Source organism: Phalangium opilio, unplaced genomic scaffold, assembly GCF_054372755.1.
Source record: "Phalangium opilio isolate 3A_F unplaced genomic scaffold, DU_Popi_V2 ptg000009l_1, whole genome shotgun sequence".
Taxonomy (NCBI): Eukaryota; Metazoa; Arthropoda; class Arachnida; order Opiliones; family Phalangiidae; genus Phalangium; species Phalangium opilio.
In genome coordinates, this window is record NW_028324146.1 from 12,735,698 (window position 1) to 12,859,233 (window position 123,536).

The following is a 123,536-nucleotide window of genomic DNA, read 5'->3' on the forward strand; positions in this document are numbered from 1 at the left end:
TTGTTTGTTTACGTTTAGCTTAATTACTCGGCCCCTGTTTGTCGTAGCTCAATGTTTTTAGCATGGTTAGATGGGGGACAAATTGGACTATAACATACTCAAAGGACATCCCCGTATCTCCAGTAGAAACAGAGTAACGAGCCTGCAAAGTATAGTCTAACTCATTTCCTATGGAGGGGGTTTGTTTCTTTACGTTTTGCTTAAGTACTCGGCCCCTGTTTGTCGTAGCCCAAAGTTTTTATTATGGTTAGATGGGGGACAAATTGGACTAAAACATACTCAAAGGACATCCCCGTATATGCAGTAGAAACAGAGTTACGAGCCTGCAATGTATAGTCTAATGCATTTCCTAAGGAGGGGTTGTTTGTTTACGTTTAGCTTAACTACTCGGCCCCTGTTTGTCGTAGCCCAAAGTTTTTAGTATGGTTAGATGGGGGACAAATTGGACAATAACATACTCAAAGGACATCCCCGTATCTCCAGTAGAAACAGAGTTACGAGCCTGCAAAGTTTATTTTCAAAAATCAAAAGTAACCTTCTAACAATAAGTGAGACAATAAATAAGTTGACGACGATATTGAGGTAGCCTCAAGTTTAAAGTATCCTTGTATGGGGATCAAAGAGTACTATAACATATCCAAAGGAGATCCCAGTATCTCTTGTAGAACAAGAGTTATGAGCCTCCAAAGTTTAGTGCAAAAATCATAAGTAACATAATAAAAATAAGTGAGACGATACCAAAGTTGACGAACATTTTGCTTAATATCTCGGCCCCTGTTTGTCGTAGCTCAATGTTTTTAAAATGGTTAGATGGGGGACAAATTGGACTAAAATATACTCAAAGGACATCCCCGTATCTCAGTAGAAACAGAGTTACGAGCCTGCAAAGTATAGTCTAATGCATTTCCTATGGAGGGGTTGTTTGTTTACGTTTAGCTTAATTACTCGGCCCCTGTTTGTCGTAGCTCAATGTTTTTAGCATGGTTAGATGGGGGACAAATTGGACTATAACATACTCAAAGGACATCCCCGTATCTCCAGTAGAAACAGAGTAACGAGCCTGCAAAGTATAGTCTAACTCATTTCCTATGGAGGGGGTTTGTTTCTTTACGTTTTGCTTAAGTACTCGGCCCCTGTTTGTCGTAGCCCAAAGTTTTTATTATGGTTAGATGGGGGACAAATTGGACTAAAACATACTCAAAGGACATCCCCTTATATCCAGTAGAAACAGAGTTACGAGCCTGCAATGTATAGTCTAATGCATTTCCTAAGGAGGGGTTGTTTGTTTACGTTTAGCTTAACTACTCGGCCCCTGTTTGTCGTAGCCCAAAGTTTTTAGTATGGTTAGATGGGGGACAAATTGGACAATAACATACTCAAAGGACATCCCCGTATCTCCAGTAGAAACAGAGTTACGAGCCTGCAAAGTTTATTTTCAAAAATCAAAAGTAACCTTCTAACAATAAGTGAGACAATAAATAAGTTGACGACGATATTGAGGTAGCCTCAAGTTTAAAGTATCCTTGTATGGGGATCAAAGAGTACTATAACATATCCAAAGGAGATCCCAGTATCTCTTGTAGAACAAGAGTTATGAGCCTCCAAAGTTTAGTGCAAAAATCATAAGTAACATAATAAAAATAAGTGAGACGATACCAAAGTTGACGAACATTTTGCTTAATATCTCGGCCCCTGTTTGTCGTAGCTCAATGTTTTTAAAATGGTTAGATGGGGGACAAATTGGACTAAAATATACTCAAAGGACATCCCCGTATCTCAGTAGAAACAGAGTTACGAGCCTGCAAAGTATAGTCTAATGCATTTCCTATGGAGGGGTTGTTTGTTTACGTTTAGCTTAATTACTCGGCCCCTGTTTGTCGTAGCTCAATGTTTTTAGCATGGTTAGATGGGGGACAAATTGGACTATAACATACTCAAAGGACATCCCCGTATCTCCAGTAGAAACAGAGTAACGAGCCTGCAAAGTATAGTCTAACTCATTTCCTATGGAGGGGGTTTGTTTCTTTACGTTTTGCTTAAGTACTCGGCCCCTGTTTGTCGTAGCCCAAAGTTTTTATTATGGTTAGATGGGGGACAAATTGGACTAAAACATACTCAAAGGACATCCCCGTATATCCAGTAGAAACAGAGTTACGAGCCTGCAATGTATAGTCTAATGCATTTCCTAAGGAGGGGTTGTTTGTTTACGTTTAGCTTAACTACTCGGCCCCTGTTTGTCGTAGCCCAAAGTTTTTAGTATGGTTAGATGGGGGACAAATTGGACAATAACATACTCAAAGGACATCCCCGTATCTATAGTAGAAACAGAGTTACGAGCCTGCAAAGTTTATTTTCAAAAATCAAAAGTAACCTTCTAACAATAAGTGAGACAATAAATAAGTTGACGACGATATTGAGGTAGCCTCAAGTTTAAAGTATCCTTGTATGGGGATCAAAGAGTACTATAACATATCCAAAGGAGATCCCAGTATCTCTTGTAGAACAAGAGTTATGAGCCTCCAAAGTTTAGTGCAAAAATCATAAGTAACATAATAAAAATAAGTGAGACGATACCAAAGTTGACGAACATTTTGCTTAATATCTCGGCCCCTGTTTGTCGTAGCTCAATGTTTTTAAAATGGTTAGATGGGGGACAAATTGGACTAAAACATACTCAAAGGACATCCCCGTATCTCAGTAGAAACAGAGTTACGAGCCTGCAAAGTATAGTCTAATGCATTTCCTATGGAGGGGTTGTTTGTTTACGTTTAGCTTAATTACTCGGCCCCTGTTTGTCGTAGCTCAATGTTTTTAGCATGGTTAGATGGGGGACAAATTGGACTATAACATACTCAAAGGATATCCCCGTATCTCCAGTAGAAACAGAGTTACGAGCCTGCAAAGTATAGTCTAACTCATTTCCTATGGAGGGGGTTTGTTTCTTTACGTTTTGCTTAAGTACTCGGCCCCTGTTTGTCGTAGCCCAAAGTTTTTATTATGGTTAGATGGGGGACAAACTGGACTAAAACATACTCAAAGGACATCCCCGTATATCCAGTAGAAACAGAGTTACGAGCCTGCAATGTATAGTCTAATGCATTTCCTATGGAGGGGTTGTTTGTTTACGTTTAGCTTAATTACTCAACCCCTGTTTGTCGTAGCCCAAAGTTTTTAGTATGGTTAGATGGGGGATAATTTGGACTATAACATATCCTAAGGACATCCCCGTATCTCTAGTAGACACAGAGTTATGGGCCTGCAAAGTATAGTCTAATGCATTTCCTATGGACGGGTTGTTTGTTTACGTTTAGCTTAATTACTCGGCCCCTGTTTGTCGTAGCTCAATGTTTTTAGCATAGTTAGATGGGGGACAAATTGGACTATAACATACTCAAAGGACATCCCCGTATATCAAGTAGAAACAGAGTTACGAGCCTGCAATGTATAGTCTAATGCATTTCCTAAGGAGGGGTTGTTTGTTTACGTTTAGCTTAACTACTCGGCCCCTGTTTGTCGTAGCCCAAAGTTTTTAGTATGGTTAGATGGGGGACAAATTGGACAATAACATACTCAAAGGACATCCCCGTATCTCCAGTAGAAACAGAGTTACGAGCCTGCAATGTATAGTCTAATGCATTTCCTAAGGAGGGGTTGTTTGTTTACGTTTAGCTTAACTACTCGGCCCCTGTTTGTCGTAGCCCAAAGTTTTTAGTATGGTTAGATGGGGGACAAATTGGACAATAACATACTCAAAGGACATCCCCGTATCTCCAGTAGAAACAGAGTTACGAGCCTGCAAAGTTTATTTTCAAAAATCAAAAGTAACCTTCTAACAATAAGTGAGACAATAAATAAGTTGATGACGATATTGAGGTAGCCTCAAATTTAAAGTATCCTTGTATGGGGATCAAAGAGTACTATAACATATCCAAAGGAGATCCCAGTATCTCTTGTAGAACAAGAGTTATGAGCCTCCAAAGTTTAGTGCAAAAATCATAAGTAACATAATAAAAATAAGTGAGACGATACCAAAGTTGACGAACATTTTGCTTAATATCTCGGCCCCTGTTTGTCGTAGCTCAATGTTTTTAAAATGGTTAGATGGGGGACAAATTGGACTAAAATATACTCAAAGGACATCCCCGTATCTCAGTAGAAACAGAGTTACGAGCCTGCAAAGTATTGTCTAATGCATTTCCTATGGAGGGGTTGTTTGTTTACGTTTAGCTTAATTACTCGGCCCCTGTTTGTCGTAGCTCAATGTTTTTAGCATGGTTAGATGGGGGACAAATTGGACTATAACATACTCAAAGGACATCCCCGTATCTCCAGTAGAAACAGAGTAACGAGCCTGCAAAGTATAGTCTAACTCATTTCCTATGGAGGGGGTTTGTTTCTTTACGTTTTGCTTAAGTACTCGGCCCCTGTTTGTCGTAGCCCAAAGTTTTTATTATGGTTAGATGGGGGACAAATTGGACTAAAACATACTCAAAGGACATCCCCGTATATCAAGTAGAAACAGAGTTACGAGCCTGCAATGTATAGTCTAATGCATTTCCTAAGGAGGGGTTGTTTGTTTACGTTTAGCTTAACTACTCGGCCCCTGTTTGTCGTAGCCCAAAGTTTTTAGTATGGTTAGATGGGGGACAAATTGAAAAAAAAAAAAATACTCAAAGGACATCCCCGTATCTCCAGTAGAAACAGAGTTACGAGCCTGCAATGTATAGTCTAATGCATTTCCTAAGGAGGGGTTGTTTGTTTACGTTTAGCTTAACTACTCGGCCCCTGTTTGTCGTAGCCCAAAGTTTTTAGTATGGTTAGATGGGGGACAAATTGGACAATAACATACTCAAAGGACATCCCCGTATCTCCAGTAGAAACAGAGTTACGAGCCTGCAAAGTTTATTTTCAAAAATCAAAAGTAACCTTCTAACAATAAGTGAGACAATAAATAAGTTGACGACGATATTGAGGTAGCCTCAAGTTTAAAGTATCCTTGTATGGGGATGAAAGAGTACTATAACATATCCAAAGGAGATCCCAGTATCTCTTGTAGAACAAGAGTTATGAGCCTCCAAAGTTTAGTGCAAAAATCATAAGTAACATAATAAAAATAAGTGAGACGATACCAAAGTTGACGAACATTTTGCTTAATATCTCGGCCCCTGTTTGTCGTAGCTCAATGTTTTTAAAATGGTTAGATGGGGGACAAATTGGACTAAAACATACTCAAAGGACATCCCCGTATCTCAGTAGAAACAGAGTTACGAGCCTGCAAAGTATAGTCTAATGCATTTCCTATGGAGGGGTTGTTTGTTTACGTTTAGCTTAATTACTCGGCCCCTGTTTGTCGTAGCTCAATGTTTTTAGCATGGTTAGATGGGGGACAAATTGGACTATAACATACACAAAGGACATCCCCGTATCTCCAATAGAAACAGAGTAACGAGCCTGCAAAATATAGTCTAACTCATTTCCTATGGAGGGGGTTTGTTTCTTTACGTTTTGCTTAAGTACTCGGCCCCTGTTTGTCGTAGCCCAAAGTTTTTAGTATGGTTAGATGGGGGACAAATTGGACAATAACATACTCAAAGGACATCCCCGTATATCCAGTAGAAACAGATTTACGAGCCTGCAATATATAGTCTAATGCATTTCCTATGGAGGGGTTGTTTGTTTACGTTTAGCTTAATTACTCGGCCCCTGTTTGTCGTAGCCCAAAGTTTTTAGTATGGTTAGATGGGGGATAATTTGGACTATAACATATCCTAAGGACATCCCCGTATCTCTAGTAGACACAGAGTTATGGGCCTGCAAAGTATAGTCTAATGCATTTCCTAAGGACGGGTTGTTTGTTTACGTTTAGCTTAATTACTCGGCCCCTGTTTGTCGTAGCCCAAAGTTTTTATTATGGTTAGATGGGGGACAAATTGGACTAAAACATACTCAAAGGACATCCCCGTATATCCAGTAGAAACAGAGTTACGAGCCTGCAATGTATAGTCTAATGCATTTCCTAAGGAGGGGTTGTTTGTTTACGTTTAGCTTAACTACTCGGCCCCTGTTTGTCGTAGCTCAATGTTTTTAGTATGGTTAGATGGGGGACAAATTGGACAATAACATACTCAAAGGACATCCCCGTATCTCCAGTAGAAACAGAGTTACGAGCCTGCAAAGTTTATTTTCAAAAATCAAAAGTAACCCTCTAACAATAAGTGAGACAATAAATAAGTTGACGACGATATTGAGGTAGCCTCAAGTTTAAAGTATCCTTGTATGGGGATGAAAGAGTACTATAACATATCCAAAGGAGATCCCAGTATCTCTTGTAGAACAAGAGTTATGAGCCTCCAAAGTTTAGTGCAAAAATCATAAGTAACATAATAAAAATAAGTGAGACGATACCAAAGTTGACGAACATTTTGCTTAATATCTCGGCCCCTGTTTGTCGTAGCTCAATGTTTTTAAAATGGTTAGATGGGGGACAAATTGGACTAAAACATACTCAAAGGACATCCCCGTATCTCAGTAGAAACAGAGTTACGAGCCTGCAAAGTATAGTCTAATGCATTTCCTATGGAGGGGTTGTTGGTTTACGTTTAGCTTAATTACTCAACCCCTGTTTGTCGTAGCCCAAAGTTTTTAGTATGGTTAGATGGGGGATAATTTGGACTATAACATATCCTAAGGACATCCCCGTATCTCTAGTAGACACAGAGTTATGGGCCTGCAAAGTATAGTCTAATGCATTTCCTAAGGACGGGTTGTTTGTTTACGTTTAGCTTAATTACTCGGCCCCTGTTTGTCGTAGCCCAAAGTTTTTATTATGGTTAGATGGGGGACAAATTGGACTTAAACATACTCAAAGGACATCCCCGTATATCCAGTAGAAACAGAGTTACGAGCCTGCAATGTATAGTCTAATGCATTTCCTAAGGAGGGGTTGTTTGTTTACGTTTAGCTTAACTACTCGGCCCCTGTTTGTCGTAGCTCAATGTTTTTAGTATGGTTAGATGGGGGACAAATTGGACAATAACATACTCAAAGGACATCCCCGTATCTCCAGTAGAAACAGAGTTACGAGCCTGCAAAGTTTATTTTCAAAAATCAAAAGTAACCTTCTAACAATAAGTGAGACAATAAATAAGTTGACGACGATATTGAGGTAGCCTCAAGTTTAAAGTATCCTTGTATGGGGATGAAAGAGTACTATAACATATCCAAAGGAGATCCCAGTATCTCTTGTAGAACAAGAGTTATGAGCCTCCAAAGTTTAGTGCAAAAATCATAAGTAACATAATAAAAATAAGTGAGACGATACCAAAGTTGACGAACATTTTGCTTAATATCTCGGCCCCTGTTTGTCGTAGCTCAATGTTTTTAAAATGGTTAGATGGGGGACAAATTGGACTAAAACATACTCAAAGGACATCCCCGTATCTCAGTAGAAACAGAGTTACGAGCCTGCAAAGTATAGTCTAATGCATTTCCTATGGAGGGGTTGTTTGTTTACGTTTAGCTTAATTACTCGGCCCCTGTTTGTCGTAGCTCAATGTTTTTAGCATGGTTAGATGGGGGACAAATTGGACTATAACATACTCAAAGGACATCCCCGTATCTCCAGTAGAAACAGAGTAACGAGCCTGCAAAGTATAGTCTAACTCATTTCCTATGGAGGGGGTTTGTTTCTTTACGTTTTGCTTAAGTACTCGGCCCCTGTTTGTCGTAGCCCAAAGTTTTTATTATGGTTAGATGGGGGACAAATTGGACTAAAACATACTCAAAGGACATCCCCGTATATCCAGTAGAAACAGAGTTACGAGCCTGCAATGTATAGTCTAATGCATTTCCTAAGGAGGGGTTGTTTGTTTACGTTTAGCTTAACTACTCGGCCCCTGTTTGTCGTAGCTCAATGTTTTTAGTATGGTTAGATGGGGGACAAATTGGACAATAACATACTCAAAGGACATCCCCGTATCTCCAGTAGAAACAGAGTTACGAGCCTGCAAAGTTTATTTTCAAAAATCAAAAGTAACCCTCTAACAATAAGTGAGACAATAAATAAGTTGACGACGATATTGAGGTAGCCTCAAGTTTAAAGTATCCTTGTATGGGGATGAAAGAGTACTATAACATATCCAAAGGAGATCCCAGTATCTCTTGTAGAACAAGAGTTATGAGCCTCCAAAGTTTAGTGCAAAAATCATAAGTAACATAATAAAAATAAGTGAGACGATACCAAAGTTGACGAACATTTTGCTTAATATCTCGGCCCCTGTTTGTCGTAGCTCAATGTTTTTAAAATGGTTAGATGGGGGACAAATTGGACTAAAACATACTCAAAGGACATCCCCGTATCTCAGTAGAAACAGAGTTACGAGCCTGCAAAGTATAGTCTAATGCATTTCCTATGGAGGGGTTGTTGGTTTACGTTTAGCTTAATTACTCAACCCCTGTTTGTCGTAGCCCAAAGTTTTTAGTATGGTTAGATGGGGGATAATTTGGACTATAACATATCCTAAGGACATCCCCGTATCTCTAGTAGACACAGAGTTATGGGCCTGCAAAGTATAGTCTAATGCATTTCCTAAGGACGGGTTGTTTGTTTACGTTTAGCTTAATTACTCGGCCCCTGTTTGTCGTAGCCCAAAGTTTTTATTATGGTTAGATGGGGGACAAATTGGACTTAAACATACTCAAAGGACATCCCCGTATATCCAGTAGAAACAGAGTTACGAGCCTGCAATGTATAGTCTAATGCATTTCCTAAGGAGGGGTTGTTTGTTTACGTTTAGCTTAACTACTCGGCCCCTGTTTGTCGTAGCTCAATGTTTTTAGTATGGTTAGATGGGGGACAAATTGGACAATAACATACTCAAAGGACATCCCCGTATCTCCAGTAGAAACAGAGTTACGAGCCTGCAAAGTTTATTTTCAAAAATCAAAAGTAACCTTCTAACAATAAGTGAGACAATAAATAAGTTGACGACGATATTGAGGTAGCCTCAAGTTTAAAGTATCCTTGTATGGGGATGAAAGAGTACTATAACATATCCAAAGGAGATCCCAGTATCTCTTGTAGAACAAGAGTTATGAGCCTCCAAAGTTTAGTGCAAAAATCATAAGTAACATAATAAAAATAAGTGAGACGATACCAAAGTTGACGAACATTTTGCTTAATATCTCGGCCCCTGTTTGTCGTAGCTCAATGTTTTTAAAATGGTTAGATGGGGGACAAATTGGACTAAAACATACTCAAAGGACATCCCCGTATCTCAGTAGAAACAGAGTTACGAGCCTGCAAAGTATAGTCTAATGCATTTCCTATGGAGGGGTTGTTTGTTTACGTTTAGCTTAATTACTCGGCCCCTGTTTGTCGTAGCTCAATGTTTTTAGCATGGTTAGATGGGGGACAAATTGGACTATAACATACTCAAAGGACATCCCCGTATCTCCAGTAGAAACAGAGTAACGAGCCTGCAAAGTATAGTCTAACTCATTTCCTATGGAGGGGGTTTGTTTCTTTACGTTTTGCTTAAGTACTCGGCCCCTGTTTGTCGTAGCCCAAAGTTTTTATTATGGTTAGATGGGGGACAAATTGGACTAAAACATACTCAAAGGACATCCCCGTATATCCAGTAGAAACAGAGTTACGAGCCTGCAATGTATAGTCTAATGCATTTCCTAAGGAGGGGTTGTTTGTTTACGTTTAGCTTAACTACTCGGCCCCTGTTTGTCGTAGCCCAAAGTTTTTAGTATGGTTAGATGGGGGACAAATTGGACAATAACATACTCAAAGGACATCCCCGTATCTCCAGTAGAAACAGAGTTACGAGCCTGCAATGTATAGTCTAATGCATTTCCTATGGAGGGGTTGTTTGTTTACGTTTAGCTTAATTACTCGGCCCCTGTTTGTCGTAGCCCAAAGTTTTTAGTATGGTTAGATGGGGGATAATTTGGACTATAACATATCCTAAGGACATCCCCGTATCTCTAGTAGACACAGAGTTATGGGCCTGCAAAGTATAGTCTAATGCATTTCCTAAGGACGGGTTGTTTGTTTACGTTTAGCTTAATTACTCGGCCCCTGTTTGTCGTAGCCCAAAGTTTTTATTATGGTTAGATGGGGGACAAATTGGACTAAAACATACTCAAAGGACATCCCCGTATATCCAGTAGAAACAGAGTTACGAGCCTGCAATGTATAGTCTAATGCATTTCCTAAGGAGGGGTTGTTTGTTTACGTTTAGCTTAACTACTCGGCCCCTGTTTGTCGTAGCTCAATGTTTTTAGTATGGTTAGATGGGGGACAAATTGGACAATAACATACTCAAAGGACATCCCCGTATCTCCAGTAGAAACAGAGTTACGAGCCTGCAAAGTTTATTTTCAAAAATCAAAAGTAACCTTCTAACAATAAGTGAGACAATAAATAAGTTGACGACGATATTGAGGTAGCCTCAAGTTTAAAGTATCCTTGTATGGGGATGAAAGAGTACTATAACATATCCAAAGGAGATCCCAGTATCTCTTGTAGAACAAGAGTTATGAGCCTCCAAAGTTTAGTGCAAAAATCATAAGTAACATAATAAAAATAAGTGAGACGATACCAAAGTTGACGAACATTTTGCTTAATATCTCGGCCCCTGTTTGTCGTAGCTCAATGTTTTTAAAATGGTTAGATGGGGGACAAATTGGACTAAAACATACTCAAAGGACATCCCCGTATCTCAGTAGAAACAGAGTTACGAGCCTGCAAAGTATAGTCTAATGCATTTCCTATGGAGGGGTTGTTTGTTTACGTTTAGCTTAATTACTCGGCCCCTGTTTGTCGTAGCTCAATGTTTTTAGCATGGTTAGATGGGGGACAAATTGGACTATAACATACTCAAAGGACATCCCCGTATCTCCAGTAGAAACAGAGTAACGAGCCTGCAAAGTATAGTCTAACTCATTTCCTATGGAGGGGGTTTGTTTCTTTACGTTTTGCTTAAGTACTCGGCCCCTGTTTGTCGTAGCCCAAAGTTTTTATTATGGTTAGATGGGGGACAAATTGGACTAAAACATACTCAAAGGACATCCCCGTATATCCAGTAGAAACAGAGTTACGAGCCTGCAATGTATAGTCTAATGCATTTCCTAAGGAGGGGTTGTTTGTTTACGTTTAGCTTAACTACTCAGCCCCTGTTTGTCGTAGCCCAAAGTTTTTAGTATGGTTAGATGGGGGACAAATTGGACAATAACATACTCAAAGGACATCCCCGTATCTCCAGTAGAAACAGAGTTACGAGCCTGCAATGTATAGTCTAATGCATTTCCTATGGAGGGGTTGTTTGTTTACGTTTAGCTTAATTACTCGGCCCCTGTTTGTCGTAGCCCAAAGTTTTTAGTATGGTTAGATGGGGGATAATTTGGACTATAACATATCCTAAGGACATCCCCGTATCTCTAGTAGACACAGAGTTATGGGCCTGCAAAGTATAGTCTAATGCATTTCCTAAGGACGGGTTGTTTGTTTACGTTTAGCTTAATTACTCGGCCCCTGTTTGTCGTAGCCCAAAGTTTTTATTATGGTTAGATGGGGGACAAATTGGACTAAAACATACTCAAAGGACATCCCCGTATATCCAGTAGAAACAGAGTTACGAGCCTGCAATGTATAGTCTAATGCATTTCCTAAGGAGGGGTTGTTTGTTTACGTTTAGCTTAACTACTCGGCCCCTGTTTGTCGTAGCTCAATGTTTTTAGTATGGTTAGATGGGGGACAAATTGGACAATAACATACTCAAAGGACATCCCCGTATCTCCAGTAGAAACAGAGTTACGAGCCTGCAAAGTTTATTTTCAAAAATCAAAAGTAACCTTCTAACAATAAGTGAGACAATAAATAAGTTGACGACGATATTGAGGTAGCCTCAAGTTTAAAGTATCCTTGTATGGGGATGAAAGAGTACTATAACATATCCAAAGGAGATCCCAGTATCTCTTGTAGAACAAGAGTTATGAGCCTCCAAAGTTTAGTGCAAAAATCATAAGTAACATAATAAAAATAAGTGAGACGATACCAAAGTTGACGAACATTTTGCTTAATATCTCGGCCCCTGTTTGTCGTAGCTCAATGTTTTTAAAATGGTTAGATGGGGGACAAATTGGACTAAAACATACTCAAAGGACATCCCCGTATCTCAGTAGAAACAGAGTTACGAGCCTGCAAAGTATAGTCTAATGCATTTCCTATGGAGGGGTTGTTTGTTTACGTTTAGCTTAATTACTCGGCCCCTGTTTGTCGTAGCTCAATGTTTTTAGCATGGTTAGATGGGGGACAAATTGGACTATAACATACACAAAGGACATCCCCGTATCTCCAATAGAAACAGAGTAACGAGCCTGCAAAATATAGTCTAACTCATTTCCTATGGAGGGGGTTTGTTTCTTTACGTTTTGCTTAAGTACTCGGCCCCTGTTTGTCGTAGCCCAAAGTTTTTAGTATGGTTAGATGGGGGACAAATTGGACAATAACATACTCAAAGGACATCCCCGTATCTCCAGTAGAAACAGAGTTACGAGCCTGCAAAGTTTATTTTCAAAAATCAAAAGTAACCTTCTAACAATAAGTGAGACAATAAATAAGTTGACGACGATATTGAGGTAGCCTCAAGTTTAAAGTATCCTTGTATGGGGATGAAAGAGTACTATAACATATCCAAAGGAGATCCCAGTATCTCTTGTAGAACAAGAGTTATGAGCCTCCAAAGTTTAGTGCAAAAATCATAAGTAACATAATAAAAATAAGTGAGACGATACCAAAGTTGACGAACATTTTGCTTAATATCTCGGCCCCTGTTTGTCGTAGCTCAATGTTTTTAAAATGGTTAGATGGGGGACAAATTGGACTAAAACATACTCAAAGGACATCCCCGTATCTCAGTAGAAACAGAGTTACGAGCCTGCAAAGTATAGTCTAATGCATTTCCTATGGAGGGGTTGTTTGTTTACGTTTAGCTTAATTACTCGGCCCCTGTTTGTCGTAGCTCAATGTTTTTAGCATGGTTAGATGGGGGACAAATTGGACTATAACATACACAAAGGACATCCCCGTATCTCCAATAGAAACAGAGTAACGAGCCTGCAAAATATAGTCTAACTCATTTCCTATGGAGGGGGTTTGTTTCTTTACGTTTTGCTTAAGTACTCGGCCCCTGTTTGTCGTAGCCCAAAGTTTTTAGTATGGTTAGATGGGGGATAATTTGGACTATAACATATCCTAAGGACATCCCCGTATCTCTAGTAGACACAGAGTTATGGGCCTGCAAAGTATAGTCTAATGCATTTCCTAAGGACGGGTTGTTTGTTTACGTTTAGCTTAATTACTCGGCCCCTGTTTGTCGTAGCCCAAAGTTTTTATTATGGTTAGATGGGGGACAAATTGGACTAAAACATACTCAAAGGACATCCCCGTATATCCAGTAGAAACAGAGTTACGAGCCTGCAATGTATAGTCTAATGCATTTCCTAAGGAGGGGTTGTTTGTTTACGTTTAGCTTAACTACTCGGCCCCTGTTTGTCGTAGCTCAATGTTTTTAGTATGGTTAGATGGGGGACAAATTGGACAATAACATACTCAAAGGACATCCCCGTATCTCCAGTAGAAACAGAGTTACGAGCCTGCAAAGTTTATTTTCAAAAATCAAAAGTAACCCTCTAACAATAAGTGAGACAATAAATAAGTTGACGACGATATTGAGGTAGCCTCAAGTTTAAAGTATCCTTGTATGGGGATGAAAGAGTACTATAACATATCCAAAGGAGATCCCAGTATCTCTTGTAGAACAAGAGTTATGAGCCTCCAAAGTTTAGTGCAAAAATCATAAGTAACATAATAAAAATAAGTGAGACGATACCAAAGTTGACGAACATTTTGCTTAATATCTCGGCCCCTGTTTGTCGTAGCTCAATGTTTTTAAAATGGTTAGATGGGGGACAAATTGGACTAAAACATACTCAAAGGACATCCCCGTATCTCAGTAGAAACAGAGTTACGAGCCTGCAAAGTATAGTCTAATGCATTTCCTATGGAGGGGTTGTTGGTTTACGTTTAGCTTAATTACTCAACCCCTGTTTGTCGTAGCCCAAAGTTTTTAGTATGGTTAGATGGGGGATAATTTGGACTATAACATATCCTAAGGACATCCCCGTATCTCTAGTAGACACAGAGTTATGGGCCTGCAAAGTATAGTCTAATGCATTTCCTATGGACGGGTTGTTTGTTTACGTTTAGCTTAATTACTCGGCCCCTGTTTGTCGTAGCTCAATGTTTTTAGCATGGTTAGATGGGGGACAAATTGGACTAAAACATACTCAAAGGACATCCCCTTATATCCAGTAGAAACAGAGTTACGAGCCTGCAATGTATAGTCTAATGCATTTCCTAAGGAGGGGTTGTTTGTTTACGTTTAGCTTAACTACTCGGCCCCTGTTTGTCGTAGCTCAATGTTTTTAGTATGGTTAGATGGGGGACAAATTGGACTATAACATACTCAAAGGACATCCCCGTATCTCCAGTAGAAACAGAGTTACGAGCCTGCAAAGTTTATTTTCAAAAATCAAAAGTAACCTTCTAACAATAAGTGAGACAATAAATAAGTTGACGACGATATTGAGGTAGCCTCAAGTTTAAAGTATCCTTGTATGGGGATGAAAGAGTACTATAACATATCCAAAGGAGATCCCAGTATCTCTTGTAGAACAAGAGTTATGAGCCTCCAAAGTTTAGTGCAAAAATCATAAGTAACATAATAAAAATAAGTGAGACGATACCAAAGTTGACGAACATTTTGCTTAATATCTCGGCCCCTGTTTGTCGTAGCTCAATGTTTTTAAAATGGTTAGATGGGGGACAAACTGGACTAAAACATACTCAAAGGACATCCCCGTATCTCAGTAGAAACAGAGTTACGAGCCTGCAAAGTATAGTCTAATGCATTTCCTATGGAGGGGTTGTTTGTTTACGTTTAGCTTAATTACTCGGCCCCTGTTTGTCGTAGCTCAATGTTTTTAGCATGGTTAGATGGGGGACAAATTGGACTATAACATACTCAAAGGACATCCCCGTATCTCCAGTAGAAACAGAGTAACGAGCCTGCAAAGTATAGTCTAACTCATTTCCTATGGAGGGGGTTTGTTTCTTTACGTTTTGCTTAAGTACTCGGCCCCTGTTTGTCGTAGCCCAAAGTTTTTATTATGGTTAGATGGGGGACAAATTGGACTAAAACATACTCAAAGGACATCCCCGTATATCCAGTAGAAACAGAGTTACGAGCCTGCAATGTATAGTCTAATGCATTTCCTAAGGAGGGGTTGTTTGTTTACGTTTAGCTTAACTACTCGGCCCCTGTTTGTCGTAGCCCAAAGTTTTTAGTATGGTTAGATGGGGGACAAATTGGACAATAACATACTCAAAGGACATCCCCGTATCTCCAGTAGAAACAGAGTTACGAGCCTGCAATGTATAGTCTAATGCATTTCCTATGGAGGGGTTGTTTGTTTACGTTTAGCTTAATTACTCGGCCCCTGTTTGTCGTAGCCCAAAGTGTTTAGTATGGTTAGATGGGGGATAATTTGGACTATAACATATCCTAAGGACATCCCCGTATCTCTAGTAGACACAGAGTTATGGGCCTGCAAAGTATAGTCTAATGCATTTCCTAAGGACGGGTTGTTTGTTTACGTTTAGCTTAATTACTCGGCCCCTGTTTGTCGTAGCCCAAAGTTTTTATTATGGTTAGAAGGGGGACAAATTGGACTAAAACATACTCAAAGGACATCCCCGTATATCCAGTAGAAACAGAGTTACGAGCCTGCAATGTATAGTCTAATGCATTTCCTAAGGAGGGGTTGTTTGTTTACGTTTAGCTTAACTACTCGGCCCCTGTTTGTCGTAGCTCAATGTTTTTAGTATGGTTAGATGGGGGACAAATTGGACAATAACATACTCAAAGGACATCCCCGTATCTCCAGTAGAAACAGAGTTACGAGCCTGCAAAGTTTATTTTCAAAAATCAAAAGTAACCCTCTAACAATAAGTGAGACAATAAATAAGTTGACGACGATATTGAGGTAGCCTCAAGTTTAAAGTATCCTTGTATGGGGATGAAAGAGTACTATAACATATCCAAAGGAGATCCCAGTATCTCTTGTAGAACAAGAGTTATGAGCCTCCAAAGTTTAGTGCAAAAATCATAAGTAACATAATAAAAATAAGTGAGACGATACCAAAGTTGACGAACATTTTGCTTAATATCTCGGCCCCTGTTTGTCGTAGCTCAATGTTTTTAAAATGGTTAGATGGGGGACAAATTGGACTAAAACATACTCAAAGGACATCCCCGTATCTCAGTAGAAACAGAGTTACGAGCCTGCAAAGTATAGTCTAATGCATTTCCTATGGAGGGGTTGTTTGTTTACGTTTAGCTTAATTACTCGGCCCCTGTTTGTCGTAGCTCAATGTTTTTAGCATGGTTAGATGGGGGACAAATTGGACTATAACATACTCAAAGGATATCCCCGTATCTCCAGTAGAAACAGAGTAACGAGCCTGCAAAGTATAGTCTAACTCATTTCCTATGGAGGGGGTTTGTTTCTTTACGTTTTGCTTAAGTACTCGGCCCCTGTTTGTCGTAGCCCAAAGTTTTTATTATGGTTAGATGGGGGACAAACTGGACTAAAACATACTCAAAGGACATCCCCGTATATCCAGTAGAAACAGAGTTACGAGCCTGCAATGTATAGTCTAATGCATTTCCTATGGAGGGGTTGTTTGTTTACGTTTAGCTTAATTACTCAACCCCTGTTTGTCGTAGCTCAAAGTTTTTAGTATGGTTAGATGGGGGATAATTTGGACTATAACATATCCTAAGGACATCCCCGTATCTCTAGTAGACACAGAGTTATGGGCCTGCAAAGTATAGTCTAATGCATTTCCTATGGACGGGTTGTTTGTTTACGTTTAGCTTAATTACTCGGCCCCTGTTTGTCGTAGCTCAATGTTTTTAGCATGGTTAGATGGGGGACAAATTGGACTATAACATACTCAAAGGACATCCCCGTATCTCCAGTAGAAACAGAGTTACGAGCCTGCAAAGTATAGTCTAACTCATTTCCTATGGAGGGGGTTTGTTTCTTTACGTTTTGCTTAAGTACTCGGCCCCTGTTTGTCGTAGCCCAAAGTTTTTATTATGGTTAGATGTGGGACAAACTGGACTAAAACATACTCAAAGGACATCCCCGTATATCCAGTAGAAACAGAGTTACGAGCCTGCAATGTATAGTCTAATGCATTTCCTATGGAGGGGTTGTTTGTTTACGTTTAGCTTAATTACTCGGCCCCTGTTTGTCGTAGCTCAATGTTTTTAGCATGGTTAGATGGGGGACACATTGGACTATAACATACTCAAAGGACATCCCCGTATCTCCAGTAGAAACAGAGTAACGAGCCTGCAAAGTATAGTCTAACTCATTTCCTATGGAGGGGGTTTGTTTCTTTACGTTTTGCTTAAGTACTCGGCCCCTGTTTGTCGTAGCCCAAAGTTTTTATTATGGTTAGATGGGGGACAAATTGGACTAAAACATACTCAAAGGACATCCCCGTATATCCAGTAGAAACAGAGTTACGAGCCTGCAATGTATAGTCTAATGCATTTCCTAAGGAGGGGTTGTTTGTTTACGTTTAGCTTAACTACTCGGCCCCTGTTTGTCGTAGCCCAAAGTTTTTAGTATGGTTAGATGGGGGACAAATTGGACAATAACATACTCAAAGGACATCCCCGTATCTATAGTAGAAACAGAGTTACGAGCCTGCAAAGTTTATTTTCAAAAATCAAAAGTAACCTTCTAACAATAAGTGAGACAATAAATAAGTTGACGACGATATTGAGGTAGCCTCAAGTTTAAAGTATCCTTGTATGGGGATCAAAGAGTACTATAACATATCCAAAGGAGATCCCAGTATCTCTTGTAGAACAAGAGTTATGAGCCTCCAAAGTTTAGTGCAAAAATCATAAGTAACATAATAAAAATAAGTGAGACGATACCAAAGTTGACGAACATTTTGCTTAATATCTCGGCCCCTGTTTGTCGTAGCTCAATGTTTTTAAAATGGTTAGATGGGGGACAAATTGGACTAAAACATACTCAAAGGACATCCCCGTATCTCAGTAGAAACAGAGTTACGAGCCTGCAAAGTATAGTCTAATGCATTTCCTATGGAGGGGTTGTTTGTTTACGTTTAGCTTAATTACTCGGCCCCTGTTTGTCGTAGCTCAATGTTTTTAGCATGGTTAGATGGGGGACAAATTGGACTATAACATACTCAAAGGATATCCCCGTATCTCCAGTAGAAACAGAGTTACGAGCCTGCAAAGTATAGTCTAACTCATTTCCTATGGAGGGGGTTTGTTTCTTTACGTTTTGCTTAAGTACTCGGCCCCTGTTTGTCGTAGCCCAAAGTTTTTATTATGGTTAGATGGGGGACAAACTGGACTAAAACATACTCAAAGGACATCCCCGTATATCCAGTAGAAACAGAGTTACGAGCCTGCAATGTATAGTCTAATGCATTTCCTATGGAGGGGTTGTTTGTTTACGTTTAGCTTAATTACTCGGCCCCTGTTTGTCGTAGCCCAAAGTTTTTAGTATGGTTAGATGGGGGATAATTTGGACTATAACATATCCTAAGGACATCCCCGTATCTCTAGTAGACACAGAGTTATGGGCCTGCAAAGTATAGTCTAATGCATTTCCTATGGACGGGTTGTTTGTTTACGTTTAGCTTAATTACTCGGCCCCTGTTTGTCGTAGCTCAATGTTTTTAGCATGGTTAGATGGGGGACAAATTGGACTATAACATACTCAAAGGACATCCCCGTATCTCCAGTAGAAACAGAGTAACGAGCCTGCAAAGTATAGTCTAACTCATTTCCTATGGAGGGGGTTTGTTTCTTTACGTTTTGCTTAAGTACTCGGCCCCTGTTTGTCGTAGCCCAAAGTTTTTATTATGGTTAGATGGGGGACAAATTGGACTAAAACATACTCAAAGGACATCCCCGTATATGCAGTAGAAACAGAGTTACGAGCCTGCAATGTATAGTCTAATGCATTTCCTAAGGAGGGGTTGTTTGTTTACGTTTAGCTTAACTACTCGGCCCCTGTTTGTCGTAGCCCAAAGTTTTTAGTATGGTTAGATGGGGGACAAATTGGACAATAACATACTCAAAGGACATCCCCGTATCTCCAGTAGAAACAGAGTTACGAGCCTGCAAAGTTTATTTTCAAAAATCAAAAGTAACCTTCTAACAATAAGTGAGACAATAAATAAGTTGACGACGATATTGAGGTAGCCTCAAGTTTAAAGTATCCTTGTATGGGGATCAAAGAGTACTATAACATATCCAAAGGAGATCCCAGTATCTCTTGTAGAACAAGAGTTATGAGCCTCCAAAGTTTAGTGCAAAAATCATAAGTAACATAATAAAAATAAGTGAGACGATACCAAAGTTGACGAACATTTTGCTTAATATCTCGGCCCCTGTTTGTCGTAGCTCAATGTTTTTAAAATGGTTAGATGGGGGACAAATTGGACTAAAATATACTCAAAGGACATCCCCGTATCTCAGTAGAAACAGAGTTACGAGCCTGCAAAGTATAGTCTAATGCATTTCCTATGGAGGGGTTGTTTGTTTACGTTTAGCTTAATTACTCGGCCCCTGTTTGTCGTAGCTCAATGTTTTTAGCATGGTTAGATGGGGGACAAATTGGACTATAACATACTCAAAGGACATCCCCGTATCTCCAGTAGAAACAGAGTAACGAGCCTGCAAAGTATAGTCTAACTCATTTCCTATGGAGGGGGTTTGTTTCTTTACGTTTTGCTTAAGTACTCGGCCCCTGTTTGTCGTAGCCCAAAGTTTTTATTATGGTTAGATGGGGGACAAATTGGACTAAAACATACTCAAAGGACATCCCCTTATATCCAGTAGAAACAGAGTTACGAGCCTGCAATGTATAGTCTAATGCATTTCCTAAGGAGGGGTTGTTTGTTTACGTTTAGCTTAACTACTCGGCCCCTGTTTGTCGTAGCCCAAAGTTTTTAGTATGGTTAGATGGGGGACAAATTGGACAATAACATACTCAAAGGACATCCCCGTATCTCCAGTAGAAACAGAGTTACGAGCCTGCAAAGTTTATTTTCAAAAATCAAAAGTAACCTTCTAACAATAAGTGAGACAATAAATAAGTTGACGACGATATTGAGGTAGCCTCAAGTTTAAAGTATCCTTGTATGGGGATCAAAGAGTACTATAACATATCCAAAGGAGATCCCAGTATCTCTTGTAGAACAAGAGTTATGAGCCTCCAAAGTTTAGTGCAAAAATCATAAGTAACATAATAAAAATAAGTGAGACGATACCAAAGTTGACGAACATTTTGCTTAATATCTCGGCCCCTGTTTGTCGTAGCTCAATGTTTTTAAAATGGTTAGATGGGGGACAAATTGGACTAAAATATACTCAAAGGACATCCCCGTATCTCAGTAGAAACAGAGTTACGAGCCTGCAAAGTATAGTCTAATGCATTTCCTATGGAGGGGTTGTTTGTTTACGTTTAGCTTAATTACTCGGCCCCTGTTTGTCGTAGCTCAATGTTTTTAGCATGGTTAGATGGGGGACAAATTGGACTATAACATACTCAAAGGACATCCCCGTATCTCCAGTAGAAACAGAGTAACGAGCCTGCAAAGTATAGTCTAACTCATTTCCTATGGAGGGGGTTTGTTTCTTTACGTTTTGCTTAAGTACTCGGCCCCTGTTTGTCGTAGCCCAAAGTTTTTATTATGGTTAGATGGGGGACAAATTGGACTAAAACATACTCAAAGGACATCCCCGTATATCCAGTAGAAACAGAGTTACGAGCCTGCAATGTATAGTCTAATGCATTTCCTAAGGAGGGGTTGTTTGTTTACGTTTAGCTTAACTACTCGGCCCCTGTTTGTCGTAGCCCAAAGTTTTTAGTATGGTTAGATGGGGGACAAATTGGACAATAACATACTCAAAGGACATCCCCGTATCTATAGTAGAAACAGAGTTACGAGCCTGCAAAGTTTATTTTCAAAAATCAAAAGTAACCTTCTAACAATAAGTGAGACAATAAATAAGTTGACGACGATATTGAGGTAGCCTCAAGTTTAAAGTATCCTTGTATGGGGATCAAAGAGTACTATAACATATCCAAAGGAGATCCCAGTATCTCTTGTAGAACAAGAGTTATGAGCCTCCAAAGTTTAGTGCAAAAATCATAAGTAACATAATAAAAATAAGTGAGACGATACCAAAGTTGACGAACATTTTGCTTAATATCTCGGCCCCTGTTTGTCGTAGCTCAATGTTTTTAAAATGGTTAGATGGGGGACAAATTGGACTAAAATATACTCAAAGGACATCCCCGTATCTCAGTAGAAACAGAGTTACGAGCCTGCAAAGTATAGTCTAATGCATTTCCTATGGAGGGGTTGTTTGTTTACGTTTAGCTTAATTACTCGGCCCCTGTTTGTCGTAGCTCAATGTTTTTAGCATGGTTAGATGGGGGACAAATTGGACTATAACATACTCAAAGGACATCCCCGTATCTCCAGTAGAAACAGAGTAACGAGCCTGCAAAGTATAGTCTAACTCATTTCCTATGGAGGGGGTTTGTTTCTTTACGTTTTGCTTAAGTACTCGGCCCCTGTTTGTCGTAGCCCAAAGTTTTTATTATGGTTAGATGGGGGACAAATTGGACTAAAACATACTCAAAGGACATCCCCTTATATCCAGTAGAAACAGAGTTACGAGCCTGCAATGTATAGTCTAATGCATTTCCTAAGGAGGGGTTGTTTGTTTACGTTTAGCTTAACTACTCGGCCCCTGTTTGTCGTAGCCCAAAGTTTTTAGTATGGTTAGATGGGGGACAAATTGGACAATAACATACTCAAAGGACATCCCCGTATCTCCAGTAGAAACAGAGTTACGAGCCTGCAAAGTTTATTTTCAAAAATCAAAAGTAACCTTCTAACAATAAGTGAGACAATAAATAAGTTGACGACGATATTGAGGTAGCCTCAAGTTTAAAGTATCCTTGTATGGGGATCAAAGAGTACTATAACATATCCAAAGGAGATCCCAGTATCTCTTGTAGAACAAGAGTTATGAGCCTCCAAAGTTTAGTGCAAAAATCATAAGTAACATAATAAAAATAAGTGAGACGATACCAAAGTTGACGAACATTTTGCTTAATATCTCGGCCCCTGTTTGTCGTAGCTCAATGTTTTTAAAATGGTTAGATGGGGGACAAATTGGACTAAAATATACTCAAAGGACATCCCCGTATCTCAGTAGAAACAGAGTTACGAGCCTGCAAAGTATAGTCTAATGCATTTCCTATGGAGGGGTTGTTTGTTTACGTTTAGCTTAATTACTCGGCCCCTGTTTGTCGTAGCTCAATGTTTTTAGCATGGTTAGATGGGGGACAAATTGGACTATAACATACTCAAAGGACATCCCCGTATCTCCAGTAGAAACAGAGTAACGAGCCTGCAAAGTATAGTCTAACTCATTTCCTATGGAGGGGGTTTGTTTCTTTACGTTTTGCTTAAGTACTCGGCCCCTGTTTGTCGTAGCCCAAAGTTTTTATTATGGTTAGATGGGGGACAAATTGGACTAAAACATACTCAAAGGACATCCCCGTATATCCAGTAGAAACAGAGTTACGAGCCTGCAATGTATAGTCTAATGCATTTCCTAAGGAGGGGTTGTTTGTTTACGTTTAGCTTAACTACTCGGCCCCTGTTTGTCGTAGCCCAAAGTTTTTAGTATGGTTAGATGGGGGACAAATTGGACAATAACATACTCAAAGGACATCCCCGTATCTATAGTAGAAACAGAGTTACGAGCCTGCAAAGTTTATTTTCAAAAATCAAAAGTAACCTTCTAACAATAAGTGAGACAATAAATAAGTTGACGACGATATTGAGGTAGCCTCAAGTTTAAAGTATCCTTGTATGGGGATCAAAGAGTACTATAACATATCCAAAGGAGATCCCAGTATCTCTTGTAGAACAAGAGTTATGAGCCTCCAAAGTTTAGTGCAAAAATCATAAGTAACATAATAAAAATAAGTGAGACGATACCAAAGTTGACGAACATTTTGCTTAATATCTCGGCCCCTGTTTGTCGTAGCTCAATGTTTTTAAAATGGTTAGATGGGGGACAAATTGGACTAAAACATACTCAAAGGACATCCCCGTATCTCAGTAGAAACAGAGTTACGAGCCTGCAAAGTATAGTCTAATGCATTTCCTATGGAGGGGTTGTTTGTTTACGTTTAGCTTAATTACTCGGCCCCTGTTTGTCGTAGCTCAATGTTTTTAGCATGGTTAGATGGGGGACAAATTGGACTATAACATACTCAAAGGATATCCCCGTATCTCCAGTAGAAACAGAGTTACGAGCCTGCAAAGTATAGTCTAACTCATTTCCTATGGAGGGGGTTTGTTTCTTTACGTTTTGCTTAAGTACTCGGCCCCTGTTTGTCGTAGCCCAAAGTTTTTATTATGGTTAGATGGGGGACAAACTGGACTAAAACATACTCAAAGGACATCCCCGTATATCCAGTAGAAACAGAGTTACGAGCCTGCAATGTATAGTCTAATGCATTTCCTATGGAGGGGTTGTTTGTTTACGTTTAGCTTAATTACTCAACCCCTGTTTGTCGTAGCCCAAAGTTTTTAGTATGGTTAGATGGGGGATAATTTGGACTATAACATATCCTAAGGACATCCCCGTATCTCTAGTAGACACAGAGTTATGGGCCTGCAAAGTATAGTCTAATGCATTTCCTATGGACGGGTTGTTTGTTTACGTTTAGCTTAATTACTCGGCCCCTGTTTGTCGTAGCTCAATGTTTTTAGCATAGTTAGATGGGGGACAAATTGGACTATAACATACTCAAAGGACATCCCCGTATATCAAGTAGAAACAGAGTTACGAGCCTGCAATGTATAGTCTAATGCATTTCCTAAGGAGGGGTTGTTTGTTTACGTTTAGCTTAACTACTCGGCCCCTGTTTGTCGTAGCCCAAAGTTTTTAGTATGGTTAGATGGGGGACAAATTGGACAATAACATACTCAAAGGACATCCCCGTATCTCCAGTAGAAACAGAGTTACGAGCCTGCAATGTATAGTCTAATGCATTTCCTAAGGAGGGGTTGTTTGTTTACGTTTAGCTTAACTACTCGGCCCCTGTTTGTCGTAGCCCAAAGTTTTTAGTATGGTTAGATGGGGGACAAATTGGACAATAACATACTCAAAGGACATCCCCGTATCTCCAGTAGAAACAGAGTTACGAGCCTGCAAAGTTTATTTTCAAAAATCAAAAGTAACCTTCTAACAATAAGTGAGACAATAAATAAGTTGATGACGATATTGAGGTAGCCTCAAATTTAAAGTATCCTTGTATGGGGATCAAAGAGTACTATAACATATCCAAAGGAGATCCCAGTATCTCTTGTAGAACAAGAGTTATGAGCCTCCAAAGTTTAGTGCAAAAATCATAAGTAACATAATAAAAATAAGTGAGACGATACCAAAGTTGACGAACATTTTGCTTAATATCTCGGCCCCTGTTTGTCGTAGCTCAATGTTTTTAAAATGGTTAGATGGGGGACAAATTGGACTAAAATATACTCAAAGGACATCCCCGTATCTCAGTAGAAACAGAGTTACGAGCCTGCAAAGTATTGTCTAATGCATTTCCTATGGAGGGGTTGTTTGTTTACGTTTAGCTTAATTACTCGGCCCCTGTTTGTCGTAGCTCAATGTTTTTAGCATGGTTAGATGGGGGACAAATTGGACTATAACATACTCAAAGGACATCCCCGTATCTCCAGTAGAAACAGAGTAACGAGCCTGCAAAGTATAGTCTAACTCATTTCCTATGGAGGGGGTTTGTTTCTTTACGTTTTGCTTAAGTACTCGGCCCCTGTTTGTCGTAGCCCAAAGTTTTTATTATGGTTAGATGGGGGACAAATTGGACTAAAACATACTCAAAGGACATCCCCGTATATCAAGTAGAAACAGAGTTACGAGCCTGCAATGTATAGTCTAATGCATTTCCTAAGGAGGGGTTGTTTGTTTACGTTTAGCTTAACTACTCGGCCCCTGTTTGTCGTAGCCCAAAGTTTTTAGTATGGTTAGATGGGGGACAAATTGGACAATAACATACTCAAAGGACATCCCCGTATCTCCAGTAGAAACAGAGTTACGAGCCTGCAATGTATAGTCTAATGCATTTCCTAAGGAGGGGTTGTTTGTTTACGTTTAGCTTAACTACTCGGCCCCTGTTTGTCGTAGCCCAAAGTTTTTAGTATGGTTAGATGGGGGACAAATTGGACAATAACATACTCAAAGGACATCCCCGTATCTCCAGTAGAAACAGAGTTACGAGCCTGCAAAGTTTATTTTCAAAAATCAAAAGTAACCTTCTAACAATAAGTGAGACAATAAATAAGTTGACGACGATATTGAGGTAGCCTCAAATTTAAAGTATCCTTGTATGGGGATCAAAGAGTACTATAACATATCCAAAGGAGATCCCAGTATCTCTTGTAGAACAAGAGTTATGAGCCTCCAAAGTTTAGTGCAAAAATCATAAGTAACATAAAAAAAATAATTGAGACGATACCAAAGTTGACGAACATTTTGCTTAATATCTCGGCCCCTGTTTGTAGTAGCTCAATGTTTTTAAAATGGTTAGATGGGGGACAAATTGGACTAAAACATACTCAAAGGACATCCCCGTATCTCAGTAGAAACAGAGTTACGAGCCTGCAAAGTATAGTCTAATGCATTTCCTATGGAGGGGTTGTTTGTTTACGTTTAGCTTAATTACTCGGCCCCTGTTTGTCGTAGCTCAATGTTTTTAGCATGGTTAGATGGGGGACAAATTGGACTATAACATACTCAAAGGACATCCCCGTATCTATAGTAGAAACAGAGTAACGAGCCTGCAAAGTATAGTCTAACTCATTTCCTATGGAGGGGGTTTGTTTCTTTACGTTTTGCTTAAGTACTCGGCCCCTGTTTGTCGTAGCCCAAAGTTTTTATTATGGTTAGATGGGGGACAAATTGGACTAAAACATACTCAAAGGACATCCCCGTATATCCAGTAGAAACAGAGTTACGAGCCTGCAATGTATAGTCTAATGCATTTCCTAAGGAGGGGTTGTTTGTTTACGTTTAGCTTAACTACTCGGCCCCTGTTTGTCGTAGCCCAAAGTTTTTAGTATGGTTAGATGGGGGACAAATTGGACAATAACATACTCAAAGGACATCCCCGTATCTCCAGTAGAAACAGAGTTACGAGCCTGCAATGTATAGTCTAATGCATTTCCTATGGAGGGGTTGTTTGTTTACGTTTAGCTTAATTACTCAACCCCTGTTTGTCGTAGCCCAAAGTTTTTAGTATGGTTAGATGGGGGATAATTTGAACTATAACATATCCTAAGGACATCCCCGTATCTCCAGTAGAAACAGAGTTACGAGCCTGCAAAGTATAGTCTAACTCATTTCCTATGGAGGGGGTTTGTTTCTTTACGTTTTGCTTAAGTACTCGGCCCCTGTTTGTCGTAGCCCAAAGTTTTTATTATGGTTAGATGGGGGACAAATTGGACTATAACATACTCAAAGGACATCCCCGTATCTCCAGTAGAAACAGAGTTACGAGCCTGCAAAGTATAGTCTAATGCATTTCCTATGGACGGGTTGTTTGTTTACGTTTAGCTTAATTACTCGGCCCCTGTTTGTCCTAGCCCAAAGTTTTTATTATGGTTAGATGGGGGACAAACTGGACTAAAACATACTCAAAGGACATCCCCGTATCTCCAGTAGAAACAGAGTTACGAGCCTGCAAAGTTTATTTTCAAAAATCAAAAGTAACCTTCTAACAATAAGTGAGACAATAAATAAGTTGACGACGATATTGAGGTAGCCTCAAGTTTAAAGTATCCTTGTATGGGGATCAAAGAGTACTATAACATATCCAAAGGAGATCCCAGTATCTCTTGTAGAACAAGAGTTATGAGCCTCCAACGTTTAGTGCAAAAATCATAAGTAACATAATAAAAATAAGTGAGACGATAGCAAAGTTGACGAACATTTTGCTTAATATCTCGACCCCTGTTTGTCGTAGCTCAATGTTTTTAAAATGGTTAGATGGGGGACAAATTGGACTATAACATACTCAAAGGACATCCCCGTATCTCCAGTAGAAACAGAGTTACGAGCCTGCAAAGTATAGTCTAACTCATTTCCTATGGAGGGGGTTTGTTTCTATACGTTTTGCTTAAGTACTCGGCCCCTGTTTGTCGTAGCCCAAAGTTTTTATTATGGTTAGATGGGGGACAAACTGGACTAAAACATACTCAAAGGACATCCCCGTATATCCAGTAGAAACAGAGTTACGAGCCTGCAATGTATAGTCTAATGCATTTCCTATGGAGGGGTTGTTTGTTTACGTTTAGCTTAATTACTCGGCCCCTGTTTGTCCTAGCCCAAAGTTTTTAGTATGGTTAGATGGGGGATAATTTGGACTATAACATATCCTAAAGACATCCCCGTATCTCTAGTAGACACAGAGTTATGGGCCTGCAAAGTATAGTCTATTCATTTCCTATGGACGGGTTGTTTGTTTACGTTTAGCTTAATTACTCGGACCCTGTTTGTCGTAGCTCAATGTTTTTAGTATGGTTAGATGGGGGACAAATTGGACTAAAACATACTCAAAGGACATCCCCGTATCTCAGTAGTAACAGAGTTACGAGCCTGCAAAGTATAGTCTAATGCATTTCCTATGGACGGGTTGTTTGTTTACGTTTAGCTTAATTACTCGGCCCCTGTTTGTCCTAGCCCAAAGTTTTTATTATGGTTAGATGGGGGACAAACTGGACTAAAACATACTCAAAGGACATCCCCGTATCTCCAGTAGAAACAGAGTTACGAGCCTGCAATGTATAGTCTAATGCATTTCCTATGGAGGGGTTGTTTGTTTACGTTTAGCTTAATTACTCGGCCCCTGTTTGTCGTAGCTCAATGTTTTTAGTATGGTTAGATGGGGGACAAATTGGACTAAAACATACTCAAAGGACATCCCCGTATCTCAGTAGTAACAGAGTTACGAGCCTGCAAAGTATAGTCTAATGCATTTCCCATGGACGGGTTGTTTGTTTACGTTTAGCTTAATTTCTCGGCCCCTGTTTGTCGTAGCTCAATGTTTTTAGTATGGTTAGATGGGGGACAAATTGGACTAAAACATACTCAAAGGACTTCCCCGTATCTCAGTAGAAACAGAGTTACGAGCCTGCAAAGTATAGTCTAATGCATTTCCTATGGAGGGGTTGTTTGTTTACGTTTAGCTTAATTACTCGGCCCCTGTTTGTCGTAGCCCAAAGTTTTTAGTATGGTTAGATGGGGGACAATTTGGACTATAACATATCCTAAGGACATCCCCGTATCTCTAGTGAACACAGAGTTATGGGCCTGCAAAGTATAGTCTAATGCATTTCCTATGGACGGTTTGTTTGTTTACGTTTAGCTTAATTACTCGGCCCCTGTTTGTCGTAGCTCAATGTTTTTAGTATGGTTAGATGGGGGACAAATTGGACTAAAACATACTCAAAGGACATCAACGTATCTCAGTAGTAACAGAGTTACGAGCCTGCAAAGTATAGTCTAATGCATTTCCTATGGACGGGTTGTTTGTTTACGTTTAGCTTAATTACTCGGCCCCTGTTTGTCCTAGCCCAAAGTTTTTATTATGGTTAGATGGGGGACAAACTGGACTAAAACATACTCAAAGGACATCCCCGTATCTCCAGTAGAAACAGAGTTACGAGCCTGCAATGTATAGTCTAATGCATTTCCTATGGAGGGGTTGTTTGTTTACGTTTAGCTTAATTACTCGGCCCCTGTTTGTCGTAGCTCAATGTTTTTAGCATGGTTAGATGTGGGACAAATTGGACTATGACATAGTCAAAGGACATCCCCGTATCTCCAGTAGAAACAGAGTTACGAGCCTGCAAAGTATAGTCTAAAAATTCTCAAAATGTGCTTCTCTAGCCGAGAAACGTCGATTTTGAAAATGTTATTAAAAATCGAGGTTCATTTTTATTTATTGATCAATCGAAATGAAATCACTTTTAATGAGTATTTTATAGGTAATTTATTTGAATTCGGTCAAAAATTAGTCCAGAAAAAAATTCATTAAAAAGTGTACCGAAAAAATCGCACGTTTTTTTTCTTCAAGATACAAAATCCGTGACAATGATTTCTTATTGAAAATTGAATTTGAACAGTTTTTTGAATGAATATCGTTATATATGCTTGAATTAAAGCAAAAAGTACAAAAATAGTGGTTTCAGTGGTTATATTTTAAAATAGTGAAAAAATTCTCAAAATGTGCTTCTCTGGCCGACAAACGTCGATTTTGAAAATGTTATTAAAACTCGAGGTACATTTTTATTTATTGATCAATCGATATGAAATCACTTTTAATGAGTATTTTATAGGTAATTTATTTGAATTCGGTCAAACATTTGTCCAGTAAAAAATGCATTAAAAAGTGTACCGAAAAAATCACACGTTTTTTTTCTTCAAGATACAAAATCCGTGACAACGATTTCTTATTGGAAATTGAATTTTAACAGTTTTTTGTATGAATATCGTTATATTTGCTTGAATTAAAGCAAAAAGAACAAAAATAATGGTTTCAATGGTTATATTTCAAAATAGTGAAAAAATTCTCAAAATGTGCTTCTCTGGCCGAGAAACGTCGATTTTGAAAATGTTATTAAAAATCGAGGTTCATTTTTATTTATTGATCAATCGAAATGAAATCACTTTTAATGAGTATTTTATAGGTAATTTATTTGAATTCGGTCAAACATTTGTCCAGAAAAAAATGCATTAAAAAGTGTATTGAAAAAATCACACGTTTTTTTTCTTCAAGATACAAAATCCGTGACAACGATTTCTTATTGAAAATTGAATTTGAACAGTTTTTTGAATGAATATCGTTATATATGCTTGAATTAAAGCAAAAAGTACAAAAATAGTGGTTTCAGTGGTTATATTTTAAAATAGTGAAAAAATTCTCAAAATGTGCTTCTCTGGCCGAGAAACGTCGATTCTGAAAATGTTATTAAAACTCGAGGTACATTTTTATTTATTGATCAATCGATATGAAATCACTTTTAGTGAGTATTTTATAGGTAAATAAGCTGAATTCGGTCAAAAATTTGTCCAGAAAAAATTCATTAAAAAGTGTACCGAAAAAATCGCATGTTTTTTTTCTTCAAGATAAAATCCGTGACAACTATTTCTTATTTTAAATTGAATTTTAACAGTTTTTTGGATGAATATGGTTATATTTGCTTGAATTAAGAAAAAAGTACAAAAACAATGGTTTCAATGGTTATATTTTAAAATAGTGAAAAAATTCTCAAAATGTGCTTCTCTGGCCGAGAAACGTCGATTTTGAAAATGTTATTAAAAATCGAGGCTCATTTTTATTTATTGATCAATCGAAATGAAATCACTTTTAATGAGAATTTTATAGGTAATTTATTTGAATTCGGCCAAAAATTAGTCCAGAAAAAAATTCATTAAAAAGTGTACAGAAAAAATCGCACGTTTTTTTTCTTCAAGATACAAAATCCGTGACAATGATTTCTTATTGAAAATTGAATTTGAACAGTTTTTTGAATGAATATCGTTATATATGCTTGAATTAAAGCCAAAAGTACAAAAATAATGGTTTCAGTGGTTATATTTTAAAATAGTGAAAAAATTCTCAAAATGTGCTTCTCTGGCCGAGAAACGTCGATTTTGAAAATGTTATTAAAAATAAAGGAACATTTTTATTTATTGATCAATCGATATGAAATCACTTTTAATGAGTATTTTATAGGTAAATAAGCTGAATTCGGTCAAAAGTTTGTCCAGAAAAAAATGCAATCAAAAGTGTACCGAAAAAATCGCATGTTTTTTTTCTTCAAGATACAAAATCCGTGACAACGATTTCTTATTGGAAATTGAATTTTAACAGTTTTTTGTATGAATATCGTTATATTTGCTTGAATTAAAGCAAAAAGTAAAAAAATAATGGTTTCAATGGTTATATTTTAAAATAGTGAAAAAATTCTCAAAATGTGCTTCTCTGGCCGAGAAACGTCGATTTTGAAAATGTTATTAAAAATAAAGGTACATTTTTATTTATTGATCAATCGATATGAAATCACTTTTAATGAGTATTTTATAGGTAAATAAGCTGAATTCGGTCAAAAATTTGCCCAGAAAAAAATGCATTCAAAAGTGTAACGAAAAAATCGCATGTTTTTTTTCTTCAAGATACAAAATCCGTGACAACGATTTCTTATTGGAAATTGAATTTTAACAGTTTTTTGGATGAATATCGTTATATTTGCTTGAATTAAAGCAAAAAGTACAAAAAAATGGTTTCAATGGTTATATTTTAAAATAGTGAAAAAATTCTCAAAATGTGCTTCTCTGGCCGAGAAACGTCGATTTTGAAAATGTTATTAAAAATCGAGGTTCATTTTTATTTATTGATCAATCGAAATGAAATCACTTTTAATGAGTATTTTATAGGTAAATAAGCTGAATTCGGTCAAAAGTTTGTCCAGAAAAATATTCATTAAAAAGTGTACCGAAAAAATCGCACGTTTTTTTTCTTCAAGATACAAAATCCGTGACAATGATTTCTTATTGAAAATTGAATTTGAACAGTTTTTTGAATGAATATCGTTATATATGCATGAATTAAAGCAAAAAGTACAAAAATAGTGGTTTCAGTGGTTATATTTTAAAATAGTGAAAAAATTCTCAAAATGTGCTTCTCTGGCCGACAAACGTCGATTTTGAAAATGTTATTAAAACTCGAGGTACATTTTTATTTATTGATCAATCGATATGAAATCACTTTTAATGAGTATTTTATAGGTAAATAAGCTGAATTCGGTCAAAAGTTTGTCCAGAAAAAAATTCATTAAAAAGTGTACCGAAAAATCGCATGTTTTTTTTCTTCAAGATACAAAATCCGTGACAACGATTTCTTATTGGAAATTGAATTTTAACAGTTTTTTGTATGAATATCGTTATATTTGCTTGAATTAAAGCAAAAAGAACAAAAATAATGGTTTCAATGGTTATATTTCAAAATAGTGAAAAAATTCTCAAAATGTGCTTCTCTGGCCGAGAAACGTCGATTTTGAAAATGTTATTAAAAATCGAGGTTCATTTTTATTTATTGATCAATCGAAATGAAATCACTTTTAATGAGTATTTTATAGGTAATTTATTTAAATTCGGTCAAACATTTGTCCAGAAAAAAATGCATTAAAAAGTGTACCGAAAAAATCACACGTTTTTTTTCTTCAAGATACAAAATCCGTGACAACGATTTCTTATTGAAAATTGAATTTGAACAGTTTTTTGAATGAATATCGTTATATATGCTTGAATTAAAGCAAAAAGTACAAAAATAGTGGTTTCAGTGGTTATATTTTAAAATAGTGAAAAAATTCTCAAAATGTGCTTCTCTGGCCGAGAAACGTCGATTTTGAAAATGTTATTAAAAATAAAGGTGCATTTTTATTTATTGATCAATCGATATGAAATCACTTTTAATGAGTATTTTATAGGTAAACAAGCTGAATTCGGTCAAAAGTTTGTCCAGAAAAAAATTCATTAAAAAGTGTACCGAAAAAATCGCATGTTTTTTTTCTTCAAGATACAAAATCCTTGACAACGATTTCTTATTGGAAATTGAATTTGAACAGTTTTTGAATGAATATCGTTATATTTGCTTGAATTAAAGCAAAATGTACAAAAAATAGTGGTTTCAGTGGTTATATTTTAAAATAGTAAAAAAATTCTCAAAATGTGCTTCTCTGGCCGAGAAACGTCGATTCTGAAAATGTTATTAAAACTCGAGGTACATTTTTGTTTATTGATCAATCGATATGAAATCACTTTTAATGAGTATTTTATAGGTAAATAAGCGGAATTCGGTCAAAAATTTGTCCAGAAAAAATTCATTAAAAAGTGTACCGAAAAAATCGCATTTTTTTTTTCTTCAAGATAAAATCCGTGACAACTATTTCTTATTTTAAATTGAATTTTAACAGTTTTTTGGATGAATATGGTTATATTTGCTTGAATTAAAGAAAAAAGTACAAAAACAATGGTTTCAATGGTTATATTTTAAAATAGTGAAAAATTCTCAAAATGTGCTTCTCTGGCCGAGAAACGTCGATTTTGAAAATGTTATTAAAAATCGAGGTTCAATTTTATTTATTGATCAATCGAGATGAAATCACTTTTAATGAGTATTTTATAGGTAATAAAGCTGAATTCGGTCAAAAATTAGTGTACCGAAAAAATCGAATGTTTGTTTTCTTCAAGATACAAAATCCGTGACAACTATTTCTTATTGGAAATTGAATTTTAACAGTTTTTTGGATGAATATCGTTATATTTGCTCTAATTAAAGCAAAAAGTAAAAAAATAATGGTTTCAATGGTTATATTTTAAAATAGTGAAAAAATTCTCAAAATGTGCTTCTCTGGCCGAGAAACGTCGATTTTGAAAATGTTATTAAAAATAAAGGTACATTTTTATTTATTGATAAATCGATATGAAATCACTTTTAATGAGTATTTTATAGGTAAATAAGCTGAATTCGGTCAAAAATTTGTCCAGAAAAAAATGCATTCAAAAGTGTACCGAAAAAATCGCATATTGTTTTTTCTTCAAGATACAAAATCCGTGACAACGATTTCTTATTGGAAATTGAATTTTAACAGTTTTTTGGATGAATATCGTTATATTTGCTTGAATTAAAGCAAAAAGTACAAAAATAATGGTTTCAGTGGTTATATTTTAAAATAGTGAAAAAATTCTCAAAATGTGCTTCTCTGGCCGAGAAACGTCGATTTTGAAAATGTTATTAAAACTCGAGGTACATTTTTATTTATTGATCAATCGATATGAAATCACTTTTAATGAGTATTTTATAGATAAATAAGCTGAATTCGGTCAAAAATTAGTCCAGAAAAAAATTCATTAAAAAGTGTACCGAAAAAATCGAATGTTTGTTTTCTTCAAGATACAAAATCCGTGACAACTATTTCTTATTGGAAATTGAATTGTAACAGTTTTTTGGATGAATATCGTTATATTTGCTTGAATTAAAGCAAAAAGTAAAAAAATAATGGTTTCAATGGTTATATTTTAAAATAGTAAAAAAATTCTCAAAATGTGCTTCTCTGGCCGAGAAACGTCGATTCTGAAAATGTTATTAAAACTCGAGGTACATTTTTGTTTATTGATCAATCGATATGAAATCACTTTTAATGAGTATTTTATAGGTAAATAAGCGGAATTCGGTCAAAAATTTGTCCAGAAAAAATTCATTAAAAAGTGTACCGAAAAAATCGCATTTTTTTTTTCTTCAAGATAAAATCCGTGACAACTATTTCTTATTTTAAATTGAATTTAAAAGTTTTTTGGATGAATATGGTTATATTTGCTTGAATTAAAGAAAAAAGTACAAAAACAATGGTTTCAATGGTTATATTTTAAAATAGTGAAAAATTCTCAAAATGTGCTTCTCTGGCCGAGAAACGTCGATTTTGAAAATGTTATTAAAAATCGAGGTTCAATTTTATTTATTGATCAATCGAGATGAAATCACTTTTAATGAGTATTTTATAGGTAATAAAGCTGAATTCGGTCAAAAATTAGTGTACCGAAAAAATCGAATGTTTGTTTTCTTCAAGATACAAAATCCGTGACAACTATTTCTTATTGGAAATTGAATTGTAACAGTTTTTTGGATGAATATCGTTATATTTGCTTGAATTAAAGCAAAAAGTAAAAAAATAATGGTTTCAATGGTTATATTTTAAAATAGTGAAAAAATTCTCAAAATGTGCTTCTCTGGCCGAGAAACGTCGATTTTGAAAATGTTATTAAAAATAAAGGTACATTTTTATTTATTGATCAATCGATATGAAATCACTTTTAATGAGTATTTTATAGGTAAATAAGCTGAATTCGGTCAAAAATTTGTCCAGAAAAAAATGCATTCAAAAGTGTACCGAAAAAATCGCATATTTTTTTTCTTCAAGATATAAAATCCGTGACAACGATTTCTTATTGGAAATTGAATTTTAACAGTTTTTTGTATGAATATCGTTATATTTGCTTTGAATTAATGCAAAAAGTACAAAAATAATGGTTTCAGTGGTAATATTTTAAAAAAGTGAAATAATTCTCAAAATGTGCTTCTCTGGCCGAGAAACGTCGATTTTGAAAATGTTATTAAAACTCGAGGTACATTTTTATTTATTGATCAATCGATATGAAATCACTTTTAATGAGTATTTTATAGGTAAATAAGCTGAATTCGGTCAAAAATTTATCCAGAAAAAAATTCATTCAAAAGTGTACCGAAAAAATCGCATGTTTTTTTTCTTCAAGATACAAAATCCGTGACAACGATTTCTTATTGGAAATTGAATTTGAACAGTTTTTTGAATGAATATCGTTATATTTGCTTGAATTAAAGCAAAAAGTACAAAAATAGTGGTTTCAGTGGTTATATTTTGAAATAGTGAAAAAATTCTCAAAATGTGCTTCTCTGGCCGAGAAACGTCGATTTTGAAAATGTTATTAAAAGTCGAGGTTCATTTTTATTTATTGATCAATCGAAATGAAATCACTTTTAGTGAGTATTTTATAGGTAATTAATTTGAATTCGGTCAAATATTTGTCCAGAAAAAAATGCATTAAAAAGTGTACCGAAAAAATCGCATGTTTTTTTTCTTCAACCAATAGATATGAAAAAAGCAAACATATTTCCTTTTTGTTATTGTTTTAAAAAGATGATGGTTAATTTGTCTCACTTAGTTTAAATTCGAATTATTATCTAGCACTCTCGGCAACTGCCATATCACGCTGAAAACACCGGTTCTCGTCCGATCACCGAAGTTAAGCAGCGTCGAACGCAGTCAGTACTTGGAAACTTTGCGTGCCGTTGGCTTTTTCACTTTTATTTCCTCTTTTAAATTCCATCAGATATGAAAAAAGCAAACATATCTTCTTTTTGTTATTGCTTTATAAAGATGAAGGTTTTTAAATTCAAATTATTAAATAGCACTCTCGGCAACGGCCATATCACGCTGAAAACACCGGTTCTCGTCCGATCACCGAAGTTAAGCAGCGTCGAGCGCAGTCAGTACTTGGGAGGGAGACCACTTAGGAACACTGCGTTTCGTTGGCTTTTTCACTTTTTTTCCTCTTTTAAATTTTAATAGATATGAAAAAAGCAAACATGTTTTCTTTTTGTTATTGTTTTAAAATGATGAAGGTTAATTTGTCTCACTTAATTTAAATTCGAACCGGTGTATTCAGCGTGATATGGCCGTTGCCGAGAGTGCTAGTTAATAATTTGCATTTAATTTACTTCCATCTTTATAAAACAATATCAAAAAGAAGATATGTTTGCAATTTTCATATCGGGTGGAATTTAAAAGACGAAACAAAAGTGAAAAAGCCAACAGCACGCAGTGTTCCTAAGTGGTCTCCCTCCCAAGTACTGTATGCGCTCGACGCTGCTTAACTTCGGTGATCGGGCGAGAACCGGTGTTTTCAGCGTGATATGGCCGTTGCCGAGAGTTCTAGTTAATAATTTGAATTTAATTAAATTTCATCTTTATAAAACAATATCAAAAAGAAGATATGTTTGCTTTTTTCTTATCTGGTGGAATTTGAAAGAGGAAACAAAAGTGAAAAAGCAAACGGCACGCAGTATTCCCGAGTACTGTATGCGCTCGACGCTGCTTAACTTCGGTGATCGGACGAGAACCGGTGTTTTCAGCGTGATATGGCCGTTGCCGAGAGTGCTAGTTAATAATTCGAATTTAAATTAAGTGAGACAAATTAACCTTCATCATTTTAAAACAATAACAAAAAGAAAACATGTTTGCTTTTTTCATATCTATTAAAATTTAAAAGAGGAAAAAAAAGTGAAAAAGCCAACGGCATGCAGTGTTCCTAAGTAGTCTCCCTCCCAAGTACTGACTGCGCTTGACGCTGCTTAACTTCGGTGATCGGACGAGAACCGGTCTATTCAGCGTGATATGGCCGTTGCCGAGAGTGCTAGTTAATAATTTGAATTTAATTAACTTTCATCTTTATAAAACAATATCAAAAAGAAGATATGTTTGCTTTTTTCATATCTGGTGGAATTTGAAAGAGGAAACAAAAGTGAAAAAGGAAACGGCACGCAGTATTCCCAAGTACTGTATGCGCTCGACGCTGCTTAACTTCGGTGATCGGACGAGAACCGGTGTTTTCAGCGTGATATGGCCGTTGCCGAGAGTGCTAGTTAATAATTCAAATTTAAATTAAGTGAGACAAATTAACCTTCATCATTTTAAAACAATAACAAAAAGAAAACATGTTTGCTTTTTTCTTATCTATTAAAATTTAAAAGAGGAAAAAAAAGTGAAAAAGCAAACGGCACGCAGTGTTCCTAAGTGGTCTCCCTCTAAAGTACTGTATGCGCTCGACGCTGATTAACTTCGGTGAACGGACGAGAACTGGTGTATTCAGCGTGATATGGCCGTTGCCGAGAGTGCTAGTTAATAATTCGAATTTAAATTAAGTGAGACAAATTAACCTTCATCATTTGAAAACAATAACAAAAAGAAAACATGTTTGCTTTTTTCATATCTATTAAAATTTAAAAGAGGAAAAAAAAGTGAAAAAGCCAACGGAACGCAGTGTTCCTAAGTGGTCTCCCTTCCAAGTAGTGACTGCGCTCGACGCTGCTTAACTTCGGTTATCGGACGAGAACCGGTGTATTCAGCGTGATATGGCCGTTGCCGAGAGTGCTAGTTAATAATTTGATTTTAATTAAATTTCATCTTTATAAAACAATATCAAAATGAACATATGTTTGCTTTTTTCATATCTGGTGGAATTTGAAAGAGGAAAAAAAAATGAAAAAGCAAACGGCACGCAGTATTCCCAAGTACTGTATGCGCTCGACGCTGCTTAACTTCGGTAATCGGACGAGAACCGGTGTTTTCAGCGTGATATGGCCGTTGCCGAGAGTGCTAGTTAATAATTCGAATTTAAATTAAGTGAGACAAATTAACCTTCATCATTTTAAAACAATAACAAAAAGAAAACATGTTTGCTTTTTTCATATCTATTAAAATTTAAAAGAGGAAAAAAAGTGAAAAAGCCAACGGCATGCAGTGTTCCTAAGTAGTCTCCCTCCCAAGTACTGACTGCGCTTGACGCTGCTTAACTTCGGTGATCGGACGAGAACCGGTGTATTCAGCGTGATATGGCCGTTGCCGAGAGTGCTAGTTAATAATTTGAATTTAATTAACTTTCATCTTTATAAAACAATATCAAAAAGAAGATATGTTTGCTTTTTTCATATCTGGTGGAATTTGAAAGAGGAAACAAAAGTGAAAAAGCAAACGGCACGCAGTATTCCCAAGTACTGTATGCGCTCGACGCTGCTTAACTTCGGTGATCGGACGAGAACCGGTGGTTTCAGCGTGATATGGCCGTTGCCGAGAGTGCTAGTTAATAATTCGAATTTAAATTAAGTGAGACAAATTAACCTTCATAATTTTAAAACAATAACAAAAAGAAAACATGTTTGCTTTTTTCTTATCTATTAAAATTTAAAAGAGGAAAAAAAAGTGAAAAAGCAAACGGCACGCAGTGTTCCTAAGTGGTCTCCCTCTAAAGTACTGTATGCGCTCGACGCTGCTTAACTTCGGTGAACGGACGAGAACCGGTGTATTCAGCGTGATATGGCCGTTGCCGAGAGTGCTAGTTAATAATTCGAATTTAAATTAAGTGAGACAAATTAACCTTCATCATTTGAAAACAATAACAAAAAGAAAACATGTTTGCTTTTTTCATATCTATTAAAATTTAAAAGAGGAAAAAAAAGTGAAAAAGCCAACGGAACGCAGTGTTCCTAAGTGGTCTCCCTCCCAAGTAGTGACTGCGCTCGAAGCTGCTTAACTTCGGTTATCGGACGAGAACCGGTGTATTCAGCGTGATATGGCCGTTGCCGAGAGTGCTAGTTAATAATTTGAATTTAATTTACTTTCATCTTTATAAAACAATAACAAAAAGAAGTTATGTTTGCTTTTTGCATATCTATTGGAATTTAAAAGAGGAAAAAAAAGTGAAAAAGCCAACGGCACGCAGTGTTCCTAAGTGGTCTCCCTCCCAAGTACTGTATGCGCTCGACGCTGCTTAACTTCGGTGATCGGACGTGAACCGGTGTTTTCAGCGTGATGTGGCCGTTGCCGAGGGTGCTAGTTAATAATTCGAATTTAAATTAAGTGAGACAAATTAACCTTCATCATTTTAAAACAATAACAAAAAGAAAACATGTTTGCTTTTTTTCATATCTATTAAAATTTAAAAGAGGAAAAAAAAGTGAAAAAGCCAACGGAACGCAGTGTTCCTAAGTGGTCTCCCTTCCAAGTAGTGACTGCGCTCGACGCTGCTTAACTTCGGTTATCGGACGAGAACCGGTGTATTCAGCGTGATATGGCCGTTGCCGAGAGTGCTAGTTAATAATTTGATTTTAATTAACTTTCATCTTTATAAAACAATATCATAATGAAGATATGTTTGCTTTTTTCATATCTAGTGGAATTTGAAAGAGGTAACAAAAGTTAAAAAGCAAACGGCACGCAGTATTCCCAAGTACTGTATGCGCTCGACGCTGCTTAACTTCGGTAATCGGACGAGAACCGGTGTTTTCAGCGTGATATGGCCGTTGCCGAGAGTGCTAGTTAATAATTCGAATTTAAATTAAGTGAGACAAATTAACCTTCATCATTTTAAAACAATAACAAAAAGAAAACATGTTTGCTTTTTTCATATCTATTAAAATTTAAAAGAGGAAAAAAAGTGAAAAAGCCAACGGCATGCAGTGTTCCTAAGTAGTCTCCCTCCCAAGTACTGACTGCGCTTGACGCTGCTTAACTTCGGTGATCGGACGAGAACCGGTGTATTCAGCGTGATATGGCCGTTGCCGAGAGTGCTAGTTAATAATTTGAATTTAATTAACTTTCATCTTTATAAAACAATATCAAAAAGAAGATATGTTTGCTTTTTTCATATCTGGTGGAATTTGAAAGAGGAAACAAAAGTGAAAAAGCAAACGGCACGCAGTATTCCCAAGTACTGTATGCGCTCGACGCTGCTTAACTTCGGTGATCGGACGAGAACCGGTGGTTTCAGCGTGATATGGCCGTTGCCGAGAGTGCTAGTTAATAATTCGAATTTAAATTAAGTGAGACAAATTAACCTTCATAATTTTAAAACAATAACAAAAAGAAAACATGTTTGCTTTTTTCTTATCTATTAAAATTTAAAAGAGGAAAAAAAAGTGAAAAAGCAAACGGCACGCAGTGTTCCTAAGTGGTCTCCCTCTAAAGTACTGTATGCGCTCGACGCTGCTTAACTTCGGTGAACGGACGAGAACCGGTGTATTCAGCGTGATATGGCCGTTGCCGAGAGTGCTAGTTAATAATTCGAATTTAAATTAAGTGAGACAAATTAACCTTCATCATTTGAAAACAATAACAAAAAGAAAACATGTTTGCTTTTTTCATATCTATTAAAATTTAAAAGAGGAAAAAAAAGTGAAAAAGCCAACGGAACGCAGTGTTCCTAAGTGGTCTCCCTCCCAAGTAGTGACTGCGCTCGAAGCTGCTTAACTTCGGTTATCGGACGAGAACCGGTGTATTCAGCGTGATATGGCCGTTGCCGAGAGTGCTTGTTAATAATTTGAATTTAATTTACTTTCATCTTTATAAAACAATAACAAAAAGAAGTTATGTTTGCTTTTTGCATATCTATTGGAATTTAAAAGAGGAAAAAAAAGTGAAAAAGCCAACGGCACGCAGTGTTCCTAAGTGGTCTCCCTCCCAAGTACTGTATGCGCTCGACGCTGCTTAACTTCGGTGATCGGACGTGAACCGGTGTTTTCAGCGTGATGTGGCCGTTGCCGAGGGTGCTAGTTAATAATTCGAATTTAAATTAAGTGAGACAAATTAACCTTCATCATTTTAAAACAATAACAAAAAGAAAACATGTTTGCTTTTTTTCATATCTATTAAAATTTAAAAGAGGAAAAAAAAGTAAAAAAGCCAACGGAACGCAGTGTTCCTAAGTGGTCTCCCTTCCAAGTAGTGACTGCGCTCGACGCTGCTTAACTTCGGTTATCGGACGAGAACCGGTGTATTCAGCGTGATATGGCCGTTGCCGAGAGTGCTAGTTAATAATTTGATTTTAATTAACTTTCATCTTTATAAAACAATATCATAATGAAGATATGTTTGCTTTTTTCATATCTAGTGGAATTTGAAAGAGGTAACAAAAGTTAAAAAGCAAACGGCACGCAGTATTCCCAAGTACTGTATGCGCTCGACGCTGCTTAACTTCGGTAATCGGACGAGAACCGGTGTTTTCAGCGTGATATGGCCGTTGCCGAGAGTGCTAGTTAATAATTCGAATTTAAATTAAGTGAGACAAATTAACCTTCATCATTTTAAAACAATAACAAAAAGAAAACATGTTTGCTTTTTTCATATCTATTAAAATTTAAAAGAGGAAAAAAAGTGAAAAAGCCAACGGAACGCAGTGTTCCTAAGTGGTCTCCCTCCCAAGTAGTGACTGCGCTCGAAGCTGCTTAACTTCGGTTATCGGACGAGAACCGGTGTATTCAGCGTGATATGGCCGTTGCCGAGAGTGCTAGTTAATAATTTGAATTTAATTTACTTTCATCTTTATAAAACAATAACAAAAAGAAGTTATGTTTGCTTTTTGCATATCTATTGGAATTTAAAAGAGGAAAAAAAAGTGAAAAAGCCAACGGCACGCAGTGTTCCTAAGTGGTCTCCCTCCCAAGTACTGTATGCGCTCGACGCTGCTTAACTTCGGTGATCGGACGTGAACCGGTGTTTTCAGCGTGATGTGGCCGTTGCCGAGGGTGCTAGTTAATAATTCGAATTTAAATTAAGTGAGACAAATTAACCTTCATCATTTTAAAACAATAACAAAAAGAAAACATGTTTGCTTTTTTTCATATCTATTAAAATTTAAAAGAGGAAAAAAAAGTGAAAAAGCCAACGGAACGCAGTGTTCCTAAGTGGTCTCCCTTCCAAGTAGTGACTGCGCTCGACGCTGCTTAACTTCGGTTATCGGACGAGAACCGGTGTATTCAGCGTGATATGGCCGTTGCCGAGAGTGCTAGTTAATAATTTGATTTTAATTAACTTTCATCTTTATAAAACAATATCATAATGAAGATATGTTTGCTTTTTTCATATCTAGTGGAATTTGAAAGAGGTAACAAAAGTTAAAAAGCAAACGGCACGCAGTATTCCCAAGTACTGTATGCGCTCGACGCTGCTTAACTTCGGTAATCGGACGAGAACCGGTGTTTTCAGCGTGATATGGCCGTTGCCGAGAGTGCTAGTTAATAATTCGAATTTAAATTAAGTGAGACAAATTAACCTTCATCATTTTAAAACAATAACAAAAAGAAAACATGTTTGCTTTTTTCATATCTATTAAAATTTAAAAGAGGAAAAAAAGTGAAAAAGCCAACGGCATGCAGTGTTCCTAAGTAGTCTCCCTCCCAAGTACTGACTGCGCTTGACGCTGCTTAACTTCGGTGATCGGACGAGAACCGGTGTATTCAGCGTGATATGGCCGTTGCCGAGAGTGCTAGTTAATAATTTGAATTTAATTAACTTTCATCTTTATAAAACAATATCAAAAAGAAGATATGTTTGCTTTTTTCATATCTGGTGGAATTTGAAAGAGGAAACAAAAGTGAAAAAGCAAACGGCACGCAGTATTCCCAAGTACTGTATGCGCTCGACGCTGCTTAACTTCGGTGATCGGACGAGAACCGGTGTTTTCAGCGTGATATGGCCGTTGCCGAGAGTGCTAGTTAATAATTCGAATTTAAATTAAGTGAGACAAATTAACCTTCATCATTTTAAAACAATAACAAAAAGAAAACATGTTTGCTTTTTTCTTATCTATTAAAATTTAAAAGAGGAAAAAAAAGTGAAAAAGCAAACGGCACGCAGTGTTCCTAAGTGGTCTCCCTCTAAAGTACTGTATGCGCTCGACGCTGCTTAACTTCGGTGAACGGACGAGAACCGGTGTATTCAGCGTGATATGGCCGTTGCCGAGAGTGCTAGTTAATAATTCGAATTTAAATTAAGTGAGACAAATTAACCTTCATCATTTGAAAACAATAACAAAAAGAAAACATGTTTGCTTTTTTCATATCTATTAAAATTTAAAAGAGGAAAAAAAAGTGAAAAAGCCAACGGAACGCAGTGTTCCTAAGTGGTCTCCCTCCCAAGTAGTGACTGCGCTCGACGCTGCTTAACTTCGGTTATCGGACGAGAACCGGTGTATTCAGCGTGATATGGCCGTTGCCGAGAGTGCTAGTTAATAATTTGAATTTAATTTACTTTCATCTTTATAAAACAATAACATAAAGAAGTTATGTTTGCTTTTTGCATATCTATTGGAATTTAAAAGAGGAAAAAAAGTGAAAAAGCCAACGGCACGCAGTGTTCCTAAGTGGTCTCCCTCCCAAGTACTGTATGCGCTCGACGCTGCTTAACTTCGGTGATCGGACGTGAACCGGTGTTTTCAGCGTGATGTGGCCGTTGCCGAGGGTGCTAGTTAATAATTCGAATTTAAATTAAGTGAGACAAATTAACCTTCATCATTTTAAAACAATAACAAAAAGAAAACATGTTTGCTTTTTTCATATCTATTAAAATTTAAAAGAGGAAAAAAAAGTGAAAAAGCCAACGGAACGCAGTGTTCCTAAGTGTTCTCCCTCCCAAGTAGTGACTGCGCTCGACGCTGCTTAACTTTGGTTATCGGACGAGAGCCGGTGTATTCAGCGTGATATGGCCGTTGCCGAGAGTGCTAGTTAATAATTTGAATTTAATTAGCTTTCATCTTTATAAAACAATATCATAATGAAGATATGTTTGCTTTTTTCATATCTGGTGGAATTTGAAAGAGGAAACAAAAGTTAAAAAGCAAACGGCACGCAGTATTCCCAAGTACTGTATGCGCTCGACGCTGCTTAACTTCGGTAATCGGACGAGAACCGGTGTTTTCAGCGTGATATGGCCGTTGCCGAGAGTTTTATTTAATAATTCGAATTTAAATTAAGTGAGACAAATTAACCTTCATCATTTTAAAACAATAACAAAAAGAAAACATGTTGGCTTTTTTCATATCTATTGGAATTTAAAAGAGGAAAAAAAAAGTGAAAAAGCCAACGGCACGCAGTGTTCCTAAGTGGTCTCCCTCCCAAGTACTGACTGCGCTCGACGCTGCTTAACTTCGGTGATCCGACGAGAACCGGTGTTTTCAGCGTGATATGGCCGTTGCCGAGAGTGTTAGATAATAATTCGAATTTAAATTAAGTGAGACAAATTGACCTTCATCTTTTTAAAACAATAACGAAAAGAAAATATGTTTGCTTTTTTCATATCTATAGGAATTTAAAAGAGGAAAAAAAAGTGAAAAAGCCAACGGCACGCAGTGTTCCTAAGTGGTCTCCCTCCCAAGTACTGACTGCGCTCGACGCTGCTTAACTTCGGTTATCGGACGAGAACCGGTGTTTTCAGCGTGATATGGCCGTTGCCGAGAGTGCTATTTAATAATTCGAATTTAATTAACCTTCATCTTTATAAAACAATAACAAAAAGAAGATAAGTTTGCTTTTTTCATATCTGATGGAATTTAAAAGAGGAAACAAAAGTGAAAAAGCCAACGGCACGCAGAGTTTCTAAGTACTGACTGCGCTCGACGCTGCTTAACTTCGGTGATCGGACGGTAACCGGTGTTTTCAGCTTGATATAGCCGTTGCCGAGGGTGCTAGATAATAATTCGAATTTAAATTAAGTGAGACAAATTGACCTTCATCTTTTTAAAACAATAACAAAAAGAAAATTTGTTTGCTTTTTTCATATCTATAGGAATTTAAAAGAGGAAAGAAAAGTGAAAAAGCCAACGGCACGCAGTGTTCCTAAGTGGTCTCCCTCCCAAGTACTGACTGCGCTCGACGCTGCTTAACTTCGGTGATCGGACGAGAACCGGTGTTTTCAGCGTGATATGGCCGTTGCCGAGAGTGCTAGATAATAATTCGAATTTAAATTAAGTGAGACAAATTGACCATCTTTTTAAAACAATAACAAAAAGAAAATATGTTTGCTTTTTTCATATCTATTGGAATTTAAAAGAGGAAAAAAAAGTGAAAAAGCCAACGGCACGCAGTGTTCCTAAGTGGTCTCCCTCCCAAGTACTGACTGCGCTCGACGCTGCTTAACTTCGGTGATCCGACGAGAACCGGTGTTTTCAGCGTGATATGGCCGTTGCCGAGAATGCTAGATAATAATTCGAATTTAAATTAAGTGAGACAAATTAACCTTCATCTTTTTAAAACAATAACAAAAAGAAAATATGTTTGCTTTTTTCATATCTATTGCAATTTAAAAGAGGAAAAAAAAGTGAAAAAGCCAACGGCACGCAGTGTTCCTAAGTGGTCTCCCTCCCAAGTACTGACTGCGCTCGACGCTTCTTAACTTCGGTGATCGGCCGAGAACCGGTGTTTTCAGCGTGATATGGCCGTTGCCGAGAGTGCTAGATAATAATTCGAATTTAAATTAAGTGAGACAAATTAACCATCATCTTTTTAAAACAATAACAAAAAGAAAATATGTTTGCTTTTTTCATATCTATTGGAATTTAAAAGAGGAAAAAAAGTGAAAAAGCCAACGGCACGCAGTGTTCCTAAGTGGTCTCCCTCCCAAGTACTGACTGCGCTCGACGCTTCTTAACTTCGGTGATCGGACGAGAACCGGTGTTTTCAGCGCGATATGGCCGTTGCCGAGAGTGCTAATTAATAATTTGAATTTAATTAACCTTCATCTTTATAAAACAATAACAAAAAGAAGATATGTTTGCTTTTTTCATATCTGATGGAATTTAAAAGAGGAAACATAAGTGAAAAAGCCAACGGCACGCAGAGTTTCCAAGTACTGACTGCGCTCGACGCTGCTTATTTTCGGTGATCGGACGATAACCGGTGTTTTCAGCTTGATATGGCCGTTGCCGAGAGTGCTATTTAATAATTTGAATTTAATTAACCTTCATCTTTATAAAAAATAACAAATAGAAGATATGTTTGCTTTTTTCATATCTGATGGAATTTAAAAGAGGAAACAAAAGTGAAAAAGCCAACGGCACGCAGAGTTTCCAAGTACTGACTGCGCTCGACGCTGCTTAACTGCGGTGATCGGACGAGAACCGGTGTTTTCAGCGTGATATGGTCGTTGCCGAGAGTGCTAGATAATAATTCGAATTTAAATTAAGTGAGACAAATTATCCTTCATCTTTTTAAAACAGTAACAAAAAGAAAATATGTTTGCTTTTTTCATATCTATTGGAATTTAAAAGAGGAAAAAAAAGTGAAAAAGCCAACGGCACGCAGTGTTCCTAAGTTGTCTCCCTCCCGAGTACTGACTGCGCTCGACGCTTCTTAACTTCGGTGATCGGACGAGAACCGGTGTTTTCAGCGTGATATGGCCTTTGCCGAGAGTGCTAATTAATAATTTGAATTTAATTAACCTTCATCTTTATAAAACAATAACAAAAAGAAGATATGTTTGCTTTTTTCATATCTGATGGAATTTAAAAGAGGAAACATAAGTGAAAAAGCCAACGCCACGCAGAGTTTCCAAGTACTGACTGCGCTCGACGGTGCTTATTTTCGGTGATCGGACGAGAACCGGTGTTTTCAGCTTGATATGGCCGTTGCCGAGAGACCTATTTAATAATTTGAATTTAATTAACCTTCATTTTTAGAAAACAATAACAAAAAGAAGATATGTTTGCTTTTTTCATATCTGATGGAATTTAAAAGAGGAAACAAAAGTGAAAAAGCCAACGGCACGCAGAGTTTCCAAGGACTGACTGCGCTCGACGCTGCTTAACTGCGGTGATCGGACGAGAACCGGTGTTTTCAGCGTGATATGGCCGTTGCCGAGAGTGCTAGATAATAGTTCGAATTTAAATTAAGTGAGACAAATTATCCTTCATCTTTTTAAAACAATAACAAAAAGAAAATATGTTTGCTTTTTTCATATCTATTGGAATTTAAATGAGGAAAAAAAAGTGAAAAAGACAACGGCACGCAGTGTTCCTAAGTGGTCTCCCTCCCAAGTACTGACTGCGCTCGACGCTGCTTAACTGCGGTGATCGGACGAGAACCGGTGTTTTCAGCGTGATATGGCCGTTGCCGAGGGTGCTAGATAATAATTCGAATTTAAATTAAGTGAGACAAATTAACCATCTTTTTAAAACAATAACAAAAAGAAAATATGTTTGCTTTTTTCATATCTATTGGAATTTAAAAGAGGAAAAAAAGTGAAAAAGCCAACGGCACGCAGTGTTCCTAAGTGTACTCCCTCCCAAGTACTGACTGCGCTCGACGGTGCTTAACTTCGGCGATCGGACGAGAACCAGTGTCAATTTTTTTTTCGTCTTTTAAATTTTAATAGATATGAAAAAAGCATTTCCCTCTTTAAAATTCCATCAGATATAAAAAAAGCAAACATATGTTCTTTTTCTTATTGTTTTATAAAGATGAAAGTTAATTAAATTCAAATTATTAACTAGCACTCTCGGCAACGGCCATATCACGCTGAATACACCGGTACTCGTCCGATAACCGAAGTTAAGCAGCATCGAGCGCAGTCACTACTTGGGAGGGAAACCACTTAGGTACACTGCGTGCCGTTGGCTTTTTCACTTTTTTTTCCTCTTTTAAATTCCAATAGATTTGAAAAAAGCAAACTTATTTTCTTTTTGTTATTGTTTTAAAAAGATGATGGTTAATTTGTCTCACTTAATTTAAATTCGAATTATTACCTAGCACTCTCGGCAACGGCCATATCACGCTGAATAAACCGGTTCTCGTCCGCAAACCGAAGTTAAGCAGCGTCGAGCGCAGTCAGTACTAGGGAGGGAGACAACTTAGGAACACTGCGTGCCGTTGGCTTTTTCACTTTTGTTTCCTCTTTCAAATTCCACCAAATATGAAAAAAGCAAACATATCTTCCTTTTGTTATTGTTTTATAAAGATGAAAATTAATTAAATTAAAATTATTAACTAGCACTCTCGGCAACGGCCATATCACGCTGAATACACCGGTTCTCGTCCGATAACCGAAGTTAAGCAGCGTCGAGCACAGTCACTACTTGGGAGGGAGACCACTTAGGAACACTGCGTGCCGTTGGCTTTTTCACTTTTTTTCCCTCTTTTAAATTTTAATAGATATGAAAAAAGCAAACATGTTTTCATTTTGTTATTGTTTTAAAATGATGAAGGTTAATTTGTCTCACTTAATTTAAATTCGAATTATTAACTAGCACTCTCGGCAACGGCTATATCACGCTGAATACACCGGTTCTCGTCCGATAACCGAAGTTAAGCAGCGTCGAGCACAGTCACTGCTTGGGAGGGAGACCACTTAGGAACACTGCGTGCCGTTGGCTTTTTCACTTTTTTTCCCTCTTTTAAATTTTAATAGATATGAAAAAAGCAAACATGTTTTCATTTTGTTATTGTTTTAAAATGATGAAGGTTAATTTGTCTCACTTAATTTAAATTCGAATTATTAACTAGCACTCTCGGCAACGACCATATCACGCTGAATACAGCGGTTCTCGTCCGATCACCGAAGTTAAGCAGCGTCGAGCGCAGTCAGTACTAGGGAGGGAGACAACTTAGGAACACTGCGTGCCGTTGGCTTTTTCACTTTTTTTCCTCTTTTAAATTCCTATAGATATGAAAAAAGCAAACATGTTTTCATTTTGTTATTGTTTTAAAATGATGAAGGTTAATTTGTCTCACTTAATTTAAATTCGAATTATTAACTAGCACTCTCGGCAACGGCCAAATCACGCTGAGAACACCGGTTCTCGTCCGATCGCCGACGTTAGCAGCGTCGAGCGCAGTCAGTACTTGGGATAACTGCGTGTCGTTGGTTTTTCACTTTTGTTTCCTCTTTTAAATTCCACCCGATTTGAAAAAAAGCTCACATATCTTCTTTTTGTTATTGTTTTATAAAGATGAAAGTTAATTTAATTCAAATTATTAACTAGCACTGTCGGCAACGGCCAAAACACGCTGAATACACAGGTTCTCGTACGATAACCGAAGTTAAGCAGCGTCGAGCGCAGTCAGTATTTGGGAGGGCGACCACTTAGGAACACTGCGTGCCGTTAGCTTTTTCACTTTTTTTTCCTCTTTTAAATTCCAATAAATATGAAAAAAGCAAACATATTTTCTTTTTGTTGTTGTTTTAAAAAGATGAAGGTTAATTTGTCTCACTTAATTTAAATTCGAATTATTATCTAGCACTCTCGGCAACGGCCATATCACGCTGAAAACACCGGCTCTCGTCCGATCACCGAAGTTAAGCAGCGTCGAGCGCAGTCAGTACTTGGAAACTTTGCGTGCCGTTGGCTTTTTCACTTTTATTTCCTCTTTTAAATTCCATGAGATATGAAAAAAGCAAACATATCTTCTTTTTCTTATTGATTTATAAAGATGAATGTCAATTAAATTCGAATTATTAAATAGCCCTCTCGGCAACGGCCATATCACGCTGAAAACACCGGTTCTCGTCCGATCACCGAAGTTAAGCAGCGTCGAGCGCAGTCAGTACTTGGGAGGGAGACCACTTAGGAACACTGCGTGCCGTTGGCTTTTTCTCTTTTTTTTCCTCTTTTAAATTCCAATAGATATGAAAAAAGCAAACATATTTTCTTTTTGTTATTGTTTTAAAAAGATGAAGGTTAATTTGTCTCACTTAATTTAAATTCGAATTATTAAATAGCACTCTCGGCAACGGCCATATCACGCTGAAAACACCGGTTCTCGTCGGATCACCGAAGTTAAGCAGCGTCGAGCGCAGTCAGTACTTGGGAGGGAGACCACTTAGGAACACTGCGTGCCGTTGGCTTTTTCACTTTTTTTTCCTCTTTTAAATTCCAATAGATATGAAAAAAGCAAACATATTTTCTTTTTGTTATTGTTTTAAAAATATGATGGTTAATTTGTCTCACTTAATTTAAATTCGAATTATTATCTAGCACTCTCGGCAACGGCCATATCACGCTGAAAACACCGGCTCTCGTCCGATCACCGAAGTTAAGCAGCGTCGAGCGCAGTCAGTACTTGGAAACTTTGCGTGCCGTTGGCTTTTTCACTTTTATTTCCTCTTTTAAATTCCATGAGATATGAAAAAAGCAAACATATCTTCTTTTTCTTATTGATTTATAAAGATGAATGTCAATTAAATTCGAATTATTAAATAGCACTCTCGGCAACGGCCATATCACGCTGAAAACACCGGTTCTCGTCCGATCACCGAAGTTAAGCAGCGTCGAGCGCAGTCAGTACTTGGGAGGGAGACCACTTAGGAACACTGCGTGCCGTTGGCTTTTTCTCTTTTTTTCCTCTTTTAAATTCCAATAGATATGAAAAAAGCAAACATATTTTCTTTTTGTTATTGTTTTAAAAAGATGAAGGTTAATTTGTCTCACTTAATTTAGATTCGAATTATTAAATAGCACTCTCGGCAACGGCCATATCACGCTGAAAACACCGGTTCTCGTCCGATCACCGAAGTTAAGCAGCGTCGAGCGCAGTCAGTACTTGGAAACTCTGCGTGCCGTTGGCTTTTTCACTTTTATTTCCCCTTTTAAATTCCATGAGATATGAAAAAAGCAAACATATCTTCTTTTTCTTATTGATTTATAAAGATGAAGGTTAATTAAATTCTAATTATTAAATAGCACTCTCGGCAACGGCCATATCACGCTGAAAACACCGGTTCTCGTCCGATCACCGAAGTTAAGCAGCGTCGAGCGCAGTCAGTACTTGGGAGGGAGACCACTTAGGAACACTGCGTGCCGTTGGCTTTTTCACTTTTTTTTCCTCTTTCAAATTCCTATAGATATGAAAAAAGCAAACATATTTTCTTTTTGTTATTGTTTTAAAAAGATGGTCAATTTGTCTCACTTAATTTAAATTCGAATTATTATCTAGCACTCTTGGCAACGGCCATATCACGCTGAAAACACCGGTTCTCGTCGGATCACCGAAGTTAAGCAGCGTCGAGCGCAGTCAGTACTTGGGAGGGAGACCACTTAGGAACACTGCGTGCCGTTGGCTTTTTCACTTTTTTTTCCTCTTTTAAATTCCAATAGATATGAAAAAAGCAAACATATTTTCTTTTTGTTATTGTTTTAAAAATATGATGGTTAATTTGTCTCACTTAATTTAAATTCGAATTATTATCTAGCACTCTCGGCAACGGCCATATCACGCTGAAAACACCGGCTCTCGTCCGATCACCGAAGTTAAGCAGCGTCGAGCGCAGTCAGTACTTGGAAACTTTGCGTGCCGTTGGCTTTTTCACTTTTATTTCCTCTTTTAAATTCCATGAGATATGAAAAAAGCAAACATATCTTCTTTTTCTTATTGATTTATAAAGATGAATGTCAATTAAATTCGAATTATTAAATAGCCCTCTCGGCAACGGCCATATCACGCTGAAAACACCGGTTCTCGTCCGATCACCGAAGTTAAGCAGCGTCGAGCGCAGTCAGTACTTGGGAGGGAGACCACTTAGGAACACTGCGTGCCGTTGGCTTTTTCTCTTTTTTTTCCTCTTTTAAATTCCAATAGATATGAAAAAAGCAAACATATTTTCTTTTTGTTATTGTTTTAAAAAGATGAAGGTTAATTTGTCTCACTTAATTTAAATTCGAATTATTAAATAGCACTCTCGGCAACGGCCATATCACGCTGAAAACACCGGTTCTCGTCGGATCACCGAAGTTAAGCAGCGTCGAGCGCAGTCAGTACTTGGGAGGGAGACCACTTAGGAACACTGCGTGCCGTTGGCTTTTTCACTTTTTTTTCCTCTTTTAAATTCCAATAGATATGAAAAAAGCAAACATATTTTCTTTTTGTTATTGTTTTAAAAATATGATGGTTAATTTGTCTCACTTAATTTAAATTCGAATTATTATCTAGCACTCTCGGCAACGGCCATATCACGCTGAAAACACCGGCTCTCGTCCGATCACCGAAGTTAAGCAGCGTCGAGCGCAGTCAGTACTTGGAAACTTTGCGTGCCGTTGGCTTTTTCACTTTTATTTCCTCTTTTAAATTCCATGAGATATGAAAAAAGCAAACATATCTTCTTTTTCTTATTGATTTATAAAGATGAATGTCAATTAAATTCGAATTATTAAATAGCACTCTCGGCAACGGCCATATCACGCTGAAAACACCGGTTCTCGTCCGATCACCGAAGTTAAGCAGCGTCGAGCGCAGTCAGTACTTGGGAGGGAGACCACTTAGGAACACTGCGTGCCGTTGGCTTTTTCTCTTTTTTTCCTCTTTTAAATTCCAATAGATATGAAAAAAGCAAACATATTTTCTTTCTGTTATTGTTTTAAAAAGATGAAGGTTAATTTGTCTCACTTAATTTAGATTCGAATTATTAAATAGCACTCTCGGCAACGGCCATATCACGCTGAAAACACCGGTTCTCGTCCGATCACCGAAGTTAAGCAGCGTCGAGCGCAGTCAGTACTTGGGAGGGAGACCACTTAGGAACACTGCGTGCCGTTGGCTTTTTCACTTTTTTTTCCTCTTTTAAATTCCAATAGATATGAAAAAAGCAAACATATTTTCTTTTTGTTATTGTTTTAAAAAGATGATGGTTAATTTGTCTCACTTAATTTAAATTCGAATTATTATCTAGCACTCTCGGCAACGGCCATATCACGCTGAAAACACCGGTTCTCGTCCGATCACCGAAGTTAAGCAGCGTCGAGCGCAGTCAGTACTTGGAAACTTTGCGTGCCGTTGGCTTTTTCACTTTTATTTCCTCTTTTAAATTCCATGAGATATGAAAAAAGCAAACATATCTTCTTTTTCTTATTGATTTATAAAGATGAAGGTTAATTAAATTCGAATTATTAAATAGCACTCTCGGCAACGGCCATATCACGCTGAAAACACCGGTTCTAGTCCGATAACCGAAGTTAAGCAGCGTCGAGCGCAGTCAGTACTTGGGAGGGAGACCACTTAGGAACACTGCGTGCCGTTGGCTTTTTCACTTTTTTTCCTCTTTTAAATTCCTATAGATATGAAAAAAGCAAACATATTTTCTTTTTGTTATTGTTTTAAAAAGATGAAGGTCAATTTGTCTCACTTAATTTAAGTTCGAATTATTATCTAGCACTCTCGGCAACGGCCATATCACGCTGAAAACACCGGTTCTCGTCGGATCACCGAAGATAAGCAGCGTCGAGCGCAGTCAGTACTTGGAAACTCTGCGTGCCGTTGGCTTTTCACTTTTATTTCCCCTTTTAAATTCCATGAGATATGAAAAAAGCAAACATATCTTCTTTTTCTTATTGATTTATAAAGATGAAGGGTAATTAAATTCAAATTATTAAATAACACTCTCGGCAACGGCCATATCACGCTGAAAACATCGGTTCTCGTCCGATCACCGAAGTTAAGCAGCGTCGAGCGCAGTCAGTACTTGGGAGGGAGACCACTTAGGAACACTGCGTGCCGTTGGGTTTTTCACTTTTTTTTCCTCTTTTAAATTCCTATAGATATGAAAAAAGCAAACATATTTTCTTTTTGTTATTGTTTTAAAAAGATGAAGGTCAATTTGTCTCACTTAATTTAAATTCGAATTATTATCTAGCACTCTTGGCAACGGCCATATCACGCTGAAAACACCGGTTCTCGTCCGATCACCGAAGTTAAGCAGCGTCGAGCGCAGTCAGTACTTGGGAGGGAGACCACTTAGGAACACTGCGTGCCGTTGGCTTTTTCACTTTTTTTTCCTCTTTTAAATTCCAATAGATATGAAAAAAGCAAACATATTTTCTTTTTGTTATTGTTTTAAAAATATGATGGTTAATTTGTCTCACTTAATTTAAATTCGAATTATTATCTAGCACTCTCGGCAACGGCCATATCACGCTGAAAACACCGGCTCTCGTCCGATCACCGAAGTTAAGCAGCGTCGAGCGCAGTCAGTACTTGGAAACTTTGCGTGCCGTTGGCTTTTTCACTTTTATTTCCTCTTTTAAATTCCATGAGATATGAAAAAGCAAACATATCTTCTTTTTCTTATTGATTTATAAAGATGAATGTCAATTAAATTCGAATTATTAAATAGCACTCTCGGCAACGGCCATATCACGCTGAAAACACCGGTTCTCGTCCGATCACCGAAGTTAAGCAGCGTCGAGCGCAGTCAGAACTTGGGAGGGAGACCACTTAGGAACACTGCGTGCCGTTGGCTTTTTCTCTTTTTTTCCTCTTTTAAATTCCAATAGATATGAAAAAAGCAAACATATTTTCTTTTTGTTATTGTTTTAAAAAGATGAAGGTTAATTTGTCTCACTTAATTTAAATTCGAATTATTAAATAGCACTCTCGGCAACGGCCATATCACGCTGAAAACACCGGTTCTCGTCCGATCACCGAAGTTAAGCAGCGTCGAGCGCAGTCAGTACTTGGGAGGGAGACCACTTAGGAACACTGCGTGCCGTTGGCTTTTTCACTTTTTTTTCCTCTTTTAAATTCCAATAGATATGAAAAAAGCAAACATATTTTCTTTTTGTTATTGTTTTAAAAAGATGATGGTTAATTTGTCTCACTTAATTTAAATTCGAATTATTATCTAGCACTCTCGGCAACGGCCATATCACGCTGAAAACACCGGTTCTCGTCCGATCACCGAAGTTAAGCAGCGTCGAGCGCAGTCAGTACTTGGAAACTTTGCGTGCCGTTGGCTTTTTCACTTTTGTTTCCTCTTTTAAATTCCATGAGATATGAAAAAAGCAAACATATCTTCTTTTTCTTATTGATTTATAAAGATGAAGGTTAATTAAATTCGAATTATTAAATAGCACTCTCGGCAACGGCCATATCACGCTGAAAACACCGGTTCTAGTCCGATAACCGAAGTTAAGCAGCGTCGAGCGCAGTCAGTACTTGGGAGGGAGACCACTTAGGAACACTGCGTGCCGTTGGCTTTTTCACTTTTTTTCCTCATTTAAATTCCTATAGATATGAAAAAAGCAAACATATTTTCTTTTTGTTATTGGTTTAAAAAGATGAAGGTCAATTTGTCTCACTTAATTTAAGTTCGAATTATTATCTAGCACTTTCGGCAACGGCCATATCACGCTGAAAACACCGGTTCTCGTCGGATCACCGAAGATAAGCAGCGTCGAGCGCAGTCAGTACTTGGAAACTCTGCGTGCCGTTGGCTTTTCACTTTTATTTCCCCTTTTAAATTCCATGAGATATGAAAAAAGCAAACATATCTTCTTTTTCTTATTGATTTATAAAGATGAAGGGTAATTAAATTCAAATTATTAAATAACACTCTCGGCAACGGCCATATCACGCTGAAAACACCGGTTCTCGTCCGATCACCGAAGTTAAGCAGCGTCGAGCGCAGTCAGTACTTGGGAGGGAGACCACTTAGGAACACTGCGTGCCGTTGGCTTTTTCACTTTTTTTTCCTCTTTTAAATTCCTATAGATATGAAAAAAGCAAACATATTTTCTTTTTGTTATTGTTTTAAAAAGATGAAGGTCAATTTGTCTCACTTAATTTAAATTCGAATTATTATCTAGCACTCTTGGCAACGGCCATATCACGCTGAAAACACCGGTTCTCGTCCGATCACCGAAGTTAAGCAGCGTCGAGCGCAGTCAGTACTTGGGAGGGAGACCACTTAGGAACACTGCGTGCCGTTGGCTTTTTCACTTTTTTTTCCTCTTTTAAATTCCAATAGATATGAAAAAAGCAAACATATTTTCTTTTTGTTATTGTTTTAAAAAGATGATGGTTAATTTGTCTCACTTAATTTAAATTCGAATTATTATCTAGCACTCTCGGCAACGGCCATATCACGCTGAAAACACCGGTTCTCGTCCGATCACCGAAGTTAAGCAGCGTCGAGCGCAGTCAGTACTTGGAAACTTTGCGTGCCGTTGGCTTTTTCACTTTTATTTCCTCTTTTAAATTCCATGAGATATGAAAAAAGCAAACATATCTTCTTTTTCTTATTGATTTATAAAGATGAAGGTTAATTAAATTCGAATTATTAAATAGCACTCTCGGCAACGGCCATATCACGCTGAAAACACCGGTTCTAGTCCGATAACCGAAGTTAAGCAGCGTCGAGCGCAGTCAGTACTTGGGAGGGAGACCACTTAGGAACACTGCGTGCCGTTGGCTTTTTCACTTTTTTTCCTCTTTTAAATTCCTATAGATATGAAAAAAGCAAACATATTTTCTTTTTGTTATTGGTTTAAAAAGATGAAGGTCAATTTGTCTCACTTAATTTAAGTTCGAATTATTATCTAGCACTCTCGGCAACGGCCATATCACGCTGAAAACACCGGTTCTCGTCGGATCACCGAAGATAAGCAGCGTCGAGCGCAGTCAGTACTTGGAAACTCTGCGTGCCGTTGGCTTTTCACTTTTATTTCCCCTTTTAAATTCCATGAGATATGAAAAAAGCAAACATATCTTCTTTTTCTTATTGATTTATAAAGATGAAGGGTAATTAAATTCAAATTATTAAATAACACTCTCGGCAACGGCCATATCACGCTGAAAACACCGGTTCTCGTCCGATCACCGAAGTTAAGCAGCGTCGAGCGCAGTCAGTACTTGGGAGGGAGACCACTTAGGAACACTGCGTGCCGTTGGCTTTTTCACTTTTTTTTCCTCTTTTAAATTCCTATAGATATGAAAAAAGCAAACATATTTTCTTTTTGTTATTGTTTTAAAAAGATGAAGGTCAATTTGTCTCACTTAATTTAAATTCGAATTATTATCTAGGACTCTTGGCAACGGCCATATCACGCTGAAAACACCGGTTCTCGTCCGATCACCGAAGTTAAGCAGCGTCGTGCGCAGTCAGTACTTGGGAGGGAGACCACTTAGGAACACTGCGTGCCGTTGGCTTTTTCACTTTTTTTTCCTCTTTTAAATTCCAATAGATATGAAAAAAGCAAACATATTTTCTTTTTGTTATTGTTTTAAAAAGATGATGGTTAATTTGTCTCACTTAATTTAAATTCGAATTATTATCTAGCACTCTCGGCAACGGCCATATCACGCTGAAAACACCGGTTCTCGTCCGATCACCGAAGTTAAGCAGCGTCGAGCGCAGTCAGTACTTGGAAACTTTGCGTGCCGTTGGCTTTTTCACTTTTATTTCCTCTTTTAAATTCCATGAGATATGAAAAAAGCAAACATATCTTCTTTTTCTTATTGATTTATAAAGATGAAGGTTAATTAAATTCGAATTATTAAATAGCACTCTCGGCAACGGCCATATCACGCTGAAAACACCGGTTCTAGTCCGATAACCGAAGTTAAGCAGCGTCGAGCGCAGTCAGTACTTGGGAGGGAGACCACTTAGGAACACTGCGTGCCGTTGGCTTTTTCACTTTTTTTCCTCTTTTAAATTCCTATAGATATGAAAAAAGCAAACATATTTTCTTTTTGTTATTGGTTTAAAAAGATGAAGGTCAATTTGTCTCACTTAATTTAAGTTCGAATTATTATCTAGCACTCTCGGCAACGGCCATATCACGCTGAAAACACCGGTTCTCGTCGGATCACCGAAGATAAGCAGCGTCGAGCGCAGTCAGTACTTGGAAACTCTGCGTGCCGTTGGCTTTTCACTTTTATTTCCCCTTTTAAATTCCATGAGATATGAAAAAAGCAAACATATCTTCTTTTTCTTATTGATTTATAAAGATGAAGGGTAATTAAATTCAAATTATTAAATAACACTCTCGGCAACGGCCATATCACGCTGAAAACACCGGTTCTCGTCCGATCACCGAAGTTAAGCAGCGTCGAGCGCAGTCAGTACTTGGGAGGGAGACCACTTAGGAACACTGCGTGCCGTTGGCTTTTTCACTTTTTTTTCCTCTTTTAAATTCCTATAGATATGAAAAAAGCAAACATATTTTCTTTTTGTTATTGTTTTAAAAAGATGAAGGTCAATTTGTCTCACTTAATTTAAATTCGAATTATTATCTAGGACTCTTGGCAACGGCCATATCACGCTGAAAACACCGGTTCTCGTCCGATCACCGAAGTTAAGCAGCGTCGTGCGCAGTCAGTACTTGGGAGGGAGACCACTTAGGAACACTGCGTGCCGTTGGCTTTTTCACTTTTTTTTCCTCTTTTAAATTTCAATAGATATGAAAAAAGCAAACATATTTTCTTTTTGTTATTGTTTTAAAAATATGATGGTTAATTTGTCTCACTTAATTTAAATTCGAATTATTATCTAGCACTCTCGGCAACGGCCATATCACGCTGAAAACACCGGCTCTCGTCCGATCACCGAAGTTAAGCAGCGTCGAGCGCAGTCAGTACTTGGAAACTTTGCGTGCCGTTGGCTTTTTCACTTTTATTTCCTCTTTTAAATTCCATGAGATATGAAAAAAGCAAACATATCTTCTTTTTCTTATTGATTTATAAAGATGAAGGTTAATTAAATTCGAATTATTAAATAGCACTCTCGGCAACGGCCATATCACGCTGAAAACACCGGTTCTAGTCCGATAACCGAAGTTAAGCAGCGTCGAGCGCAGTCAGTACTTGGGAGGGAGACCACTTAGGAACACTGCGTGCCGTTGGCTTTTTCACTTTTTTTCCTCTTTTAAATTCCTATAGATATGAAAAAAGCAAACATATTTTCTTTTTGTTATTGGTTTAAAAAGATGAAGGTCAATTTGTCTCACTTAATTTAAGTTCGAATTATTATCTAGCACTCTCGGCAACGGCCATATCACGCTGAAAACACCGGTTCTCGTCGGATCACCGAAGATAAGCAGCGTCGAGCGCAGTCAGTACTTGGAAACTCTGCGTGCCGTTGGCTTTTCACTTTTATTTCCCCTTTTAAATTCCATGAGATATGAAAAAAGCAAACATATCTTCTTTTTCTTATTGATTTATAAAGATGAAGGGTAATTAAATTCAAATTATTAAATAACACTCTCGGCAACGGCCATATCACGCTGAAAACACCGGTTCTCGTCCGATCACCGAAGTTAAGCAGCGTCGAGCGCAGTCAGTACTTGGGAGGGAGACCACTTAGGAACACTGCGTGCCCTTGGCTTTTTCACTTTTTTTTCCTCTTTTAAATTCCTATAGATATGAAAAAAGCAAACATATTTTCTTTTTGTTATTGTTTTAAAAAGATGAAGGTCAATTTGTCTCACTTAATTTAAATTCGAATTATTATCTAGCACTCTTGGCAACGGCCATATCACGCTGAAAACACCGGTTCTCGTCCGATCACCGAAGTTAAGCAGCGTCGAGCGCAGTCAGTACTTGGGAGGGAGACCACTTAGGAACACTGCGTGCCGTTGGCTTTTTCACTTTTTTTTCCTCTTTTAAATTTCAATAGATATGAAAAAAGCAAACATATTTTCTTTTTGTTATTGTTTTAAAAATATGATGGTTAATTTGTCTCACTTAATTTAAATTCGAATTATTATCTAGCACTCTCGGCAACGGCCATATCACGCTGAAAACACCGGCTCTCGTCCGATCACCGAAGTTAAGCAGCGTCGAGCGCAGTCAGTACTTGGAAACTTTGCGTGCCGTTGGCTTTTTCACTTTTATTTCCTCTTTTAAATTCCATGAGATATGAAAAAAGCAAACATATCTTCTTTTTCTTATTGATTTATAAAGATGAAGGTTAATTAAATTCGAATTATTAAATAGCACTCTCGGCAACGGCCATATCACGCTGAAAACCCCGGTTCTAGTCCGATAACCGAAGTTAAGCAGCGTCGAGCGCAGTCAGTACTTGGGAGGGAGACCACTTAGGAACACTGCGTGCCGTTGGCTTTTTCACTTTTTTTCCTCTTTTAAATTCCTATAGATATGAAAAAAGCAAACATATTTTCTTTTTGTTATTGGTTTAAAAAGATGAAGGTCAATTTGTCTCACTTAATTTAAGTTCGAATTATTATCTAGCACTCTCGGCAACGGCCATATCACGCTGAAAACACCGGTTCTCGTCGGATCACCGAAGATAAGCAGCGTCGAGCGCAGTCAGTACTTGGAAACTCTGCGTGCCGTTGGCTTTTCACTTTTATTTCCCCTTTTAAATTCCATGAGATATGAAAAAAGCAAACATATCTTCTTTTTCTTATTGATTTATAAAGATGAAGGGTAATTAAATTCAAATTATTAAATAACACTCTCGGCAACGGCCATATCACGCTGAAAACACCGGTTCTCGTCCGATCACCGAAGTTAAGCAGCGTCGAGCGCAGTCAGTACTTGGGAGGGAGACCACTTAGGAACACTGCGTGCCCTTGGCTTTTTCACTTTTTTTTCCTCTTTTAAATTCCTATAGATATGAAAAAAGCAAACATATTTTCTTTTTGTTATTGTTTTAAAAAGATGAAGGTCAATTTGTCTCACTTAATTTAAATTCGAATTATTATCTAGCACTCTTGGCAACGGCCATATCACGCTGAAAACACCGGTTCTCGTCCGATCACCGAAGTTAAGCAGCGTCGAGCGCAGTCAGTACTTGGGAGGGAGACCACTTAGGAACACTGCGTGCCGTTGGCTTTTTCACTTTTTTTTCCTCTTTTAAATTCCAATAGATATGAAAAAAGCAAACATATTTTCTTTTTGTTATTGTTTTAAAAATATGATGGTTAATTTGTCTCACTTAATTTAAATTCGAATTATTATCTAGCACTCTCGGCAACGGCCATATCACGCTGAAAACACCGGCTCTCGTCCGATCACCGAAGTTAAGCAGCGTCGAGCGCAGTCAGTACTTGGAAACTTTGCGTGCCGTTGGCTTTTCACTTTTATTTCCCCTTTTAAATTCCATGAGATATGAAAAAAGCAAACATATCTTCTTTTTCTTATTGATTTATAAAGATGAAGGGTAATTAAATTCAAATTATTAAATAACACTCTCGGCAACGGCCATATCACGCTGAAAACACCGGTTCTCGTCCGATCACCGAAGTTAAGCAGCGTCGAGCGCAGTCAGTACTTGGGAGGGAGACCACTTAGGAACACTGCGTGCCGTTGGCTTTTTCACTTTTTTTTCCTCTTTTAAATTCCTATAGATATGAAAAAAGCAAACATATTTTCTTTTTGTTATTGTTTTAAAAAGATGAAGGTCAATTTGTCTCACTTAATTTAAATTCGAATTATTATCTAGCACTCTTGGCAACGGCCATATCACGCTGAAAACACCGGTTCTCGTCCGATCACCGAAGTTAAGCAGCGTCGAGCGCAGTCAGTACTTGGGAGGGAGACCACTTAGGAACACTGCGTGCCGTTGGCTTTTTCACTTTTTTTTCCTCTTTTAAATTCCAATAGATATGAAAAAAGCAAACATATTTTCTTTTTGTTATTGTTTTAAAAAGATGATGGTTAATTTGTCTCACTTAATTTAAATTCGAATTATTATCTAGCACTCTCGGCAACGGCCATATCACGCTGAAAACACCGGTTCTCGTCCGATCACCGAAGTTAAGCAGCGTCGAGCGCAGTCAGTACTTGGAAACTTTGCGTGCCGTTGGCTTTTTCACTTTTATTTCCTCTTTTAAATTCCATGAGATATGAAAAAAGCAAACATATCTTCTTTTTCTTATTGATTTATAAAGATGAAGGTTAATTAAATTCGAATTATTAAATAGCACTCTCGGCAACGGCCATATCACGCTGAAAACACCGGTTCTAGTCCGATAACCGAAGTTAAGCAGCGTCGAGCGCAGTCAGTACTTGGGAGGGAGACCACTTAGGAACACTGCGTGCCGTTGGCTTTTTCACTTTTTTTCCTCTTTTAAATTCCTATAGATATGAAAAAAGCAAACATATTTTCTTTTTGTTATTGGTTTAAAAAGATGAAGGTCAATTTGTCTCACTTAATTTAAGTTCGAATTATTATCTAGCACTCTCGGCAACGGCCATATCACGCTGAAAACACCGGTTCTCGTCGGATCACCGAAGATAAGCAGCGTCGAGCGCAGTCAGTACTTGGAAACTCTGCGTGCCGTTGGCTTTTCACTTTTATTTCCCCTTTTAAATTCCATGAGATATGAAAAAAGCAAACATATCTTCTTTTTCTTATTGATTTATAAAGATGAAGGGTAATTAAATTCAAATTATTAAATAACACTCTCGGCAACGGCCATATCACGCTGAAAACACCGGTTCTCGTCCGATCACCGAAGTTAAGCAGCGTCGAGCGCAGTCAGTACTTGGGAGGGAGACCACTTAGGAACACTGCGTGCCGTTGGCTTTTTCACTTTTTTTTCCTCTTTTAAATTCCTATAGATATGAAAAAAGCAAACATATTTTCTTTTTGTTATTGTTTTAAAAAGATGAAGGTCAATTTGTCTCACTTAATTTAAATTCGAATTATTATCTAGGACTCTTGGCAACGGCCATATCACGCTGAAAACACCGGTTCTCGTCCGATCACCGAAGTTAAGCAGCGTCGTGCGCAGTCAGTACTTGGGAGGGAGACCACTTAGGAACACTGCGTGCCGTTGGCTTTTTCACTTTTTTTTCCACTTTTAAATTTTAATAGATATGAAAAAGCAAACATATTTTCTTTTTGTTATTGTTTTAAAAATATGATGGTTAATTTGTCTCACTTAATTTAAATTCGAATTATTATCTAGCACTCTCGGCAACGGCCATATCACGCTGAAAACACCGGCTCTCGTCCGATCACCGAAGTTAAGCAGCGTCGAGCGCAGTCAGTACTTGGAAACTTTGCGTGCCGTTGGCTTTTTCACTTTTATTTCCTCTTTTAAATTCCATGAGATATGAAAAAAGCAAACATATCTTCTTTTTCTTATTGATTTATAAAGATGAAGGTTAATTAAATTCGAATTATTAAATAGCACTCTCGGCAACGGCCATATCACGCTGAAAACACCGGTTCTAGTCCGATAACCGAAGTTAAGCAGCGTCGAGCGCAGTCAGTACTTGGGAGGGAGACCACTTAGGAACACTGCGTGCCGTTGGCTTTTTCACTTTTTTTCCTCTTTTAAATTCCTATAGATATGAAAAAAGCAAACATATTTTCTTTTTGTTATTGTTTTAAAAATATGATGGTTAATTTGTCTCACTTAATTTAAATTCGAATTATTATCTAGCACTCTCGGCAACGGCCATATCACGCTGAAAACACCGGCTCTCGTCCGATCACCGAAGTTAAGCAGCGTCGAGCGCAGTCAGTACTTGGAAACTTTGCGTGCCGTTGGCTTTTCACTTTTATTTCCCCTTTTAAATTCCATGAGATATGAAAAAAGCAAACATATCTTCTTTTTCTTATTGATTTATAAAGATGAAGGGTAATTAAATTCAAATTATTAAATAACACTCTCGGCAACGGCCATATCACGCTGAAAACACCGGTTCTCGTCCGATCACCGAAGTTAAGCAGCGTCGAGCGCAGTCAGTACTTGGGAGGGAGACCACTTAGGAACACTGCGTGCCGTTGGCTTTTTCACTTTTTTTTCCTCTTTTAAATTCCTATAGATATGAAAAAAGCAAACATATTTTCTTTTTGTTATTGTTTTAAAAAGATGAAGGTCAATTTGTCTCACTTAATTTAAATTCGAATTATTATCTAGCACTCTTGGCAACGGCCATATCACGCTGAAAACACCGGTTCTCGTCCGATCACCGAAGTTAAGCAGCGTCGAGCGCAGTCAGTACTTGGGAGGGAGACCACTTAGGAACACTGCGTGCCGTTGGCTTTTTCACTTTTTTTTCCTCTTTTAAATTCCAATAGATATGAAAAAAGCAAACATATTTTCTTTTTGTTATTGTTTTAAAAAGATGATGGTTAATTTGTCTCACTTAATTTAAATTCGAATTATTATCTAGCACTCTCGGCAACGGCCATATCACGCTGAAAACACCGGTTCTCGTCCGATCACCGAAGTTAAGCAGCGTCGAGCGCAGTCAGTACTTGGAAACTTTGCGTGCCGTTGGCTTTTTCACTTTTATTTCCTCTTTTAAATTCCATGAGATATGAAAAAAGCAAACATATCTTCTTTTTCTTATTGATTTATAAAGATGAAGGTTAATTAAATTCGAATTATTAAATAGCACTCTCGGCAACGGCCATATCACGCTGAAAACACCGGTTCTAGTCCGATAACCGAAGTTAAGCAGCGTCGAGCGCAGTCAGTACTTGGGAGGGAGACCACTTAGGAACACTGCGTGCCGTTGGCTTTTTCACTTTTTTTCCTCTTTTAAATTCCTATAGATATGAAAAAAGCAAACATATTTTCTTTTTGTTATTGGTTTAAAAAGATGAAGGTCAATTTGTCTCACTTAATTTAAGTTCGAATTATTATCTAGCACTCTCGGCAACGGCCATATCACGCTGAAAACACCGGTTCTCGTCGGATCACCGAAGATAAGCAGCGTCGAGCGCAGTCAGTACTTGGAAACTCTGCGTGCCGTTGGCTTTTCACTTTTATTTCCCCTTTTAAATTCCATGAGATATGAAAAAAGCAAACATATCTTCTTTTTCTTATTGATTTATAAAGATGAAGGGTAATTAAATTCAAATTATTAAATAACACTCTCGGCAACGGCCATATCACGCTGAAAACACCGGTTCTCGTCCGATCACCGAAGTTAAGCAGCGTCGAGCGCAGTCAGTACTTGGGAGGGAGACCACTTAGGAACACTGCGTGCCGTTGGCTTTTTCACTTTTTTTTCCTCTTTTAAATTCCTATAGATATGAAAAAAGCAAACATATTTTCTTTTTGTTATTGTTTTAAAAAGATGAAGGTCAATTTGTCTCACTTAATTTAAATTCGAATTATTATCTAGGACTCTTGGCAACGGCCATATCACGCTGAAAACACCGGTTCTCGTCCGATCACCGAAGTTAAGCAGCGTCGTGCGCAGTCAGTACTTGGGAGGGAGACCACTTAGGAACACTGCGTGCCGTTGGCTTTTTCACTTTTTTTTCCACTTTTAAATTTTAATAGATATGAAAAAGCAAACATATTTTCTTTTTGTTATTGTTTTAAAAATATGATGGTTAATTTGTCTCACTTAATTTAAATTCGAATTATTATCTAGCACTCTCGGCAACGGCCATATCACGCTGAAAACACCGGCTCTCGTCCGATCACCGAAGTTAAGCAGCGTCGAGCGCAGTCAGTACTTGGAAACTTTGCGTGCCGTTGGCTTTTTCACTTTTATTTCCTCTTTTAAATTCCATGAGATATGAAAAAAGCAAACATATCTTCTTTTTCTTATTGATTTATAAAGATGAAGGTTAATTAAATTCGAATTATTAAATAGCACTCTCGGCAACGGCCATATCACGCTGAAAACACCGGTTCTAGTCCGATAACCGAAGTTAAGCAGCGTCGAGCGCAGTCAGTACTTGGGAGGGAGACCACTTAGGAACACTGCGTGCCGTTGGCTTTTTCACTTTTTTTCCTCTTTTAAATTCCTATAGATATGAAAAAAGCAAACATATTTTCTTTTTGTTATTGGTTTAAAAAGATGAAGGTCAATTTGTCTCACTTAATTTAAGTTCGAATTATTATCTAGCACTCTCGGCAACGGCCATATCACGCTGAAAACACCGGTTCTCGTCGGATCACCGAAGATAAGCAGCGTCGAGCGCAGTCAGTACTTGGAAACTCTGCGTGCCGTTGGCTTTTCACTTTTATTTCCCCTTTTAAATTCCATGAGATATGAAAAAAGCAAACATATCTTCTTTTTCTTATTGATTTATAAAGATGAAGGGTAATTAAATTCAAATTATTAAATAACACTCTCGGCAACGGCCATATCACGCTGAAAACACCGGTTCTCGTCCGATCACCGAAGTTAAGCAGCGTCGAGCGCAGTCAGTACTTGGGAGGGAGACCACTTAGGAACACTGCGTGCCGTTGGCTTTTTCACTTTTTTTTCCTCTTTTAAATTCCTATAGATATGAAAAAAGCAAACATATTTTCTTTTTGTTATTGTTTTAAAAAGATGAAGGTCAATTTGTCTCACTTAATTTAAATTCGAATTATTATCTAGGACTCTTGGCAACGGCCATATCACGCTGAAAACACCGGTTCTCGTCCGATCACCGAAGTTAAGCAGCGTCGTGCGCAGTCAGTACTTGGGAGGGAGACCACTTAGGAACACTGCGTGCCGTTGGCTTTTTCACTTTTTTTTCCACTTTTAAATTTTAATAGATATGAAAAAGCAAACATATTTTCTTTTTGTTATTGTTTTAAAAATATGATGGTTAATTTGTCTCACTTAATTTAAATTCGAATTATTATCTAGCACTCTCGGCAACGGCCATATCACGCTGAAAACACCGGCTCTCGTCCGATCACCGAAGTTAAGCAGCGTCGAGCGCAGTCAGTACTTGGAAACTTTGCGTGCCGTTGGCTTTTTCACTTTTATTTCCTCTTTTAAATTCCATGAGATATGAAAAAAGCAAACATATCTTCTTTTTCTTATTGATTTATAAAGATGAAGGTTAATTAAATTCGAATTATTAAATAGCACTCTCGGCAACGGCCATATCACGCTGAAAACACCGGTTCTAGTCCGATAACCGAAGTTAAGCAGCGTCGAGCGCAGTCAGTACTTGGGAGGGAGACCACTTAGGAACACTGCGTGCCGTTGGCTTTTTCACTTTTTTTCCTCTTTTAAATTCCTATAGATATGAAAAAAGCAAACATATTTTCTTTTTGTTATTGGTTTAAAAAGATGAAGGTCAATTTGTCTCACTTAATTTAAGTTCGAATTATTATCTAGCACTCTCGGCAACGGCCATATCACGCTGAAAACACCGGTTCTCGTCGGATCACCGAAGATAAGCAGCGTCGAGCGCAGTCAGTACTTGGAAACTCTGCGTGCCGTTGGCTTTTCACTTTTATTTCCCCTTTTAAATTCCATGAGATATGAAAAAAGCAAACATATCTTCTTTTTCTTATTGATTTATAAAGATGAAGGGTAATTAAATTCAAATTATTAAATAACACTCTCGGCAACGGCCATATCACGCTGAAAACACCGGTTCTCGTCCGATCACCGAAGTTAAGCAGCGTCGAGCGCAGTCAGTACTTGGGAGGGAGACCACTTAGGAACACTGCGTGCCCTTGGCTTTTTCACTTTTTTTTCCTCTTTTAAATTCCTATAGATATGAAAAAAGCAAACATATTTTCTTTTTGTTATTGTTTTAAAAAGATGAAGGTCAATTTGTCTCACTTAATTTAAATTCGAATTATTATCTAGCACTCTTGGCAACGGCCATATCACGCTGAAAACACCGGTTCTCGTCCGATCACCGAAGTTAAGCAGCGTCGAGCGCAGTCAGTACTTGGGAGGGAGACCACTTAGGAACACTGCGTGCCGTTGGCTTTTTCACTTTTTTTTCCTCTTTTAAATTCCAATAGATATGAAAAAAGCAAACATATTTTCTTTTTGTTATTGTTTTAAAAATATGATGGTTAATTTGTCTCACTTAATTTAAATTCGAATTATTATCTAGCACTCTCGGCAACGGCCATATCACGCTGAAAACACCGGCTCTCGTCCGATCACCGAAGTTAAGCAGCGTCGAGCGCAGTCAGTACTTGGAAACTTTGCGTGCCGTTGGCTTTTTCACTTTTATTTCCTCTTTTAATTTCCATGAGATATGAAAAAAGCAAACATATCTTCTTTTTCTTATTGATTTATAAAGATGAATGTCAATTAAATTCGAATTATTAAATAGCACTCTCGGCAACGGCCATATCACGCTGAAAACACCGGTTCTCGTCCGATCACCGAAGTTAAGCAGCGTCGAGCGCAGTCAGTACTTGGGAGGGAGACCACTTAGGAACACTGCGTGCCGTTGGCTTTTTCTCTTTTTTTTTCCTCTTTTAAATTCCAATAGATATGAAAAAAGCAAACATATTTTCTTTTTGTTATTGTTTTAAAAAGATGAAGGTTAATTTGTCTCACTTAATTTAAATTCGAATTATTAATTAGCACTCTCGGCAACGGCCATATCACGCTGAAAACACCGGTTCTCGTCCGATCACCGAAGTTAAGCAGCGTCGAGCGCAGTCAGTACTTGGGAGGGAGACCACTTAGGAACACTGCGTGCCGTTGGCTTTTTCACTTTTTTCCTCTTTTAAATTCCAATAGATATGAAAAAAGCAAACATATTTTCTTTTTGTTATTGTGTTAAAAAGATGATGGTTAATTTGTCTCACTTAATTTAAATTCGAATTATTATCTAGCACTCTCGGCAACGGTCATATCACGCTGAAAACACCGGTTCTCGTCCGATCACCGAAGTTAAGCAGCGTCGAGCGCAGTCAGTACTAGGAAACTTTGCGTGCCGTTGGCTTTTTCACTTTTATTTCCTCTTTTAAATTCCATGAGATATGAAAAAAGCAAACATATCTTCTTTTTCTTATTGATTTATAAAGATGAATGTCAATTAAATTCGAATTATTAAATAGCACTCTCGGCAACGGCCATATCACGCTGAAAACACCGGTTCTCGTCCGATCACCGAAGTTAAGCAGCGTCGAGCGCAGTCAGTACTTGGGAGGGAGACCACTTAGGAACACTGCGTGCCGTTGGCTTTTTCTCTTTTTTTTCCTCTTTTAAATTCCAATAGATATGAAAAAAGCAAACATATTTTCTTTTTGTTATTGTTTTAAAAAGATGAAGGTTAATTTGTCTCACTTAATTTAAATTCGAATTATTAAATAGCACTCTCGGCAACGGCCATATCACGCTGAAAACACCGGTTCTCGTCGGATCACCGAAGTTAAGCAGCGTCGAGCGCAGTCAGTACTTGGGAGGGAGACCACTTAGGAGCACTGCGTGCCGTTGGCTTTTTCACTTTTTTTTCCTCTTTTAAATTCCAATAGATATGAAAAAAGCAAACATATTTTCTTTTTGTTATTGTTTTAAAAATATGATGGTTAATTTGTCTCACTTAATTTAAATTCGAATTATTATCTAGCACTCTCGGCAACGGCCATATCACGCTGAAAACACCGGCTCTCGTCCGATCACCGAAGTTAAGCAGCGTCGAGCGCAGTCAGTACTTGGAAACTTTGCGTGCCGTTGGCTTTTTCACTTTTATTTCCTCTTTTAAATTCCATGAGATATGAAAAAAGCAAACATATATTCTTTTTCTTATTGATTTATAAAGATGAAGGGTAATTAAATTCAAATTATTAAATAGCACTCTCGGCAACGGCCATATCACGCTGAAAACACCGGTTCTCGTCCGATCACCGAAGTTAAGCAGCGTCGAGCGCAGTCAGTACTTGGGAGGGAGACCACTTAGGAACACTGCGTGCCGTTGGCTTTTTCACTTTTTTTTCCTCTTTTAAATTCCTATAGATATGAAAAAAGCAAACATATTTTCTTTTTGTTATTGTTTTAAAAAGATGAAGGTCAATTTGTCTCACTTAATTTAAATTCGAATTATTATCTAGCACTCTTGGCAACGGCCATATCACGCTGAAAACACCGGTTCTCGTCCGATCACCGAAGTTAAGCAGCGTCGAGCGCAGTCAGTACTTGGGAGGGAGACCACTTAGGAACACTGCGTGCCGTTGGCTTTTTCACTTTTTTTTCCTCTTTTAAATTCCAATAGATATGAAAAAAGCAAACATATTTTCTTTTTGTTATTGTTTTAAAAATATGATGGTTAATTTGTCTCACTTAATTTAAATTCGAATTATTATCTAGCACTCTCGGCAACGGCCATATCACGCTGAAAACACCGGCTCTCGTCCGATCACCGAAGTTAAGCAGCGTCGAGCGCAGTCAGTACTTGGAAACTTTGCGTGCCGTTGGCTTTTTCACTTTTATTTCCTCTTTTAATTTCCATGAGATATGAAAAAAGCAAACATATCTTCTTTTTCTTATTGATTTATAAAGATGAATGTCAATTAAATTCGAATTATTAAATAGCACTCTCGGCAACGGCCATATCACGCTGAAAACACCGGTTCTCGTCCGATCACCGAAGTTAAGCAGCGTCGAGCGCAGTCAGTACTTGGGAGGGAGACCACTTAGGAACACTGCGTGCCGTTGGCTTTTTCTCTTTTTTTTTCCTCTTTTAAATTCCAATAGATATGAAAAAAGCAAACATATTTTCTTTTTGTTATTGTTTTAAAAAGATGAAGGTTAATTTGTCTCACTTAATTTAAATTCGAATTATTAATTAGCACTCTCGGCAACGGCCATATCACGCTGAAAACACCGGTTCTCGTCCGATCACCGAAGTTAAGCAGCGTCGAGCGCAGTCAGTACTTGGGAGGGAGACCACTTAGGAACACTGCGTGCCGTTGGCTTTTTCACTTTTTTTCCTCTTTTAAATTCCAATAGATATGAAAAAAGCAAACATATTTTCTTTTTGTTATTGTGTTAAAAAGATGATGGTTAATTTGTCTCACTTAATTTAAATTCGAATTATTATCTAGCACTCTCGGCAACGGTCATATCACGCTGAAAACACCGGTTCTCGTCCGATCACCGAAGTTAAGCAGCGTCGAGCGCAGTCAGTACTTGGGAGGGAGACCACTTAGGAACACTGCGTGCCGTTGGCTTTTTCTCTTTTTTTTTCCTCTTTTAAATTCCAATAGATATGAAAAAAGCAAACATATTTTCTTTTTGTTATTGTTTTAAAAAGATGAAGGTTAATTTGTCTCACTTAATTTAAATTCGAATTATTAATTAGCACTCTCGGCAACGGCCATATCACGCTGAAAACACCGGTTCTCGTCCGATCACCGAAGTTAAGCAGCGTCGAGCGCAGTCAGTACTTGGGAGGGAGACCACTTAGGAACACTGCGTGCCGTTGGCTTTTTCACTTTTTTTCCTCTTTTAAATTCCAATAGATATGAAAAAAGCAAACATATTTTCTTTTTGTTATTGTGTTAAAAAGATGATGGTTAATTTGTCTCACTTAATTTAAATTCGAATTATTATCTAGCACTCTCGGCAACGGTCATATCACGCTGAAAACACCGGTTCTCGTCCGATCACCGAAGTTAAGCAGCGTCGAGCGCAGTCAGTACTAGGAAACTTTGCGTGCCGTTGGCTTTTTCACTTTTATTTCCTCTTTTAAATTCCATGAGATATGAAAAAAGCAAACATATCTTCTTTTTCTTATTGATTTATAAAGATGAATGTCAATTAAATTCGAATTATTAAATAGCACTCTCGGCAACGGCCATATCACGCTGAAAACACCGGTTCTCGTCCGATCACCGAAGTTAAGCAGCGTCGAGCGCAGTCAGTACTTGGGAGGGAGACCACTTAGGAACACTGCGTGCCGTTGGCTTTTTCTCTTTTTTTTCCTCTTTTAAATTCCAATAGATATGAAAAAAGCAAACATATTTTCTTTTTGTTATTGTTTTAAAAAGATGAAGGTTAATTTGTCTCACTTAATTTAAATTCGAATTATTAAATAGCACTCTCGGCAACGGCCATATCACGCTGAAAACACCGGTTCTCGTCGGATCACCGAAGTTAAGCAGCGTCGAGCGCAGTCAGTACTTGGGAGGGAGACCACTTAGGAGCACTGCGTGCCGTTGGCTTTTTCACTTTTTTTTCCTCTTTTAAATTCCAATAGATATGAAAAAAGCAAACATATTTTCTTTTTGTTATTGTTTTAAAAATATGATGGTTAATTTGTCTCACTTAATTTAAATTCGAATTATTATCTAGCACTCTCGGCAACGGCCATATCACGCTGAAAACACCGGCTCTCGTCCGATCACCGAAGTTAAGCAGCGTCGAGCGCAGTCAGTACTTGGAAACTTTGCGTGCCGTTGGCTTTTTCACTTTTATTTCCTCTTTTAAATTCCATGAGATATGAAAAAAGCAAACATATATTCTTTTTCTTATTGATTTATAAAGATGAAGGGTAATTAAATTCAAATTATTAAATAGCACTCTCGGCAACGGCCATATCACGCTGAAAACACCGGTTCTCGTCCGATCACCGAAGTTAAGCAGCGTCGAGCGCAGTCAGTACTTGGGAGGGAGACCACTTAGGAACACTGCGTGCCGTTGGCTTTTTCACTTTTTTTTCCTCTTTTAAATTCCTATAGATATGAAAAAAGCAAACATATTTTCTTTTTGTTATTGTTTTAAAAAGATGAAGGTCAATTTGTCTCACTTAATTTAAATTCGAATTATTATCTAGCACTCTTGGCAACGGCCATATCACGCTGAAAACACCGGTTCTCGTCCGATCACCGAAGTTAAGCAGCGTCGAGCGCAGTCAGTACTTGGGAGGGAGACCACTTAGGAACACTGCGTGCCGTTGGCTTTTTCACTTTTTTTTCCTCTTTTAAATTCCAATAGATATGAAAAAAGCAAACATATTTTCTTTTTGTTATTGTTTTAAAAATATGATGGTTAATTTGTCTCACTTAATTTAAATTCGAATTATTATCTAGCACTCTCGGCAACGGCCATATCACGCTGAAAACACCGGCTCTCGTCCGATCACCGAAGTTAAGCAGCGTCGAGCGCAGTCAGTACTTGGAAACTTTGCGTGCCGTTGGCTTTTTCACTTTTATTTCCTCTTTTAATTTCCATGAGATATGAAAAAAGCAAACATATCTTCTTTTTCTTATTGATTTATAAAGATGAATGTCAATTAAATTCGAATTATTAAATAGCACTCTCGGCAACGGCCATATCACGCTGAAAACACCGGTTCTCGTCCGATCACCGAAGTTAAGCAGCGTCGAGCGCAGTCAGTACTTGGGAGGGAGACCACTTAGGAACACTGCGTGCCGTTGGCTTTTTCTCTTTTTTTTTCCTCTTTTAAATTCCAATAGATATGAAAAAAGCAAACATATTTTCTTTTTGTTATTGTTTTAAAAAGATGAAGGTTAATTTGTCTCACTTAATTTAAATTCGAATTATTAATTAGCACTCTCGGCAACGGCCATATCACGCTGAAAACACCGGTTCTCGTCCGATCACCGAAGTTAAGCAGCGTCGAGCGCAGTCAGTACTTGGGAGGGAGACCACTTAGGAACACTGCGTGCCGTTGGCTTTTTCACTTTTTTTCCTCTTTTAAATTCCAATAGATATGAAAAAAGCAAACATATTTTCTTTTTGTTATTGTGTTAAAAAGATGATGGTTAATTTGTCTCACTTAATTTAAATTCGAATTATTATCTAGCACTCTCGGCAACGGTCATATCACGCTGAAAACACCGGTTCTCGTCCGATCACCGAAGTTAAGCAGCGTCGAGCGCAGTCAGTACTTGGAAACTTTGCGTGCCGTTGGCTTTTTCACTTTTATTTCCTCTTTTAAATTCCATGAGATATGAAAAAAGCAAACATATCTTCTTTTTCTTATTGATTTATAAAGATGAATGTCAATTAAATTCGAATTATTAAATAGCACTCTCGGCAACGGCCATATCACGCTGAAAACACCGGTTCTCGTCCGATCACCGAAGTTAAGCAGCGTCGAGCGCAGTCAGTACTTGGGAGGGAGACCACTTAGGAACACTGCGTGCCGTTGGCTTTTTCTCTTTTTTTTCCTCTTTTAAATTCCAATAGATATGAAAAAAGCAAACATATTTTCTTTTTGTTATTGTTTTAAAAAGATGAAGGTTAATTTGTCTCACTTAATTTAAATTCGAATTATTAAATAGCACTCTCGGCAACGGCCATATCACGCTGAAAACACCGGTTCTCGTCGGATCACCGAAGTTAAGCAGCGTCGAGCGCAGTCAGTACTTGGGAGGGAGACCACTTAGGAGCACTGCGTGCCGTTGGCTTTTTCACTTTTTTTTCCTCTTTTAAATTCCAATAGATATGAAAAAAGCAAACATATTTTCTTTTTGTTATTGTTTTAAAAATATGATGGTTAATTTGTCTCACTTAATTTAAATTCGAATTATTATCTAGCACTCTCGGCAACGGCCATATCACGCTGAAAACACCGGCTCTCGTCCGATCACCGAAGTTAAGCAGCGTCGAGCGCAGTCAGTACTTGGAAACTTTGCGTGCCGTTGGCTTTTTCACTTTTATTTCCTCTTTTAAATTCCATGAGATATGAAAAAAGCAAACATATATTCTTTTTCTTATTGATTTATAAAGATGAAGGGTAATTAAATTCAAATTATTAAATAGCACTCTCGGCAACGGCCATATCACGCTGAAAACACCGGTTCTCGTCCGATCACCGAAGTTAAGCAGCGTCGAGCGCAGTCAGTACTTGGGAGGGAGACCACTTAGGAACACTGCGTGCCGTTGGCTTTTTCACTTTTTTTTCCTCTTTTAAATTCCTATAGATATGAAAAAAGCAAACATATTTTCTTTTTGTTATTGTTTTAAAAAGATGGTCAATTTGTCTCACTTAATTTAAATTCGAATTATTATCTAGCACTCTTGGCAACGGCCATATCACGCTGAAAACACCGGTTCTCGTCCGATCACCGAAGTTAAGCAGCGTCGAGCGCAGTCAGTACTTGGGAGGGAGACCACTTAGGAACACTGCGTGCCGTTGGCTTTTTCACTTTTTTTTCCTCTTTTAAATTTTTGACCGAATTCAGCTTATTTACCTATAAAATACTCATTAACAAGTTATTTCATATCGATTGATCAATAAATAAAAATGTACCTTTATTTTTAATAACATTTTCAAAATCGACGTTTCTCGGCCAGAGAAGAACATTTTGAGAATTTTTTCACTATTTTAAAATATAACCACTGAAACCACTATTTTTGTACTTTTTGCTTTAATTCAAGCAAATATAACGATATTCATTCAAAAAACTGTTCAAATTCAATTTTCAATAAGAAATCGTTGTCACGAATTTTTGCATCTTGAAGAAAAAAAACATGCGATTTTTTAGGTACACTTTTTAGTGCATTTTTTTCTGGACAAATTTTTGACCGAATTCAGCTTATTTACCTATAAAATACTCATTAAAAGTGATTTCATATCGATTGATCAATAAATAAAAATGAACCTCGATTTTTAATAACATTTTCAAAATCGACGTTTCTTGGCCAGAGAAAAACATTTTGAGAATTTTTTCACTATTTTAAAATATAACCATTGAAACCATTAGTTTTGTACTTTTTGCTTTAATTCAAGCAAATATAACGATATTCATTCAAAAAACTGTTCAAATTCAATTTCCAATAAGAAATCGTTGTCACGGATTTTGTATCTAGAAGAAAAAAAACATGCAATTTTTTCGGTACACTTTTGAATGCATTTTTTTCAGGACAAATTTTTGACCGAATTCAGCTTATTTACCTATAAAATACTCATTAAAAGTGATTTCATATCGATTGATCAATAAATAAAAATGTACCTTTATTTTTAATAACATTTTCAAAATCGACGTTTCTCGGCCAGAGAAAAACATTTTGAGAATTTTTTCACTATTTTAAAATATAACCACTGAAACCACTATTTTTGTACTTGTTGCTTTAATTCAAGCAAATATAACGATATTCATCGAAAAAACTGTTAAAATTCAATTTAAAATAAGAAATAGTTGTCACGGATTTTGAATCTTGAAGAAAAAAAACATGCGATTTTTTCGGTACACTTTTTAATGAATTTTTTTCTGGACAAATTTTTGACCGAATTCAGCTTATTTACCTATAAAATACTCATTAAAAGTGATTTCATATCGATTGATCAATAAATAAAAATGAACCTCGATTTTTAATAACATTTTCAAAATCGTCGTTTCTTGGCCAGAGAAAAACATTTTGAGAATTTTTTCACTATTTTAAAATATAACCATTGAAACCATTATTTTTGTACTTTTTGCTTTAATTCAAGCAAATATAACGATATTCATCCAAAAAACTGTTAAAATTCAATTTAAAATAAGAAATAGTTGTCACGGATTTTGAATCTTGAAGAAAAAAAACATGCGATTTTTTCGGTACACTTTTTAATGAATTTTTTTCTGGACAAATTTTTGACCGAATTCAGCTTATTTACCTATAAAATACTCATTAAAAGTGATTTCATATCGATTGATCAATAAATAAAAATGTACCTTTATTTTTAATAACATTTTCAAAATCGACGTTTCTCGGCCAGAGAAGCACATTTTGAGAATTTTTTCACTATTTTAAAATATAACCACTGAAACCACTATTTTTGTACTTTTTGCTTTAATTCAAGCAAATATAACGATATTCATTCAAAAAACTGTTCAAATTCAATTTTCAATAAGAAATCGTTGTCACGGATTTTGCATCTTGAAGAAAAAAAACATGCGATTTTTTCGGTACACTTTTTAATGCATTTTTTTCTGGACAAATATTTGACCGAATTCAAATTAATTACCTATAAAATACTCACTAAAAGTGATTTCATTTCGATTGATCAATAAATAAAAATGAACCTCGATTTTTAATAACATTTTCAAAATCGACGTTTCTCGGCCAGAGAAGAACATTTTGAGAATTTTTTCACTATTTTAAAATATAACCACTGAAACCATTATTTTTGTACTTTTTGCTTTAATTCAAGCAAATATAACGATATTCATCCAAAAAACTGTTAAAATTCAATTTAAAATAAGAAATAGTTGTCACGGATTTTGTATCTATAAGAAAAAAAACATGCGATTTTTTCGGTACACTTTTTAATGCATTTTTTTCTGGACAAATTTTTGATTGAATTCAGCTTATTTACCTATAAAATACTCATTAAAAGTGATTTCATATCGATTGATCAATAAATAAAAATGAACCTCGATTTTTAATAACATTTTCAAAATCGACGTTTCTTGGCCAGAGAAAAACATTTTGAGAATTTTTTCACTATTTTAAAATATAACCATTGAAACCATTATTTTTGTACTTTTTTCTTTAATTCAAGCAAATATAACCATATTCATCCAAAAAACTGTTAAAATTCAATTTAAAATAAGAAATAGTTGTCACGGATTTTATCTTGAAGAAAAAAAACATGCGATTTTTTCGGTACACTTTTTAATGAATTTTTTCTGGACAAATTTTTGACCGAATTCAGCTTATTTACCTATAAAATACTCATTAAAAGTCATTTCATATCGATTGATCAATAAATAAAATTGTACCTTTATTTTTAATAACATTTTCAAAATCGACGTTTCTCGGCCAGAGAAGCACATTTTGAGAATTTTTTCACTATTTTAAAATATAACCACTGAAACCACTATCTTTGTACTTTTTGGTTTAATTCAAGCAAATATAACGATATTCATTCAAAAAACTGTTCAAATTCAATTTTCAATAAGAAATCGTTGTCACGAATTTTTGCATCTTGAAGAAAAAAACATGCGATTTTTTAGGTACACTTTTTAGTGCATTTTTTTCTGGACAAATTTTTGACCGAATTCAGCTTATTTACCTATAAAATACTCATTAAAAGTGATTTCATATCGATTGATCAATAAATAAAATTGTACCTTTATTTTTAATAACATTTTCAAAATCGACGTTTCTCGGCCAGAGAAGCACATTTTGAGAATTTTTTCACTATTTTAAAATATAACCACTGAAACCACTATTTTTGTACTTTTTGCTTTAATTCAAGCAAATATAACGATATTGATTCAAAAAACTGTTCAAATTCAATTTTCAATAAGAAATCGTTGTCACGGATTTTGCATCTTGAAGAAAAAAACATGCGATTTTTTCGGTACACTTTTTAATGCATTTTTTTCTGGACAAATATTTGACCGAATTCAAATTAATTACCTATAAAATACTCACTAAAAGTGATTTCATTTCGATTGATCAATAAATAAAAATGAACCTCGATTTTTAATAACATTTTCAAAATCGACGTTTCTTGGCCAGAGAAAAACATTTTGAGAATTTTTTCACTATTTTAAAATATAACCATTGAAACCATTATTTTTGTATTTTTTGCTCTAATTCAAGCAAATATAACGATATTCATCCAAAAAACTGTTAAAATTCAATTTAAAATAAGAAATAGTTGTCACGGATTTTGTATCTTGAAGAAAAAAAACATGCGATTATTTCGGTATACTTTTTAATGAATTTTTTTCTGGACAAATTTTTGGCCGAATTCAGCTTATTTACCTATAAGAAACTCATTCAAAGTGATTTCATATCGATTGATCAATAAATAAAAATGTACCTTTATTTTTAATAACATTTTCAAAATCGACGTTTCTCGGCCAGAGAAGCACATTTTGAGAATTTTTTCACTATTTTAAAATATAACCACTGAAACCACTATTTTTGTACTTTTTGCTTTAATTCAAGCAAATATAACGATATTCATTCAAAAAACTGTTCAAATTCAATTTTCAATAAGAAATCGTTGTCACGGATTTTGCATCTTGAAGAAAAAAACATGCGATTTTTTCGGTACACTTTTTAATGCATTTTTTTCTGGACAAATATTTGACCGAATTCAAATTAATTACCTATAAAATACTCACTAAAAGTGATTTCATTTCGATTGATCAATAAATAAAAATGAACCTCGATTTTTAATAACATCTTCAAAATCGACGTTTCTTGGCCAGAGAAAAACATTTTGAGAATTTTTTCACTATTTTAAAATATAACCATTGAAACCATTATTTTTGTATTTTTTGCTTTAATTCAAGCAAATATAACGATATTCATCCAAAAAACTGTTAAAATTCAATTTAAAATAAGAAATAGTTGTCACGGATTTTGTATCTTGAAGAAAAAAAACATGCGATTTTTTCGGTATACTTTTTAATGAATTTTTTTCTGGACAAATTTTTGACCGAATTCAGCTTATTTACCTATAAGAAACTCATTCAAAGTCATTTCATATCGATTGATCAATAAATAAAAATGTACCTTTATTTTTAATAACATTTTCAAAATCGACGTTTCTCGGCCAGAGAAAAACATTTTGAGAATTTTTTCACTATTTTAAAATATAACCATTGAAACCATTATTTTTGTACTTTTTGCTTTAATTCAAGCAAATATAACGATATTCATCCAATGGTTATATTTTAAAATAGTGAAACAATTCTCAAAATGTTTTTCTCTGGCCGAGAAACGTCGATTTTGAAAATGTTATTAAAAATCGAGGTTCATTTTTATTTATTGATCAATCGAAATGAAATCTTTTTTAGTGAGTATTTTATAGGTAATTAATTTGAATTCGGTCAAATATTTGTCCAGAAAAAAATGCATTAAAAAGTGTACCGAAAAAATCGCATGTTTTTTTTCTTCAAGATGCAAAATCCGTGACAACGATTTCTTATTGAAAATTGAATTTGAACAGTTTTTTAATGAATATCGTTATATTTGCTTGAATTAAAGCAAAAAGTACAAAAATAGTGGTTTCAGTGGTTATATTTTAAAATAGTGAAAAAATTTTCAAAATGTGCTTCTCTGGCCGAGAAACGTCGATTTTGAAAATGTTATTAAAAATAAAGGTACATTTTTATTTATTGATCAATCGATATGAAATGACTTTGAATGAGTTTCTTATAGGTAAATAAGCTGAATTCGGTCAAAAATTTGTCCAGAAAAAAATTCATTAAAAAGTATACCGAAAAAATCGCATGTTTTTTTTCTTCAAGATACAAAATCCGTGACAACTATTTCTTATTTTAAATTGAATTTTAACAGTTTTTTGGATGAATATCGTTATATTTGCTTGAATTAAAGCAAAAAATACAAAAATAATGGTTTCAATGGTTATATTTTAAAATAGTGAAAAAATTCTCAAAATGTTTTTCTCTGGCCAAGAAACGTCGATTTTGAAGATGTTATTAAAAATAAAGGTACATTTTTATTTATTGATCAATCGATATGAAATCACTTTAAATGAGTATTTTATAGGTAAATAAGCTGAATTCGGTCAAAAATTTGTCCAGAAAAAAATTCATTAAAAAGTGTGCCGAAAAAATCGCATGTTTTTTTTCTTCAAGATACAAAATCCGTGACAACGATTTCTTATTGAAAATTGAATTTGAACAGTTTTTTGAATGAATATCGTTATATTTGCTTGAATTAAAGCAAGAAGTACAAAAATAGTGGTTTCAGTGGTTATATTTTAAAATAGTGAAAAAATTCTCAAAATGTGCTTCTCTGGCCGAGAAACGTCGATTTTGAAAATGTTATTAAAAATAAAGGTACATTTTTATTTATTGATCAATCGATATGAAATAACTTTTTAATGAGTATTTTATAGGTAAATAAGCTGAATTCGGTCAAAAATTTGTCCAGAAAAAAATGCATTCAAAAGTGTACCGAAAAAATTGCATGTTTTTTTTCTTCTAGATACAAAATCCGTGACAACGATTTCTTATTGGAAATTGAATTTGAACAGTTTTTTGAATGAATATCGTTATATTTGCTTGAATTAAAGCAAAAAGTACAAAAATAGTGGTTTCAGTGGTTATATTTTAAAATAGTGAAAAAATTCTCAAAATGTGCTTCTCTGGCCGAGAAACGTCGATTTTGAAAATGTTATTAAAAATAAAGGTACATTTTTATTTATTGATCAATCGATATGAAATCACTTTTAATGAGTATTTTATAGGTAAATAAGCTGAATTCGGTCAAAAATTTGTCCAGAAAAAAATGCATTCAAAAGTGTACCGAAAAAATTGCATGTTTTTTTTCTTCTAGATACAAAATCCGTGACAACGATTTCTTATTGGAAATTGAATTTGAACAGTTTTTTGAATGAATATCGTTATATTTGCTTGAATTAAAGCAAAAAGTACAAAAATAATGGTTTCAATGGTTATATTTTAAAATAGTGAAAAAATTCTCAAAATGTTTTTCTCTGGCCAAGAAACGTCGATTTTGAAAATGTTATTAAAAATCGAGGTTCATTTTTATTTATTGATCAATCGATATGAAATCACTTTTAATGTGTATTTTATAGGTAAATAAGCTGAATTCGGTCAAAAATTTGTCCAGAAAAAAATTCATTAAAACGTGTACCGAAAAAATCGCATGTTTTTTTTCTTCAAGATACAAAATCCGTGACAACTATTTCTTATTGAAAATTGAATTTGAACAGTTTTTTGAATGAATATCGTTATATTTGCTTGAATTAAAGCAAAAAGTACAAAAATAATGGTTTCAATGGTTATATTTTAAAATAGTGAAAAAATTCTCAAAATGTTTTTCTCTGGCCGAGAAACGTCGATTATGAAAATGTTATTAAAAATCGAGGTTTATTTTTATTTATTGATCAATCGAAATGAAATCACTTTTAGTGAGTATTTTATAGGTAATTAATTTGAATTCGGTCAAATATTTGTGCAGAAAAAAATGCATTAAAAAGTGTACCGAAAAAATCGCATGTTTTTTTTCTTCAAGATGCAAAATCCGTGACAACGATTTCTTATTGAAAATTGAATTTGAACAGTTTTTTGAATGAATATCGTTATATTTGCTTGAATTAAAGCAAAAAGTACAAAAATAGTGGTTTCAGTGGTTATATTTTAAAATAGTGAAAAAATTCTCAAAATGTGCTTCTCTGGCCGAGAAACGTCGATTTTGAAAATGTTATTAAAAATAAAGGTACATTTTTATTTATTGATCAATCGATATGAAATCACTTTTAATGAGTATTTTATGGGTAAATAAGCTGAATTCGGTCAAAAATTTGTCCAGAAAAAATTCATTAAAAAGTGTACCGAAAAAATCGCATGTTTTTTTCTTCAAGATGCAAAATCCGTGACAACGATTTCTTATTGAAAATTGAATTTGAACAGTTTTTTGAATGAATATCGTTATATTTGCTTGAATTAAAGCAAAAAGTACAAAAATAGTGGTTTCAGTGGTTATATTTTAAAATAGTGAAAAAATTCTCAAAATGTGCTTCTCTGGCCGAGAAACGTCGATTTTGAAAATGTTATTAAAAATAAAGGTACAATTTTATTTATTGATCAATCGATATGAAATCACTTTTAATGAGTATTTTATAGGTAAATAAGCTGAATTCGGTCAAAAATTTGTCCAGAAAAAAATTCATTCAAAAGTGTACCGAAAAAATCGCATGTTTTTTTTCTTCAAGATGCAAAAATTCGTGACAACGATTTCTTATTGAAAATTGAATTTTAACAGTTTTTTCGATGAATATCGTTATATTTGCTTGAATTAAAGCAACAAGTACAAAAATAGTGGTTTCAGTGGTTATATTTTAAAATAGTGAAAAAATTCTCAAAATGTTTTTCTCTGGCCGAGAAACGTCGATTTTGAAAATGTTATTAAAAATAAAGGTACATTTTTATTTATTGATCAATCGATATGAAATCACTTTTAATGAGTATTTTATAGGTAAATAAGCTGAATTCGGTCAAAAATTTGTCCAGAAAAAAATTCATTCAAAAGTGTACCGAAAAAATTGCATGTTTTTTTTCTTCTAGATACAAAATCCGTGACAACGATTTCTTATTGAAAATTGAATTTGAACAGTTTTTTGAATGAATATCGTTATATTTGCTTGAATTAAAGCAAGAAGTACAAAAATAGTGGTTTCAGTGGTTATATTTTAAAATAGTGAAAAAATTCTCAAAATGTGCTTCTCTGGCCGAGAAACGTCGATTTTGAAAATGTTATTAAAAATAAAGGTACATTTTTATTTATTGATCAATCGATATGAAATAACTTTTTAATGAGTATTTTATAGGTAAATAAGCTGAATTCGGTCAAAAATTTGTCCAGAAAAAAATGCATTCAAAAGTGTACCGAAAAAATTGCATGTTTTTTTTCTTCTAGATACAAAATCCGTGACAACGATTTCTTATTGAAAATTGAATTTGAACAGTTTTTTGAATGAATATCGTTATATTTGCTTGAATTAAAGCAAAAAGTACAAAAATAGTGGTTTCAGTGGTTATATTTTAAAATAGTGAAAAAATTCTCAAAATGTGCTTCTCTGGCCGAGAAACGTCGATTTTGAAAATGTTATTAAAAATAAAGGTACATTTTTATTTATTGATCAATCGATATGAAATCACTTTTAATGAGTATTTTATAGGTAAATAAGCTGAATTCGGTCAAAAATTTGTCCAGAAAAAAATGCATTCAAAAGTGTACCGAAAAAATTGCATGTTTTTTTTCTTCTAGATACAAAATCCGTGACAACGATTTCTTATTGGAAATTGAATTTGAACAGTTTTTTGAATGAATATCGTTATATTTGCTTGAATTAAAGCAAAAAGTACAAAAATAATGGTTTCAATGGTTATATTTTAAAATAGTGAAAAAATTCTCAAAATGTTTTTCTCTGGCCAAGAAACGTCGATTTTGAAAATGTTATTAAAAATCGAGGTTCATTTTTATTTATTGATCAATCGATATGAAATCACTTTTAATGAGTATTTTATAGGTAAATAAGCTGAATTCGGTCAAAAATTTGTCCAGAAAAAAATTCATTAAAACGTGTACCGAAAAAATCGCATGTTTTTTTTCTTCAAGATACAAAATCCGTGACAACTATTTCTTATTGAAAATTGAATTTGAACAGTTTTTTGAATGAATATCGTTATATTTGCTTGAATTAAAGCAAAAAGTACAAAAATAGTGGTTTCAGTGGTTATATTTTAAAATAGTGAAAAAATTCTCAAAATGTTTTTCTCTGGCCGAGAAACGTCGATTATGAAAATGTTATTAAAAATAAAGGTACATTTTTATTTATTGATCAATCGATATGAAATCACTTTTAATGAGTATTTTATAGGTAAATAAGCTGAATTCGGTCAAAAATTTGTCCAGAAAAAAATTCATTAAAAAGTGTACCGAAAAAATCGCATGTTTTTTTTCTTCAAGATTCAAAATCCGTGACAACTATTTCTTATTTTAAATTGAATTTTAACAGTTTTTTCGATGAATATCGTTATATTTGCTTGAATTAAAGCAAAAAGTACAAAAATAGTGGTTTCAGTGGTTATATTTTAAAATAGTGAAAAAATTTTCAAAATGTGCTTCTCTGGCCGAGAAACGTCGACTCTGAAAATGTTATTAAAAATAAAGGTACATTTTTATTTATTGATCAATCGATATGAAATCACTTTAAATGAGTATTTTATAGGTAAATAAGCTGAATTCGGTCAAAAATTTGTCCAGAAAAAAATTCATTAAAAAGTGTGCCGAAAAAATCGCATGTTTTTTTTCTTCAAGATACAAAATCCGTGACAACGATTTCTTATTGAAAATTGAATTTGAACAGTTTTTTGAATGAATATCGTTATATTTGCTTGAATTAAAGCAAGAAGTACAAAAATAGTGGTTTCAGTAGTTATATTTTAAAATAGTGAAAAAATTCTCAAAATGTGCTTCTCTGGCCGAGAAACGTCGATTTTGAAAATGTTATTAAAAATAAAGGTACATTTTTATTTATTGATCAATCGATATGAAATAACTTTTTAATGAGTATTTTATAGGTAAATAAGCTGAATTCGGTCAAAAATTTGTCCAGAAAAAAATGCATTCAAAAGTGTACCGAAAAAATTGCATGTTTTTTTTCTTCTAGATACAAAATCCGTGACAACGATTTCTTATTGGAAATTGAATTTGAACAGTTTTTTGAATGAATATCGTTATATTTGCTTGAATTAAAGCAAAAAGTACAAAAATAATGGTTTCAATGGTTATATTTTAAAATAGTGAAAAAATTCTCAAAATGTTTTTCTCTGGCCAAGAAACGTCGATTTTGAAAATGTTATTAAAAATCGAGGTTCATTTTTATTTATTGATCAATCGATATGAAATCACTTTTAATGAGTATTTTATAGGTAAATAAGCTGAATTCGGTCAAAAATTTGTCCAGAAAAAAATTCATTAAAACGTGTACCGAAAAAATCGCATGTTTTTTTTCTTCAAGATACAAAATCCGTGACAACTATTTCTTATTGAAAATTGAATTTGAACAGTTTTTTGAATGAATATCGTTATATTTGCTTGAATTAAAGCAAAAAGTACAAAAATAGTGGTTTCAGTGGTTATATTTTAAAATAGTGAAAAAATTCTCAAAATGTGCTTCTCTGGCCGAGAAACGTCGATTTTGAAAATGTTATTAAAAATAAAGGTACATTTTTATTTATTGATCAATCGATATGAAATCACTTTTAATGAGTATTTTATAGGTAAATAAGCTGAATTCGGTCAAAAATTTGTCCAGAAAAAAATGCATTCAAAAGTGTACCGAAAAAATTGCATGTTTTTTTTCTTCTAGATACAAAATCCGTGACAACGATTTCTTATTGGAAATTGAATTTGAACAGTTTTTTGAATGAATATCGTTATATTTGCTTGAATTAAAGCAAAAAGTACAAAAATAATGGTTTCAATGGTTATATTTTAAAATAGTGAAAAAATTCTCAAAATGTTTTTCTCTGGCCAAGAAACGTCGATTTTGAAAATGTTATTAAAAATCGAGGTTCATTTTTATTTATTGATCAATCGATATGAAATCACTTTTAATGAGTATTTTATAGGTAAATAAGCTGAATTCGGTCAAAAATTTGTCCAGAAAAAAATTCATTAAAACGTGTACCGAAAAAATCGCATGTTTTTTTTCTTCAAGATACAAAATCCGTGACAACTATTTCTTATTGAAAATTGAATTTGAACAGTTTTTTGAATGAATATCGTTATATTTGCTTGAATTAAAGCAAAAAGTACAAAAATAGTGGTTTCAGTGGTTATATTTTAAAATAGTGAAAAAATTCTCAAAATGTGCTTCTCTGGCCGAGAAACGTCGATTTTGAAAATGTTATTAAAAATAAAGGTACATTTTTATTTATTGATCAATCGATATGAAATCACTTTTAATGAGTATTTTATAGGTAAATAAGCTGAATTCGGTCAAAAATTTGTCCAGAAAAAAATTCATTAAAAAGTGTACCGAAAAAATCGCATGTTTTTTTTCTTCAAGATTCAAAATCCGTGACAACTATTACTTATTTAAAATTGAATTTTAACAGTTTTTTCGATGAATATCGTTATATTTGCTTGAATTAAAGCAAAAAGTACAAAAATTATGGTTTCAATGGTTATATTTTAAAATAGTGAAAAAATTCTCAAAATGTTTTTCTCTGGCCGAGAAACGTCGATTTTGAAAATGTTATTAAAAATCGAGGTTCATTTTTATTTATTGATCAATCGAAATGAAATCACTTTTAGTGAGTATTTTATAGGTAATTAATTTGAATTCGGTCAAATATTTGTCCAGAAAAAAATGCATTAAAAAGTGTACCGAAAAAATCGCATGTTTTTTTTCTTCAAGATGCAAAATCCGTGACAACGATTTCTTATTGAAAATTGAATTTGAACAGTTTTTTGAATGAATATCGTTATATTTGCTTGAATTAAAGCAAAAAGTACAAAAATAGTGGTTTCAGTGGTTATATTTTAAAATAGTGAAAAAATTCTCAAAATGTGCTTCTCTGGCCGAGAAACGTCGATTTTGAAAATGTTATTAAAAATAAAGGTACATTTTTATTTATTGATCAATCGATATGAAATCACTTTTAATGAGTATTTTATAGGTAAATAAGCTGAATTCGGTCAAAAATTTGTCCAGAAAAAAATTCATTAAAAAGTGTACCGAAAAAATCGCATGTTTTTTTTCTTCAAGATTCAAAATCCGTGACAACTATTTCTTATTTTAAATTGAATTTTAACAGTTTTTTCGATGAATATCGTTATATTTGCTTGAATTAAAGCAAAAAGTACAAAAATAATGGTTTCAATGGTTATATTTTAAAATAGTGAAAAAATTCTCAAAATGTTTTTCTCTGGCCGAGAAACGTCGATTTTGAAAATGTTATTAAAAATCGAGGTTCATTTTTATTTATTGATCGATCGAAATGAAATCACTTTTAGTGAGTATTTTATAGGTAATTAATTTGAATTCGGTCAATTATTTGTCCAGAAAAAAATGCATTAAAAAGTGTACCGAAAAAATCGCAGGTTTTTTTTCTTCAAGATGCAAAATCCGTGACAACGATTTCTTATTGAAAATTGAATTTGAACAGTTTTTTGAATGAATATCGTTATATTTGCTTGAATTAAAGCAAAAAGTACAAAAATAGTGGTTTCAGTGGTTATATTTTAAAATAGTGAAAAAATTCTCAGAATGTGCTTCTCTGGCCGAGAAACGTCGATTTTGAAAATGTTATTAAAAATAAAGGTACATTTTTATTTATTGATCAATCGATATAAAATCACTTTCAATGAGTATTTTATAGGTAAATAAGCTGAATTCGGTCAAAAATTTGTCCAGAAAAAAATTCATTAAAAAGTGTACCGAAAAAATCGCATGTTTTTTTTCTTCAAGATTCAAAATCCGTGACAACTATTTCTTATTTTAAATTGAATTTTAACAGTTTTTTCGATGAATATCGTTATATTTGCTTGAATTAAAGCAAAAAGTACAAAAATAATGGTTTCAATGGTTATATTTTAAAATAGTGAAAAAATTCTCAAAATGTTTTTCTCTGGCCGAGAAACGTCGATTTTGAAAATGTTATTAAAAATCGAGGTTCATTTTTATTTATTGATCAATCGAAATGAAATCACTTTTAGTGAGTATTTTATAGGTAATTAATTTGAATTCGGTCAAATATTTGTCCAGGAAAAAATGCATTAAAAAGTGTACCGAAAAAATCGCATGTTTTTTTTCTTCAAGATTCAAAATCCGTGACAACTATTTCTTATTTTAAATTGAATTTTAACAGTTTTTTCGATGAATATCGTTATATTTGCTTGAATTAAAGCAAAAAGTACAAAAATAGTGGTTTCAGTGGTTATATTTTAAAATAGTGAAAAAATTCTCAAAATGTTTTTCTCTGGCCGAGAAACGTCGATTTTGAAAATGTTATTAAAAATCGAGGTTCATTTTTATTTATTGATCAATCGAAATGAAATCACTTTTAGTGAGTATTTTATAGGTAATTAATTTGAATTCGGTCAAATATTTGTCCAGGAAAAAATGCATTAAAAAGTGTACCGAAAAAATCGCATGTTTTTTTTCTTCAAGATTCAAAATCCGTGACAACTATTTCTTATTTTAAATTGAATTTTAACAGTTTTTTCGATGAATATCGTTATATTTGCTTGAATTAAAGCAAAAAGTACAAAAATAGTGGTTTCAGTGGTTATATTTTAAAATAGTGAAAAAATTCACAAAATGTGCTTCTCTGGCCGAGAAACGTCGATTTTGAAAATGTTATTAAAAATAAAGGTACATTTTTATTTATTGATCAATCGATATGAAATCACTTTAAATGAGTATTTTATAGGTAAATAAGCTGAATTCGGTCAAAAATTTGTCCAGAAAAAAATTCATTAAAAAGTGTACCGAAAAAATCGCATGTTTTTTTTCTTCAAGATTCAAAATCCGTGACAACTATTTCTTATTTTAAATTGAATTTTAACAGTTTTTTCGATGAATATCGTTATATTTGCTTGTATTAAAGCAACAAGTACAAAAATAGTGGTTTCAGTGGTTATATTTTAAAATAGTGAAAAAATTCTCAAAATGTTTTTCTCTGGCCGAGAAACGTCGATTTTGAAAATGTTATTAAAAATAAAGGTACATTTTTATTTATTGATCAATCGATATGAAATCACTTTTAATGAGTATTTTATAGGTAAATAAGCTGAATTCGGTCAAAAATTTGTCCAGAAAAAAATGCATTCAAAAGTGTACCGAAAAAATTGCATGTTTTTTTTCTTCTAGATACAAAATCCGTGACAACGATTTCTTATTGGAAATTGAATTTGAACAGTTTTTTGAATGAATATCGTTATATTTGCTTGAATTAAAGCAAAAAGTACAAAAATAATGGTTTCAATGGTTATATTTTAAAATAGTGAAAAAATTCTCAAAATGTTTTTCTCTGGCCAAGAAACGTCGATTTTGAAAATGTTATTAAAAATCGAGGTTCATTTTTATTTATTGATCAATCGATATGAAATCACTTTTAATGAGTATTTTATAGGTAAATAAGCTGAATTCGGTCAAAAGTTTGTCCAGAAAAAAATTCATTAAAAATGTACCGAAAAAATCTAACGTTTTTTTTCTTCAAGATGCAAAATCCGTGACAACGATTTCTTATTGAAAATTGTATTTGAACAGTTTTTTGAATGAATATCGTTATATTTGTTGAATTAAAGCAAAAAGTACAAAAATAGTGGTTTCAGTGGTTATATTTTAAAATAGTGAAAAAATTCTCAAAATGTGCTTCTCTGGCCGAGAAACGTCGATTTTGAAAATGTTATTAAAAATAAAGGTACATTTTTATTTATTGATCAATCGATATGAAATCACTTTTAATGAGTATTTTATAGGTAAATAAGCTGAATTCGGTCAAAAGTTTGTCCAGAAAAAAATTCATTAAAAATGTACCGAAAAAATCGCACGTTTTTTTTCTTCAAGATGCAAAATCCGTGACAACTATTTCTTATTTTAAATTTAATTTTAACAGTTTTTTGGATGAATATCGTTATATTTGCTTGAATTAAAGCAAAAAGTACAAAAATAATGGTTTCAATGGTTATATTTTAAAATAGTGAAAAAATTCTCAAAATGTTTTTCTCTGGCCGAGAAACGTCGATTTTGAAAATGTTATTAAAAATAAAGGTACATTTTTATTTATTGATCAATCGATATGAAATAACTTTTTAATGAGTATTTTATAGGTAAATAAGCTGAATTCGGTCAAAAATTTGTCCAGAAAAAAATGCATTCAAAAGTGTACCGAAAAAATTGCATGTTTTTTTTCTTCTAGATACAAAATCCGTGACAACGATTTCTTATTGGAAATTGAATTTGAACAGTTTTTTGAATGAATATCGTTATATTTGCTTGAATTAAAGCAAAAAGTACAAAAATAGTGGTTTCAGTGGTTATATTTTAAAATAGTGAAAAAATTCTCAAAATGTGCTTCTCTGGCCGAGAAACGTCGATTTTGAAAATGTTATTAAAAATAAAGGTACATTTTTATTTATTGATCAATCGATATGAAATCACTTTTAATGAGTATTTTATAGGTAAATAAGCTGAATTCGGTCAAAAATTTGTCCAGAAAAAAATGCATTCAAAAGTGTACCGAAAAAATTGCATGTTTTTTTTCTTCTAGATACAAAATCCGTGACAACGATTTCTTATTGGAAATTGAATTTGAACAGTTTTTTGAATGAATATCGTTATATTTGCTTGAATTAAAGCAAAAAGTACAAAAATAATGGTTTCAATGGTTATATTTTAAAATAGTGAAAAAATTCTCAAAATGTTTTTCTCTGGCCAAGAAACGTCGATTTTGAAAATGTTATTAAAAATCGAGGTTCATTTTTATTTATTGATCAATCGATATGAAATCACTTTTAATGAGTATTTTATAGGTAAATAAGCTGAATTCGGTCAAATATTTGTCCAGAAAAAAATGCATTAAAAAGTGTACCGAAAAAATCGCATGTTTTTTTTCTTCTAGATACAAAATCCGTGACAACGATTTCTTATTGGAAATTGAATTTGAACAGTTTTTTGAATGAATATCGTTATATTTGCTTGATTTAAAGCAAAAAGTACAAAAATAGTGGTTTCAGTGGTTATATTTTAAAATAGTGAAAAAATTCTCAAAATGTGCTTCTCTGGCCGAGAAACGTCGATTTTGAAAATGTTATTAAAAATAAAGGTACATTTTTATTTATTGATCAATCGATATGAAATCACTTTTAATGAGTATTTTATAGGTAAATAAGCTGAATTCGGTCAAAAATTTGTCCAGAAAAAAATTCATTCAAAAGTGTACCGAAAAAATTGCATGTTTTTTTCTTCTAGATACAAAATCCGTGACAACGATTTCTTATTGGAAATTGAATTTGAACAGTTTTTTGAATGAATATCGTTATATTTGCTTGAATTAAAGCAAAAAGTTCAAAAATAGTGGTTTCAGTGGTTATATTTTAAAATAGTGAAAAAATTCACAAAATGTGCTTCTCTGGCCGAGAAACGTCGATTTTGAAAATGTTATTAAAAATAAAGGTACATTTTTATTTATTGATCAATCGATATGAAATCACTTTAAATGAGTATTTTATAGGTAAATAAGCTGAATTCGGTCAAAAATTTGTCCAGAAAAAAATTCATTAAAAAGTGTACCGAAAAAATCGCATGTTTTTTTTCTTCAAGATTCAAAATCCGTGACAACGATTTCTTATTGGAAATTGAATTTGAACAGTTTTTTGAATGAATATCGTTATATTTGCTTGAATTAAAGCAAAAAGTACAAAAATAATGGTTTCAATGGTTATATTTTAAAATAGTGAAAAAATTCTCAAAATGTTTTTCTCTGGCCAAGAAACGTCGATTTTGAAAATGTTATTAAAAATCGAGGTTCATTTTTATTTATTGATCAATCGATATGAAATCACTTTTAATGAGTATTTTATAGGTAAATAAGCTGAATTCGGTCAAAAATTTGTCCAGAAAAAAATGCACTAAAAAGTGTACCTAAAAAATCGCATGTTTTTTTTCTTCAAGATGCAAAAATTCGTGACGATTTCTTATTGAAAATTGAATTTGAACAGTTTTTTGAATGAATATCGTTATATTTGCTTGAATTAAAGCAAAAAGTACAAAAATAGTGGTTTCAGTGGTTATATTTTAAAATAGTGAAAAAATTCTCAAAATGTTCTTCTCTGGCCGAGAAACGTCGATTTTGAAAATGTTATTAAAAATAAAGGTACATTTTTATTTATTGATGAATCGATATGAAATAACTTTTTAATGAGTATTTTATAGGTAAATAAGCTGAATTCGGTCAAACATTTGTCCAGAAAAAAATGCATTCAAAAGTGTACCGAAAAAATTGCATGTTTTTTTTCCTTCTAGATACAAAATCCGTGACAACGATTTCTTATTGGAAATTGAATTTGAACAGTTTTTTGAATGAATATCGTTATATTTGTTGAATTAAAGCAAAAAGTACAAAAATAGTGGTTTCAGTGGTTATATTTTAAAATAGTGAAAAAATTCTCAAAATGTGCTTCTCTGGCCGAGAAACGTCGATTTTGAAAATGTTATTAAAAATAAAGGTACATTTTTATTTATTGATCAATCGATATGAAATCACTTTTAATGAGTATTTTATAGGTAAATAAGCTGAATTCGGTCAAAAATTTGTCCAGAAAAAAATTCATTAAAAAGTGTACCGAAAAAATCGCATGTTTTTTTTCTTCAAGATTCAAAATCCGTGACAACTATTTCTTATTTTAAATTGAATTTTAACAGTTTTTTCGATGAATATCGTTATATTTGCTTGAATTAAAGCAAAAAGTACAAAAATAGTGGTTTCAGTGGTTATATTTGAAAATAGTGAAAAAATTCTCAAAATGTTCTTCTCTGGCCGAGAAACGTCGATTTTGAAAATGTTATTAAAAATAAAGGTACATTTTTATTTATTGATGAATCGATATGAAATAACTTTTTAATGAGTATTTTATAGGTAAATAAGCTGAATTCGGTCAAAAATTTGTCCAGAAAAAAATGCATTCAAAAGTGTACCGAAAAAATTGCATGTTTTTTTTCTTCTAGATACAAAATCCGTGACAACGATTTCTTATTGGAAATTGAATTTGAACAGTTTTTTGAATGAATATCGTTATATTTGCTTGAATTAAAGCAAAAAGTACAAAAATAGTGGTTTCAGTGGTTATATTTTAAAATAGTGAAAAAATTCACAAAATGTGCTTCTCTGGCCGAGAAACGTCGATTTTGAAAATGTTATTAAAAATAAAGGTACATTTTTATTTATTGATCAATCGATATGAAATAACTTTTTAATGAGTATTTTATAGGTAAATAAGCTGAATTCGGTCAAAAATTTGTCCAGAAAAAAATGCATTCAAAAGTGTACCGAAAAAATTGCATGTTTTTTTTCTTCTAGATACAAAATCCGTGACAACGATTTCTTATTGGAAATTGAATTTGAACAGTTTTTTGAATGAATATCGTTATATTTGTTGAATTAAAGCAAAAAGTACAAAAATAGTGGTTTCAGTGGTTATATTTTAAAATAGTGAAAAAATTCTCAAAATGTGCTTCTCTGGCCGAGAAACGTCGATTTTGAAAATGTTATTAAAAATAAAGGTACATTTTTATTTATTGATCAATCGATATGAAATCACTTTTAATGAGTATTTTATAGGTAAATAAGCTGAATTCGGTCAAAAATTTGTCCAGAAAAAAATTCATTAAAAAGTGTACCGAAAAAATCGCATGTTTTTTTTCTTCAAGATTCAAAATCCGTGACAACTATTTCTTATTTTAAATTGAATTTTAACAGTTTTTTCGATGAATATCGTTATATTTGCTTGAATTAAAGCAAAAAGTACAAAAATAGTGGTTTCAGTGGTTATATTTGAAAATAGTGAAAAAATTCTCAAAATGTTCTTCTCTGGCCGAGAAACGTCGATTTTGAAAATGTTATTAAAAATAAAGGTACATTTTTATTTATTGATGAATCGATATGAAATAACTTTTTAATGAGTATTTTATAGGTAAATAAGCTGAATTCGGTCAAAAATTTGTCCAGAAAAAAATGCATTCAAAAGTGTACCGAAAAAATTGCATGTTTTTTTTCTTCTAGATACAAAATCCGTGACAACGATTTCTTATTGGAAATTGAATTTGAACAGTTTTTTGAATGAATATCGTTATATTTGCTTGAATTAAAGCAAAAAGTACAAAAATAGTGGTTTCAGTGGTTATATTTTAAAATAGTGAAAAAATTCACAAAATGTGCTTCTCTGGCCGAGAAACGTCGATTTTGAAAATGTTATTAAAAATAAAGGTACATTTTTATTTATTGATCAATCGATATGAAATCACTTTTAATGAGTATTTTATAGGTAAATAAGCTGAATTCGGTCAAAAGTTTGTCCAGAAAAAAATTCATTAAAAATGTACCGAAAAAATCGCACGTTTTTTTTCTTCAAGATGCAAAATCCGTGACAACTATTTCTTATTTTAAATTTAATTTTAACAGTTTTTTGGATGAATATCGTTATATTTGCTTGAATTAAAGCAAAAAGTACAAAAATAATGGTTTCAATGGTTATATTTTAAAATAGTGAAAAAATTCTCAAAATGTTTTTCTCTGGCCGAGAAACGTCGATTTTGAAAATGTTATTAAAAATAAAGGTACATTTTTATTTATTGATCAATCGATATGAAATAACTTTTTAATGAGTATTTTATAGGTAAATAAGCTGAATTCGGTCAAAAATTTGTCCAGAAAAAAATGCATTCAAAAGTGTACCGAAAAAATTGCATGTTTTTTTTCTTCTAGATACAAAATCCGTGACAACGATTTCTTATTGGAAATTGAATTTGAACAGTTTTTTGAATGAATATCGTTATATTTGCTTGAATTAAAGCAAAAAGTACAAAAATAGTGGTTTCAGTGGTTATATTTTAAAATAGTGAAAAAATTCTCAAAATGTGCTTCTCTGGCCGAGAAACGTCGATTTTGAAAATGTTATTAAAAATAAAGGTACATTTTTATTTATTGATCAATCGATATGAAATCACTTTTAATGAGTATTTTATAGGTAAATAAGCTGAATTCGGTCAAAAATTTGTCCAGAAAAAAATGCATTCAAAAGTGTACCGAAAAAATTGCATGTTTTTTTTCTTCTAGATACAAAATCCGTGACAACGATTTCTTATTGGAAATTGAATTTGAACAGTTTTTTGAATGAATATCGTTATATTTGCTTGAATTAAAGCAAAAAGTACAAAAATAATGGTTTCAATGGTTATATTTTAAAATAGTGAAAAAATTCTCAAAATGTTTTTCTCTGGCCAAGAAACGTCGATTTTGAAAATGTTATTAAAAATCGAGGTTCATTTTTATTTATTGATCAATCGATATGAAATCACTTTTAATGAGTATTTTATAGGTAAATAAGCTGAATTCGGTCAAATATTTGTCCAGAAAAAAATGCATTAAAAAGTGTACCGAAAAAATCGCATGTTTTTTTTCTTCTAGATACAAAATCCGTGACAACGATTTCTTATTGGAAATTGAATTTGAACAGTTTTTTGAATGAATATCGTTATATTTGCTTGATTTAAAGCAAAAAGTACAAAAATAGTGGTTTCAGTGGTTATATTTTAAAATAGTGAAAAAATTCTCAAAATGTGCTTCTCTGGCCGAGAAACGTCGATTTTGAAAATGTTATTAAAAATAAAGGTACATTTTTATTTATTGATCAATCGATATGAAATCACTTTTAATGAGTATTTTATAGGTAAATAAGCTGAATTCGGTCAAAAATTTGTCCAGAAAAAAATTCATTCAAAAGTGTACCGAAAAAATTGCATGTTTTTTTCTTCTAGATACAAAATCCGTGACAACGATTTCTTATTGGAAATTGAATTTGAACAGTTTTTTGAATGAATATCGTTATATTTGCTTGAATTAAAGCAAAAAGTTCAAAAATAGTGGTTTCAGTGGTTATATTTTAAAATAGTGAAAAAATTCACAAAATGTGCTTCTCTGGCCGAGAAACGTCGATTTTGAAAATGTTATTAAAAATAAAGGTACATTTTTATTTATTGATCAATCGATATGAAATCACTTTAAATGAGTATTTTATAGGTAAATAAGCTGAATTCGGTCAAAAATTTGTCCAGAAAAAAATTCATTAAAAAGTGTACCGAAAAAATCGCATGTTTTTTTTCTTCAAGATTCAAAATCCGTGACAACGATTTCTTATTGGAAATTGAATTTGAACAGTTTTTTGAATGAATATCGTTATATTTGCTTGAATTAAAGCAAAAAGTACAAAAATAATGGTTTCAATGGTTATATTTTAAAATAGTGAAAAAATTCTCAAAATGTTTTTCTCTGGCCAAGAAACGTCGATTTTGAAAATGTTATTAAAAATCGAGGTTCATTTTTATTTATTGATCAATCGATATGAAATCACTTTTAATGAGTATTTTATAGGTAAATAAGCTGAATTCGGTCAAAAATTTGTCCAGAAAAAAATGCACTAAAAAGTGTACCTAAAAAATCGCATGTTTTTTTTCTTCAAGATGCAAAAATTCGTGACGATTTCTTATTGAAAATTGAATTTGAACAGTTTTTTGAATGAATATCGTTATATTTGCTTGAATTAAAGCAAAAAGTACAAAAATAGTGGTTTCAGTGGTTATATTTTAAAATAGTGAAAAAATTCTCAAAATGTTCTTCTCTGGCCGAGAAACGTCGATTTTGAAAATGTTATTAAAAATAAAGGTACATTTTTATTTATTGATGAATCGATATGAAATAACTTTTTAATGAGTATTTTATAGGTAAATAAGCTGAATTCGGTCAAACATTTGTCCAGAAAAAAATGCATTCAAAAGTGTACCGAAAAAATTGCATGTTTTTTTTCCTTCTAGATACAAAATCCGTGACAACGATTTCTTATTGGAAATTGAATTTGAACAGTTTTTTGAATGAATATCGTTATATTTGTTGAATTAAAGCAAAAAGTACAAAAATAGTGGTTTCAGTGGTTATATTTTAAAATAGTGAAAAAATTCTCAAAATGTGCTTCTCTGGCCGAGAAACGTCGATTTTGAAAATGTTATTAAAAATAAAGGTACATTTTTATTTATTGATCAATCGATATGAAATCACTTTTAATGAGTATTTTATAGGTAAATAAGCTGAATTCGGTCAAAAATTTGTCCAGAAAAAAATTCATTAAAAAGTGTACCGAAAAAATCGCATGTTTTTTTTCTTCAAGATTCAAAATCCGTGACAACTATTTCTTATTTTAAATTGAATTTTAACAGTTTTTTCGATGAATATCGTTATATTTGCTTGAATTAAAGCAAAAAGTACAAAAATAGTGGTTTCAGTGGTTATATTTGAAAATAGTGAAAAAATTCTCAAAATGTTCTTCTCTGGCCGAGAAACGTCGATTTTGAAAATGTTATTAAAAATAAAGGTACATTTTTATTTATTGATGAATCGATATGAAATAACTTTTTAATGAGTATTTTATAGGTAAATAAGCTGAATTCGGTCAAAAATTTGTCCAGAAAAAAATGCATTCAAAAGTGTACCGAAAAAATTGCATGTTTTTTTTCTTCTAGATACAAAATCCGTGACAACGATTTCTTATTGGAAATTGAATTTGAACAGTTTTTTGAATGAATATCGTTATATTTGCTTGAATTAAAGCAAAAAGTACAAAAATAGTGGTTTCAGTGGTTATATTTTAAAATAGTGAAAAAATTCACAAAATGTGCTTCTCTGGCCGAGAAACGTCGATTTTGAAAATGTTATTAAAAATAAAGGTACATTTTTATTTATTGATCAATCGATATGAAATAACTTTTTAATGAGTATTTTATAGGTAAATAAGCTGAATTCGGTCAAAAATTTGTCCAGAAAAAAATGCATTCAAAAGTGTACCGAAAAAATTGCATGTTTTTTTTCTTCTAGATACAAAATCCGTGACAACGATTTCTTATTGGAAATTGAATTTGAACAGTTTTTTGAATGAATATCGTTATATTTGCTTGAATTAAAGCAAAAAGTACAAAAATAGTGGTTTCAGTGGTTATATTTTAAAATAGTGAAAAAATTCTCAAAATGTGCTTCTCTGGCCGAGAAACGTCGATTTTGAAAATGTTATTAAAAATAAAGGTACATTTTTATTTATTGATCAATCGATATGAAATCACTTTTAATGAGTATTTTATAGGTAAATAAGCTGAATTCGGTCAAAAATTTGTCCAGAAAAAAATGCATTCAAAAGTGTACCGAAAAAATTGCATGTTTTTTTTCTTCTAGATACAAAATCCGTGACAACGATTTCTTATTGGAAATTGAATTTGAACAGTTTTTTGAATGAATATCGTTATATTTGCTTGAATTAAAGCAAAAAGTACAAAAATAATGGTTTCAATGGTTATATTTTAAAATAGTGAAAAAATTCTCAAAATGTTTTTCTCTGGCCAAGAAACGTCGATTTTGAAAATGTTATTAAAAATCGAGGTTCATTTTTATTTATTGATCAATCGATATGAAATCACTTTTAATGAGTATTTTATAGGTAAATAAGCTGAATTCGGTCAAAAATTTGTCCAGAAAAAAATGCATTCAAAAGTGTACCGAAAAAATTGCATGTTTTTTTTCTTCTAGATACAAAATCCGTGACAACGATTTCTTATTGGAAATTGAATTTGAACAGTTTTTTGAATGAATATCGTTATATTTGCTTGAATTAAAGCAAAAAGTACAAAAATAGTGGTTTCAGTGGTTATATTTTAAAATAGTGAAAAAATTCACAAAATGTGCTTCTCTGGCCGAGAAACGTCGATTTTGAAAATGTTATTAAAAATAAAGGTACATTTTTATTTATTGATCAATCGATATGAAATAACTTTTTAATGAGTATTTTATAGGTAAATAAGCTGAATTCGGTCAAAAATTTGTCCAGAAAAAAATGCATTCAAAAGTGTACCGAAAAAATTGCATGTTTTTTTTCTTCTAGATACAAAATCCGTGACAACGATTTCTTATTGGAAATTGAATTTGAACAGTTTTTTGAATGAATATCGTTATATTTGCTTGAATTAAAGCAAAAAGTACAAAAATAGTGGTTTCAGTGGTTATATTTTAAAATAGTGAAAAAATTCTCAAAATGTGCTTCTCTGGCCGAGAAACGTCGATTTTGAAAATGTTATTAAAAATAAAGGTACATTTTTATTTATTGATCAATCGATATGAAATCACTTTTAATGAGTATTTTATAGGTAAATAAGCTGAATTCGGTCAAAAATTTGTCCAGAAAAAAATGCATTCAAAAGTGTACCGAAAAAATTGCATGTTTTTTTTCTTCTAGATACAAAATCCGTGACAACGATTTCTTATTGGAAATTGAATTTGAACAGTTTTTTGAATGAATATCGTTATATTTGCTTGAATTAAAGCAAAAAGTACAAAAATAATGGTTTCAATGGTTATATTTTAAAATAGTGAAAAAATTCTCAAAATGTTTTTCTCTGGCCAAGAAACGTCGATTTTGAAAATGTTATTAAAAATCGAGGTTCATTTTTATTTATTGATCAATCGATATGAAATCACTTTTAATGAGTATTTTATAGGTAAATAAGCTGAATTCGGTCAAATATTTGTCCAGAAAAAAATGCATTAAAAAGTGTACCGAAAAAATCGCATGTTTTTTTTCTTCTAGATACAAAATCCGTGACAACGATTTCTTATTGGAAATTGAATTTGAACAGTTTTTTGAATGAATATCGTTATATTTGCTTGATTTAAAGCAAAAAGTACAAAAATAGTGGTTTCAGTGGTTATATTTTAAAATAGTGAAAAAATTCTCAAAATGTGCTTCTCTGGCCGAGAAACGTCGATTTTGAAAATGTTATTAAAAATAAAGGTACATTTTTATTTATTGATCAATCGATATGAAATCACTTTTAATGAGTATTTTATAGGTAAATAAGCTGAATTCGGTCAAAAATTTGTCCAGAAAAAAATTCATTCAAAAGTGTACCGAAAAAATTGCATGTTTTTTTCTTCTAGATACAAAATCCGTGACAACGATTTCTTATTGGAAATTGAATTTGAACAGTTTTTTGAATGAATATCGTTATATTTGCTTGAATTAAAGCAAAAAGTTCAAAAATAGTGGTTTCAGTGGTTATATTTTAAAATAGTGAAAAAATTCACAAAATGTGCTTCTCTGGCCGAGAAACGTCGATTTTGAAAATGTTATTAAAAATAAAGGTACATTTTTATTTATTGATCAATCGATATGAAATCACTTTAAATGAGTATTTTATAGGTAAATAAGCTGAATTCGGTCAAAAATTTGTCCAGAAAAAAATTCATTAAAAAGTGTACCGAAAAAATCGCATGTTTTTTTTCTTCAAGATTTAAAATCCGTGACAACGATTTCTTATTGGAAATTGAATTTGAACAGTTTTTTGAATGAATATCGTTATATTTGCTTGAATTAAAGCAAAAAGTACAAAAATAATGGTTTCAATGGTTATATTTTAAAATAGTGAAAAAATTCTCAAAATGTTTTTCTCTGGCCAAGAAACGTCGATTTTGAAAATGTTATTAAAAATCGAGGTTCATTTTTATTTATTGATCAATCGATATGAAATCACTTTTAATGAGTATTTTATAGGTAAATAAGCTGAATTCGGTCAAAAATTTGTCCAGAAAAAAATGCACTAAAAAGTGTACCTAAAAAATCGCATGTTTTTTTTCTTCAAGATGCAAAAATTCGTGACGATTTCTTATTGAAAATTGAATTTGAACAGTTTTTTGAATGAATATCGTTATATTTGCTTGAATTAAAGCAAAAAGTACAAAAATAGTGGTTTCAGTGGTTATATTTTAAAATAGTGAAAAAATTCTCAAAATGTTCTTCTCTGGCCGAGAAACGTCGATTTTGAAAATGTTATTAAAAATAAAGGTACATTTTTATTTATTGATGAATCGATATGAAATAACTTTTTAATGAGTATTTTATAGGTAAATAAGCTGAATTCGGTCAAACATTTGTCCAGAAAAAAATGCATTCAAAAGTGTACCGAAAAAATTGCATGTTTTTTTTCCTTCTAGATACAAAATCCGTGACAACGATTTCTTATTGGAAATTGAATTTGAACAGTTTTTTGAATGAATATCGTTATATTTGTTGAATTAAAGCAAAAAGTACAAAAATAGTGGTTTCAGTGGTTATATTTTAAAATAGTGAAAAAATTCTCAAAATGTGCTTCTCTGGCCGAGAAACGTCGATTTTGAAAATGTTATTAAAAATAAAGGTACATTTTTATTTATTGATCAATCGATATGAAATCACTTTTAATGAGTATTTTATAGGTAAATAAGCTGAATTCGGTCAAAAATTTGTCCAGAAAAAAATTCATTAAAAAGTGTACCGAAAAAATCGCATGTTTTTTTTCTTCAAGATTCAAAATCCGTGACAACTATTTCTTATTTTAAATTGAATTTTAACAGTTTTTTCGATGAATATCGTTATATTTGCTTGAATTAAAGCAAAAAGTACAAAAATAGTGGTTTCAGTGGTTATATTTGAAAATAGTGAAAAAATTCTCAAAATGTTCTTCTCTGGCCGAGAAACGTCGATTTTGAAAATGTTATTAAAAATAAAGGTACATTTTTATTTATTGATGAATCGATATGAAATAACTTTTTAATGAGTATTTTATAGGTAAATAAGCTGAATTCGGTCAAAAATTTGTCCAGAAAAAAATGCATTCAAAAGTGTACCGAAAAAATTGCATGTTTTTTTTCTTCTAGATACAAAATCCGTGACAACGATTTCTTATTGGAAATTGAATTTGAACAGTTTTTTGAATGAATATCGTTATATTTGCTTGAATTAAAGCAAAAAGTACAAAAATAGTGGTTTCAGTGGTTATATTTTAAAATAGTGAAAAAATTCACAAAATGTGCTTCTCTGGCCGAGAAACGTCGATTTTGAAAATGTTATTAAAAATAAAGGTACATTTTTATTTATTGATCAATCGATATGAAATCACTTTAAATGAGTATTTTATAGGTAAATAAGCTGAATTCGGTCAAAAATTTGTCCAGAAAAAAATCATTAAAAAGTGTACCGAAAAAATCGCATGTTTTTTTTCTTCAAGATTCAAAATCCGTGACAACTATTTCTTATTTTAAATTGAATTTTAACAGTTTTTTCGATGAATATCGTTATATTTGCTTGAATTAAAGCAACAAGTACAAAAATAGTGGTTTCAGTGGTTATATTTTAAAATAGTGAAAAAATTCTCAAAATGTTTTTCTCTGGCCGAGAAACGTCGATTTTGAAAATGTTATTAAAAATAAAGGTACATTTTTATTTATTGATCAATCGATATGAAATCACTTTTAATGAGCATTTTATAGGTAAATAAGCTGAATTCGGTCAAAAATTTGTCCAGAAAAAAATGCATTCAAAAGTGTACCGAAAAAATTGCATGTTTTTTTTCTTCTAGATACAAAATCCGTGACAACGATTTCTTATTGGAAATTGAATTTGAACAGTTTTTTGAATGAATATCGTTATATTTGCTTGAATTAAAGCAAAAAGTACAAAAATAATGGTTTCAATGGTTATATTTTAAAATAGTGAAAAAATTCTCAAAATGTTTTTCTCTGGCCAAGAAACGTCGATTTTGAAAATGTTATTAAAAATCGAGGTTCATTTTTATTTATTGATCAATCGATATGAAATCACTTTTAATGAGTATTTTATAGGTAAATAAGCTGAATTCGGTCAAAAATTTGTCCAGAAAAAAATGCACTAAAAAGTGTACCTAAAAAATCGCATGTTTTTTTTCTTCAAGATGCAAAAATTCGTGACGATTTCTTATTGAAAATTGAATTTGAACAGTTTTTTGAATGAATATCGTTATATTTGCTTGAATTAAAGCAAAAAGTACAAAAATAGTGGTTTCAGTGGTTATATTTTAAAATAGTGAAAAAATTCTCAAAATGTTCTTCTCTGGCCGAGAAACGTCGATTTTGAAAATGTTATTAAAAATAAAGGTACATTTTTATTTATTGATGAATCGATATGAAATAACTTTTTAATGAGTATTTTATAGGTAAATAAGCTGAATTCGGTCAAAAATTTGTCCAGAAAAAAATGCATTCAAAAGTGTACCGAAAAAATTGCAAGTTTTTTTTCTTCTAGATACAAAATCCGTGACAACGATTTCTTATTGGAAATTGAATTTGAACAGTTTTTTGAATGAATATCGTTATATTTGCTTGAATTAAAGCAAAAAGTACAAAAATAGTGGTTTCAGTGGTTATATTTTAAAATAGTGAAAAAATTCTCAAAATGTGCTTCTCTGGCCGAGAAACGTCGATTTTGAAAATGTTATTAAAAATAAAGGTACATTTTTATTTATTGATCAATCGATATGAAATCACTTTTAATGAGTATTTTATAGGTAAATAAGCTGAATTCGGTCAAAAATTTGTCCAGAAAAAAATTCATTAAAAAGTGTACCGAAAAAATCGCATGTTTTTTTTCTTCAAGATTCAAAATCCGTGACAACTATTACTTATTTTAAATTGAATTTTAACAGTTTTTTCGATGAATATCGTTATATTTGCTTGAATTAAAGCAAAAAGTACAAAAATAATGGTTTCAATGGTTATATTTTAAAATAGTGAAAAAATTCTCAAAATGTTTTTCTCTGGCCGAGAAACGTCGATTTTGAAAATGTTATTAAAAATCGAGGTTCATTTTTATTTATTGATCAATCGAAATGAAATCACTTTTAGTGAGTATTTTATAGGTAATTAATTTGAATTCGGTCAAATATTTGTCCAGAAAAAAATGCATTAAAAAGTGTACCGAAAAAATCGCATGTTTTTTTCTTCAAGATGCAAAATCCGTGACAACGATTTCTTATTGAAAATTGAATTTGAACAGTTTTTTGAATGAATATCGTTATATTTGCTTGAATTAAAGCAAAAAGTACAAAAATAGTGGTTTCAGTGGTTATATTTTGAAATAGTGAAAAAATTCTCAAAATGTGCTTCTCTGGCCGAGAAACGTCGATTTTGAAAATGTTATTAAAAATAAAGGTACATTTTTATTTATTGATCAATCGATATGAAATCACTTTTAATGAGTATTTTATAGGTAAATAAGCTGAATTCGGTCAAAAATTTGTCCAGAAAAAAATTCATTAAAAAGTGTACCGAAAAAATCGCATGTTTTTTTTCTTCAAGATTCAAAATCCGTGACAACTATTTCTTATTTTAAATTGAATTTTAACAGTTTTTTCGATGAATATCGTTATATTTGCTTGAATTAAAGCAAAAAGTACAAAAATAATGGTTTCAATGGTTATATTTTAAAATAGTGAAAAAATTCTCAAAATGTTTTTCTCTGGCCGAGAAACGTCGATTTTGAAAATGTTATTAAAAATCGAGGTTCATTTTTATTTATTGATCGATCGAAATGAAATCACTTTTAGTGAGTATTTTATAGGTAATTAATTTGAATTCGGTCAATTATTTGTCCAGAAAAAAATGCATTAAAAAGTGTACCGAAAAAATCGCAGGTTTTTTTTCTTCAAGATGCAAAATCCGTGACAACGATTTCTTATTGAAAATTGAATTTGAACAGTTTTTTGAATGAATATCGTTATATTTGCTTGAATTAAAGCAAAAAGTACAAAAATAGTGGTTTCAGTGGTTATATTTTAAAATAGTGAAAAAATTCTCAGAATGTGCTTCTCTGGCCGAGAAACGTCGATTTTGAAAATGTTATTAAAAATAAAGGTACATTTTTATTTATTGATCAATCGATATGAAATCACTTTCAATGAGTATTTTATAGGTAAATAAGCTGAATTCGGTCAAAAATTTGACCAGAAAAAAATGCATTCAAAAGTGTACCGAAAAAATCGCATGTTTTTTTTCTTCAAGATTCAAAATCCGTGACAACTATTACTTATTTTAAATTGAATTTTAACAGTTTTTTCGATGAATATCGTTATATTTGCTTGAATTAAAGCAAAAAGTACAAAAATAATGGTTTCAATGGTTATATTTTAAAATAGTGAAAAAATTCTCAAAATGTTTTTCTCTGGCCGAGAAACGTCGATTTTGAAAATGTTATTAAAAATCGAGGTTCATTTTTATTTATTGATCAATCGAAATGAAATCACTTTTAGTGAGTATTTTATAGGTAATTAATTTGAATTCGGTCAAATATTTGTCCAGAAAAAAATGCATTAAAAAGTGTACCGAAAAAATCGCATGTTTTTTTTCTTCAAGATGCAAAATCCGTGACAACGATTTCTTATTGAAAATTGAATTTGAACAGTTTTTTGAATGAATATCGTTATATTTGCTTGAATTAAAGCAAAAAGTACAAAAATAGTGGTTTCAGTGGTTATATTTTAAAATAGTGAAAAAATTCTCAAAATGTGCTTCTCTGGCCGAGAAACGTCGATTTTGAAAATGTTATTAAAAATAAAGGTACATTTTTATTTATTGATCAATCGATATGAAATCACTTTTAATGAGTATTTTATAGGTAAATAAGCTGAATTCGGTCAAAAATTTGTCCAGAAAAAAATTCATTAAAAAGTGTACCGAAAAAATCGCATGTTTTTTTTCTTCAAGATTCAAAATCCGTGACAACTATTTCTTATTTTAAATTGAATTTTAACAGTTTTTTCGATGAATATCGTTATATTTGCTTGAATTAAAGCAAAAAGTACAAAAATAATGGTTTCAATGGTTATATTTTAAAATAGTGAAAAAATTCTCAAAATGTTTTTCTCTGGCCGAGAAACGTCGATTTTGAAAATGTTATTAAAAATCGAGGTTCATTTTTATTTATTGATCGATCGAAATGAAATCACTTTTAGTGAGTATTTTATAGGTAATTAATTTGAATTCGGTCAATTATTTGTCCAGAAAAAAATGCATTAAAAAGTGTACCGAAAAAATCGCAGGTTTTTTTTCTTCAAGATGCAAAATCCGTGACAACGATTTCTTATTGAAAATTGAATTTGAACAGTTTTTTGAATGAATATCGTTATATTTGCTTGAATTAAAGCAAAAAGTACAAAAATAGTGGTTTCAGTGGTTATATTTTAAAATAGTGAAAAAATTCTCAGAATGTGCTTCTCTGGCCGAGAAACGTCGATTTTGAAAATGTTATTAAAAATAAAGGTACATTTTTATTTATTGATCAATCGATATGAAATCACTTTTAATGAGTATTTTATAGGTAAATAAGCTGAATTCGGTCAAAAATTTGTCCAGAAAAAAATTCATTAAAAAGTGTACCGAAAAAATCGCATGTTTTTTTTCTTCAAGATTCAAAATCCGTGACAACTATTTCTTATTTTAAATTGAATTTTAACAGTTTTTTCGATGAATATCGTTATATTTGCTTGAATTAAAGCAAAAAGTACAAAAATAATGGTTTCAATGGTTATATTTTAAAATAGTGAAAAAATTCTCAAAATGTTTTTCTCTGGCCGAGAAACGTCGATTTTGAAAATGTTATTAAAAATCGAGGTTCATTTTTATTTATTGATCGATCGAAATGAAATCACTTTTAGTGAGTATTTTATAGGTAATTAATTTGAATTCGGTCAATTATTTGTCCAGAAAAAAATGCATTAAAAAGTGTACCGAAAAAATCGCAGGTTTTTTTTCTTCAAGATGCAAAATCCGTGACAACGATTTCTTATTGAAAATTGAATTTGAACAGTTTTTTGAATGAATATCGTTATATTTGCTTGAATTAAAGCAAAAAGTACAAAAATAGTGGTTTCAGTGGTTATATTTTAAAATAGTGAAAAAATTCTCAGAATGTGCTTCTCTGGCCGAGAAACGTCGATTTTGAAAATGTTATTAAAAATAAAGGTACATTTTTATTTATTGATCAATCGATATGAAATCACTTTCAATGAGTATTTTATAGGTAAATAAGCTGAATTCGGTCAAAAATTTGACCAGAAAAAAATGCATTCAAAAGTGTACCGAAAAAATCGCATGTTTTTTTTCTTCAAGATTCAAAATCCGTGACAACTATTACTTATTTTAAATTGAATTTTAACAGTTTTTTCGATGAATATCGTTATATTTGCTTGAATTAAAGCAAAAAGTACAAAAATAATGGTTTCAATGGTTATATTTTAAAATAGTGAAAAAATTCTCAAAATGTTTTTCTCTGGCCGAGAAACGTCGATTTTGAAAATGTTATTAAAAATCGAGGTTCATTTTTATTTATTGATCAATCGAAATGAAATCACTTTTAGTGAGTATTTTATAGGTAATTAATTTGAATTCGGTCAAATATTTGTCCAGAAAAAAATGCATTAAAAAGTGTACCGAAAAAATCGCATGTTTTTTTTCTTCAAGATGCAAAATCCGTGACAACGATTTCTTATTGAAAATTGAATTTGAACAGTTTTTTGAATGAATATCGTTATATTTGCTTGAATTAAAGCAAAAAGTACAAAAATAGTGGTTTCAGTGGTTATATTTTAAAATAGTGAAAAAATTCTCAAAATGTGCTTCTCTGGCCGAGAAACGTCGATTTTGAAAATGTTATTAAAAATAAAGGTACATTTTTATTTATTGATCAATCGATATGAAATCACTTTTAATGAGTATTTTATAGGTAAATAAGCTGAATTCGGTCAAAAATTTGTCCAGAAAAAAATTCATTAAAAAGTGTACCGAAAAAATCGCATGTTTTTTTTCTTCAAGATTCAAAATCCGTGACAACTATTTCTTATTTTAAATTGAATTTTAACAGTTTTTTCGATGAATATCGTTATATTTGCTTGAATTAAAGCAAAAAGTACAAAAATAATGGTTTCAATGGTTATATTTTAAAATAGTGAAAAAATTCTCAAAATGTTTTTCTCTGGCCGAGAAACGTCGATTTTGAAAATGTTATTAAAAATCGAGGTTCATTTTTATTTATTGATCGATCGAAATGAAATCACTTTTAGTGAGTATTTTATAGGTAATTAATTTGAATTCGGTCAATTATTTGTCCAGAAAAAAATGCATTAAAAAGTGTACCGAAAAAATCGCAGGTTTTTTTTCTTCAAGATGCAAAATCCGTGACAACGATTTCTTATTGAAAATTGAATTTGAACAGTTTTTTGAATGAATATCGTTATATTTGCTTGAATTAAAGCAAAAAGTACAAAAATAGTGGTTTCAGTGGTTATATTTTAAAATAGTGAAAAAATTCTCAGAATGTGCTTCTCTGGCCGAGAAACGTCGATTTTGAAAATGTTATTAAAAATAAAGGTACATTTTTATTTATTGATCAATCGATATGAAATCACTTTTAATGAGTATTTTATAGGTAAATAAGCTGAATTCGGTCAAAAATTTGTCCAGAAAAAAATTCATTAAAAAGTGTACCGAAAAAATCGCATGTTTTTTTTCTTCAAGATTCAAAATCCGTGACAACTATTTCTTATTTTAAATTGAATTTTAACAGTTTTTTCGATGAATATCGTTATATTTGCTTGAATTAAAGCAAAAAGTACAAAAATAATGGTTTCAATGGTTATATTTTAAAATAGTGAAAAAATTCTCAAAATGTTTTTCTCTGGCCGAGAAACGTCGATTTTGAAAATGTTATTAAAAATCGAGGTTCATTTTTATTTATTGATCGATCGAAATGAAATCACTTTTAGTGAGTATTTTATAGGTAATTAATTTGAATTCGGTCAATTATTTGTCCAGAAAAAAATGCATTAAAAAGTGTACCGAAAAAATCGCAGGTTTTTTTTCTTCAAGATGCAAAATCCGTGACAACGATTTCTTATTGAAAATTGAATTTGAACAGTTTTTTGAATGAATATCGTTATATTTGCTTGAATTAAAGCAAAAAGTACAAAAATAGTGGTTTCAGTGGTTATATTTTAAAATAGTGAAAAAATTCTCAGAATGTGCTTCTCTGGCCGAGAAACGTCGATTTTGAAAATGTTATTAAAAATAAAGGTACATTTTTATTTATTGATCAATCGATATGAAATCACTTTCAATGAGTATTTTATAGGTAAATAAGCTGAATTCGGTCAAAAATTTGTCCAGAAAAAAATTCATTAAAAAGTGTACCGAAAAAATCGCATGTTTTTTTTCTTCAAGATTCAAAATCCGTGACAACTATTTCTTATTTTAAATTGAATTTTAACAGTTTTTTCGATGAATATCGTTATATTTGCTTGAATTAAAGCAAAAAGTACAAAAATAATGGTTTCAATGGTTATATTTTAAAATAGTGAAAAAATTCTCAAAATGTTTTTCTCTGGCCAAGAAACGTCGATTTTGAAAATGTTATTAAAAATAAAGGTACATTTTTATTTATTGATCAATCGATATGAAATCACTTTTAATGAGTATTTTATAGGTAAATAAGCTGAATTCGGTCAAAAATTTGTCCAGAAAAAAATGCATTCAAAAGTGTACCGAAAAAATTGCATGTTTTTTTTCTTCTAGATACAAAATCCGTGACAACGATTTCTTATTGGAAATTGAATTTGAACAGTTTTTTGAATGAATATCGTTATATTTGCTTGAATTAAAGCAAAAAGTACAAAAATAATGGTTTCAATGGTTATATTTTAAAATAGTGAAAAAATTCTCAAAATGTTTTTCTCTGGCCAAGAAACGTCGATTTTGAAAATGTTATTAAAAATCGAGGTTCATTTTTATTTATTGATCAATCGATATGAAATCACTTTTAATGAGTATTTTATAGGTAAATAAGCTGAATTCGGTCAAAAGTTTGTCCAGAAAAAAATTCATTAAAAATGTACTGAAAAAATCTAACGTTTTTTTTCTTCAAGATGCAAAATCCGTGACAACGATTTCTTATTGAAAATTGTATTTGAACAGTTTTTTGAATGAATATCGTTATATTTGTTGAATTAAAGCAAAAAGTACAAAAATAGTGGTTTCAGTGGTTATATTTTAAAATAGTGAAAAAATTCTCAAAATGTGCTTCTCTGGCCGAGAAACGTCGATTTTGAAAATGTTATTAAAAATAAAGGTACATTTTTATTTATTGATCAATCGATATGAAATCACTTTTAATGAGTATTTTATAGGTAAATAAGCTGAATTCGGTCAAAAGTTTGTCCAGAAAAAAATTCATTAAAAATGTACCGAAAAAATCGCACGTTTTTTTTCTTCAAGATGCAAAATCCGTGACAACTATTTCTTATTTTAAATTTAATTTTAACAGTTTTTTGGATGAATATCGTTATATTTGCTTGAATTAAAGCAAAAAGTACAAAAATAATGGTTTCAATGGTTATATTTTAAAATAGTGAAAAAATTCTCAAAATGTTTTTCTCTGGCCGAGAAACGTCGATTTTGAAAATGTTATTAAAAATCGAGGTTCATTTTTATTTATTGATCAATCGAAATGAAATCACTTTTAGTGAGTATTTTATCGGTAATTAATTTGAATTCGGTCAAATAACTATTTTAAAATATAACCACTGAAACCACAATTTTTGTACTTTTTGCTTTAATTCAAGCAAATATAACGATATTCATTCAAAAAACTGTTCAAATTCAATTTTCAATAAGAAATCGTTGTCACGGATTTTGCATCTTGAAGAAAAAAAACATGGCATTTTTTCGGTACACTTTTTAATGCATTTTTTTCTGGACAAATATTTGACCGAATTCAAATTAATTACCTATAAAATACTCACTAAAAGTGATTTCATTTCGATTGATCAATAAATAAAAATGAACCTCGATTTTTAATAACATTTTCAAAATCGACGTTTCTTGGCCAGAGAAAAACATTTTGAGAATTTTTTCACTATTTTAAAATATAACCATTGAAACCATTATTTTTGTACTTGTTGCTTTAATTCAAGCAAATATAACGATATTCATCCAAAAAACTGTTAAAATTCAATTTAAAATAAGAAATAGTTGTCACGGATTTTGTATCTTGAAGAAAAAAAACATGCGATTTTTTCGGTACACTTTTTAATGAATTTTTTTCTGGACAAATTTTTGACCGAATTCAGCTTATTTACCTATAAAATACTCATTAAAAGTGATTTCATATCGATTGATCAATAAATAAAAATGTACCTTTATTTTTAATAACATTTTCAAAATCGACGTTTCTCGGCCAGAGAAGCACATTTTGAGAATTTTTTCACTATTTTAAAATATAACCACTGAAACCACTATTTTTGTACTTTTTGCTTTAATTCAAGCAAATATAACGATATTCATTCAAAAAACTGTTCAAATTCAATTTTCAATAAGAAATCGTTGTCACGGATTTTGCATCTTGAAGAAAAAAAACATGCGATTTTTTCGGTACACTTTTTAATGCATTTTTTTCTGGACAAATATTTGACCGAATTCAAATTAATTACCTATAAAATACTCACTAAAAGTGATTTCATTTCGATTGATCAATAAATAAAAATGAACCTCGATTTTTAATAACATTTTCAAAATCGACGTTTCTCGGCCAGAGAAAAACATTTTGAGAATTTTTTCACTATTTTAAAATATAACCATTGAAACCATTATTTTTGTACTTTTTGATTTAATTCAAGCAAATATAACGATATTCATCGAAGAAACTGTTAAAATTCAATTTAAAATAAGAAATAGTTGTCACGGATTTTGAATCTTGAAGAAAAAAAACATGCGATTTTTTCGGTACACTTTTTAATGAATTTTTTTCTGGACAAATTTTTGACCGAATTCAGCTTATTTACCTATAAAATACTCATTAAAAGTGATTTCATATCGATTGATCAATAAATAAAAATGAACCTCGATTTTTAATAACATTTTCAAAATCGACGTTTCTCGGCCAGAGAAAAACATTTTGAGAATTTTTTCACTATTTTAAAATATAACCATTGAAACCATTATTTTTGTACTTTTTGATTTAATTCAAGCAAATATAACGATATTCATCGAAGAAACTGTTAAAATTCAATTTAAAATAAGAAATAGTTGTCACGGATTTTGAATCTTGAAGAAAAAAACATGCGATTTTTTCGGTACACTTTTTAATGAATTTTTTTCTGGACAAATTTTTGACCGAATTCAGCTTATTTACCTATAAAATACTCATTAAAAGTGATTTCATATCGATTGATCAATAAATAAAAATGTACCTTTATTTTTAATAACAATTTCAAAATCGACGTTTCTCGGCCAGAGAAGCACATTTTGAGAATTTTTTCACTATTTTAAAATATAACCACTGAAACCATTATTTTTGTACTTTTAGCTTTAATTCAAGCAAATATAACGATATTCATCCAGACGAGCACCGGTGTATTCAGCGTGATATGGCCGTTACCGAGAGTGCTAGTTAATAATTCGAATTTAATTAACCTTAATATTTATAAAACAATAACAAAAAGAAGATATGTTTAATGTTAATCGAAAGAACAAGGTCAAGTAATTAAGCAATACGTGAAAAAACAAACCCCTCCATAGAAAATGCACTAGACTATAAATTTGCAGGCCTATAACTCTGTGTCTACTAGAGATACCGGGATGTCCTTAGGATATGTTATAGTCCAATTTGTCCCCCATCTAACAATACTAAAAACTTTGGGCTACGACAAACAGGGGCCGAGTACTTAAGCAAAACGTAAAGAAACAAACCCCCTCCATAGGAAATGAGTTAGACTATACTTTGCAGGCTCGTAACTCTGTTTCTACTGGAGATACGGGGATGTCCTTAGGATATGTTATAGTCCAAATTGTCCTTCATCTAAACATACTAAAAACTTTGGGCTACGACAAACAGGGGCCGAGTAATTAAGCAAAACGTAAACAAACAACCCCTCCATAGGAAATGCATTAGACTATAATTTGCAGGCTCGTAACTCTGTTTCTACTGGAGATACGGGGATGTCCTTTGAGTATGTTTTAGTCCAATTTGCCCCCCATCTAACCATACTAAGAATTAGGGCTACGACAAACAGTAGTCGAGTAATTAAGCTAATCGTAAACAAACAAACCCCTCCATAGGAAATACATTAGACTAAATTCTGGAGGCTCGCCACTCTGGTTCTACCAGAGATACGGGGATGTAAATAATGTCACCTTGACACAAATGTTCGGATAATTATAAAGGTCTTTGCATGTTCCAAGCAAAAAAAAAACTCATGGAATTTAAAAGGGGAAATAAAAGTGAAAAAGCCAACGGCACGCAGAGTTTCCAAGTACTGACTGCGCTCGACGCTGCTTAACTTCGGTGATCGGACGAGAACCGGTGTTTTCAGCGTGATATGGCAGTTGCCGAGAGTGCTAGATAATAATTCGAATTTAAATTAAGTGAGACAAATTAACCATCATCTTTTTAAAACAATAACAAAAAGAAAATATGTTTGCTTTTTTCATATCTATTGGAATTTAAAAGAGGAAAAAAATTTGAAAAAGCCAACGGCACGCAATGTTCCTAAGTGGTCTCCCTCCCAAGTACTGACTGGGCTCGACGCTGCTTAACTTCGGTGATCGGACGAGAAACGGTGTTTTCAGCGTGATATGGCCGTTTCCGAGAGTGCTATTTAATAATTTGAATTTAATTAACCTTCATCTTTATAAATCAATAAGAAAAAGATATGTTTGCTTTTTTCATATCTGATGGAATTTAAAAGAGGAAATAAAAGTGAAAATGCCAACGCCACGCAAAGTTTCCAAGTACTGACTGCGCTCGACGCTGCTTAACTTCGGTGATCGGACGAGAACCGGTGTTTTCAGCGTGATATGGCCGTTGCCGAGAGTACTATTTAATAATTCGTATTTAAATTAAGTGAGACAAATTAACCTTCATCTTTTTAAAACAATAACAAAAAGAAAATATGTTGGCTTTTTTCATATCTATTGGAATTTAAAAGAGGAAAAAAAAGTGAAAAAGCCAACGGCACGCAGTGTTCCTAAGTGGTCTCCCTCCCAAGTACTGACTGCGCTCGACGCTGCTTAACTTCGGTGATCCGACGAGAACCGGTGTTTTCAGCGTGATATGGCCGTTGCCGAGAGTGCTATTTAATAATTCGAATTTAAATTAAGTGAGACAAATTAACCTTCATCTTCTTAAAACAATAACAAAAAGAAAATATGTTGGCTTTTTTCATATCTATTGGAATTTAAAAGAGGAAAAAAAAGTGAAAAAGCCAACGGCACGCAGTGTTCCTAAGTGGTCTCCCTCCCAAGTACTGACTGCGCTCGACGCTGCTTAACTTCGGTGATCCGACGAGAACCGGTGTTTTCAGCGCGATATGGCCGTTGCCGAGAGTGCTAGATAATAATTCGAATTTAAATTAAGTGAGACAAATTGACCATCTTTTTAAAACAATAACAAAAAGAAAATATGTTTGCTTTTTTCATATCTATAGGAATTTAAAAGAGGAAAAAAATTTGAAAAAGCCAACGGCACGCAGTGTTCCTAAGTGGTCTCCCTCCCAAGTACTGACTGGGCTCGACGCTGCTTAACTTCGGTGATCGGACGAGAAACGGTGTTTTCAGCGTGATATGGCCGTTGCCGAGAGTGCTATTTAATAATTTGAATTTAATTAACCTTCATCTTTATAAATCAATAAGAAAAAGAAGATATGTTTGCTTTTTTCATATCTGATGGAATTTAAAAGAGGAAATAAAAGTGAAAATGCCAACGCCACGCAAAGTTTCCAAGTACTGACTGCGCTCGACGCTGCTTAACTTCGGTGATCGGACGAGAACCGGTGTTTTCAGCGTGATATGGCCGTTGCCGAGAGTACTATTTAATAATTCGAATTTAAATTAAGTGAGACAAATTAACCTTCATCTTTTTAAAACAATAACAAAAAGAAAATATGTTGGCTTTTTTCATATCTATTGGAATTTAAAAGAGGAAAAAAATTTGAAAAAGCCAACGGCACGCAGTGTTCCTAAGTGGTCTCCCTCCCAAGTACTGACTGGGCTCGACGCTGCTTAACTTCGGTGATCGGACGAGAAACGGTGTTTTCAGCGTGATATGGCCGTTGCCGAATGCTATTTAATAATTTGAATTTAATTAACCTTCATCTTTATAAATCAATAAGAAAAAGAAGATATGTTTGCTTTTTTCATATCTGATGGAATTTAAAAGAGGAAATAAAAGTGAAAATGCCAACGCCACGCAAAGTTTCCAAGTACTGACTGCGCTCGACGCTGCTTAACTTCGGTGATCGGACGAGAACCGGTGTTTTCAGCGTGATATGGCCGTTGCCGAGAGTGCTATTTAATAATTCGAATTTAAATTAAGTGAGACAAATTAACCTTCATCTTTTGAAAACAATAACAAAAAGAAAATATGTTGGCTTTTTTCATATCTATTGGAATTTAAAAGAGGAAAAAAAAGTGAAAAAGCCAACGGCACGCAGTGTTCCTAAGTGGTCTCCCTCCCAAGTACTGACTGCGCTCGACGCTGCTTAACTTCAGTGATCCGACGAGAACCGGTGTTTTCAGCGTGATATGGCCGTTGCCGAGAGTGCTAGATAATAATTCGAATTTAAATTAAGTGAGACAAATTGACCTTCATCTTTTTAAAACAATAACAAAAAGAAAATATGTTTGCTTTTTTCATATCTATAGGAATTTAAAAGAGGAAAAAAAAGTGAAAAAGCCAACGGCACGCAGTGTTCCTAAGTGGTCTCCCTCCCAAGTACTGACTGCGCTCGACGCTGCTTAACTTCGGTGATCGGACGAGAACCGGTGTTTTGAGCGTGATATGGCCGTTGCCGAGAGTGCTATTTAATAATTTGAATTTAATTAACCTTCATCTTTATAAATCAATAAGAAAAAGAAGATATGTTTGCTTTTTTCATATCTGATGGAATTTAAAAGAGGAAATAAAAGTGAAAATGCCAACGCCACGCAAAGTTTCCAAGTACTGACTGCGCTCGACGCTGCTTAACTTCGGTGATCGGACGAGAACCGGTGTTTTCAGCGTGATATGGCCGTTGCCGAGAGTGCTATTTAATAATTCGAATTTAAATTAAGTGAGACAAATTAACCTTCATCTTTTTAAAACAATAACAAAAAGAAAATATGTTTGCTTTTTTCATATCTATAGGAATTTAAAAGAGGAAAAAAAAGTGAAAAAGCCAACGGCACGCAGTGTTCCTAAGTGGTCTCCCTCCCAAGTACTGACTGCGCTCGACGCTGCTTAACTTCGGTGATCGGACGAGAACCGGTGTTTTGAGCGTGATATGGCCGTTGCCGAGAGTGCTATTTAATAATTTGAATTTAATTAACCTTCATCTTTATAAATCAATAAGAAAAAGAAGATATGTTTGCTTTTTTCATATCTGATGGAATTTAAAAGAGGAAATAAAAGTGAAAATGCCAACGCCACGCAAAGTTTCCAAGTACTGACTGCGCTCGACGCTGCTTAACTTCGGTGATCGGACGAGAACCGGTGTTTTCAGCGTGATATGGCCGTTGCCGAGAGTGCTATTTAATAATTCGAATTTAAATTAAGTGAGACAAATTAACCTTCATCTTTTTAAAACAATAACAAAAAGAAAATATGTTGGCTTTTTTCATATCTATTGGAATTTAAAAGAGGAAAAAAAAGTGAAAAAGCCAACGGCACGCAGTGTTCCTAAGTGGTCTCCCTCCCAAGTACTGACTGCGCTGGACGCTGCTTAACTTCGGTGATCCGACGAGAACCGGTGTTTTCAGCGTGATATGGCCGTTGCCGAGAGTGCTAGATAATAATTCGAATTTAAATTAAGTGAGACAAATTGACCATCTTTTTAAAACAATAACAAAAAGTAAATATGTTTGCTTTTTTCATATCTATAGGAATTTAAAAGAGGAAAAAAAAGTGAAAAAGCCAACGGCACGCAGTGTTCCTAAGTGGTCTCCCTCCCAAGTACTGACTGCGCTCGACGCTGCTTAACTTCGGTGATCGGACGAGAACCGGTGTTTTCAGCGTGATATGGCCGTTGCCGAGAATGCTAGATAATAATTCGAATTTAAATTAAGTGAGACAAATTAACCTTCATCTTTTTAAAACAATAACAAAAAGAAAACATGTTTGCTTTTTTCATATCTATTAAAATTTAAAAGAGGAAAAAAAAGTGAAAAAGAAAACGGCACGCAGTGTTACTAAGTGGTCTCCCTCCCAAGTACTGTATGCGCTCGACGCTGCTCAACTTCGGTGATCGGACGAGAACCGGTGTTTTCAGCATGATATGGCCGTTGCCGAGAGTGCTAGTTAATAATTTGAATTTAATTAACCTTCATCTTTATAAAACAATAACAAAAAGAAGATATGTTTGCTTTTTTCATATCTATTGGAATTTAAAAGAGGAAAAAAAGTGAAAAAGCCAACGGCACGCAGTGTTCCTAAGTGGTCTCCCTCCCAAGTACTGTATGCGCTCGACGCTGCTCAACTTCGGTGATCGGACGAGAACCGGTGTTTTCAGCATGATATGGCCGTTGCCGAGAGTGCTAGTTAATAATTCGAATTTAAATTAAGTGAGACAAATTAACCTTCATCATTTTAAAACAATAAGAAAAAGAAAACATGTTTGCTTTTTTCATATCTATTAAAATTTAAAAGAGGAAAAAAAAGTGAAAAAGAAAACGGCACGCAGTGTTCCTAAGTGGTCTCTCTCCCAAGTACTGATTGCGCTCGACGCTTCTCTACTTCGGTTATCGGACGAGAACCGGTGTATTCAGCGTGTTATGGCCGTTGCCGACAGTGCTAGTTAATAATTTGAATTTAATTAACTTTCATCTTTATAAAACAATAACAAAAAGAAGATATGTTTGCTTTTTTCATATCTGGTGGAATTTGAAAGAGGAAACAAAAGTGAAAAAGCCAACGGCACGCAGTATTCCCAAGTACTGTATGCGCTCGACGCTGCTTAACTTCGGTGATCGGACGAGAACCGGTGTTTTCAGCGTGATATGGCCGTTGCCGAGAGTGCTAGTTAATAATTCGAATTTAAATTAAGTGAGACAAATTAACCTTCATCATTTTAAAACAATAACAAAAAGAAAACCTGTTTGCTTTTTACATATCTATTAAAATTTAAAAGAGGAAAAAAAAAGAGAAAAAGCCAACGGCACGCAGTGTTCCTAAGTGGTCTCCCTCCCAAGTAAAGACTGCGCTCGACGCTGCTTAACTTCGGTTATCGGACGAGAACCGGTGTATTCAGCGTGATATGGCCGTTGCCGAGAGTGCTAGTTAAAAATTTGAATTTAATTAACTTTCATCTTTATAAAACAATAACAAAAAGAAGATATGTTTGCTTTTTTCATATCTGGTGGAATTTGAAAGAGGAAAAAAAAGTGAAAAAGCCAAAGGCACGCAGTATTCCCAAGTACTGTATGCGCTCGACGCTGCTTAACTTCGGTGATCGGACGTGAACCGGTGTTTTCAGCGTGATATGGCCGTTGCCGAGAGTGCTAGTTAATAATTCGAATTTAAATTAAGTGAGACAAATTATCCTTCATCATTTTAAAACAATAACAAAAAGCAAACCTGTTTGCTTTTTACATATCTATTAAAATTTAAAAGAGGAAAAAAAAGTGAAAAAGCCAACGGCACGCAGTGTTCCTAAGTGGTCTCCCTCCCAAGTAATGACTGCGCTCGACGCTGCTTAACTTCGGTTATCGGACGAGAACCGGTGTATTCAGCGTGATATGGCCGTTGCCGAAAGTGCTAGTTAATAATTTGAATTTAATTAACTTTCATCTTTATAAAACAATAACAAAAAGAAGATATGTTTGCTTTTTTCATATCTGGTGGAATTTGAAAGAGGAAACAAAAGTGAAAAAGCCAACGGCACGCAGTATTCCCAAGTACTGTATGCGCTCGACGCTGCTTAACTTCGGTGATCGGACGTGAACCGGTGTATTCAGCGTGATATGGCCGTTGCCGAGAATGCTAGTTAATAATTTGAATTTAATTAACTTTCTTCTTTATAAAACAATAACAAAAAGAAGATATGTTTGCTTTTTTCATATCTGGTGGAATTTAAAAGAGGAAACAAAAGTGAGAAAGCAAACGGCACGCAGTATTCCCAAGTACTGTATGCGCTCGACGCTGCTTAACTTCGGTGATCGGACGTGAACCGGTGTTTTCAGCGTGATATGGCCGTTGCCGAGAGTGCTAGTTAATAATTCGAATTTAAATTAAGTGAGACAAATTAACCTTCATCATTTTAAAACAATAACAAAAAGAAAACATGTTTGCTTTTTTCATATCTATTAAAATTTAAAAGAGGAAAAAAAAGTGAAAAAGCCAACGGCACGCAGTGTTCGTAAGTGGTCTCCCTCCCAAGTAATGACTGCGCTCGACGCTGCTTAACTTCGGTTATCGGACGAGAATCGGTGTATTCAGCGTGATATGCCCGTTGCCGAGAGTGCTAGTTAATAATTTGAATTTAAATTAAGTGAGACAAATTAACCTTCATCATTTTAAAACAATAACAAAAAGAAAACCTGTTTGCTTTTTACATATCTATTAAAATTTAAAAGAGGAAAAAAAAGTGAAAAAGCCAACGGCACGCAGTGTTCGGAAGTGGTCTCCCTCCCAAGTAATGACTGCGTTCGACGCTGCTTAACTTCGGTTATCGGACGAGAATCGGTGTATTCAGCGTGATATGGCCGTTGCCGAGAGTGCTAGTTAATAATTTGAATTTAATTAACTTTCATCTTTATAAAACAATAACAAAAAGAAGATATGTTTGCTTTTTGCATACCTGGTGGAATTTGAAAGAGGAAACAAAAGTGAAAAAAGCAAACGGCACGCAGTATTCCCAAGTACTGACTGCGCTCGCCGCTGCTAACGTCGGCGATCGGACGAGAACCGGTGTTCTCAGCGTGATATGGCCGTTGCCGAGAGTGCTAGATAATAATTCGAATTTAAATTAAGTGAGACAAATTAACCTTCATCTTTTTCAAACAATAACAAAAAGAAAATATGTTTGCTTTTTTCATATCTATTGGAATTTAAAAGAGGAAAAAAAGGTGAAAAAGCCAACGGCACGCAGTGTTCGTAAGTGGTCTCCCTCCCAAGTAATGACTGCGCTCGACGCTGCTTAACTTCGGTTATCGGACGAGAATCAGTGTATTCAGCGTGATATGCCCGTTGCCGAGAGTGCTAGTTAATAATTTGAATTTAAATTAAGTGAGACAAATTAACCTTCATCATTTTAAAACAATAACAAAAAGAAAACCTGTTTGCTTTTTACATATCTATTAAAATTTAAAAGAGGAAAAAAAAGTGAAAAAGCCAACGGCACGCAGTGTTCGTAAGTGGTCTCCCTCCCAAGTAATGACTGCGTTCGACGCTGCTTAACTTCGGTTATCGGACGAGAATCGGTGTATTCAGCGTGATATGGCCGTTGCCGAGAGTGCTAGTTAATAATTTGAATTTAATTAACTTTCATCTTTATAAAACAATAACAAAAAGAAGATATGTTTGCTTTTTGCATACCTGGTGGAATTTGAAAGAGGAAACAAAAGTGAAAAAAGCAAACGGCACGCAGTATTCCCAAGTACTGACTGCGCTCGACGCTGCTAACGTCGGCGATCGGACGAGAACCGGTGTTCTCAGCGTGATATGGCCGTTGCCGAGAGTGCTAGATAATAATTCGAATTTAAATTAAGTGAGAAAAATTAACCTTCATCTTTTTCAAACAATAACAAAAATAAAATATGTTTGCTTTTTTCATATCTATTGGAATTTAAAAGAGGAAAAAAAAGTGAAAAAGCTAACGGCACGCAGTGTTCCTAAGTGGTCGCCCTCCCAAGTACTGACTGCGCTCGACGCTGCTTAACTTCGGTGATCGGACGTGAACCGGTGTTTTCAGCGTGATATGGCCGTAGCCGAGAGTGCTAGTTAATAATTCGAATTTAAATTAAGTGAGACAAATTAACCTTCATCATTTTAAAACAATAACAAAAAGAAAACCTGTTTGCTTTTTACATATCTATTAAAATTTAAAAGAGGAAAAAAAAGTGAAAAAGCCAACGGCACGCAGTGTTCGTAAGTGGTCTCCCTCCCAAGTAATGACTGCGTTCGACGCTGCTTAACTTCGGTTATCGGACGAGAATCGGTGTATTCAGCGTGATATGGCCTTTGCCGAGAGTGCTAGTTAATAATTTGAATTTAATTAACTTTCATCTTTATAAAACAATAACAAAAAGAAGATATGTTTGCTTTTTTCATATCTGATGGAATTTGAAAGAGGAAACAAAAGTGAAAAAGCAAATGGCACGCAGTATTCCCAAGTACTGACTGCGCTCGACGCTGCTAACGTCGGCGATCGGACGAGAACCGGTGTTCTCAGCGTGATATGGCCGTTGCCGAGAGTGCTAGATAATAATTCGAATTTAAATTAAGTGAGACAAATTAACCTTCATCTTTTTCAAACAATAACAAAAAGAAAATATCTTTGCTTTTTTCATATCTATTGGAATTTAAAAGAGGAAAAAAAGTGAAGAAGCTAACGGCACGCAGTGTTCCTAAGTGGTCGCCCTCCCAAGTACTGACTGCGCTCGACGCTGCTTAACTTCGGTTATCGGACGAGAACCGGTGTATTCAGCGTGATATGGCCGTGGCCGAGAGTGCTAGTTAATAATTTGAATTTAATTAACCTTCATCTTTATAAAACAATAACAAAAAGAAGATATGTTTGCTTTTTTCATATCTGGTGGAATTTAAAAGAGGAAACAAAAGTGAAAAAACAAACGGCACGCAGTATTCCCAAGTACTGTATGCGCTCGACGCTGCTTAACTTCGGTGATCGGACGTGAACCGGTGTTTTCAGCGTGATATGGCCGTTGCCGAGAGTGCTAGTTAATAATTCGAATTTAAATTAAGTGAGGCAAATTAACCTTCATCATTTTAAAACAATAACAAAAAGAAAACCTGTTTGCTTTTTACATATCTATTAAAATTTAAAAGAGGAAAAAAAGTGAAAAAGCCAACGGCACGCAGTGTTCCTAAGTGGTCTCCCTCCCAAGTAATGACTGCGCTCGACGCTGCTTAACTTCGGTGATCGGACGTGAACCGGTGTTTTCAGCGTGAAATGGCCGTTGCCGAGAGTGCTAGTTAAAAATTCGAATTTAAATTAAGTGAGAAAAATTAACCTTCATCATTTTAAAACAATAACAAAAAGAAAACGTGTTTGCTTTTATCATATCTATTAAAATTTAAAAGAGGAAAAAAAGTGAAAAAGCCAACGGCACGCAGTGTTCCTAAGTGGTCTCCCTCCCAAGTAGTGACTGCGCTCCACGCTGCTTAACTTCGGTTATCGGACGAGAACCGGTGTATTCAGCGTGATATGGCCGTTGCCGATAGTACTAGTTAATAATTTGAATTTAATTAACCTTCATCTTTATAAAACAATAACAAAAAGAAGATAGGTTTGCTTTTTTCATATCTGGTGGAATTTAAAAGAGGAAACAAAAGTGAAAAAACAAACGGCACGCAGTATTCCCAAGTACTGTATGCGCTCGACGCTGCTTAACTTCGGTGATCGGACGTGAATCGGTGTTTTCAGCGTGATATGGCCGTTGCCGAGAGTGCTAGTTAATAATTCGAATTTAAATTAAGTGAGACAAATTAACCTTCATCATTTTAAAACAATAACAAAAAGAAAACCTGTTTGCTTTTTACATATCTATTAAAATTTAAAAGAGGAAAAAAAGTGAAAAAGCCAACGGCACGCAGTGTTCCTAAGTGGTCTCCCTCCCAAGTAATGACTGCGCTCGACGCTGCTTAACTTCGGTGATCGGACGTGAACCGGTGTTTTCAGCGTGATATGGCCGTTGCCGAGAGTGCTAGTTAATAATTCGAATTTAAATTAAGTGAGACAAATTAACCTTCATCATTTTAAAACAATAACAAAAAGAAAACCTGTTTGCTTTTTACATATCAATTAAAATTTAAAAGAGGAAAAAAAGTGAAAAAGCCAACGGTACGCAGTGTTCCTAAGTGGTCGCCCTCCCAAGTACTGACTGCGCTCGACGCTGCTTAACTTCGGTTATCGGACGAGAACCGGTGTATTCAGCGTGATATGGCCGTTGCCGATAGTACTAGTTAATAATTTGAATTTAATTAACCTTCATCTTTATAAAACAATAAAAAAAGAAGATATGTTTGCTTTTTTCATATCTGGTGGAATTTAAAAGAGGAAACAAAAGTGAAAAAACAAACGGCACGCAGTATTCCCAAGTACTGTATGCGCTCGACGCTGCTTAACTTCGGTGATCGGACGTGAACCGGTGTTTTCAGCGTGATATGACCGTTGCCGAGAGTGCTAGTTAATAATTCGAATTTAAATTAAGTGAGACAAATTAACCTTCATCATTTTAAAACAATAACAAAAAGAAAACCTGTTTGCTTTTTACATATCTATTAAAATTTAAAAGAGGAAAAAAAGTGAAAAAGCCAACGGCACGCAGTGTTCCTAAGTGGTCTCCCTCCCAAGTAATGACTGCGCTCGACGCTGCTTAACTTCGGTGATCGGA

At 34.1% G+C, this 123,536-nt stretch overlaps 60 non-coding genes and 118 pseudogenes across 60 annotated transcripts in view; 111 read left to right on the plus strand and 67 right to left on the minus strand.

The window, feature by feature from the left end:
* Positions 1-36,328: 36,328 nt before the first annotated feature.
* On the plus strand, positions 36,329-36,447 carry LOC149714852 (5S ribosomal RNA; annotated as a pseudogene).
* A 271-nt stretch (positions 36,448-36,718) lies between these two features.
* LOC149714853 (5S ribosomal RNA) lies at positions 36,719-36,837 on the minus strand (annotated as a pseudogene).
* A 122-nt stretch (positions 36,838-36,959) lies between these two features.
* On the minus strand, positions 36,960-37,062 carry LOC149714854 (5S ribosomal RNA; annotated as a pseudogene).
* Positions 37,063-37,199: 137 nt separating this feature from the next.
* On the minus strand, positions 37,200-37,318 carry LOC149714855 (5S ribosomal RNA; annotated as a pseudogene).
* A 122-nt stretch (positions 37,319-37,440) lies between these two features.
* On the minus strand, positions 37,441-37,543 carry LOC149714856 (5S ribosomal RNA; annotated as a pseudogene).
* Positions 37,544-37,680: 137 nt separating this feature from the next.
* On the minus strand, positions 37,681-37,799 carry LOC149714857 (5S ribosomal RNA; annotated as a pseudogene).
* A 137-nt stretch (positions 37,800-37,936) lies between these two features.
* On the minus strand, positions 37,937-38,055 carry LOC149714858 (5S ribosomal RNA; annotated as a pseudogene).
* A 361-nt stretch (positions 38,056-38,416) lies between these two features.
* LOC149714859 (5S ribosomal RNA) lies at positions 38,417-38,535 on the minus strand (annotated as a pseudogene).
* A 122-nt stretch (positions 38,536-38,657) lies between these two features.
* On the minus strand, positions 38,658-38,760 carry LOC149714860 (5S ribosomal RNA; annotated as a pseudogene).
* A 137-nt stretch (positions 38,761-38,897) lies between these two features.
* LOC149714861 (5S ribosomal RNA) lies at positions 38,898-39,016 on the minus strand (annotated as a pseudogene).
* Positions 39,017-39,153: 137 nt separating this feature from the next.
* On the minus strand, positions 39,154-39,272 carry LOC149714862 (5S ribosomal RNA; annotated as a pseudogene).
* Positions 39,273-39,394: 122 nt separating this feature from the next.
* Positions 39,395-39,513, minus strand: LOC149714863 (5S ribosomal RNA; annotated as a pseudogene).
* A 138-nt stretch (positions 39,514-39,651) lies between these two features.
* LOC149714864 (5S ribosomal RNA) lies at positions 39,652-39,770 on the minus strand (annotated as a pseudogene).
* Positions 39,771-40,131: 361 nt separating this feature from the next.
* On the minus strand, positions 40,132-40,250 carry LOC149714865 (5S ribosomal RNA; annotated as a pseudogene).
* Positions 40,251-40,372: 122 nt separating this feature from the next.
* LOC149714866 (5S ribosomal RNA) lies at positions 40,373-40,475 on the minus strand (annotated as a pseudogene).
* Positions 40,476-40,612: 137 nt separating this feature from the next.
* LOC149714867 (5S ribosomal RNA) lies at positions 40,613-40,731 on the minus strand (annotated as a pseudogene).
* Positions 40,732-40,868: 137 nt separating this feature from the next.
* Positions 40,869-40,987, minus strand: LOC149714868 (5S ribosomal RNA; annotated as a pseudogene).
* Positions 40,988-41,109: 122 nt separating this feature from the next.
* LOC149714869 (5S ribosomal RNA) lies at positions 41,110-41,228 on the minus strand (annotated as a pseudogene).
* Positions 41,229-41,366: 138 nt separating this feature from the next.
* Positions 41,367-41,485, minus strand: LOC149714870 (5S ribosomal RNA; annotated as a pseudogene).
* A 361-nt stretch (positions 41,486-41,846) lies between these two features.
* On the minus strand, positions 41,847-41,965 carry LOC149714871 (5S ribosomal RNA; annotated as a pseudogene).
* Positions 41,966-42,087: 122 nt separating this feature from the next.
* On the minus strand, positions 42,088-42,206 carry LOC149714872 (5S ribosomal RNA; annotated as a pseudogene).
* Positions 42,207-42,344: 138 nt separating this feature from the next.
* Positions 42,345-42,463, minus strand: LOC149714873 (5S ribosomal RNA; annotated as a pseudogene).
* A 361-nt stretch (positions 42,464-42,824) lies between these two features.
* On the minus strand, positions 42,825-42,943 carry LOC149714874 (5S ribosomal RNA; annotated as a pseudogene).
* Positions 42,944-43,065: 122 nt separating this feature from the next.
* Positions 43,066-43,168, minus strand: LOC149714875 (5S ribosomal RNA; annotated as a pseudogene).
* Positions 43,169-43,305: 137 nt separating this feature from the next.
* On the minus strand, positions 43,306-43,424 carry LOC149714876 (5S ribosomal RNA; annotated as a pseudogene).
* Positions 43,425-43,561: 137 nt separating this feature from the next.
* On the minus strand, positions 43,562-43,680 carry LOC149714877 (5S ribosomal RNA; annotated as a pseudogene).
* Positions 43,681-43,801: 121 nt separating this feature from the next.
* On the minus strand, positions 43,802-43,920 carry LOC149714878 (5S ribosomal RNA; annotated as a pseudogene).
* Positions 43,921-44,539: 619 nt separating this feature from the next.
* On the minus strand, positions 44,540-44,658 carry LOC149714879 (5S ribosomal RNA). Its single transcript, XR_016373655.1, has one exon. It is a non-coding gene; the product is annotated as a 5S ribosomal RNA (ribosomal RNA).
* A 137-nt stretch (positions 44,659-44,795) lies between these two features.
* LOC149714880 (5S ribosomal RNA) lies at positions 44,796-44,914 on the minus strand. Its single transcript, XR_016374219.1, has one exon. It is a non-coding gene; the product is annotated as a 5S ribosomal RNA (ribosomal RNA).
* A 362-nt stretch (positions 44,915-45,276) lies between these two features.
* On the minus strand, positions 45,277-45,395 carry LOC149714881 (5S ribosomal RNA). Its single transcript, XR_016372714.1, has one exon. It is a non-coding gene; the product is annotated as a 5S ribosomal RNA (ribosomal RNA).
* A 134-nt stretch (positions 45,396-45,529) lies between these two features.
* Positions 45,530-45,648, minus strand: LOC149714882 (5S ribosomal RNA). The gene has a single exon (XR_016373656.1). It is a non-coding gene; the product is annotated as a 5S ribosomal RNA (ribosomal RNA).
* A 137-nt stretch (positions 45,649-45,785) lies between these two features.
* LOC149714883 (5S ribosomal RNA) lies at positions 45,786-45,904 on the minus strand (annotated as a pseudogene).
* Positions 45,905-46,040: 136 nt separating this feature from the next.
* Positions 46,041-46,159, minus strand: LOC149714884 (5S ribosomal RNA). The gene has a single exon (XR_016374252.1). It is a non-coding gene; the product is annotated as a 5S ribosomal RNA (ribosomal RNA).
* Positions 46,160-46,505: 346 nt separating this feature from the next.
* LOC149714885 (5S ribosomal RNA) lies at positions 46,506-46,608 on the minus strand (annotated as a pseudogene).
* A 137-nt stretch (positions 46,609-46,745) lies between these two features.
* On the minus strand, positions 46,746-46,864 carry LOC149714886 (5S ribosomal RNA; annotated as a pseudogene).
* A 347-nt stretch (positions 46,865-47,211) lies between these two features.
* Positions 47,212-47,314, minus strand: LOC149714887 (5S ribosomal RNA; annotated as a pseudogene).
* Positions 47,315-47,451: 137 nt separating this feature from the next.
* Positions 47,452-47,570, minus strand: LOC149714888 (5S ribosomal RNA). Its single transcript, XR_016374207.1, has one exon. It is a non-coding gene; the product is annotated as a 5S ribosomal RNA (ribosomal RNA).
* A 385-nt stretch (positions 47,571-47,955) lies between these two features.
* On the plus strand, positions 47,956-48,074 carry LOC149714889 (5S ribosomal RNA; annotated as a pseudogene).
* Positions 48,075-48,211: 137 nt separating this feature from the next.
* LOC149714890 (5S ribosomal RNA) lies at positions 48,212-48,330 on the plus strand (annotated as a pseudogene).
* Positions 48,331-48,452: 122 nt separating this feature from the next.
* LOC149714891 (5S ribosomal RNA) lies at positions 48,453-48,571 on the plus strand (annotated as a pseudogene).
* A 137-nt stretch (positions 48,572-48,708) lies between these two features.
* Positions 48,709-48,827, plus strand: LOC149714892 (5S ribosomal RNA; annotated as a pseudogene).
* A 137-nt stretch (positions 48,828-48,964) lies between these two features.
* LOC149714893 (5S ribosomal RNA) lies at positions 48,965-49,083 on the plus strand (annotated as a pseudogene).
* A 360-nt stretch (positions 49,084-49,443) lies between these two features.
* Positions 49,444-49,562, plus strand: LOC149714894 (5S ribosomal RNA; annotated as a pseudogene).
* Positions 49,563-49,699: 137 nt separating this feature from the next.
* Positions 49,700-49,802, plus strand: LOC149714895 (5S ribosomal RNA; annotated as a pseudogene).
* Positions 49,803-49,924: 122 nt separating this feature from the next.
* On the plus strand, positions 49,925-50,043 carry LOC149714896 (5S ribosomal RNA). Its single transcript, XR_016373194.1, has one exon. It is a non-coding gene; the product is annotated as a 5S ribosomal RNA (ribosomal RNA).
* Positions 50,044-50,180: 137 nt separating this feature from the next.
* On the plus strand, positions 50,181-50,299 carry LOC149714897 (5S ribosomal RNA). The gene has a single exon (XR_016373657.1). It is a non-coding gene; the product is annotated as a 5S ribosomal RNA (ribosomal RNA).
* Positions 50,300-50,436: 137 nt separating this feature from the next.
* Positions 50,437-50,539, plus strand: LOC149714898 (5S ribosomal RNA; annotated as a pseudogene).
* Positions 50,540-50,661: 122 nt separating this feature from the next.
* LOC149714899 (5S ribosomal RNA) lies at positions 50,662-50,780 on the plus strand. Its single transcript, XR_016373615.1, has one exon. It is a non-coding gene; the product is annotated as a 5S ribosomal RNA (ribosomal RNA).
* A 136-nt stretch (positions 50,781-50,916) lies between these two features.
* LOC149714900 (5S ribosomal RNA) lies at positions 50,917-51,019 on the plus strand (annotated as a pseudogene).
* A 122-nt stretch (positions 51,020-51,141) lies between these two features.
* Positions 51,142-51,260, plus strand: LOC149714901 (5S ribosomal RNA). The gene has a single exon (XR_016373626.1). It is a non-coding gene; the product is annotated as a 5S ribosomal RNA (ribosomal RNA).
* A 134-nt stretch (positions 51,261-51,394) lies between these two features.
* On the plus strand, positions 51,395-51,513 carry LOC149714902 (5S ribosomal RNA). Its single transcript, XR_016373658.1, has one exon. It is a non-coding gene; the product is annotated as a 5S ribosomal RNA (ribosomal RNA).
* Positions 51,514-51,650: 137 nt separating this feature from the next.
* On the plus strand, positions 51,651-51,753 carry LOC149714903 (5S ribosomal RNA; annotated as a pseudogene).
* Positions 51,754-51,875: 122 nt separating this feature from the next.
* Positions 51,876-51,994, plus strand: LOC149714904 (5S ribosomal RNA). Its single transcript, XR_016373637.1, has one exon. It is a non-coding gene; the product is annotated as a 5S ribosomal RNA (ribosomal RNA).
* A 137-nt stretch (positions 51,995-52,131) lies between these two features.
* Positions 52,132-52,250, plus strand: LOC149714905 (5S ribosomal RNA). Its single transcript, XR_016373660.1, has one exon. It is a non-coding gene; the product is annotated as a 5S ribosomal RNA (ribosomal RNA).
* A 137-nt stretch (positions 52,251-52,387) lies between these two features.
* On the plus strand, positions 52,388-52,490 carry LOC149714906 (5S ribosomal RNA; annotated as a pseudogene).
* Positions 52,491-52,612: 122 nt separating this feature from the next.
* Positions 52,613-52,731, plus strand: LOC149714907 (5S ribosomal RNA). The gene has a single exon (XR_016373648.1). It is a non-coding gene; the product is annotated as a 5S ribosomal RNA (ribosomal RNA).
* Positions 52,732-52,867: 136 nt separating this feature from the next.
* Positions 52,868-52,986, plus strand: LOC149714908 (5S ribosomal RNA). Its single transcript, XR_016373659.1, has one exon. It is a non-coding gene; the product is annotated as a 5S ribosomal RNA (ribosomal RNA).
* Positions 52,987-53,123: 137 nt separating this feature from the next.
* LOC149714909 (5S ribosomal RNA) lies at positions 53,124-53,226 on the plus strand (annotated as a pseudogene).
* A 122-nt stretch (positions 53,227-53,348) lies between these two features.
* Positions 53,349-53,467, plus strand: LOC149714910 (5S ribosomal RNA; annotated as a pseudogene).
* A 136-nt stretch (positions 53,468-53,603) lies between these two features.
* Positions 53,604-53,706, plus strand: LOC149714911 (5S ribosomal RNA; annotated as a pseudogene).
* A 121-nt stretch (positions 53,707-53,827) lies between these two features.
* LOC149714912 (5S ribosomal RNA) lies at positions 53,828-53,946 on the plus strand (annotated as a pseudogene).
* A 137-nt stretch (positions 53,947-54,083) lies between these two features.
* LOC149714913 (5S ribosomal RNA) lies at positions 54,084-54,202 on the plus strand. The gene has a single exon (XR_016373714.1). It is a non-coding gene; the product is annotated as a 5S ribosomal RNA (ribosomal RNA).
* Positions 54,203-54,339: 137 nt separating this feature from the next.
* Positions 54,340-54,442, plus strand: LOC149714914 (5S ribosomal RNA; annotated as a pseudogene).
* Positions 54,443-54,563: 121 nt separating this feature from the next.
* LOC149714915 (5S ribosomal RNA) lies at positions 54,564-54,682 on the plus strand (annotated as a pseudogene).
* Positions 54,683-54,818: 136 nt separating this feature from the next.
* LOC149714916 (5S ribosomal RNA) lies at positions 54,819-54,937 on the plus strand. The gene has a single exon (XR_016373827.1). It is a non-coding gene; the product is annotated as a 5S ribosomal RNA (ribosomal RNA).
* Positions 54,938-55,074: 137 nt separating this feature from the next.
* On the plus strand, positions 55,075-55,177 carry LOC149714917 (5S ribosomal RNA; annotated as a pseudogene).
* Positions 55,178-55,299: 122 nt separating this feature from the next.
* Positions 55,300-55,418, plus strand: LOC149714918 (5S ribosomal RNA; annotated as a pseudogene).
* A 136-nt stretch (positions 55,419-55,554) lies between these two features.
* Positions 55,555-55,657, plus strand: LOC149714919 (5S ribosomal RNA; annotated as a pseudogene).
* Positions 55,658-55,778: 121 nt separating this feature from the next.
* On the plus strand, positions 55,779-55,897 carry LOC149714920 (5S ribosomal RNA). The gene has a single exon (XR_016373989.1). It is a non-coding gene; the product is annotated as a 5S ribosomal RNA (ribosomal RNA).
* Positions 55,898-56,034: 137 nt separating this feature from the next.
* LOC149714921 (5S ribosomal RNA) lies at positions 56,035-56,153 on the plus strand. Its single transcript, XR_016374075.1, has one exon. It is a non-coding gene; the product is annotated as a 5S ribosomal RNA (ribosomal RNA).
* Positions 56,154-56,290: 137 nt separating this feature from the next.
* LOC149714922 (5S ribosomal RNA) lies at positions 56,291-56,393 on the plus strand (annotated as a pseudogene).
* Positions 56,394-56,515: 122 nt separating this feature from the next.
* Positions 56,516-56,634, plus strand: LOC149714923 (5S ribosomal RNA; annotated as a pseudogene).
* Positions 56,635-56,770: 136 nt separating this feature from the next.
* On the plus strand, positions 56,771-56,873 carry LOC149714924 (5S ribosomal RNA; annotated as a pseudogene).
* Positions 56,874-56,994: 121 nt separating this feature from the next.
* Positions 56,995-57,113, plus strand: LOC149714925 (5S ribosomal RNA). The gene has a single exon (XR_016374088.1). It is a non-coding gene; the product is annotated as a 5S ribosomal RNA (ribosomal RNA).
* Positions 57,114-57,250: 137 nt separating this feature from the next.
* On the plus strand, positions 57,251-57,369 carry LOC149714926 (5S ribosomal RNA). The gene has a single exon (XR_016373643.1). It is a non-coding gene; the product is annotated as a 5S ribosomal RNA (ribosomal RNA).
* Positions 57,370-57,506: 137 nt separating this feature from the next.
* LOC149714927 (5S ribosomal RNA) lies at positions 57,507-57,609 on the plus strand (annotated as a pseudogene).
* Positions 57,610-57,731: 122 nt separating this feature from the next.
* LOC149714928 (5S ribosomal RNA) lies at positions 57,732-57,850 on the plus strand (annotated as a pseudogene).
* Positions 57,851-57,986: 136 nt separating this feature from the next.
* LOC149714929 (5S ribosomal RNA) lies at positions 57,987-58,089 on the plus strand (annotated as a pseudogene).
* A 121-nt stretch (positions 58,090-58,210) lies between these two features.
* On the plus strand, positions 58,211-58,329 carry LOC149714930 (5S ribosomal RNA). Its single transcript, XR_016374120.1, has one exon. It is a non-coding gene; the product is annotated as a 5S ribosomal RNA (ribosomal RNA).
* Positions 58,330-58,466: 137 nt separating this feature from the next.
* On the plus strand, positions 58,467-58,585 carry LOC149714931 (5S ribosomal RNA). Its single transcript, XR_016373644.1, has one exon. It is a non-coding gene; the product is annotated as a 5S ribosomal RNA (ribosomal RNA).
* A 137-nt stretch (positions 58,586-58,722) lies between these two features.
* LOC149714932 (5S ribosomal RNA) lies at positions 58,723-58,825 on the plus strand (annotated as a pseudogene).
* A 122-nt stretch (positions 58,826-58,947) lies between these two features.
* LOC149714933 (5S ribosomal RNA) lies at positions 58,948-59,066 on the plus strand (annotated as a pseudogene).
* Positions 59,067-59,202: 136 nt separating this feature from the next.
* On the plus strand, positions 59,203-59,305 carry LOC149714934 (5S ribosomal RNA; annotated as a pseudogene).
* Positions 59,306-59,426: 121 nt separating this feature from the next.
* On the plus strand, positions 59,427-59,545 carry LOC149714935 (5S ribosomal RNA; annotated as a pseudogene).
* A 137-nt stretch (positions 59,546-59,682) lies between these two features.
* LOC149714936 (5S ribosomal RNA) lies at positions 59,683-59,801 on the plus strand. The gene has a single exon (XR_016374133.1). It is a non-coding gene; the product is annotated as a 5S ribosomal RNA (ribosomal RNA).
* Positions 59,802-59,938: 137 nt separating this feature from the next.
* On the plus strand, positions 59,939-60,041 carry LOC149714937 (5S ribosomal RNA; annotated as a pseudogene).
* A 122-nt stretch (positions 60,042-60,163) lies between these two features.
* LOC149714938 (5S ribosomal RNA) lies at positions 60,164-60,282 on the plus strand (annotated as a pseudogene).
* Positions 60,283-60,418: 136 nt separating this feature from the next.
* LOC149714939 (5S ribosomal RNA) lies at positions 60,419-60,521 on the plus strand (annotated as a pseudogene).
* Positions 60,522-60,642: 121 nt separating this feature from the next.
* Positions 60,643-60,761, plus strand: LOC149714940 (5S ribosomal RNA; annotated as a pseudogene).
* Positions 60,762-60,898: 137 nt separating this feature from the next.
* On the plus strand, positions 60,899-61,017 carry LOC149714941 (5S ribosomal RNA). The gene has a single exon (XR_016374146.1). It is a non-coding gene; the product is annotated as a 5S ribosomal RNA (ribosomal RNA).
* Positions 61,018-61,154: 137 nt separating this feature from the next.
* LOC149714942 (5S ribosomal RNA) lies at positions 61,155-61,257 on the plus strand (annotated as a pseudogene).
* A 121-nt stretch (positions 61,258-61,378) lies between these two features.
* On the plus strand, positions 61,379-61,497 carry LOC149714943 (5S ribosomal RNA). The gene has a single exon (XR_016374158.1). It is a non-coding gene; the product is annotated as a 5S ribosomal RNA (ribosomal RNA).
* A 137-nt stretch (positions 61,498-61,634) lies between these two features.
* Positions 61,635-61,753, plus strand: LOC149714944 (5S ribosomal RNA). Its single transcript, XR_016374169.1, has one exon. It is a non-coding gene; the product is annotated as a 5S ribosomal RNA (ribosomal RNA).
* A 137-nt stretch (positions 61,754-61,890) lies between these two features.
* LOC149714945 (5S ribosomal RNA) lies at positions 61,891-61,993 on the plus strand (annotated as a pseudogene).
* Positions 61,994-62,115: 122 nt separating this feature from the next.
* Positions 62,116-62,234, plus strand: LOC149714946 (5S ribosomal RNA; annotated as a pseudogene).
* Positions 62,235-62,370: 136 nt separating this feature from the next.
* On the plus strand, positions 62,371-62,473 carry LOC149714947 (5S ribosomal RNA; annotated as a pseudogene).
* Positions 62,474-62,594: 121 nt separating this feature from the next.
* LOC149714948 (5S ribosomal RNA) lies at positions 62,595-62,713 on the plus strand. Its single transcript, XR_016374192.1, has one exon. It is a non-coding gene; the product is annotated as a 5S ribosomal RNA (ribosomal RNA).
* Positions 62,714-62,850: 137 nt separating this feature from the next.
* Positions 62,851-62,969, plus strand: LOC149714949 (5S ribosomal RNA). The gene has a single exon (XR_016373645.1). It is a non-coding gene; the product is annotated as a 5S ribosomal RNA (ribosomal RNA).
* Positions 62,970-63,105: 136 nt separating this feature from the next.
* Positions 63,106-63,208, plus strand: LOC149714950 (5S ribosomal RNA; annotated as a pseudogene).
* A 122-nt stretch (positions 63,209-63,330) lies between these two features.
* Positions 63,331-63,449, plus strand: LOC149714951 (5S ribosomal RNA; annotated as a pseudogene).
* A 136-nt stretch (positions 63,450-63,585) lies between these two features.
* Positions 63,586-63,688, plus strand: LOC149714952 (5S ribosomal RNA; annotated as a pseudogene).
* Positions 63,689-63,809: 121 nt separating this feature from the next.
* LOC149714953 (5S ribosomal RNA) lies at positions 63,810-63,928 on the plus strand. The gene has a single exon (XR_016374213.1). It is a non-coding gene; the product is annotated as a 5S ribosomal RNA (ribosomal RNA).
* A 137-nt stretch (positions 63,929-64,065) lies between these two features.
* On the plus strand, positions 64,066-64,184 carry LOC149714954 (5S ribosomal RNA). Its single transcript, XR_016374224.1, has one exon. It is a non-coding gene; the product is annotated as a 5S ribosomal RNA (ribosomal RNA).
* A 137-nt stretch (positions 64,185-64,321) lies between these two features.
* LOC149714955 (5S ribosomal RNA) lies at positions 64,322-64,424 on the plus strand (annotated as a pseudogene).
* Positions 64,425-64,546: 122 nt separating this feature from the next.
* LOC149714956 (5S ribosomal RNA) lies at positions 64,547-64,665 on the plus strand (annotated as a pseudogene).
* A 136-nt stretch (positions 64,666-64,801) lies between these two features.
* Positions 64,802-64,904, plus strand: LOC149714957 (5S ribosomal RNA; annotated as a pseudogene).
* A 121-nt stretch (positions 64,905-65,025) lies between these two features.
* On the plus strand, positions 65,026-65,144 carry LOC149714958 (5S ribosomal RNA). Its single transcript, XR_016374235.1, has one exon. It is a non-coding gene; the product is annotated as a 5S ribosomal RNA (ribosomal RNA).
* Positions 65,145-65,281: 137 nt separating this feature from the next.
* LOC149714959 (5S ribosomal RNA) lies at positions 65,282-65,400 on the plus strand. The gene has a single exon (XR_016373646.1). It is a non-coding gene; the product is annotated as a 5S ribosomal RNA (ribosomal RNA).
* A 136-nt stretch (positions 65,401-65,536) lies between these two features.
* LOC149714960 (5S ribosomal RNA) lies at positions 65,537-65,639 on the plus strand (annotated as a pseudogene).
* Positions 65,640-65,761: 122 nt separating this feature from the next.
* LOC149714961 (5S ribosomal RNA) lies at positions 65,762-65,880 on the plus strand (annotated as a pseudogene).
* A 136-nt stretch (positions 65,881-66,016) lies between these two features.
* Positions 66,017-66,119, plus strand: LOC149714962 (5S ribosomal RNA; annotated as a pseudogene).
* A 121-nt stretch (positions 66,120-66,240) lies between these two features.
* On the plus strand, positions 66,241-66,359 carry LOC149714963 (5S ribosomal RNA). The gene has a single exon (XR_016374246.1). It is a non-coding gene; the product is annotated as a 5S ribosomal RNA (ribosomal RNA).
* Positions 66,360-66,496: 137 nt separating this feature from the next.
* Positions 66,497-66,615, plus strand: LOC149714964 (5S ribosomal RNA). Its single transcript, XR_016373647.1, has one exon. It is a non-coding gene; the product is annotated as a 5S ribosomal RNA (ribosomal RNA).
* A 136-nt stretch (positions 66,616-66,751) lies between these two features.
* Positions 66,752-66,854, plus strand: LOC149714965 (5S ribosomal RNA; annotated as a pseudogene).
* Positions 66,855-66,976: 122 nt separating this feature from the next.
* On the plus strand, positions 66,977-67,095 carry LOC149714966 (5S ribosomal RNA; annotated as a pseudogene).
* Positions 67,096-67,231: 136 nt separating this feature from the next.
* On the plus strand, positions 67,232-67,334 carry LOC149714967 (5S ribosomal RNA; annotated as a pseudogene).
* A 121-nt stretch (positions 67,335-67,455) lies between these two features.
* LOC149714968 (5S ribosomal RNA) lies at positions 67,456-67,574 on the plus strand (annotated as a pseudogene).
* Positions 67,575-67,711: 137 nt separating this feature from the next.
* Positions 67,712-67,830, plus strand: LOC149714969 (5S ribosomal RNA). Its single transcript, XR_016374258.1, has one exon. It is a non-coding gene; the product is annotated as a 5S ribosomal RNA (ribosomal RNA).
* Positions 67,831-67,967: 137 nt separating this feature from the next.
* Positions 67,968-68,070, plus strand: LOC149714970 (5S ribosomal RNA; annotated as a pseudogene).
* Positions 68,071-68,192: 122 nt separating this feature from the next.
* On the plus strand, positions 68,193-68,311 carry LOC149714971 (5S ribosomal RNA). Its single transcript, XR_016374270.1, has one exon. It is a non-coding gene; the product is annotated as a 5S ribosomal RNA (ribosomal RNA).
* A 138-nt stretch (positions 68,312-68,449) lies between these two features.
* LOC149714972 (5S ribosomal RNA) lies at positions 68,450-68,568 on the plus strand. The gene has a single exon (XR_016374281.1). It is a non-coding gene; the product is annotated as a 5S ribosomal RNA (ribosomal RNA).
* A 135-nt stretch (positions 68,569-68,703) lies between these two features.
* On the plus strand, positions 68,704-68,806 carry LOC149714973 (5S ribosomal RNA; annotated as a pseudogene).
* A 122-nt stretch (positions 68,807-68,928) lies between these two features.
* Positions 68,929-69,047, plus strand: LOC149714974 (5S ribosomal RNA). Its single transcript, XR_016374305.1, has one exon. It is a non-coding gene; the product is annotated as a 5S ribosomal RNA (ribosomal RNA).
* A 137-nt stretch (positions 69,048-69,184) lies between these two features.
* Positions 69,185-69,303, plus strand: LOC149714975 (5S ribosomal RNA). Its single transcript, XR_016374197.1, has one exon. It is a non-coding gene; the product is annotated as a 5S ribosomal RNA (ribosomal RNA).
* A 137-nt stretch (positions 69,304-69,440) lies between these two features.
* On the plus strand, positions 69,441-69,543 carry LOC149714976 (5S ribosomal RNA; annotated as a pseudogene).
* A 122-nt stretch (positions 69,544-69,665) lies between these two features.
* On the plus strand, positions 69,666-69,784 carry LOC149714977 (5S ribosomal RNA). Its single transcript, XR_016374334.1, has one exon. It is a non-coding gene; the product is annotated as a 5S ribosomal RNA (ribosomal RNA).
* Positions 69,785-69,921: 137 nt separating this feature from the next.
* On the plus strand, positions 69,922-70,040 carry LOC149714978 (5S ribosomal RNA). The gene has a single exon (XR_016374344.1). It is a non-coding gene; the product is annotated as a 5S ribosomal RNA (ribosomal RNA).
* Positions 70,041-70,177: 137 nt separating this feature from the next.
* On the plus strand, positions 70,178-70,280 carry LOC149714979 (5S ribosomal RNA; annotated as a pseudogene).
* A 122-nt stretch (positions 70,281-70,402) lies between these two features.
* On the plus strand, positions 70,403-70,521 carry LOC149714980 (5S ribosomal RNA). The gene has a single exon (XR_016374363.1). It is a non-coding gene; the product is annotated as a 5S ribosomal RNA (ribosomal RNA).
* A 138-nt stretch (positions 70,522-70,659) lies between these two features.
* On the plus strand, positions 70,660-70,778 carry LOC149714981 (5S ribosomal RNA). The gene has a single exon (XR_016374387.1). It is a non-coding gene; the product is annotated as a 5S ribosomal RNA (ribosomal RNA).
* A 136-nt stretch (positions 70,779-70,914) lies between these two features.
* Positions 70,915-71,033, plus strand: LOC149714982 (5S ribosomal RNA). Its single transcript, XR_016372372.1, has one exon. It is a non-coding gene; the product is annotated as a 5S ribosomal RNA (ribosomal RNA).
* Positions 71,034-71,171: 138 nt separating this feature from the next.
* LOC149714983 (5S ribosomal RNA) lies at positions 71,172-71,290 on the plus strand. Its single transcript, XR_016374428.1, has one exon. It is a non-coding gene; the product is annotated as a 5S ribosomal RNA (ribosomal RNA).
* Positions 71,291-71,426: 136 nt separating this feature from the next.
* LOC149714984 (5S ribosomal RNA) lies at positions 71,427-71,529 on the plus strand (annotated as a pseudogene).
* Positions 71,530-71,651: 122 nt separating this feature from the next.
* On the plus strand, positions 71,652-71,770 carry LOC149714985 (5S ribosomal RNA). The gene has a single exon (XR_016374454.1). It is a non-coding gene; the product is annotated as a 5S ribosomal RNA (ribosomal RNA).
* A 137-nt stretch (positions 71,771-71,907) lies between these two features.
* On the plus strand, positions 71,908-72,026 carry LOC149714986 (5S ribosomal RNA). Its single transcript, XR_016374198.1, has one exon. It is a non-coding gene; the product is annotated as a 5S ribosomal RNA (ribosomal RNA).
* Positions 72,027-72,163: 137 nt separating this feature from the next.
* On the plus strand, positions 72,164-72,266 carry LOC149714987 (5S ribosomal RNA; annotated as a pseudogene).
* Positions 72,267-72,388: 122 nt separating this feature from the next.
* LOC149714988 (5S ribosomal RNA) lies at positions 72,389-72,507 on the plus strand. Its single transcript, XR_016374484.1, has one exon. It is a non-coding gene; the product is annotated as a 5S ribosomal RNA (ribosomal RNA).
* Positions 72,508-72,644: 137 nt separating this feature from the next.
* LOC149714989 (5S ribosomal RNA) lies at positions 72,645-72,763 on the plus strand. Its single transcript, XR_016371739.1, has one exon. It is a non-coding gene; the product is annotated as a 5S ribosomal RNA (ribosomal RNA).
* Positions 72,764-72,900: 137 nt separating this feature from the next.
* LOC149714990 (5S ribosomal RNA) lies at positions 72,901-73,003 on the plus strand (annotated as a pseudogene).
* A 122-nt stretch (positions 73,004-73,125) lies between these two features.
* LOC149714991 (5S ribosomal RNA) lies at positions 73,126-73,244 on the plus strand. Its single transcript, XR_016371740.1, has one exon. It is a non-coding gene; the product is annotated as a 5S ribosomal RNA (ribosomal RNA).
* Positions 73,245-73,382: 138 nt separating this feature from the next.
* LOC149714992 (5S ribosomal RNA) lies at positions 73,383-73,501 on the plus strand. The gene has a single exon (XR_016371741.1). It is a non-coding gene; the product is annotated as a 5S ribosomal RNA (ribosomal RNA).
* A 136-nt stretch (positions 73,502-73,637) lies between these two features.
* On the plus strand, positions 73,638-73,740 carry LOC149714993 (5S ribosomal RNA; annotated as a pseudogene).
* A 122-nt stretch (positions 73,741-73,862) lies between these two features.
* On the plus strand, positions 73,863-73,981 carry LOC149714994 (5S ribosomal RNA). The gene has a single exon (XR_016371743.1). It is a non-coding gene; the product is annotated as a 5S ribosomal RNA (ribosomal RNA).
* A 137-nt stretch (positions 73,982-74,118) lies between these two features.
* LOC149714995 (5S ribosomal RNA) lies at positions 74,119-74,237 on the plus strand. The gene has a single exon (XR_016374199.1). It is a non-coding gene; the product is annotated as a 5S ribosomal RNA (ribosomal RNA).
* Positions 74,238-74,374: 137 nt separating this feature from the next.
* LOC149714996 (5S ribosomal RNA) lies at positions 74,375-74,477 on the plus strand (annotated as a pseudogene).
* A 122-nt stretch (positions 74,478-74,599) lies between these two features.
* Positions 74,600-74,718, plus strand: LOC149714997 (5S ribosomal RNA). The gene has a single exon (XR_016371745.1). It is a non-coding gene; the product is annotated as a 5S ribosomal RNA (ribosomal RNA).
* A 134-nt stretch (positions 74,719-74,852) lies between these two features.
* Positions 74,853-74,971, plus strand: LOC149714998 (5S ribosomal RNA). Its single transcript, XR_016371748.1, has one exon. It is a non-coding gene; the product is annotated as a 5S ribosomal RNA (ribosomal RNA).
* A 38,246-nt stretch (positions 74,972-113,217) lies between these two features.
* On the minus strand, positions 113,218-113,320 carry LOC149714999 (5S ribosomal RNA; annotated as a pseudogene).
* A 137-nt stretch (positions 113,321-113,457) lies between these two features.
* Positions 113,458-113,576, minus strand: LOC149715000 (5S ribosomal RNA; annotated as a pseudogene).
* A 359-nt stretch (positions 113,577-113,935) lies between these two features.
* LOC149715001 (5S ribosomal RNA) lies at positions 113,936-114,054 on the minus strand. Its single transcript, XR_016373661.1, has one exon. It is a non-coding gene; the product is annotated as a 5S ribosomal RNA (ribosomal RNA).
* A 137-nt stretch (positions 114,055-114,191) lies between these two features.
* On the minus strand, positions 114,192-114,310 carry LOC149715002 (5S ribosomal RNA). Its single transcript, XR_016373649.1, has one exon. It is a non-coding gene; the product is annotated as a 5S ribosomal RNA (ribosomal RNA).
* Positions 114,311-114,444: 134 nt separating this feature from the next.
* LOC149715003 (5S ribosomal RNA) lies at positions 114,445-114,563 on the minus strand (annotated as a pseudogene).
* Positions 114,564-114,925: 362 nt separating this feature from the next.
* Positions 114,926-115,044, minus strand: LOC149715004 (5S ribosomal RNA; annotated as a pseudogene).
* A 360-nt stretch (positions 115,045-115,404) lies between these two features.
* LOC149715005 (5S ribosomal RNA) lies at positions 115,405-115,523 on the minus strand (annotated as a pseudogene).
* Positions 115,524-115,660: 137 nt separating this feature from the next.
* LOC149715006 (5S ribosomal RNA) lies at positions 115,661-115,779 on the minus strand (annotated as a pseudogene).
* A 362-nt stretch (positions 115,780-116,141) lies between these two features.
* LOC149715007 (5S ribosomal RNA) lies at positions 116,142-116,260 on the minus strand (annotated as a pseudogene).
* A 362-nt stretch (positions 116,261-116,622) lies between these two features.
* Positions 116,623-116,741, minus strand: LOC149715008 (5S ribosomal RNA; annotated as a pseudogene).
* A 134-nt stretch (positions 116,742-116,875) lies between these two features.
* On the minus strand, positions 116,876-116,994 carry LOC149715009 (5S ribosomal RNA). The gene has a single exon (XR_016371750.1). It is a non-coding gene; the product is annotated as a 5S ribosomal RNA (ribosomal RNA).
* A 137-nt stretch (positions 116,995-117,131) lies between these two features.
* On the minus strand, positions 117,132-117,250 carry LOC149715010 (5S ribosomal RNA; annotated as a pseudogene).
* A 121-nt stretch (positions 117,251-117,371) lies between these two features.
* Positions 117,372-117,490, minus strand: LOC149715011 (5S ribosomal RNA; annotated as a pseudogene).
* A 378-nt stretch (positions 117,491-117,868) lies between these two features.
* On the minus strand, positions 117,869-117,971 carry LOC149715012 (5S ribosomal RNA; annotated as a pseudogene).
* A 138-nt stretch (positions 117,972-118,109) lies between these two features.
* Positions 118,110-118,228, minus strand: LOC149715013 (5S ribosomal RNA; annotated as a pseudogene).
* A 122-nt stretch (positions 118,229-118,350) lies between these two features.
* LOC149715014 (5S ribosomal RNA) lies at positions 118,351-118,453 on the minus strand (annotated as a pseudogene).
* A 137-nt stretch (positions 118,454-118,590) lies between these two features.
* Positions 118,591-118,709, minus strand: LOC149715015 (5S ribosomal RNA; annotated as a pseudogene).
* A 122-nt stretch (positions 118,710-118,831) lies between these two features.
* Positions 118,832-118,934, minus strand: LOC149715016 (5S ribosomal RNA; annotated as a pseudogene).
* A 122-nt stretch (positions 118,935-119,056) lies between these two features.
* LOC149715017 (5S ribosomal RNA) lies at positions 119,057-119,159 on the minus strand (annotated as a pseudogene).
* Positions 119,160-119,296: 137 nt separating this feature from the next.
* Positions 119,297-119,415, minus strand: LOC149715018 (5S ribosomal RNA; annotated as a pseudogene).
* Positions 119,416-119,552: 137 nt separating this feature from the next.
* On the minus strand, positions 119,553-119,671 carry LOC149715019 (5S ribosomal RNA; annotated as a pseudogene).
* Positions 119,672-120,033: 362 nt separating this feature from the next.
* LOC149715020 (5S ribosomal RNA) lies at positions 120,034-120,152 on the minus strand (annotated as a pseudogene).
* Positions 120,153-120,289: 137 nt separating this feature from the next.
* Positions 120,290-120,408, minus strand: LOC149715021 (5S ribosomal RNA; annotated as a pseudogene).
* Positions 120,409-120,770: 362 nt separating this feature from the next.
* LOC149715022 (5S ribosomal RNA) lies at positions 120,771-120,888 on the minus strand (annotated as a pseudogene).
* A 138-nt stretch (positions 120,889-121,026) lies between these two features.
* LOC149715023 (5S ribosomal RNA) lies at positions 121,027-121,145 on the minus strand (annotated as a pseudogene).
* A 360-nt stretch (positions 121,146-121,505) lies between these two features.
* On the minus strand, positions 121,506-121,624 carry LOC149715024 (5S ribosomal RNA; annotated as a pseudogene).
* A 361-nt stretch (positions 121,625-121,985) lies between these two features.
* On the minus strand, positions 121,986-122,104 carry LOC149715025 (5S ribosomal RNA; annotated as a pseudogene).
* A 136-nt stretch (positions 122,105-122,240) lies between these two features.
* On the minus strand, positions 122,241-122,359 carry LOC149715026 (5S ribosomal RNA; annotated as a pseudogene).
* A 361-nt stretch (positions 122,360-122,720) lies between these two features.
* LOC149715027 (5S ribosomal RNA) lies at positions 122,721-122,839 on the minus strand (annotated as a pseudogene).
* Positions 122,840-122,975: 136 nt separating this feature from the next.
* LOC149715028 (5S ribosomal RNA) lies at positions 122,976-123,094 on the minus strand (annotated as a pseudogene).
* A 360-nt stretch (positions 123,095-123,454) lies between these two features.
* LOC149715029 (5S ribosomal RNA) overlaps positions 123,455-123,536 on the minus strand; it is a 119-nt gene continuing 37 nt past the window's right edge. The window contains exon 1 of the ribosomal RNA XR_016374125.1: positions 123,455-123,536. This exon is cut by the window's right edge and continues 37 nt beyond it. This is a non-coding gene — a ribosomal RNA (5S ribosomal RNA).